General features: G+C 38.5%; 2 protein-coding genes across 2 annotated transcripts; both read right to left on the reverse strand.

Annotated features, from left to right (window-relative positions):
* Nucleotides 1-49,073: 49,073 nt before the first annotated feature.
* Nucleotides 49,074-73,767, reverse strand: wnt10a (wingless-type MMTV integration site family, member 10a). The gene is made up of 4 exons (XM_075480185.1): nt 73,317-73,767; nt 71,446-71,711; nt 66,025-66,398; nt 49,074-51,730 (listed from the first exon to the last, which is right to left on the reverse strand). The coding sequence occupies exons 1-4, from the start codon at nt 73,376-73,378 to the stop codon at nt 51,191-51,193; spliced, it is 1,242 nt and encodes a 413-aa protein (XP_075336300.1). The 5' UTR covers nt 73,379-73,767; the 3' UTR covers nt 49,074-51,190.
* Nucleotides 73,768-89,323: 15,556 nt separating this feature from the next.
* Nucleotides 89,324-121,579, reverse strand: wnt6b (wingless-type MMTV integration site family, member 6b). The gene is made up of 4 exons (XM_075480186.1): nt 120,861-121,579; nt 105,374-105,594; nt 94,162-94,466; nt 89,324-92,980 (listed from the first exon to the last, which is right to left on the reverse strand). The coding sequence occupies exons 1-4, from the start codon at nt 120,938-120,940 to the stop codon at nt 92,519-92,521; spliced, it is 1,068 nt and encodes a 355-aa protein (XP_075336301.1). The 5' UTR covers nt 120,941-121,579; the 3' UTR covers nt 89,324-92,518.
* Nucleotides 121,580-138,020: the final 16,441 nt, after the last annotated feature.

Below are 138,020 nucleotides of genomic sequence, written 5' to 3' on the forward strand. Positions count from 1 at the left end.
TGACCTTTGGGACAAATTTGTTGATGGGCAACTGTCTTATAAGTTTTCCACTCAAAATAGTTTGGAAATGGCCTTACAACCCTCGGCAGACTGATAGGCAGCAGCAGTTGCTTTCTTATGATTAAGTGGTTGATCTCACACACCTAAATGCTCCAGACTATACACACTTGGTGATGATCAGATAATCAAGTACACCGGATTAGCAGCACCTGGCCTCTACTTCTCTTCTTAGGGCTTATGGAAGCAGTAAGGGTGTGCTTGGTTTTTTTATACACTGGTTTTGCATTGTGGCCCAGTTTTTTTGGTTCAGTAAATAATGATACAGTTTAATATATCATGTTTTGTTGCTCATCTAATGTTGCAGTTACCAAACTGAAAGACATTCATTCATTCATTTTGCATACCTGCTTCATCCTGTACAGGGTTGCAGGGGAGCTTTAGTCTGTTACAGGTGGTCGAGGCAACAGGCAGGGTACACATATACAGTACTCACCTTTGCAGTACATTTAGAACCACTAATACCTAACATGCATGTTGTTTGGACTCTGTGATGAAGCCAGTATACCTGGAGAAAACCCATGTAGCCTCAGAGAGAAAATGACACATCTCAGTGCTAAATAAGTGTTGTATTGGAGCAAGAAAGGTCATCAGTGAATGCTGCTGACTTCCCTCACTCTCCCAGGCAATATGACTCTTATATGATTCCTTAAATAAAATAGTCTTTTTTTGTCTTTCCTCAATCTACTACGCATCAACCCTATTTTGTGTGTGTACCTTCATCTCCAGACACACATCCGTTCACTGCTCACACTTTCTGACATTGCTGATCTCTAAAGTCCATTACTGTTTTGATTTTATTCACGTACAATACATTTTTCTTTATTTTACAAAAAACATATTGCCTGACCTTCCTACTCTTCACTTACTATATGGCAGTTTGAGACACCAAACTACTATAGACAACATTTACATGATTAAATTGTTGCTGCAGTTATACAAAAAACCTAAGATGGATACACAAAATACACTGAGGTGAAACCGTTTGCTGTTCCAGATGTTCACTCAGAATATTCATTGCAGGATGAATGGCACATTTGATGTGTAAATCATCCTGACAGAACTTCCCATGCTGCCACAATGATAAAAACAACAGTCTTAATTATTTCTATGCATGAATTTTATTACTATGTTAAAGCTTTCAAAATGTGCCTTCTGTATCTTAAATCTGGTACATCTAATCTGAGAGAACAAACTTCTTATTTTTCAATGTATAAACTTCATGACTTCCCTTACTCTCATGTTCTCCTTTCTGTATACTTTTCCCCAAAAGTAGAGCACCATTCAAAGAAAATAAGATGCTGAGTGCATTTTCTTGGATTAAGAAGGTATTCTTTAAATAGGGCAGTCAGTGTCTCCTCCATGCTGTATGTGGTAAATTTGCCACCTGGTGAAATTTAAATGCAACTACACCAGCTGCAACATATCCATATTCCATTTGGTGTATTCTACCCGAATCTGACCACAACACACCAATTATCTCGACATCTAACAAATTATATATTGTATTTCAGTTTCAGCCTTTTAATAGAAATGGCAACTGATTTATGGCAACTGATAACAAAAATTAAATCATCTATAGTACTGTAAAAAATTGGAATACATTGTTATTTAGTATTTTAAAGCTTCCAGTATAGGTAGATGCCTTTGATTTCAGTTAAAAAAACATCAGATTTGTGAATATAATTTTTCCATTTACCTTTTCCACTTGTCTCCATCCAAGAAGTGTTTGATGAAGCTGAAAAGCTTGAAAAGTAATTGGGTAAGTTTTGAAAGCTTAAATAAAACATTTACAAAAATTACCCCTGACCAAGTGAATAAATGTATGAAGAGTTCTATCTATTCTATCAGTAGTGAGAGCAGAGCTCAGAATTATCCATCACCTCTGTTACAAACACTCATTCAGAACATTTGGGGGAACAAGTGAAAGTTGACCACTGGGGGGCAGTCACATCCATTTGACTGCAAACCACAAGACAAAACCCTGTCTGGGGGTGGAAATACTTGTACAGAAGGGAGGGCTTTGTGGTGATATTTCCTGTCAGCAGGCATCTTTTCCGCCTCATCCGGACATTTAATTAGTTCATGTGAAACAACATATCAGGCTGAATGACAGAGGAAAGGAGGAGTGAGGGGTTCTGAGAGCTCTGACTAATATTTGCTTTAGTGACAGAATTCACCCATCAACTACCAGAGGGTCTGCCAGGGCAGAGAGAGTCAGTGGAGACAGAGGGTGGTAGAGAGCTCTTACAGCATAAAGGGAAATAAGATACTACAACACAGTAATTCAGTATTCATGTTATTCTGTTTACATCCTTCCCCTAAAAAAAGGGTAATCTTATATAGATAGGTCTATTTCTGTCCTTATGACAAGATCTCACAATATGGATGAAATATCACTGATTGGTTTTTGTTCATCATCATCAGACTCAAAATGATATAATTACTGTCCAGCAATAATTACTGCCTAAAGCAATACTCATGATACATTTGATGACACTTCTTATGTAGTTTTAGTTTATCTTTTCTTCCACACATAAGCCCTCAGCATTCCATGAAGGACATTTTTAGACAACAGAAACTTTATCAAAGTTCTAAAAACTACAAGTATATATATCATTTTACGTGTCAGGACCAGCATGTGATTGTACCTCAGAGAACACTATTTGTATGGTCTTTTTTGAGCTCCTATGCAGAAGTAAGTACTTTCTTAGCATAGGGGAGAGAAAAAGAAAATGTAATATAAGTGTGGAGCTGTTAGTTAAATGCATGGAATTAGCACCATCCACTGCCATTCATCATGTGGTTTGTTTCACAGAATAGTCTGGAGAAGTTCTCTGTAGAAACTTTTTGGAACAGGGCAGGCAATTGAAAAAAAAAAAACAAACTGATGGATGATTGGATGAAGCATCGGTCTATCAAAATCACAGGCATATTGCAACTGAGTATGTATCTTCAACATTCAGAAACAATGACAATAACAATGTTGTAACATCCAAAACTTGCCCTCAGATGCCAGTATAGAATATATTATGTCTGAATTTTTGTTCTGTGGCCACAAAGAGATAGCTTTGAGCCTGGCAAGAACATTTTTACAACATTATCCTTAAAGATTTAAACAATGCACATGAATGGATCATCAGTGACATCCAGGGTTTATTTAGCATACATGTGACTTTAGTACTGTCACTTCAGTACTCCTTTCTGTGGTGGGGTTAGTTCCAACATAGAAAAAGCATATAAAGGTATGTGTCCATTGGGGAGATTCCAAGCCTCCATTTCCCTCCATTTTTCCTCAGCGAAACATATTTTGGGAAAACTCAGAGCTGCACATGTGATGAAGAATCTTGCATAATTATCAATGGAAATACAGTTAATTAAAGCAAAAGTAGAGAAGTTTGTTGGACTTAAATTCATGTTCTTCTGACTTTTTTTGATGTATGTTGACTTCTTTTTTTTTTTTAACTCAGATTCGCTGGCCTGAAACTGTCCTAAAAGGCCAAGGGGCTGAGATTTTGGCAGCTTTGTGGTCTTTTCAACATGACATAAAATGAATGTGTATGGCTATACATTTTCCAGGCTGACACTGAGCTTTGTTTTTAAGTCAGTGATCTTACCTCCCACAGCTATAAGGGGAGCCAAAGAGCAAAAACAAATAAAAAATCACTAGTCTTATTTGAAAACTGAATAGATAAATTAAAATATGAATGAAATGAGAAATAATGAATAAAGTATCTTTTCAGTCTGCTCTTCTTGAGCATACAATAAGGAATTCGCGTGTGTGTGTGTGGGTGTGTGTGCTGGGCAGATCAAACGTGAGTAAAAGGGGTCGAGTGTCGTTTCTTATCGAAGTCATGTCTGTCAAAGCAGGTGGGAGGGATTAGCACTGGTGACACGGCAGGTGGAGACGAAATACAATCTAGAGAGAGAAGGGTGAGACAAGTAGGAACATACAAACAAGAGTCAGACATACACACTCATACATTCATACACAGGCAAACAGGTGGGTGACTGTGAATGTTGCAGCCTTGTAAAGGGGCTGCCTTTCCTCCTCTTGTCTACAGCTGCACAGCCACAGAGATGCTGATAATGGTGCACACACCCTGATAATGCACATATTTTCCCATCCATGACAAAGCAGGATTGTTAACACCACTGAATGGGGTGGTTTATATATCACAGAGTCAACCTCTCATTCAGAAATACACAACTAATCTCTGTGACAATGCCTATATCTTGTGTGAGCACTGGCACACCATTCTTCTGTTCAACCATCCTGTTTCTATGTTTGTTTTTCATCATTTATTTGCATGTGCTTTAAATATTCTTTGGAAAAGTTTTGACTTAAAAAAAACATTATACATCTCATAAATTAAACAAAAATGCATAAAATAAAATGTATTCAGAACAGCCTTATGATTGAGACTTTGCTCAGTTTATAGCTCATATCGTGACAAAGGATTATTTAGAGGAAATGCACAAATGTGTTTTTCTTAGCTTTGTCCTGATTTACTGCCAAAATTGTTTTATACAACTGATATTGCATTTGATAAAACAGGAAAGTCAGAGCTTGATGCTCAAACTCAAAATAACTCATTCGGTGAGGAGCTTAGTTTGTGCAAGAACAACTAGTTGCCATTACAACACCCAGGAAGACAAATGACAAACATATGAAAAACACCAGTACAGCTTTCAACAGCATAAAATGAACCATTTGTATTTTGAAATATGCAAATTTGAAATAGAAAACTTGAGAAACATGTTCAAATGTTTCAGGTGTGAAGTTAAAAGGGTGCTCATGCTTTCTGTGTCCACACATTGAAACTGATTGGAATAAATATTAAGGCTGCATGCAGTCTGCTGCAGGTGGTCTTTTTTTGCAATCATTTCTTAAGCTGGATTTTGACCACAGGAACCTTTTCTAGGAACTTGGGTCTTTTCGAGGGCCCTTCCACAACCTCTTCTATTTCCACTGCAGGAATCAGTGGTTAAAGCTGCAGTCTGCAACTCTTTTTCAAGCATAATTCCTGGAACTGTCCGGGGATTCTGAAAGCAGTACATTAAATACCCCAATACAAAAAAAAAATGAGTTCTCTAGGTCCCCTATATGTCCCGCTAGGTCCCTCCAAAGCCAGCAGGTTTGTTTACAAAATTGCAGACCGGACCGGTAAAAGGTAACCAATCAGGTTTACGAGCTGGGCTCTGCTGCCTGTCAATCACCGATTGTGCACGCGCGATACAAGGTAGGCTCGTCCCCACGCTTATTTATCTGGACTATTGAACTTCATTACGGGCTAGTCTACTTACTGTGTCTTCCATGATCGCAAATGACAGGTGAGTTGATGAATGAGTAGTCGTGTACGCGAATCTGGCGTGCACGTAGACGTGCACGAGTTCTCATGTGTTTTGATGGGGCGGGACAGGAAGTTGAATAACTTTTTATTTTTCGGTTAAAAAATAAGCATTTCTTGCATTTCGCTACTACGGAGGTCACCGTTTTCAACTTCAAGCGTTCTGATAGATCATGTAAACTCTTAAAATGCCAAAAATTAGGACTTTACGTATGACAACAACAAATCCTGCAGACTGCAGCTTTAAACAGAGTTTCAGGGAGATATTTTCCCCTCCAAAAACAGTACTGGAATAAAGGTACTACTTTAATATACCTGGAACGTTAAGTAGTTCAGCTTGCAACACTGAATATTTTGCATTGGTCGAGTACTCCGAGCAACTAATTTACACCTGTCCCACTTAAGCACCTCACTTTAATTTGAACAAAAGCTCATAAAATGTGTAAATTTTAAGTTTTACGGTGGGCACAGGTGTTACCGTGTGTAAACATAAAAATATCAAACTCAGCCATTCATGCCAGCTTCAATCAGGAAGAACTAAAGCCCGAAAATGTCAGGCTTGCTCTTCAGTATGTTCCTCTGCTATGGGTGGCCGCAGTGTTTGAATGATTGTCCGCCAATTGGTTACTCTCCATTTGGATCCCCTCCACATGTCAAAGTGTCCTTGTGCATAAGACTAACGCTGATGTGCTCATTTGTGTGCGAGTGTTAATGAGTGGTGTAATGTATGCATCCGTGAATGATAAACACATAAAGCATTTTGTAGAACCCAGCCAAAGTGGAAAAGTCGCTATGCAAAAGCTAACTGCGTGGGCAATGCTCCAAACATAGTCTGAAATGATTCTGCTTTAAAAGGACTGCAAATCATGCTAAGCTCTGAGATGTTTCTTATCAAAATATTGATTAACATTTCATTGCTCAGCATCTCAAAGCATGCAACAGATTATTGATACCAGCTTTGCAGTTGTAACTGAGAAGGCTTACTGTGTTTGACCACTCTGCCAAGGCATATTCAACATGTCAAAGCACCAAAAGAGACACCTGTTACAAAGCAAACCCAACTGCCACTTCCTATTGAATTCTGAGACAAAAGAAAACAAGAGCAAAAGACTTTAAAATGATATCACTTCAATCAAACACGGCCAGGTGACTGAAGTGATACAAAGTCTATGATCTGAATTTTCCTCTCATACAAAACCAGCCAGCAGTTATTTCCTGTGTATCACTGCTATAATTAGAACATGGAACGATAAGCATTCAAATGCTTTGATGTCCTTATCTGAAGCAGCAAAAATGTGGATGGGATATGCACATAGTTAGCCTTGCAGTTGTATTTCTTAATGTATTAACCTTAAGTAAGAACGAAGAAGCAACATACACACACTGAAGCCATGTGGACCTTTTTTCTGTGGCCATCCTAAAGAATTTGCCTTGTGGGTTTTTAAAGTAAGACGCAAATGTAACACACACAAAACAGAGATCCAGTAGAAGGTGAGATTAGGTGAGTGGAACTGAATATATAGTTGGTGAAAAAGAACTAAAATAAAGGAAAAAGTCCTAGACTTAACAACCAAGACAAAAAACCTTATAGCTAATCTATAACTAATGAATGCAAAAAAAGCATTTCGAATGAAAAGACATGATATGAACACTATGAAATATATTCTTTTGAACCCTATGAGAAGATGTCAAAGCCTTTTCACAAAGATGTATAACAGCAGTTATGCTCTATAATTTTTGACAACACGGAATGATATCAAATAATTATAGAATTGATATTTTGGCCAGCCCAAGGAAATCTGTTGTAAAGAGGTTGAAGAAATTTGCATTAAAATTGGTAAATTCAAGTGTTATCTACATTAAAAGTCAGTCCAGTTTCGTGATGATGGATGGTCATAGGAAACAGGAACAGGCCACAGGATTAGTTTATATTTAGGTAATAGCTTCCCTAAAAAAAAAAAAAAAAAAGAGCTGTAGAACTATAAAGAGTATTTTAAAAGAGGGTTGGTGGCCTCCTAAATCATAATCTGGCAATCACAATACTCCTTCCTTTTGCAAAGTTTGAGTGTTGTTTGTGTTTGAATTTTGCCCCAGCCCTTTAAAATCCTGCTCTACCGTTTGGCTTCAGTGATTTTACTGTATCTTAATAAAAAATTGAGAAAGTAAGCTCGCTCAGGCCATCTCCAACACTTAAGTTATTATATGTTATGCCTTTACTTTTTCAAATTTTGGTTATTATACCTTGAAGTAGTTATTTTCCTAAACATTGAACTGTATTATTCTTTTCAAAGAAAGGAAAAAAAAATGTAAATAAACATTTGATTTATTTTTGTGAATGGGCAGGTGGTGTGGTGTGTCACCCTTTTTTTGAGCCTCAGAATAACTTGAATCGGATCTTCCTGCATTAAGTTTTGTCTGGCTTTGCAGGCAACAACCCTCATCTTGTTCTAAGGCCTTGAGTGTAGGTCATCATATTTGATCTATAACATTCATAATCAGCTGCCTATGGCATATTTTTGTGTAACTGCCAAACTACCTTGCTTGGTTTTATTCTTTAGATAAATGTTGGTGAGTGCAGTTTTAAATACTATCTTAAGCCTTTTAATGAAGTTGCTCATGCACCATTTGTTTATCTTGATTGCTCGTTTATCAATATTCCTGTTTTTGATCCTTTGCACTGGAAAAAAAATCTAAATCATCACATCCTCTTAACCATCGTCATACAAAGAATGTTAACATACTGTAGTTCAAGAGTAGCACACACTGTAAAAGCTACAGTGATGTTCCCATGGATACCCACCAGGCTGTGCCCTTGTCTGGCTGCTGCACGGTGCAATATTTTATCACGGTTTGAAGCTGTGTGCTGATGTGCGAGTGTGTGCAATGTATTCATGTGCATTTGTGAATTTTTTGTGTGCTTAAGAAAAAAAAAAACATATACAGAAAGAGATAAAGGTAATCTACAATGCACTTTCATCTCCCAAAGGTTCCCATGTAGATAAAACCACAACAGGCAACAACCACTTCCTCTCACTACTTCACACACCATCAATCCTGGCCTTTGACATACTGTCTCGTCCCACCAACCTTTGTTCTGCTGAAATGAGCCCTTTTTGAATCCTGGTCTTTGTTGGGTCACGTCTAGTCACCTCCCTCTTGTCTAGAAGAGCACTTTAAAGATCCAAAAACATTGTTTGAAAAATTTAGTCAAAGTGACAACAACTGGAAATGTATTAATCCACAGTGATCAAGGCAATTGATCATAAAATCTTATCATCATAAGTCTGTTTCATCCCCACTTAGATACAATGCTACAACTGCATCATAAGTCATGCAGAGCAATGCCATCATCATAATTAAATAATAATCACACAAAGAAATAATTTGGACACAGACACACATCTTGAGTTCAGATCAGACTCCATCCACAATTTCTTTTCATCCATCAGACATCAAATGAGATAAACGTCTTTGCACCCAGGCCCCTATTTCCCTTTGGCCGAGAGACACACTATAGATGTTAAGTTCACACGCAGGTTCAAATTCAATCTGTTTCTCAGTTGGAAAGGAGTTGAGCAATGTTTACACAGTAGGGAGATTCCTGCTCCATAGGAACACAATGTGGAGGTTTTGATGCTCAGTAGGAGCTACTGAAAGAGATCAAGAGGAAGACAAAAAGAAACTTGGACAGAGACATGATTACCCTATTGGAGAAACCTTACATTGCTCCTCTTGGAGGGAATCAAAAAATATGGGCAACAGATGTTTAATGTTTTTGTCTGTGGGCGTCTCATGCCCATATGGCAGAAGGTTGATGATCCAACCTGGTTTCTTGGATTTTGTGAGTAAATTCTACACAAAGTAAAGTAGTCTCTGCAGTATATAACATTAATATTATTATGTGAATAAGTACACAAAAATACTGTGCACAAATCTCCAACTCATTAGCTGCTCCGCTTACATCTTTCAAAATAAAGATAAAAATTCAGTCGAACTGCAACAAACCCCACTTCACAGCAGGCCTAAATGCAAATAGAACCTTTCATTCCCCTTCTACTTGCCTCTGGCTGTTGTATTTTCACTTAGCCAGAGATCAGGGAGAACTCTGCAGTCCTGCGGCTGCTGGCCAGCTGGCTGATACATCCAAGTGGTGGCTATCTAACTTCCCATCCCTCCCACCACCTTCTCTTCTTCCCACTTATTAAGTTTGTTAGATGCCATATTGTATTCCTGCTTGCTCCAAGGTTGCCTTTTGCATGCACAAACTCTGAATTCTATTTTCAGGATAATATTTCTTCGCTCAAACTGTAGGATCAGCCTCTAAAATCATATCCTCTTATCTACTGCTCTTATCCAAATGGTCAACAGCAATCGAGTTTTAGGATGAAAACACATCTTCACTATCAATATAGTGACTTATAAAATGGACTACATATGATTAGGAAATAAACACACTGCTGAATGTATTTGGAAGTATTATGATTGATTTATCTTAATAAACTGGCCGAGAAAAAAGAAGACAGATTTTGCGGCAGATCAGATTTTGATAGAATACCCGGGCACTGATGAGCCGATCTTTCATTCAGCAGCACAATTTAATTAAGTATGCCAAGGTCTATCTTCCCTCACCTTTCCCTCCTCTCAATCTCTTGATTCTCCACAAGATTTGGAAGGTTTTAACCAAACAGAACAAAAACTAGCCAGGAAATAACAGCAGTAGGCAGGGAATTAGATGCCACTCCTATCCCAGGATGCAACAAGTTGTGACCTCCCTTACTTCTAATGGATGTAGTATAGAAGGAACATCTTAGCTGAAAAACTATAGTCACTTTAGTGGTCATCCTTTAGTTGATCAGTGCTGGCACACATCTTATCACAAACAGAGAAAGTGATGATGAACTCTAAAATACTTTGGAATTGAGACAAAAGTTGTCTTTTGACGATCTGTGGCTCCTTAAACTGTTGCTCCAAGCAAAACAAAACCTTCTATCAGAAATACACAGAAATCAAACCCTTAAAAGGCTACTTCTTGAAGTCAATGTATTAAATCATAAAGGGATTTTTAATCATGAGCATCATAAAATTTATACTGAAAGAATGAAAATTTGATGATAAAGAAATAGTGATATTATCACGGTTGAATGTGGTGGAGGGTTGTGGAGAACCAAAATACAGAAAACAGCAGTCAAGAGGCTAATGGATGATTGAAAAAAAGTCTTTATTTAAAAGAAAGCAAAAGCATGGCTGAGCCAGGAAACCATAAACTAAACTTGTAAAACAAAAGACTAAAAAACTGAAAACCAGACGAGCAAAGAGACAGAACTACAGAGAAACTCAATGTTGAAAGTAATGGCAAAGATCTGACTAAGACTGAGATAAACAAAGGAGAAAGTATACTGTGGGGAACAAATGAGTAAGTGATTGCAGCTGTGACTGACTGAAAAATGAACAGGTGAGTGTGTAACTGAGGACCAAACATGGGAACTGAGGTCAACTACTATGACAAGAAAGAATAAACGAAAACCACAAAGTAAAACATAAATACCACAAACTCACACAGATATAAAAAAAATAACCTACAATCCCTGGCAAAAAGTATCGTTCTGTTCTGTGTTGAAATAAGCCAAAAATGGTATGGCACAAAACTATTTTGTTTAATAGATGAACATTCTAACTTTGTGAAATATACCTTGTTGCAAAAAAAAAACATTTTTCATGTTTTTTCCAGATGAAATAGGGCAAATAGATATATGTATATAGTGAAATCACTCAATCGCGAGGAAAGAATTATGGAATTGTGAACCAAAATGAAAAAAAAAAAAGTTAGCACTTCGTTGCCCCCTTCTGTCTTTAATGACAGCTTGAATTCTTTGAGACATGAATTTCCCGAATGACAAACAATATTATTCATCAATAAGATTCCAACTTTCTTTTACAGACTTATAGGGTTTTAATAATTAATCAAGGCACATAAATAGCAAAAGCAATCTATAAAAAGCAAAAACAATATGGACATTATAACAGCAAAAGCTATTGAGAAACAACCAAAGCAACAGCAAAACAGTGAAAAATTAGAGAAATTGTCTGAGAAATAGCAAAAGCAATGTTGAAAATGAAATTTTTTTCCCTTTTTTGTTCAAACACTTTTTCTTAGTTAATTCCTCTTTATATTTCCTTTATTCATTTTCGTATTCTTTCACAGATTGTTTATTTCTTTTGACACTCCCATCATCCCAATACATTACTCTAAAATGAAAGAAGAGAATCACCAAATATGTGGCAACTTTTACAGATTTGCCAACAGTTTTGCCAGCTGTTGAACACCTCGGAGCCGTCGCATAAGCTCCCATCACAAACTTTGCTTTACAAAAACAGCTTTACCTGTAATCTTCAGCTAAACCAAAGGTAAAGGATCCAGTGAATAAAGCTTGTTGAGTAGCCATTACATTTTATTTGTGGACTTTTATGTGACAACTGACCATGTCACATACACTCGTGTACAGTAAAGAGGTAAGTCACTCAGACATTGGTACCGAAAATATATATCCTTAGAGAAATCAAATCATTAACATATATATTGAATTTAATCATCAGGGCAGCAAGGATTTACACCTCACAGTGTAAATGTGGAAATATGCAGTTATAAAAGTACAGTGTCTGAGTAAATTGTCCTAATTTACAACACAACACAGAGGAAATATGTGTACACCTCAGGAGTCCAGTGCTAGTTTGTCACAAAAGTTATTTCGCCATCTGAAAGTCTGATATTTTTCTTGCCTTTCTCAACAACAGATGGCAGCGTTGCATCCCAAATGTGTCTTGCTCCTTGTGCGTTTGAGTCTCCTGCCTGTCTCCCACTCTTCAAGTTGGAACACATGACATCAACCCCTACATTCTCTCATGAGAATTACCAGAGTTTTCACCCAGGGGTAAAAAGTCATCCAAGGAAAACAAACCAAAGCAACCAAAAGGCTCTATTACTGGAATGTGGGTTTGTTACACCCACAGTGGTCTGCCATCTCTTCAACAGGTGCTGAAAATATGTCGAGGACAGTTTTCAGTAGTGTGATTATATTCATAAAGTTTTTAATGTTTATAGAGTTACACATTTTTTTTAAGGTTATCACCACAAATATACGTGTAGTACACATGATAAGAAAAAGTTAGTGTTTATATACTTAAATCTACACAAGAATCTTAGGACTTAAGGCCGCTGTACGAACAGCACCAGCATAACTTTTTGTATTAAAGGCTTTATATATGCAAGACTAAAAAGACAATAAATAGATATATGAACAAATTCCATGCTCTGGCGTAGTAGCATCAAAGTTATCACCATGGGCAGCAACACAGCCTAACATGGACACATCACACGGCTGCTGCTAATGCGGATTTTGTTATTGCAAGAGCACCCAGAGGAGCATTTTAAGCCCCACAGCGGGCCTCTCTCTCTGGGCTGCTATCGTCCCACATCGGCCCTGGTCTCCTTGATGTGGTTTGGGAGGACATGACGGGGCTGCGCGGGACCCAAAGTGATCAGTCGTGCAGTCACATCTGAAACCCATTTCCCCACAATTAAAGAGAGAGAAAAACTATCAGGACCAAACTTTGCCTGTTTCCATGGCATCGAGTCAAACATTTGCGTGCGTGTGTGTGTGAGCTGTACCTCCTTAAAGCCATCACTCCCAGACATGCATACATACACACATTGCTTACCCACCCTAAACAGTGACAGAGCACTTCCAGGGAAGTCAGGGAAGAGGACATATTTCTTCACACACCTGCAACAAAGACAGACTGCCAGTTAAATGGTGCCCTGTTTGAGACTCCTCCCCACTAAATGTGTGTATATGTGTGCATTTATGCTTGTCGAGTTGCTCCGTCTGGATGCTCATCGAACATCAAACACAATAAAGCAGTGAGAGGAATGGAACTGATTGCTATCTCTAAATGTAATCAAACCAATTCAACCTACTAAAATGGGCACGTACTCTCTCGCTGCACTCCCTCCCCCCTCTTTCTCTCTGTCTCACACATACACTCATGCACACACATCCACACACGCTGCCCGAGTCCAAACCCAGAGTAAAGGCCTCACTCTTCCACTCATTCCTTATTGCCTCCTCCTTGGTTCAGATCATTGGTCATGATGTGCTCACCATGTCCTTGGCTTGTGATGTACGGCGCAGGCATCGAATGCTGCTCTTTACTGTGGTATCAGTGGTCGGCCATTTAACAAACATCCTCTGAGAGAACCTGTCAGTGAAGTTCCTATCCAGTCGAGCCAAAAGCTGCTGCTTCCCATGACCCTCAGCTTTCGTGGGTTAGGTTCACCTCCACTGAACCCAAAGAGGACCCTAATGCCCCTTTTCCACCGAACATTTTTGTACCAACACAGCTCTACACGGTCCCACTCTACCCTGGTTGGGAGCTTTTCCACCGCGGGTTGAAGGTGGGACCCGTTACAATTTTGAGCCCCGGCAAGTACCTGCTTCAGAGGTGGGTCTAGTAGGTACTTGTCGGTGCTAAAACGTCACATGATCAGTGCTGTCCACTGATTGGTCAGGTGAAATTACGTCATACACGCAACGAAGCTCGGGGAGCTTTATGTATGAAACACCCGCCATGTATGAAAACACAACTGCGAGAGAACCAGAGAATAAACAGAATTGTGAAGATGGAAGACCAGAGAAAGAAAGCCAACCCATGGACAGTGAGCGAGGTGCAGACCTTTCTGTGTGTGGTGGCTGAGGACCGCGTGCAGAAGGAACTGGACGGAGCGACGTGAAATGAGAAGGTGTTCCAGGATATAACCAAGCTGATGGCTAGCCATGCTATCACCGGAATTCTCAGCAGTGCCGAGACAAGCTGAAGAGCTATTACCGGCAGGTAAAGGACCACAACAGCCGGAGTGGGTCAAACCGAAAGACATGGAAGTGGTTCGACCAAATGGACGGCATTTACGGTCACAGCCCGGCGAACGGCATGGATACGGCGACGTCTTTGTTGGAGGCGATGAAAAATGGTAAGTTGTTCTTATCCCATTGGTGCAACGCATATGTCTTAACAAATGCATGTTTTATATCGTAACAAATACATGTTCAGTCTTTAACTTGTGTAAAAAGTTACACAGACGTCTCATAAGTTGTTCTGAGTGAGCTAGCAAACAACGCTGTTTTGGAAGGCTAGCACAGTGTCTCACCTATGCGGTTAAGTGTATGCGTTTCGTATGTTCACACTTTTTATTTTTTTTCACTCAAGACTCGGTTTGTGCAACCGATGAGTGTTCGGTTGCTGAGGTCAGCGAAGATCCTCCAATCCTGCAGGCTTCAGAACCGACAATGGCATCGCAATCTGCAGCTGAGGCAACAGCTGATCTGCATTCCACCGGCACCAACACTGGCGTCGCCTGTATCTGAGACAACTCCTGCTGTTTACTTTTGTGCTGTCTTTTTTTAATAAAGAGCTTGGTTTAACTAAACAATATGGATTGTCAACTGCATTACACATTACACTCCATCATTGTGTTTACTTTTGACTAACCGCGGCGTGACACTTTGTAGTCACCTGAAACCGACGTCACGTTAGTGGTGAACGGGCCGACTCCGCCCACTTCCAGGCCACAGTTTGGGTGGAAAAGAAAATGTTACTGGTGCCGTGTCGTGTAGTGTAGTGTTGGGCTATATCGAACCGAGTAGAGTAGGGCTAGCTTGGCGGTGGAAAAGGGGCATAAGAGGCAGCAGAACGTTTTTGTTGGATTAATTTGTCTGTTTCGAATGAGGCCTGAGTAGGATAATATCAAATCATGGTAAAGGTTACCTACTAGAGCTCAGTTGCTCTCCATAATTAACATGGGTCACTGTAAGTGTGTGCATGTGGATAAGAAAGATAAAGAGGTCCAAAAGAAGCGGTTGTATGTACTAAGTACTAAGTGTTAAGATCCCTTTAACTACTCAGCATTGAAATATGAATTATGATTGGTAGCAGATGTATTTAGTGGTCAAATAAAAGCTGCCAAAGATAATTTTTTGGTACATTGATCTTGGATTTGATAAATACAGTTGACGGTTTTCATTTTTTTCTCATTACGAAAACATCTGTGAGAACAGTGCATCTGGTCAAATCTCTTGTCAGCACTCTGATCATATCAGAAATAGACATTTATGTTTGTATGTGAAGGTCATGCTCACATCTTGGACAAATTGATGTCTAAGCCAATGACATGTTAGAAAGTTTAGAGGATGGGGAGAAATACACAGAGACGAAGCCAAAGGGACACAAACCAGAGATGGAGAATGAACATGGCATTAAAATCAAATCTCAAGAGACATAGATATGACCAAGAGTAAGGCGAGACAAACAGAGACGGAGCCAGAACACCAGTGTTTGGTTTCTTGCTAAGACCAACATGTGTCAAGTATCCAGGAGTGAATGGTACTTTCAATGGCCCTCTCCGAAAACACCATCACACAGAGAGGTGTTACTTAACCTTTCACCTTTTGTAACTTGGCTACAACCAACTATCATCTCCTATTGTCTTCCTCAGGAGATGGGAGGAGAACATGACATCAGTTTGGAGAAATTCAAATCTCTGAAAACAGGGAATTTAAACTAATTTGCAACAAAAAAAACAAAAAATTACAACAAGACATAAAAGTTTTACCAGATTGTCAGACTGATTTTTCACCAGTGACAGCACAAGAAGTGTCAAACTTTGTTTTAGCAAAATATATTCCACATGCAAAAAAGAAAGAAAAAAAACTACCAGATGTGTGTGTGTGTGTGTGTTTATTTACTTATTTTTCAATTCAAGGTTGATCAGATATAGGTGAATAATTTGCAGAAGGTGTAGACTAGTTTCTTCTTTGGTGCTTTTGCTCTTCTCCTGGTGTTCCACCTTTGGTGTTTTCTTTAACCTCTGAACATGTGGGGCCCAGTTTACAAAGTCATATGAAGCAGATTTACCTGACCATAACAGGGAATGGAGAACTACAGAGGGTGTTAGAGAAGGAACATGACAGAGCAGAGCAATGAAGAAGGGAGAGGACGGGTGAAAGAAAGACAGGGTGAGAGATGATCCTCCGGGGGCAATGGCTCTAGTTACATTCAGCCACTGATGCTGACTGACAGCCATGTCAAAAGCTAAGAAGTCAAATGATGCTAATTCTCAAGTTCATCTTTAGGGCACAACAAACTGAAGCTTGTTATTCGTGGTTTAGGAGGCCCGGAATGTGCTATGCACTTAATCATGGGCACAAACTCACACATCAAGGCACATCAACCTGCAGGCAAAGGAAAAAAACACAGAATGCTTTTAATGCTTCTGATTCTGACAGTGCTTGTAATATACAGTACGCACATTTTTTCATCTTATAATCGCTTTGTATTTAATGAGCTGTAAAACTATCAGGACTACTGGTGATTGGATTAAACAGAATTCTTGTTATGAGATATTCATCAGGAGATTATCTGTGGGATGTACGGTGAAAAAAATTCTGAATTATTATATATAATCATGTGTCCTAATTCTTTTAAACCCGATGTTATCCTTCCCAACTGTCATGGCAGCAATAGCAGACAGTTGAGTTAACACAGGAACCTTTCATTTTTCGAGCTCACCATAATTTCCTTGTTTTCATGGGAACCCAAAGCTCATTTCATCATTAGAAAAGGTTTATATGTTGAGATCTCAAGAAAACAAAAGGCTGATTCCTTGACAAAATTGAAAAATTTATGTCAAGTGACGTCAAAATAAATAATGGGAGGCAACACTGTCTTTGGAAATGGTTATTAGAAGCTCTCTGATGCGGTTTTTTGGTTATTGCAACAGCAATATGTCTCTACCATAGAGCTATACACATAAGGTATTAGGTTATAACATTTGGTGGCAATTAATGTGAGATTTAATTAAGACCTATCTCACTCTTTAAATTACAATGACACTTTTTTCATTGGGATGTGTTTAATGATGTGTTTTATAGCAAATTTTTAAGAATATTTTTTGAATATTTAATATCACATCTGAAAGACAGAAACCTGACAAAATACTGTTTTATATCAAAATATGCTTTATAATGGTTTCATCAACCCTACAAGAAAATGTTCTTTAAAAATGTATATTTATTGTTTATAGATGTCAGATATAAACATATTAATCATTTGTTGATAGATAAAAAAAAGATTAACTAATCTTAAAAGAGATTATAGACATACTAGTCTATAAAATGTTTGTGTCATTTTAGTTAAGCTCAATTTTTGTGGTATCACTTTTAAAAAAATAAAAGAATAAGGTTTTATATAACATATTTTTTATCTATTGTTGCCTTTTTACATATACATTTTATGTAACATTGACCTTTTAAATGTTGAAATACAGTTCAGAGGAAAAGTCCATCAATTCTTTAAATGTTGCATAGAAAAATGGGAAATCAGTGCAGTGATTTATTGAAATATGTGCACACAAAAGTGGAAATATAAAATCTGATTTAAAAACAGTTTGTCAATTTGAAAAAGCTTGAAAAAATATCAATATGCAACATGAAAAAAAAAAAAAAAAAAGGCTTTCAATTTATCTAAAGTTGTCTTGTGCCTTGGCCCTTATTAAAACCCTTGTACAGACAAACAAGAGAACAAAGAGGCTAAATATGCGTGTCTTGACCAAAACCACCATCACAAACCTCGTATTAAACAGAGTAATTGGATTTGAATGACTGAATTTGACTTTCTGGGGTATGAAACATGTGCGCATAAATGCCTATGAAATTGTTTAACCAAATGTTTGAGTGTGACTGCTAATTGAAGTGGTTCTTAACAAATGTTTTTCCTTCAAAGTCTAACATATCAAACTGACTGGCAAACACGCCCAGCAGGACCCAACTTACATTTAAATTAACGCATGAATTGAGGTGTCATTTTTACTACATCATCTTGTCAGGGTGTAGCAGAAAGAACAAGTGCTGGTTTCAGATTAATTAAAATATCTGTGATATCAACAATAAAGTGACTAATTCGTGCTATCAAATAGTGGGCTTTTCATTTATTTTCCCCTTTTCAACTGCTACTTCTTTCCTGTTAAGAGAGAGATATTCCTCTCCACTGTTGCCCAGTCATGCTGAGGTAGCCCCCCCCTTTTTTTTAAAAACTAATCTTCATTGTTGTTTGAAAATTGCTGTTAGGCCAACTCTAAAAATTAAAGGGTGATGTTAATAAGGAAAAAATGGGCTGATAGCTCAGGGAGAACATTATCTAACACCCCAAATTGGTAACTTGATTCCTGACTTGAACTTTTATTGAGTGTGGCAGGAAGACCACAACATTCAGCTTTTTTGTCATGAAGCTATGAAACTTCTCCATTGTGTTTAATAACACTGCACTACATTTCGTCTCTGGTGGAAACTCTGGTGTTAGATCACTTACCTAAAGTCAGTTCTGACATCAACTGCAAAGTGGTTAAATGTACAAACTGGAAATCAGGGCTCAGTTTTTACCTTTGTTGAATCTTTTGAGGGCTCTAGGCCCCAAGTGGGGATCAGTACTTGGACTGAATGGTCCTTGTCTGGGCATGTCCTCGTCTGCTCTAAAAAGTAATGTATCTTCATGACCTGTAGAGGGAGTAGTTCCCTATGCTCTTAAAGTGTCTCCTTTCTCTACCACAGCTGGCTGTTAAACACCTGCTCTCCAGATGTCTTCCAGCACAAGAGGAGAAGTTGAGCTTGACTTTCAAACTCTGTGGTGCTTTCTACCCATCCCCCAACCCTTCCACCACTAATCTAAGAAAGAGTCCCCAGAAATGCAAACTTCTACGTGAACTCTCTTCACCTCTCTGTTGTCACCTTGTGGTTTCTGTTTCTCTCCGTTCTTTTTTTTTCCAGGCTGAGATTAGTCTTTTTTACAACCAAGTGAAGAAACTAAAAGTGAGAGAATGCCTGGATGAGGCACAAAGGACCTTTTGCACCACTTTTTCCCAGGTGTTTTTTTTACCCTCAATACAGCAGCCCCTCAAACCGATAAAGAGATTTGTTTTATTTTAAATCCTGCTTTCTATGCACTTAATCAGAAAAAAGCACTATGAACCATGTGTGTATTTAGTATGTTTTTCTTAAAGAGAGGGTGGGAGCTACCCCCCCGCAGATGCTTTATGAGCCACACAATTGCTTGGTCAGAAACTTATTCGAAACTTGAACAATATTTAAAGTGCCACATATGAGCTTCTGTAAAGCTTGTAAAAGCTAGAAATGCATTTTTGCAGCAATCTGTGAATTGGCTTATGATCCCCAGTTTAGAGTCAAGCCTCGCAACTAACCCCGGTGTTTTTGTAGTAAATCTGCACACATACTGCCTGCCTTTAAATACACACTTACTTATCCAATAACCTTGTGAAATGAAAAAAATGGAGGAATAAAGACAGAATGACACTAAAGAGAAAGACAGGACAGCTCTCTGTTACAGCTTAAGTGGAGAACTCTCCAATAGGAACTGCAAATCCTTTTCAATAAACACATGCTCATGTTGGGCATGATGGGAAAAATGAATGGAAGAGTAACAGAGTATTTCAACAGATGTTGACGCTTTAATGTTTCTCTCTTTTATCATTGGATTTTGTAACATCCTTATTCATATTAAAGTTGAATAATGGGGTGACCAGTTAAGATTTTATTTCTTACTTATTTACACCATGAAATGGCACAAAAATAAAGGGAAGCAGAAATGGCTGAAGAGTAAGGCCAGGTCTTTAATATTTGTCATGAGAGGGAAGCCACAGGGAGGGTGTTTCCCCTTTCAGCTGTGCTGACCACTGCCTGCCTGCCGGGGCCGCCTGTTAGCAACAATGTTTTATCCTGGGAGCCCGAGATCTCTGGAAAAGCTGAACTCCGCTTGCCTGGGCTGGTTCACTTCTGGAAGCAGAACAATCAATTCAGCAGGGGACTGGCTATGACTCTGTGCAGCTGCTCCGAGAGAAAACACCACAAGAACCACTCAAGGAACCGCTCAGGGAACCGCCACAGGACCACGCTGGAGAACCTCGACATGTGTCATAGCCACAATTTACAGAGTTGTGTTGTGAAACAGATATATGATACCATGACACTTAACATAGTTATTTTGGAAAGGATATACAAGTCTTTTTAAACTATACTCAGTTGCAACAATGTGGTGTTTCTCTTGAAAGAGCTCTACTTTCATTCACATGAAGATGCAATCATTTCAGTTATGTTCTTTTTTTTACTTCACTGTTATGAAGACATGGCAGTATGAGGTGCAGAAGCGTAGACATCCAGACATTTTTGGAACTACTCTGTGGAAGTCAGCCACAGTGGCACATGCTATAGATTAGTACAACGTACAGGTAAGCTATAACTAGCTGGGAAACAGGCTAAAAGCAGTGTTATGTGTTACCAATTTATATTATTTACTCAAATATTACTGTACTTCAGTTTTCATTTTCAACGAAAACTACTTCGTATCGATCCAGATACTCTGCTGTGGTCATCAAATTCTGACAAAAGCAACATCATGTAGAATTAGGGAAAATATGTTTCCACTATGTACTGTATGTGGTAAAGTAATTCCTGTAGTCATTCATATAGAACTTTGTGTGTTTGCACATCCCATAACATTTTACAGAATAAGACAACTGAAGTGCAAAACTTGAAAGAAAAAAATAAACAGGTCAACCTAATACTAAAACTTTGCAAAATTCAAAAGTTGTCACTGGTCGAGGCGAGGAAGGAGGACCCAAGTGCAGGCACTGACCAAGAGGCTCAGTGTCTATTTATTTTAAAACAAAGCACGGCAAAGCCAGAAATTCATCAAACTAAAACATGGAAAACCAAAACGCAGAGTAACAAGAACAAATAGACCGACCAGAATATTGACAAGACACTTGGACTAGCTCAAGAGAAGTAACTGTGAGGATCTTGCAAATGCTGTGAACAAACGGGGAGACTAAATACTGTGGGGAGAGTGATTGGTGAGTGAGTGCAGATGAAGATGAGTGAACACAGGTGAAGGGAGTGGAGCTGATGACTGGCAGGAGGGAACTGAGGAAAAAAGTGAGGAAGTGACAGAACTTTACAGACAGAAAACGACCCACAAAAGACAGATCGTGACACTCGGTTGTGGCTTATAATGAAAATACCCATCCTGCCACATTATGCAAAAGCTTTATTTGACTCATATACTTGTTGCCTGAGAAATTCCAACTGAAGAAAAAGTAAAAAAAGCAATTTGAATGAAAAAGATATTAAGGAAGATTTGATCAATTATAAATCACATAAGAAATACAAATCTGACAAATAGGCTGTTTTGCCCCCAAAATCAAGCAATGTAACATAAAAGTGAAATTGACATTATAAAAAAAAAAAAGAAAGACATCAGAAAAATACGAGCACACAAGGAAGGATCCATATGTGTACAGTGGAAGAGAAATTCATTCCTTGTTATGATGGCGGACGTTTGAGGGTTAGCAGGGCAGCTGTTTCTTGTATGTGGAGCAAATATTCCCGGGCCATCATCATGATACACAAACACATAATGATCAGTTTGGCCACGTCAGCCCATTAAAAGTCATACTGTACACACTCACACAGATGCACACACGCACTCAGAAAATTCCCAGACATTCCTAGTGATGGAACCTCATGCCCCCATCGCCATGTGTTTAGGTACAGCAAAGACAACCACATCAGGGTCTCTTGCCCCACCCTGCTCACCCACAGCATCAACACACACACACACTAAAAAGAAAAAAGACAAGCACTTATGCCCACTTGCCTCAGTGAATGTTTTTTTTTTTTTGACGAAATTGTAATACAAATGAATGCAGTGGATGCAACACACACAGTTGCCAAACTGTGTACAAGTACATGTTTTCTTTATATATGCAAATATGCTCACAGACCACATAAACACACACACAACAGATGCATGCTCAACTTGACCACAGACATATGGAACCACGCAGGAATCAAACCAATAACGTATTTTCAGTTAGGAAATTTTGCTGGTTAAATCTGGTTGATATTACTGTGGCTTTGGTTAGTTTAAGAATAATTTGGAAATCTTTAAAAAACACATTGTGGGAAAGTAATTCAGAAAGAATTTGAGCAAGCTTAAATAACATTTTGATACCAATTTCAAATGTTTTTCTCAGGAACTGCTAGTGCTTTTTTCTCTGTAGCTTAAGGTGCTTCAATGTAGTTATATTCTTAGATTTATTGTTTTAGTAATAGAGCTTTCAACTGTGATTTAACTCTTTAACCTGATGCAAATTTGCATCTCTTTCTCTTGTCATCTTTTCTACACAACATTGCTAATTCTAGATTGCATTGGTTATTTTAGTTCAGAGGCACTGTAAGAAATATATCGGTATAAGTGCATCATCAAAACATACAATTAAACGTCTTTAACACTGTATAAACAGTTTAAAAATTTACTGAATGTATTACATCTTGAACCAGCACTTTTTCTTAAAAGGTTATAGATACTAATATCAATGTAATTTTACTATATCATTTCAATATGAATAACTTAGGTATTCAATATCACATTTAGCCTTTGCGGACCTAATAAGAACATAAAACTTAGACCACTTAGATTCCTGAGCCCTGAACTTTTTGTGAAGAGTGATGGTGACCCTGTTTAACCCTGTAGGGGACCTTCAGGGGTCATACCTATTAGAGTGGTTAGACATTCTGTCACTTATTTTTTCTGTCTGTAATTAAAGCAGTAAATGACCCTCTAATGGTGGTCTCTAACATGCAGGTACTGCCTTTGAAAATATACAGATCTTTAATTGACAGGACTCCCTGACATTTTGTCATTATTTATTGTTCCACTTGTGGACACTTTACGTTTATGAATGCAAAGACATGTTTAAGAAAAGCTCTGATTTCAGGTCGTTAAAACATTTTCATAATTTTAGACTGCGTTCTTCAAAAGATGAAACAGCCATATTGTGCCCGCTACAATAAAGTGGGTGAGAAGGTAGAAAGAATGAGCTGAATCATAATTAAACTATATAGTTTATAACATTAAACTATATTGTACAATTAATTGAAACAACCTGCTGATTGGTGATGATACACAATGGCTTGATCATCAGTAATTAAATGGAAAAAAAGGAAATCCTCCTGTCAGTACAGCTAATTTTAGCAGAACAGTAGCATTTTATTTCTGTTCATTTGAGCTTTATCAACAAAGGAGTGATATATGATTACTAAAAAACAATTAGTTTGAAATGTATTATTATTATTATGTATGTGTTCCATATACGTTCCTAAGACATAGATTTTAGGCATCTGTGTCTGTTAGCTGGCAGTCCTCCAGGAACAAAGCCACTCAACACTGATGGTAGCAAAATGTCAGGAAAGTGTGAAGTGAAGTAACTGCTGACTTAATGGAAATATTGACCAAGTTGTCAACGTCTCACCCCACAGTCTGGACTTCTAGTTCGCTCGATAAAACCTTCCCATGATACCATGTGTGCACACAGATTCATACGGCCATGAACACATTTTCATCAGTGTCTCTGTCTTGTATGGTTGCTATGGCTATGACTGGATTTCAACCATAACCAACACTTGTGGACATCCAAGACAAGACAAAAAACATAATGATGACCAGTATATTTAAGAGAGTCTTCTCTGTTCTTCATGTTCAACAAAAATGCATTAACAAGGGGTAAAAGTAGGTACAAGGTAAACTGGCAGTATAACAGCACCAAACATTAATTTTACTTTTATAAATGCACATAAGCATGAGAAAAACAGGAATAAAACTTTCAAAGCTCCAATCTAGACCATGGCGGTATTACACTTATACGCTGTTTGTTAACCTCCACTAAAAAGAGGAAGAAGAAAGAAAACTGAATGCGTGGAAACACCCCTAACTTTCGTTCCACCTTTAATCATGTTTTTTTTTGTAAACTCATGCTTTTATCATCCTTTCAACTTTGTCAGTTCCAACTCTGTGGTTGATGTGCAAGGAAATCACCACTGTTTAACTACCTGTTGGACCGCCTGATTTAGTGATACAGTAACATTGTATTTGGTCAAGAAACACTAAAAAAAACACAGCCTAGGAATTGTGATTATTTCAGTCACAACCTCTGACTCAGTTTATTAAGTCTTTGTGTGCATTTGGGTGAAACAAAGTATAAGTAAACAGATTCTTGTGAGAAAAGACTTTAAAGGGATCCTCCCCTCCATCACGGTCATCTGGATACAATTGTGTCATTACAGCCGACTCCTGTCTGCGAATGAGGGGATGTTGAATACCCCAACGATAAGATTTCAAAATGAAGTTTTTTCTCTCAATCTATTCCCAGCACGACTCCCTCTGTTTTCCCTTTTATCCAATCTCTGGAGCCACACAAGAAGCTTGTGACTGCAGGAAATATGGCTTCTTCCATTGAGGCAGGCGGGATCTCATTTGACCTCTGACCTCACTTTGTGACTGGCTCAAGAATGGTGACTCAACACAGACCCACAGAAACACTTATGGTAACTCAAGGCTCACTTTCCCATAAGATTTTCAAATAAGGGAGACAGTGTGACGGCAATCGTGTATAAATCTTTGAAAGGGTGGATATCACAACAAATCTGTGTGAGGTTTAGTGGGAGTTCTAATGAAAAGTAAAATAATCTGAATTATCTATATATGATCAACAATATGTGAAACTGTATTGTATTAATAAACTATATATATGTATTATACAATCTATATAGATATAGTTATATATATATACTGTATATATGTACAATACTAACCGAATAAGACATGACACTGAAAATGATACAATACTCAGCAAACAGATGAGTTTTTAGGGAATCGGGAACTTTAAGAACACTACCACATGTTTTTGGGGATTAATTGAGACTTTGGGTGGGTGGAACCATCAAAATGTGTGTGTAGGGTGACATATTAGTGGTGTAAATCATTAATCAGACTTTGCTTTAGATTAAAACAAATGCCACTCATATAAATACAGCTTTGATGAAAGTTCAACAAGTAAGATCTCTTTCCTGTCACCTGCCCATATAGCCTGGGGGTCAGCATGACGTCCCACCAGTCTAATTAGCAAACATTTAGTCTTTATTGAAATGCTATAACCAGATTATTCCCTTAAGCAGATGGAGGTGAATACAGTACTTTGATCAAGGTCTGAATACTGCTGTGCATGTGAAATAACCATTTAAAACCTCAAACGCCCAAGTGACGTAAGGTGTAAACACATCTCTGTCATTTAGCCTTGAGAATTTACTGAATACACAAACTGTTGAAAAATGTCTTAAATAATGCACCACTACTGATAATATTCCACCATCACTTGACGGTACCAAAAGAAAGTGAAGAGTTTCATATAAAAGCCAAATAACTAAAAAAATAAAATCCTTTGCTTCTTCCTTCCTCTTCTCAGTGGCTCATGCTGCTACTGATTATGTGTGTGTGTGCTCTTGTTCCATTTTGGGATCAAAGCTTGGTCCTAATGAGACAGAACTTATTTTCTGGGGACCTGGTTAAGGAAAGGGCTACAGTGTAAATGTAGTTTTTGTTAAAACTAATAATGATAAAATGGAAAAGGATAGCTCCTCAAACTTAGAAGAGTCGTGTGTGCGTGTGTGTGTGTGTGTGTGTGTGTGTGTGTGTGTGTGATGAGATGACAAGATGACTGCTTTGATCTCACTGTCACCTCCCATGAACAGATGCAGCTGGCCATGGTGTGTGTGTGTGTGTATGTGTTTGTGTGTGTGTACTGTATGTGCGTACTTCCTGTGAATGTAATGCAGATGCTGCATTTCAATGAAATGTGAATGGAAGTCTTTTTGTTGTGTGACGTACCTCCCGTTAACCAAAAGTTTCAGAGTTTTGCACAAGGACGACTATGTAAAAGATGGATGTGGTGAATGGATCATAGTTAGTTCCCTCATGAAATGATAATGCTAAATTTAGTCCACAAGTCATGGTGATGTCATTTGTGCTGACATTTGCTTCCTCCGGTCAGTGTACTTGTGGTCCTTTCGCTAATAACAGAATAATTATGTGAATATCAAGACTCAAAGTGGGGTATTTAGTTTGATCAGTATGAAGTCAATGGTCTTCAGACCACATTTACATATGTCACTTCAAGTGTCTCACGTTCATGTTAATGATATGTAACTGAATGCACAGTGCCAGTGAAAGGTCTGGATACACCCACCCATAGGTGGGCGTATCTTTGTTTACATTTAATTTTTGCCAGTTTTACCAGGTGACATGCAGATGAGGGCTGGCTGTACTCATTTCAAGATTCTGGTGATAATGAGGCTTGTTGGTGACAGCTAAAAAATCTACAAATGGTCTGCATGTGCGCTCAAGAGGTTTGGCTGAAATCATGGATGTAGTAGCATCATGAGAGAATTTGGCTATATTTACTTCTTTGGACCCCCTGTGCAATCCACTGTAAAAACAAACCTCTATCCAAACCGTACATATGACTTTGTTGTCATGCTTTAGAAATAGACAAAACATTATTCCAGAGGCCACAAGAGATGTCATGGTAGGTAGGGTAATGTTACAGGACATAACAAGAATAAAACTGCATATTTTTATATATTGTGATACAGTATGTGATGAACAAACATGCTAAAAAAACAACAAAAATAAGTTCTAGTTCATCTCTAATACAGTCTACTTTTTCTGATTTACATTTGTGAAGGATTTGAACGTGGCATATGTGTGAGATCAATACATGTGCCATCTAATGCTCATTACAGTGCCATGTTTTGGAACATAGCATAGAACATTTTGAAAGGCTTCAAACTTCCATAATTTTGGTGAGAAATTTTCAAAAACTGACCAAATATCCTTCTTGGGTTGATTTATTTCCATGCTTCTGAAACAGAACTGAGGGAGCTGCCTGAGGCCTCATCTATGAGGCAGGGCAGGGATCACAATAAAGATAAGTTTATAACATACGTTTTTTAATTTCTGATGAAAACATGACATGGATAATAATGCTGCAGTTGTAATATTGTGACTTTCCCTTTAGTCATGATACAGAGCACCAAAGGTCACTGTCAAAGGTGTTTTATTAGTTTTATTCAAGGAATCAACCACAGCTTCAGTCTCCTCTGAGTTACAGCCCACAGTGCAGAGGGGGGAATCATCATAATTATATTCTTTTCATGAATTTAAACCCGAATGTCAACAACTTCACTGACAGATCCAAGCAAACCAAACAAGACAAAACAAGAGAGCTAATGAGTTACTACTTAGCAGCAACAACAAGGTTAATTCTGCATCTTTCTGTCTATTAAAGCATAGTCTAGTTGGGTCTAGTTGCTGCATATACCATGGAGTTTTTACTATTTACTATGGAGAACAGTGCTTTTTTCCCCTTCGTTTGTTACGACAATAATCTGTTTTAATCTAGTGTTGGGGCACCGTATAGTTTAACTGGTTGAGCATCTTATGTACAGAGGTTTCAGTCCCTTGTCCCTGCTGGCCCAAGATTAAGTCCCATTTCAGGCCTCAACGCATAGTTTAAAGCCTGGGAAGGTGCATAACAAAGATTGTTGTAACCATAAACTGATTCACAAGCACATAGTTTTAGGGTTCAAACCTTATCTAAATGTTGCTTTAAGCACAAACAAACTCAATACTAAGACTGTGTGCCTCATTCATTCTATGAAAGTTGCTCCCCAAGGTCCCATGTCAGGGCTTCCAGGCATTCTCCTGCTTAGCTGGTTGAGAAAACTTACATCTCTGCTCAAAGGGCAGCTGACTCCTTTTTGGGCCCTGCAGACATGAACTGGATAAATCAGAACTTTGTAAATTGCAGAGCAGATATTACTCTGCTTTCTTTTTATAGACATAATCATTCCTGGTCCTGTGCAAAGTTTTCCTCATAGCCTCAAACCCGAGAAGCACAAGAGGCAGCTGAGAGAAAGAGAGAGAAATGCATTAGGGCATGGAGTCATTAAAACATATTAAAACATATTAAACATTTCCATAGTTGTTTCAGGTAGTAGCCAGGAAGATAAATGATGAAGGGATCAGAGAAAGAGAGTAAGATGGTCAGAGTAAGTCTTGAGCTAAGCTCTAGAGAAGAAACCACAAAGAAAACCTCTGTGGCCAAAGCATCCATCATCTTAATGTTACTGCGATGGGAAGAGATTGTTGACCTCACTAGCAGATGTGCAGTCTGCAAGCTGGAGATGGGATTGCCCGGGTTGGGCAGAGAAGAGGTAGAAGAGACTGTTGAATCTACACGAATAGTCTCATTCAAGTTCTTGCATATAATTTTGCATGCTTATGACTCTTCTAAGTGAATGGTCTTTTAGATCATATGTGTGGGACCGAAAAGGTTTAAGTTGCTTAACAATGCTAGTGCACTTGGCAAGTCAGAAAAAATGGACAAACAACGATGGAAAACACTGAATTAATGTGGAGAAGAAAAGGGAAAATAATCATTGCAGTAGAATCTGAAACTGGAGTGAATAAAGCAGGATGGTTGGTCTCTGTTCATGGTAAGACTTAAAAATAAAATAACTTCCTTTGCCTACTTTTCGTGATATCGGTCACAACATCTTAGTGTGGCTGGTAAATGATTAAGCAACACTGTCATTTTTCCACTTTGCTTTCCACTCCTTTTGCGTACGTCTTACTTAGGAGTTTCTCAAATGTCGTCCTCTGTCACAGATGTTCCTTCTTTTTGGTTAATTAATTTTTTATTTTTTTCCTAATGAAAACTTTCTCTCACACACTCAACTGTTTGGTCTCACCTCTGAACTGGAAAGTCCCCTGAGTTTAGCAGTAGCACCAAGAGCTGCAGCAGCACCGTTTGGGTCATACTGGTGAGTGGAAGGCACGCCACTGGCAGCTGGCCTACCACATTAGAGAAGTTTGGCGTATGTGTGTGTGTGTGTGTGTGTGTGTATGTGCATGTGTGTGTGTGTTCTTGTGTATGTTTTAGTGCATGTATGTGTGTGTGCAATAATAAGAGCCCTGCTGTTTGTCAACCACAAGGCAGCAGCTGCTCAGGCCTGCAGATTAGAGGCTTGCACTGTACTGGATGCCCTTAGTAAGCGGTTAGAAGGATGGATGAATGGATGGATGGATGGATGGATGGATGGATGGATGGATGGATGGATGGATGGATGGATGGATGGATGGATGGATGGACGGACAGATGGATGAACAGATGGATGGATGGATAGATGGATAGTAGGTGGAGAGTCTGGGAACTTTGACTCTTAGATATAATTGCTTCACCTGTTGAACTCTAGATAAAAAAAAGTTTCTATTTAACCAAGTGAGTACTTTTAACCTTGTATATCTCCAACTATTTGTCTGGTGACATTTTTCAGAGTGAAAAAAATCCTGTTTCTTTGTGAAAAATGTATGTGATGATGTTCATTTTCCACATCAACTATTCTGGATCGAAGTCAAAGGATGACACCATTGGTGAGGCAGTGCCGTCTCGCTGTTACATTGAATAAAACTGGACAATGATGTGAAAATAGTGTGTTTTTGGCTTTCAGGCCGTGTGTTCATAAAACTGTCACGCAAATTTGAAGCAAATGCACATCTGTATAGTTTCCACTATCTGGTTTGTAGTGAATTGATTAGTTGTCAGAAGATAGTGGAATAAGCTACATTATGTATGGCTTTAATAAACAAAAAAGCCAGCATATTGATGAAACAAAAACTATTGTCACAAAAAATTATGAAATCAGGGCATCTGGGTTAGAAGCTAAGCTTAAAGTAAAATCCTCTTTTATTTTGAAGATTTTAAGGACTATCAAATGAAAAAGTATCTGAGGCTGTGGATGAAACTAATATGGCTGAGGATCACATGGAGCAGCCCTGAAATTCCTTCCCTGAGGAGTTTCATTTTCATTCCAACTCTGAGTTGTTTGACCCCAAAATCTCACATAGAACAACCCACAGGTGAAAAATAACTCTAACAACCTACAGGATGGTTGAATGGTTCAACAACAAATGTGACCTTGTCAACTCAAGGTGTAAATGGCCCCACATGAGTTTAATGCTTGGACTTTTATTTTTCAAGCCTTGTGTAATGCACATCAACACACAAAACACACATGAACTTTATAATAAGAAAGACAGAAATGTCAGACCAATTTAACTCTAGAATTTACAATAAAAGTATACCTTTTTAAATCTAAAACTGTTTCTTCATAAGCTGCAAATTATAAGATTTAGGGGACAGCTTAAAGATTGAAAGAAAAGCAAAACAATGTCAACAACACCTTTTGTAAGGATGTATTGTTGAAGAAACAATCTGACATTGATCATTATATTAATGCCTCCCCATCTATTCCTACAATCATTTGCTGGCATTATACAGGAACATCATTTTTACTATTTTATCTGAACATATTAACTGATATTAGGATCCAATAATGGAAAGATGTATTCAGTCTAACCAGAACAATGTGGGGAAATTAAAACTTGGATAATGCAAAGGGGTTGCCTGAGACTGCATGTAGAGATACATCAACTGATGCCTTCAGACTTCCAAAGGTCCAAAGAATAAAATAATCAGAAATGCATTTTCACGAAATGGAAAGTCTAATTGTTTGAAACTAGGATGATAATGTTCCCATGGAAGAAAAATAACCAGGATACACCAAGTACAAACTCTCTATTTAATTTTTAGCGTCTTTCTTAAACTTTAACTTTATTTAAAGAACTTAGAATTGCTGAAATGAAGTTGAATCTTTACCAACATCTAAAATCAAACTTTTATTTATCATCCCTTGCATTGGCTTTGACATGCAGTGAAACTGACTTCAGTTTGGTTGAAACAACACAAGTAATACATTTCCAATTGAGCATGAAACTGGTTTTAGTTGGAATTCCCCTTTTGGCAAGAGCCATCAGTCATGTTCCAGTGAGGCATGCCTCTTCATCCTCTGTTGTGGTTTCTGGAGGTGAGATGAAGGCTATTGCTGTGACACTGGGAGGTAGGTGCACTCTTAAAACGCTCCATCTCTGTGTGTGTGATCTGTGTGATCTCTTTGTTTCCTTTTACTCTGAGCGCATTTCCATGAATGGAAATACATAAACACAAGTGAGTGGATGCAAGTACCTGCAAGTACACAGAGACCTGCAAACATGCACACACTCATGGTGTTTGCTGATCCTTGTAAGAGTATACTCTTAATGTCACAACCTCAATAAAAGCGCAGCCCTCCAGATGTCTGGCGTGTGTTTCATGATCACATAAAATGAATGCTCACTTACTACAAGAAGAATTCTCGGTTACCTCACACACATTGACTCACACGTCATCCAGCCAGAAGGTGTGATCATGTCAGATGGAGAGAGGTGGTGACACACAAGCAGTGGCTGCTTCATACAAAAAGGAATGTAGTTCATAAGACATTTGTTGCAGGTGAGGAGTTGCCTGGCCAAATATTATGTCATGCTCAGGACCTGGTAATTAGAAAGGGGAAGGTTTTGTTCACTCTCCGTAATACTCTATAACACAAAAGAGTGAAATACATTGTCTCAAAGTGACATACAGTATTTCAGTAGGAATCTGTCTCATTTTGTGTGTCAGGAATTCAGTGACATATTTACAGAAAAACTTCACCTTCGATATGGTACCTTGATGGATACTTTATTACTTGAAGCTAAACATGAGTCATATAATTCAAAGATACTTATAGTTTAAAAAAAAAAACGAAATACTTTGTGGTCATAAAAGCTATGTTTGCCTTACTCTTTGATGTTTATAAAACATTGATACAATTTTTCCTGGTCTCAAGGAAAAATTTCAACACTCGTGAAACAAAACAATTGTTCTATTTCACGTTTTATTCGATGTTCTTGCATTTTTCTTGTGCCATCCTACACAACTTTAAAAGCAAAGTCACGGTGAGGTTTTAAACCTGTCTCCAATACCTTTTTAGTGTGTTTTCAAAGGGGTTGGTAAATTACGGAGTCATCCCCCTGTAATCTGGTACATTGCCACAGTCAGCACAGTTACATGCATAGTTGAGTCAAACTACTGTTATAGCTCCGCTGTACTGTGAAGAGTTTCGAACTTTAGTTGATATAAAGAACTTTTTTATGTACTTTTGTGGATTCACTTACATTACAAAAGTTACCCATTAAAGCAGTTAAGTTAGTTATTTTTTTCAGTAAAGGCAAGTTTGTCGGATGATGGATTTTATTCTACTAAAAATGCACAGGAGCGATATTGAGTCATTAATCTAAGTATGTCTGACACCACAATAGTGTGGATTATGTGGAAAAAAGTTGGATACATTTTGCCACGTCATATTCTTCCTCTATGAGAAACTGTCCCACATAGGTATAGCTGAATTCACTACAAAGGAATTGCCTTTAAATTACTTGAAAGGTGATTTTGTCTGAAGATGCTGCGATTATAAAATCAGGATTTTATGAAAGCAGAAATGATTGAAATGAAAGCAAGTTTACTCGTGGTCTTAACGTGCCGATTTCCAATTACAATTTCTAACGCGTTCAGGCAGTTGAGGAAATATACCAAAAATGTGTAAATGAGTGCGGCTTTATTTGGAATTGGGCTGTATCAACGTACACTTTGGCGTTTGATATTTATATAAAAATAATTCTTAAAGGTGTGATTAGAAGCCCAACCACATTATCTGGATGCGTTTCTCTTTTTTTGAGAGGCTTGATTTGGTTGGTTATTTTTCAAAAGTCCGATTTTGGTCAGACTAATGCTTTTTTTTTCTAGTGTTGCGTAAATGTGCTCCATTTTTAGCCATGAAGTTGCCCTGACCTTAAACTAGTTGTTTTTAACAGGGAATTACAAAAAAAAATTAAAATCCAAAGCCAAAAATCTCGTTAGTTGGGATAGTGGTCGACTTAGGCCTTTTCATTTCCCATTCATGTGTGGAGCTTCGCCAACCCTCCCACTTCCTCAAGGTCCAAATGGAGACTTTTTTACCTCTCAAATCTGATGGTCCTTTCGTAAAAAAAAAATCAGCAAACCGCTTCAAAATGTAGTTACAAGTGGAGACTTAAAATGTCTGTTTCTGATATTCCACATTTGAAAGCATTGAAAACAACTATAATTTTTAGATATACATCTTGTTCTCATTTCCATGTGGCAGTTAACTGGTAGTGACATGTCTTTTAACAGGTTTCATAAAACTGACCATTCAGACTAACTTCCTAACTTGCCTCTCCCTCTCTCTCGATGCCCATATTCCATTGAACTGATTGGTAAAAAGTGCCTCTTCTATTCCTGCAGCTAAGCTTCCACCCATATGAAAATAATTATTATTCTATTATTTTCCTTACGTTGAACACCAGGGGTATAGTCAATATATCGTACAGAATTTTGGATTGAACACACACAAGTGCACACATGGAAACAACGTGTCAAAGAATGCACTGGAAAAGCCTAATTTTGGTGATTGTAACAGAACTGGAAAGAAAAAAAAGATGGTGCTCCATTTTCATTCCTCTTGACCATCCCAATTAAAGTGTGGCCTCTTTCACTTGGAGGTCTCTGGTCTCCAATGATACATACTTGGAAAACAGTGTTTATGTGTTCAAACATACACATGCAACCTCACACTCGCGCGCCTGCCTTTAGCAAGGGGCAGGTTTGAACACTGCGGCAGCAGTAACGCCTTGGCACTCCCCTCTGACATGTTCAAATCTGTCCTCATCCCAGATTCTGCACTTAATCTGTACCCGATCACCTCTGTCTATCACATTAAAAGTGGAAGGAGGAGTGGTATAAAAAAGAAATTAAGCACTGTTCTGGGTGCACTGGGTCAATACAGCACTATTAAGTAAAACTGGAAGAACGATGAACAACACCTGTAGGTTAAAGAGTTGAGTGGGGGTGGGATTTGACATGAAATAGGAGCTGTGAGCAACAGTCACACCTGTACAAAACAGAAGGTGAAAGTTTTTGCTTACATACCATACAGTCTTCGCTTTAGTTAAAACACACTGTAGCCTATGTATTGTATTCTGCACGCGTAAAAAGAAAAATAGGGAGACCCTTTGATGGGTTTTCAGAGACAGCAGCTAAATGCTTGAGCATTGAACCGAAAATGATGCCCATGCTTGTTTTGGGAAATTGCAAATTTATTTTTTCATTCATATAATGTTAACAGCATTCTCTTGAGAGATCAATAATGTATCTTTCTGGGTTAATAATTAAGATTTACTGTGCCCTAATTCTGATTCATACTTTTTAATGCCATTGTGCATGTGTGAGCAGAAAACGTAATAGTGCAAGACAATCATACGTCAAAGAAGGCCGGATGATTAAAACTGTCCTCGGTATATCTGCCCACATTGTGTTACAGTCTACAAGCAGCATTGCCCTCTGGGATCAAGGGGGAGAAAAAGGAGGGATGGACAGGAGGGAACAGCAGAAAGAAAAATGTGAAGAATGAAGGGTGAGCTCAACCCAACAGGTCTGTGCAGAGACAACATGCGCAGTGAACTTTAGGGAAGGTAGTAGAAATAGCCTCGGGACATGTCTTTGTCTCTACTTTTGTACAAATAACTTGCTACTGATTAACCATCGTCTAATTATCTCTCACGCCCATTTTTAGACACTGTCTCCACTCAGATTTTAATCATCAAAAGATAAAGGAAATCATCCTAGTAGAACTAAACTAGGACAAATTTAAAATGTCTGTTACTGGAAGAGAATTGTTGAATAGTAAAGGTATTATTTTGCTTCTAAACCATGTCATTACAGTAACTTGCAGACTTTTAACACTGCTGTCTGGTGGCAGCAGCAGCCTCAGCTCTATTTGTGTCGTTCTGAATGTTTTCAGTAACGGTATGGGGAGAAGGTCAGTTTTCCCTTCAAGTCCAGCAAGTGATCGACCAACTGGAAGTGTTATAGAGAATTACACAGCACCATAATGGTGTTGTTCCATTACCATTACCATTACATGGTACAGTACAGTACAGCTCAGTACTTTTTGGTTTCCTTTGCAGGTAACAGATACTGACACTTTATTTGGATGAAAGCACCTGATAAGTCAATCTAATCAGTAAGTTAAGGGAAGTTAAGGGAATACAGTCTACAATGGGAAAATGAAGAATGAAAGAGCTTGCCAAATCGATCAGTTCTGTACCGTCCAATGTTACGAAACCATGAGGAGGTCTGTTTTTGGGTAATGGTTCAGTCCTTTTTTTGATATATCAGATGATTCACATGCATGAGGTTTTTCCTGTTTTACACAAATTAAAATAAATGGTTTGATATTGTTTACTACATGGTTTTTATTTTCAACATGACAAATGACTCACATGTATCTCAATTTGTTCAGTCCATGCAATCCTGATTTTGGAGATTATTGAAACCAGAAATTATGGGTGAGTAAAAAAATTGGATTCGTTCAAGACGTACAAAAAAATGGCAGAGGAGTTGCTATAAGTTACTCAAACTGTAAATATACAAGATGTCATAATTCATGTCTTGAGAAGGAGTAAAACCAAAACACAGGACCAACAGGGAGGAGGTGGGCAGGTGAAGAAACTGAAACTTTATTAAGAAACTACCAAAAGGTGCCGCACAGCCACAGATACAAGGTACCAAAACAAAAACTAACAAGAAACCAAACTCAGGTGAAGACACATGACTGATAAGGATCTGACAACGAACATAGGAATCTGGGAATAACATATACTGAGGGAACTAATGACACATCAACAAGCTGAGATAGTTATCAGCAAACAAAGATCACATGTGACCACCCAGGAGTAAAACTACCTGAAGTGATCAGTTAAGACAAGTGCTGCAGAATACAGCAGGAAGTAAAAGCTGGCTAGAATGCAAAACAAATGTTAACAAGAACTAGAATGGTAGATTTAACAAAGACCTAAGACTAACCCAACTAAAAAAACAACAGAACCAGGGAACCAAATATAGATACAAACACAAAAAAACCATAGACCACAACACAAGCACTATACCTGCCAGTATGCCTGTTTTGGGCCCTTTTTTTAAAGTATTTAAACATAATTTAAAAGTTTGAAAGTTTACACTTAACATGAACCACTTTAAAACTCAGTTAATGGAGATTAAAACTGAGGTCATGTCTATAGTTCACAAATTAAATTTCTGTACTTAGTTCACAGTCACAAAATGAACATTAATTTTTCACTTTTTCTGACATCTTATTTCTCCTCCTTACGTGAAACATAGTGTTTAGGAGTACTTTGAAGTACTACAACATGGACCCAATCGCCATATAAGCAGATGCATGTACATTGCAGCATTTCTCTATTTCATCAACAACCATCAAAGATACTCCAAGTCAAGCTGAAAAGAATAAACACATGTTTATTGCTTAGTTTTCTTTACCTGCTCATTTTCAGACATTGATGAAAATGAATGTTTCAGTCTTGCAATAAACTTCACACTAACTTAAGATAACTCCAGAAGCAACACCAACAAGAAACTAAGCAGACAAATAAGCAGCTGTGTGACAAAATCTGGCATGGGAGAATGACATTAGATAAAATCACTCTTTATGATATTAGGACCCACGTGACAACAGGCGGTGTGCAACACTGCTGTCTGGGCCAAAGCCAAAACAACAGTTCAACTTACATTACAGGTGTTCTCTTCTGACTGCCTGCTGTGGTAAGCCCATCCATCTATCCATTTTCTATACCCACTTAATCGACTTCAGGGTTGCATCCTAATGCAGTTGCATTAGCTCTTTACACAGTATTCATATCTGTGGCTGATACATAAATCATTACAAGGTCTGTGGCTTCTGCCAGAGTGGGTACCCATGCAGGGCCATATTAAGTCAATGTGGTGCCCCTGGGCACTAAACTTCAAGTGCCCCCCCCCACGAAACCACGAAAGGTTGGTATCACGTGCACCGTCCTTTATAAAATCACACATTAAAAAGTCCCATAAAAATATTTTATATTTTGAATACAATGTTGGGATGTCCCGACCCGACCCATAGCAAACAAGCGATTACGCCTTCTTTATAAAGTTAACTAGTCGCAAGTTTGCCGTAAAAAAAAAAAAAAAATGTAGTTGGGTTGTCGAGATCAAAACACTAGCAGCTGTGAATCAAATAAAGTAGGTTTTTTAAACTCTTACACTGAATGTTTGCTGCTTCAATCAAGATGAGTATTGAAAAATCTTTTCCGCGATTGAAAGAGAGACGTGCGTGTTGAGGATGAGGAGCAGCCTGAACCGGAGGTATCAGTCTGAATCAGCTGAACAGTCCGACCAGTGTAATTAGCTATGTTATTAATTTGTTTACAATGAAGATGTGAAAATCTGCAGATAAGCCGCACCTGTGTCACCCACCGTGACACAGGTGTCACACATCCGTATACGTCCCCCATCATTTTCCTTGATGGAGAAATTATCCAGGTTCTTAGCTCCCAATGTGACATATATGTCACATTACAGATCTCTGACAGTGGGGGGTGGTATTCTGGAAAAAAATTCTGAAATGGGTTCTATGTGGTCTATTTAGTCTGTGTTATAACCCCCTTAATTTTCATTTAAGTAGAAATGGGTCTGGGTTCTTATGGGTTAATACAATAAAGTTCTGTGTGACCAATTATTAACGAAGGAATTATTTTGAAGAATTTTTATTTTTTACCCACCACCACCACACATTGCCTTCACATCTGTGAGAAACACTGCACGCACACTTAAAAACTTAATCACAGCCACAATGCGTCGCAACACCTCTCTCCAATACTTCGCCGCATCCTCTTTTTGTTGTCTGAGAACAACATCAACCGTACCCGCATTCCGTGACCTCCTGAGAAGTGCGAGCAGACACTCGCGGTGGCTTGCGCTCTTCTCATGGGCTGTGACTGTGATTTTTTTGTTTTTTTTACCGCGTTTTTTAAAAAACATGATACATTTCACCATAGGTGGACTGGCTCAACTGACAGGTTGAGGGAGGGGGGTTAATGTTCACATTAGGCCACTATTGCTCAGAATTATGATATATCGTTGCTGTTCTTATCACATTAGTTTTAATAATGAATTTTATATGAATATTTATGCCAAGTGTAACCATTTTAAGTGTACAAACATTCATGAAAAAACTATTTTTAAAGTTTGTCGTGTGGTGCCCCCCCACTGGCTGTGAATGGTTGGTGCCCCTGGGCACTGTGCTGCAGGCCCATATAGTTAATCCGGCCTTGTACCCATGGGGTACGTGCATGCACAATTCAGCAGGAAAAGCTCACTGTCAACAAGAACTTGTTCAGTTCAAAGCTCATGTACAGCTCATTTTATCGTGTTCATGTAAAACACTGCTCTCAAAGAGTATGTCAAGATTGTTGTTTTTTTACAGACCTGTTCCTTCTTTGTCTTACATTTATCTTTAATTGCTCTTTTGTTTGATGTTTTTGGTCACCATTTATCCTGATTTCTTTTCCTTCCTCCAATCAGCTTGCTGCCCATCTTATCTATTTCTTGTTTTCACTTATTGATCATCTTCTGAAATTCTTGAACCTCCATTTTTTACTCCATTCCCCATCAGATCCTGTTTTAACACAGTGCCAGCTGTGTTTTTCTCGAACATTTTGAACTTGTGAACATGTCCCTTAATTCTTAAGTATTTTTGAGAGAACTCCCTAATATTTTTCTGCTCTGAATAAAATGTTTCTTTTAAGTTGTGTTCAAGGCCATCTGTGCAGCTGAGAACACTTTTGTTAATGACTACGACTGAAAACAAGGCCATGAGGCAGTTGATAAAGATTTGAACCCTCATTTTGACTCTAATAGCCTAGTCTTAACATTGGTCAAGATGAGAACTATTGACCAGTCTTGCTACTTCAATTCCAATCAAAAGTTATCAAAAGGGCTGTTTTCTAACAGGCTTCACATTTCCTCTAACAAATAAACCTCTTTCATCCAAATCAGACAGGATTTAAGAGTGACAGGTCTGCTGTTTATGGCAGAAGCCCTACAGGCAGCTAGGGGTGCAACACTGTCCTTTGTTCTATCTTATTCGGCCTATAAGCAGCTTTTGACATAGTAAACTATGACATCTACTAAACCATAGCATCACCCTAACTCTGAGATGGTTGTGTCAAGGGGGATTGTTAAAATCCTACCTTACAGGGCGTTCTTTCACAGTGTCATGGGAAGGACAAATGTTTGGACCCAATTACCTCTCGACCTCTGTCATATCCGTTTAATCTTTATAACGTAAAGAAATAACATTGTATCTCACATGGTATGCCAACCAATTTCCAGTACAGTACTGTACAGAAGTACAGACTTCATGTGAAACCCCTACAGATAAACTCTTAATGTCACTTCATTAAAATCTCCACTGTCCACCCATGACTGGCAGTTCAAGTCACTAATGTTTCTCTACAGAGTGAACTTGGTCAAACAGAGCCTGTCCTCCTCAGAAATCTGCCATCCCTGCACACAAGTCAGTCTCAATCCAGATTTTTTTTTGTGTGCTTCCCCTATTAGAGTAGGGATGTCCCTATATTTTGTTGCTAAATTACGGAATGTAATGTAATTTAAAGGTATTCAAATGTCTGTGTTGCTTGAAATCTATATAAATAGTCCCTAAATGTGAAGCACTTTGAATTATTTTGTACATGAAATGTGCTATACAAATACATTTGATTTGATTTGATTTTGATAAATGACTTCACAACATTATTATTTTAAAGGGGTAGTTTTTTTACATTGTTCCATACAACATTGTCTAAATACTAATAGGAGATGTAAACTAATAACATATAAGGTTTTCAAAAATCTACTCTAAATGTTAGGTATTGTCAGTGTCCACTCAAAGGTACACAGTGCAGATAAGAGTAGACCACCAACTCTGCAAAAATTGTGCAACAAATGCCTTTACTGATCCTTTGCATCCATTAAAATGTTTTGATCCACTTAAGGTCCCAAGAGAATACAAAAGGTAATTACAAAGTTAGAAACTGAACCTTACTCACAAAGTCATTTGGCTCACCACTAATTTTCCGATCTGTTTCTTGAACCGTACACACCCTTTGAGGTTTTAAGGCTGGTCTGGTTAAAGACTTGCAGTCTATCATGGGTCAGTAGAGAAAAAAAAGAAGGTAGGAAGTGGAAAGCATATAAATTAGCCCTTTGAACTGTCCAAGATTAAAGGGTACTATTGCTTGTCACTCACCGTGTTATTAATGCTGAAAATGACTAATTATTCTGTCTTAGTTGGACAGTTTGTTTGATGATGCAACTATTTTTACATAGTTGGGGCAGATAACTAATCAATGTAGAACCACAATCAGACTCTAAGGGAGATATTTGAAACTGGGAGAAATACAGAGATAAGAACACCATACTTGATTGATGCAGTCAAATAAGAACATTACTGAAATTTCAGTTCAGAGATGTAACTATCTCAATGGTGATGGATCAGCTAATCAGCAAATTGGAGAGGAGAATTTTTGAAAAGTTTTGTGATTGTATGTCTGCATTTATTGTACTTGCTTACTCGCAAGTACTTAAATTTTTGTTGCTCCTAACAAATTTTTGTTGCTAAAAATATATTTGTCTAATACTGTATAAGAAAATGACCAAATAATGAAATGTGTCTAGTGAAAGGCTTCTTCAGTTCTGCTGCAACAAAGAATGGTCCAGGAGGTCATTCTTGCCCATACCAATAATTATTCCTTCTTGAACTGTATTTTTTGATAGCAAACATGGTTGATTTGAAAGTTTAAAGCAGTGCTATATAGAATTTGTTGAATTTAGAGCGCCCCTACAGGTTTGGAGTGCAACTGCACTGTCCATAAAAGGCTGTACGCAAACTGAGGTAACTGCCTTAAACAAACACTTGCTCACTGACCTTTGTTATTAAACTACTTACATAATTTTACACAAACTTCTCAACATAAATTAATTTATTGTAACGATAGAATTTTAAGAATTAAAACATGAACAAGAAGTTAAGAAAAGGAAGAATGTTAGTTTCATAGTTTCCTAGCTAGAAATGTTAGTGGTATCTCACCCACAGGTTACTGTGTGATCAGAGGCTAAATTTAAGTACAAATAAGATATGCTGTTTGCAGCCTAATGCTGTTCCTAGTGCAATATTTATTCAAAACAACTGGACATTTAAATTTACAAATAAAATGATAATTTTTTTGTAAAGAAAACTCCAGCAAACAGGGCAGAACAAGATTGGAAGCATAGCACTTACATAACGCTTGCTCAGTGTGTAGACTCTGGATGTGTTTTGAAACGGACCAGATGGGCTTATAAAAAAGAAAAAAAATTTAAAATTAGCCAAAACGTTCAAAAGGGGTGGTTGGAATCTCACTCGGGTGCACTCTGAACAAGTTGGCAGTCCATCACAAAGCCAACACAGAGACAAACAACCATGCATGCTCATAATCCCTCCTAGTATTGGTTTTAGATTCATCAATTAACCAAACATGGATGTTTTTCCACTGTCATGGGAAGTGGTCATATTTGGAGAGTCACAGATGCATGGTGAGAACATGCAAACTCCAAATAGAAAGGCCCAAGCATAAATCTGAACTAGGAGCTTTCTTGCTGTGAGGTGACAGTCCTAAGCACGACAAAACCATGCAGCCCATAGCCAGCTCTATCTCAAAATGATAACATTAAGAGGGTTGAAATATGTGTCAATGTCACTTTACTGTTAAATTATTAAAAATCTTTTGACCATTTCTTTTGAAAGTCACTACAAAACATATAGCTACTAAATGAAGTTTTACTGTACGAGTGTGCCCCTTGAAATTAATGGAAGGAATGGTCAGTTCAAAAGGGTTTCCAGCAATGAAAGAGAATGCATGACAGGCGCGGAAAGAATGTAGAGATAAAAGACCAATCAATGGCACATTTTCATTCCATTGTTGCAGTGCAACAATCAAGATATCAGCCATCCTCAGATCTGTTCTTGACTTTAAATGAGACTTGAATTCTTAGGTTAATGGAAGGATTATAAGAAAAGCTGCTATTTAGAGTTGTGATACCGTTCTACAGTGAAGGTAGAAGGTTGATACCGCTTGAATATTTATCCAGTATTGCAGAGTACAAATTTCCATCTACTTCTAGGTGCATCAAGCAAAGTCAAAGGTTCTTCCTGTGGGAAAACCACTAGACCAGAGGAGTTAGCTCTTTTCCACAAATAGTGCTTCTTGTGAGGAAATGGTTGACCCTTGCTGATCAATATTTCAGAAAAATTGCTCCTTGTGTCACTCCCCATCTCCCAAGCTGACATGGACAAGTATGTGGTGTGTGTGTGTGTGTATGTGTGTGAGGCTTGAGTTAAAGTGAATCCGTCAGCAGGCCCATAGCATTTCTCTACATCATCTCGTTCCCTGTCAGGCTTCAAGAAAGAGGAACACAAATCAAGAGTCAGTTTAGGTCGAGTGGAACATGTTGCAAATGGTGTTAAAAGCATGTACTCGCTGGCCTCTGCTTTAAAAAATGAATGAGGAAAAAGCACACTAAAAATGATCCCTGTTTCCTCTTCGATCCTTCCCTAGTGGAAAAGATCATGAATAAGTAACACAGATCAAACTGAAGTGTTAGCGCAGATCAAGTATTTGTAAAGAACCTGAAAGGACTGTATATACAAGAGGGGCCCTATGAGATCATGTGAATGTTCCTCGCGTGTTCTCTCTTCCTGTCATATTGAATTTAAATCACAGTGGATTCCCACAAGGTATAAAAATGATGAATTAGTAATCTTAACACAAGGCCTATCTACCGCCTTGAAAGCACATTTAACAAAGCTGTTTGCAATGTGATATAAATCATGATTTAAAACAAAAAATTGCAAAGAAACAGTAATGAACAGTCTTTAGAACACACTTTAATATTTGAGCAAGTCAGTGAGCTTGCTCAGTAGCAGATAACTGTGAACTGATTTCAACTTAAGAAGTTGGCCTGTTTAAGCAAGTTGGATCTGATCCAGCCTCAATCAGGGCATCTATAACATTTTATGTCTAAAATGACATTCAGGGACCAACTCTCTGTCATTTTATGCAATCAGTACAGAATTTGGAGTGACCTAATTACCAGAAGTAGGCTCTACAATAGAAAAGGCATTAGCTGCTTTGTCACAAATCATCTCATAAGCAAAAATAAGGAAAACACATAAGAAAATTAATGTCATCTTGCAGAAGTCCCCTCTCCTGGTACAGAGAGTCACCATAAAAAGGTCAATGCTATGCATTGGAATTACCTTCTGTCCTCATCCTTATTGCAGCAGAGCCTCCGACGCCTCTGACTGAAGTCACTATTGTTTCAGTATATTGTGTAGAGGGTTTGCAGTGTTGTCCATTATGCTGAATAGATTTTGCAACATTCCTTTTTGCATAACCGCCTCTATGGGGTTCAGAACAGTCCACAGATCCAGCTTTCTTTCTGTTTAATCAGTTTCTTTGAGTGACTTCATAGGGTAATTGGTTTATAATCTCTGTGGAATATTAAGGCAACTGGTCTATAGTCATTGGATACAAAATCTAGAGCATTGTCAAGGGAAGAACCCATTCAGTTTTGATGCTGATTCAGATCACTTGTTTTGAAAGTTTAGAATCAGAGCGTTGCCCTTGGCAGCTTCCTGTCTGTCTTATTCCCTTTTCTGTCAGAGGAGTTTTTTGAGCATGTTGTCAGAACTATTGGCTTTGCTTGAATTGGACTGTATTATTGAAGTGCCTTAAGATGGCATTTGTTGTAATTTGGCGCAATATAGATGAAACTGAATTGAATTGAACTATGGCCAACATTTCATTCATCTCTGTATTCTCTTTCAGTGCTATATTGAGAAACTTTGGTTAATTTGTAAAAATAATGCACCTGTCTTCTCCTTTGGGTAACTCTGCTTGGATTTTCATTTTAGTAACAAGTTAACCTTCTTGTTTAGCTTATATTCTGTCATCCAAACATGCAAACAAGTAATGTATTGCAATATAAATGAACAAATGTTCACAAACACATGCAAAATGCTCAAGGACTTCAGTCTGTCTAACCCTCATTGTTTCTGATAAAATCTCTTGTGTTCATACTTTACCGCACACTGACACTTATCCCATTATGAATGCTGTGGTCTTGTTCGTTGGAGTCTGAATCTGAACAATTTAATCTTAACAATTTTGATTAGTCATTTTGCTTTGACTGTAATCAAGTCATTAAAAGTTCACACGCCAAATAAAAAATAACAATGTCACCTAAGTTAATTATGGTTATTCTTGATTAAAATATTTGTCAGCAGTTTGGTATGCAATAACAGAAACACAACATAAAACTTGTTTGTTTCAACAAGTATTTTTTTCAAACAATATTTTCAACAACAGTTCAGTCTAGTTCTGGTTACAGCTCCACTTCACTATTTCACCGTTCTTGTAGTATACATGCACAGGAGAAAATTTGACTTATTGGCTGAAGTAAGCTATGATGATGTGGACTATGTGAGAAAACGTTCAAGATATGCTGGCATTTCTAACTTTCTCTGTGGCATATCAACTTATATGTAACTATAACTGAATTCAGTGCATAGATGTCTTGAATCTATGTACTTGAATAGTGATTTTGTCAGAGTTGATACACTCCTGCTTTACTGTTTTACAAAAAGATTGAACTTTGGCGCTTGTGCAAAGCGCCTAATCCCATTTGGCTCTAGTAGAGCGTATATAGATGTCTTTAATATGCTATTAATGTTATTAATATGCTGGCAGATTCTTTTTGTCTTTTTTTATGGTGATGGAGAGTGTTTTCTCAAATGGTTTAAGTTGCATAATTTACATCAGCTTTCTATCAAACCATTTTGTGACCCTTCTTCTGCTCCACAGAATGTCATCTAGAAAGAGACAGAAGAACTAAGCTGATCCCTTATAACAACGTTGTATTGGTTTGCAGTGACAAGTGGTCAAAGGGAACAAGTGGTCCTAAATTTTGCCTGAAAAAATTCCCCTCACGGCATTACAGAACCCCTGTTGTCAACAGGGTTTTGGGTTTTCCCTTTAATTTGCCACTCTGTGTTTCACTTCAGATTTTATTTTACAAGTTCATTTTGCCCAGTAAAGACATGTGACACCTGGTGAGGACACACTGTTATTTACATGCGTAGTGATAGTCCATTTTAGCATCCCGGCTCAAAAGTCTGACCTTCTTGTTGAAAGCATCAAAGAATGTTTAACAAGTGATGCAGACATGCTCATTCATGTCACAACATAATAAATCTAACTCACCAGCAAGATGTTGTTTCAGCACAAATCTTCTGTCACTTTGGGACCTGTTCTCTATTAAAATAAAAGCCACTGTTCAAATAAACTCAGTGCACAAGTCCAGGCCTGGTGTTCCCAACATTCACAGGCAAGAACTATTCCCATGAAGATGAATGTTTTTGTCTGATCTAATAATAAACGTTTATATCAAGAGTTGGAATTTGATTAAGTTCTCAAAAGTCACATCCATTTTCTTTGTTTCTTTCAAATCAACACAACAATATTCAATCAGAAAAAGAAGAAATGAGGATTTTTAATTTCTGTCCAGGCCCTCCTGACCTCATAATAAAGAGGATCAGCTGAACTTTCGCTTGGCACCATCTAAAACCTACTGATGGACGAGCCTGGCAGCAATCACAGCAGGTTACTCAGCCTTGGCTTTGGGTCATTGTGAAAACATAATACTAGCGTGCATACACCCACCCTGTCACTTAAATGCATATGCCAGTTAAAAAGAACACACATGACTGCAAAAACAAACACACATTCAATTCACACACACACACTGTCACTGCAAGCACACATCCACACATAAACTATTCATGCACAGAGAGAGGGACATGAAGAGCTTTTTCACTTAGATCAGAGCACTGAAAGATGCACCGTGCATGCTAAAGCCAATGTACAGATGGTGCGCCAGACACCAGCTGTATGTTTGGATAAGAATAGAATTGCATGACTCCGAAATGGCACCTTTTTACTTCACATCTGTTTACTTTGAAAGTGTATCTCTTGCATTCTTGCACATGAGTTGGTGACTTCATCACTACCCTCAGGGCACAGAATAAATAAATGAGTCAGGACACTCCACAGGATTTCTCTCTGCACGCAAGCAGCAACTGGTAAGGGAGGGTCTACACTTGACCACAGACTTGCGGTCTTATCTGGTCCGGGTATATCTTAAGGTTCCTAAGAAAACATTAAGCCTATGTACAGTCAAAAGTAATTACTATAATAACTATAATTACAATAGGCAGGCTAGCAACTCCAAATGTGGTCCCTTTGTGTGGGTTTTTCAGTCACTGCAGAAAAAGGAAATAAAATCTTCTAAACACATTCTTACCTGCAGGTCAGATATTTATTGATTAACTCTTTGCTAATTGTCTAATTCTTTGAAGAAACACTTTTCCCCCTCATGTTATGTCAAACTTAAACCCTATAACCCTGTGTCATAAGGATTGTTTCCTTACCTTTTGTTATGTTTTCATAATAATCATTTGAACATTTAGTGAATACAAAACTGAAAGAAAAAAAAAACAAAAAAAAACTTAAGATTCAAAGACACACAAGATCTTGTTAAGATTATACAACGTAGATATAGGATATATTTTTATTTTCCGCCAGCATCAGAGTGATCCAGCAATAGCTGAACACTCATGGATAACAAACACATACTGGTAATGGATAATTCAACATGCTTTCAACTCTGTAAATTTGCAAGAATGTTAAATTCAAAGTAAAGCAGAAATACGTATGCTTTCTGAGTCACATTACAAGACATTCTTAACCATTCTGCCATGCATGACTTAGTAAAAAGAAGTTTCAAAATCTTGGAAAATGAGCAGTGTGAACTGCTCCGAGACGTTGGGGACGTGTCTGCTCAAGACGCTGATTGGCTGATCTCAGACCAGCTCAAATGAACCACACTATTGAAGATATGCACCTAAATCACTGCTCCATTTACACACACCCCCTCAGTGGTCAAACAATCAACATTGCTGCCACTGCTAATTATGGCACCGGCAACTAAAACAAGTGAATATCATCAAAGTTGAAGGCTGCTGGTCTCAACAGGGATTTTACGACCGACCCAAGAATTTGTTGACCAAGGACATTAACATCTGGCCAGATATCAGGTTTCATGATATTCATATGTACCTAATTTCTTCACGAGGAAAATTCACAAGGCAAAGGCTGAAGGCATTTGAAGGAATGGACGCCTGGCTGTACTTCAAAGCAGGATTAAAGAAAATTAAGTTGACAAAGACCCCAATTGACAATCTAGTTGTACACGGTCAAGTTCGTATTAAATAATTTCATAAAGATTTTATTATAGGATTATAAGTGTCTCAATGTGTTTCATAAATGAATGGTTAAGATACCCATTACTTACTTCAATGTGATGTTGGCATTTGACTTCAATAATAAACTTCATTTGAAGTTCTTTGTGGCAAACTTTAAACATTAAGTCCCTTTCTGCACAAATTTCATTGACAGGATACAACTGTAAATGTTACTCATCAGTTGTCATGACTAGCTCACATCTAATCCTCATCCACAATGGAGACCAAGAAGAGAGTTATTGGAAATAATGAATAACCCATCTAGGTTTGCCAAAATATTTTACAAAATTACTTTTTAATCAGAAATCCAACATATTGATCACAAAGTGTTGCAAATTGACATTTTGAAGTCTGGATTCCAGTTGTCTCTATGAATTGCAACAATCCATTTAACTCTCTTATCAAAAGTAATAAATTAAAAAAAAGAAAAAAACTCTTCTTGCTGAATTTGTTGGCACAGTCAATTGCTCTTTCGACAGTTTTTTTCCCCGACATTTTTCCAACTCTTCAAAAAGTCTACAGTTGTCAAGACGCCTGTCTTTTTTCCACTCATGTTTCAAGCAGATACTGTCTGACACACAGTTTGTTGTTTATTCAGTTATCTAAATTCTTTTTACCTGGACTTGTGTAGGCTACCTGGACAAATGTAGGCTATACAAACTTTAATGGACTGGAATCTGCAACTTAAATATTACTTCACAAGGTAGCTGAATTTTCATGAAATTCTCCATGCTGGCAAATGTCGATCGCCATGGCAACTTGTACCTTACCAGTCAGCATCATCCACTGATAGCTACAGGCAGGTTTTAAGTATGACTAGAATCAACAGTGGAGGGAGGCGATGAGAGTATTTCCTCAGTGAAAGAAGGGTAATGAAGGGTACTTTTTATAACTTCAACTTCAATAAAATTTGTAGATGGTCTGAGCCTCACAAAGAGTATCAGACAAATTTTGGCTCTTCGGAAATTTTCCAAATACATTTAAATCAGCAGAAGTTGCTAAACAGAAGGTGAGGTCACATCTCAACAAAATTTGAATCTATCAAAACCAAACTTAGAACTGGACTGCATTTAAAAGAACACAAAAAAATATGTTCCAGTTGACTAGCAGAATGTTCTGTAATGAGCATTAATGTGTTTTTTTTTTCTAAAAGCTGTTAATAACTTTGTAATAAAGAAATAATTCTGGTATCTGGTCATACAGTGGGAGTTCCCAAGATAGAGACATGTCATGTCAAGAATGGACTCTTGGCTTCGTCAGAGGTCTGCACTTTCTGAGTACATTTCAAGAAGGCACCCCTCATTCCACAAAGTATGTGTAAAAATGGCAAAATTTAAATTTTGTTTTGAGAAGGTTTATTGGTGAATTACCACTGAATTATTGCAAAGGCATGTACATACCTGTACCCACTGCAGTGGAACATGATTGCAGTATTTCATTATCACATTAAAGCCACTGTCGTTAACATGGTCTTTTTTTTATTGTCTTACAAATATTAAGTTATCCACAAAAATAAAATAACTTAGATAATAACCATATTAAAACATAAAAAATACAAACATACATAACATTTAACACATGAAAAAATGCATATTGCTGATATCTTCCCAGAGTTTACCTGGACACAGTTTAGTATGTGCAAACTACTTATCAGAATCAAAATGATCTGTTACACTGAAAACATAATCCCAGATTTCTTTTTTCCTCTGGTTTCAACATGGAAACACATTTGCTTAAAATAAATTACACCATCTGATAAGAAGCTTTACTCATACAAGTTTCTTGAGATCAAATATGATCTTATAAATGTACATAGACAGAAATCCATATCAACATTCTTCTTTATATACTTTGAAGTTGACATCAGAATATCCCTGTAGTACACATCGAAGAAGTGTGAAGAGGGTGAGTGTAAATACACACGCACACACACACACACATATATATATATATATATGTATATATATGTAAAAGAAGAAGCTTACAGTGTTGCACACAGCACATTGCATCACAAAACAGGAAACAGTTTGATTGATGTCTCTTAAGTATGTTTATAGTGTGTGCAACTGGAGCCCGTTCCTGTGCACTCAGCTTCCTGAGGCACTTCAACGCTACTGATGACGGTTGTGCAGCATTACTCATTTTTATTTACAGTGCTGTTCAGATCATGTTGAAGATGAAAAGTGGACATGTGAGATGAGTGTCTACTGTGCACTCTGACCGTCCTCCTACATCAAGTATCACATCACATAAACCACACATGGCACATTTTGTACAACTTAACTCAAGACAATTTATGTGTCATCTTTTATGAGGGGTCTGAAAACATTGGAACGAGCCTGTGTCTCAGTGGTTTTCAGTGATTTTTGAGGAGGATCCACAAAATGAATGCTGTGGTGTATAGAAGTGGTACTTTGACACCGATTTCTGTAAATTATTTTTCACATCCTCTTTTTGAGGACAGGAGATGTCTTCAGTTGTGACGGTGTGAAATGAGGAATCCCAGGGAGAAGCACCAATAATCAGAGCTTCAGATCAGTCTTTTGACCACCTTTAACTTCAACCATTAGGTTGTCACTCCTGTAGTCACTGCACAGAGGCTATAGTTTCAAAGTTCATCCCATTGTTGCAACCTTGCAATTCAAATAGTTCAGTCTGTTCCAAGACTCAATTTCAGACACAGCTCTTTTTTTCCTACCAAAATTGGCAGCTGTATTTTTTAAGGGTTTGTCATGATTCTTGACAGGGTTACACTTTATTACATACAACACACTAACATTGACTGATACATCTAAATGTCAGCTGAAAATGCTGTATTCTATGACAGCTGCTAGTAATAAATATTTTAGATTCATGGTTGCCCTTAAACAAGGTACAAAACTGTAAGTGCTCAAATACTGTATATTGTCTCTTTATGAAGTAGATAAGAAACATAGCAGATGTTGTCTTACAAGGCTGTATCTATGCTGTAATGTAAGATGATATTGGTGGTTGAGATCATTTTAGTGTATGGCATAAGAATAAACCAGTTTATTAAGTGTCATCCAGATCTCACCTGGCTCTAACCAGGAAACTTTTCTTTCAATTTTACTTTCAAGTTCCTCTTTGCTCCGTTGAATTTCATTGGATGGATGTATGTAAGCAGATATACTTAATTTAAAATATTTATCGAAATTATTAATGTTCCATAGTCTGAAGAGAAAAGCAGTGCACATCCCACTTCTCTGAGTTGTGGCAGCTCCATTCTTATCCTGCACTTGCACACTCTTTACCGACATACACATCTATCTATCCACTGGCTCAACTGCATCTTGCTGTCCTTGCCCTTCTTTTCTGCAAAGAAAAACTGCAGTCCACTGCAAAAAAATATTGGGGCATTTATATAACAGTCATTTCCCCTTTTTAAGTTATGGCCTGGACTGAAAAATGTCTTTTTCTTTCTTTTCTTTTATTTAATCTTTAAGTGTGTGTGTTTCTTCATTTACAGACACTGACCCACTCGGTTATCCTGCACTCTTCACAGACCACATAGCAGCACCAGTGAAACTTGCAGTTGCAACGTTCGCTCCGCGTTTGCTGCAGAATGTTGTGCCCCCTCCCGCAGCACAGACTCTCACAATTGTCCATCCCCTGGCTGGTCTTGTTGCAGATCCTGCCCTGCGTGCCTGCCGAGTCTGAGCCCAGGTCCCGCTCGCAAAAATCTGGCGATTTTTCAAAATACACCAGTTCGTTAATGCTGGGACGCCGCCGATGCGTGTGGTGGTGGTGATTGTTGTGGTTGTGCTGATGATGGTGATGGTGGTGGTGGTTGTGGTGGTTGTGATGGTTATGGTGGGAGTGGTCCAGCTGTCCGGTGTTCCGGTTGTGAGCCTTGATAAGTGTGGCGATGTGGAAGCGTTCTTTGAGGATTGAGCCCACCACCCGGAACTCTGGAGTGACCTGCCAGCAGGTCTTCAGCTGGCAGCTCCCAGACGTCCCGTGGCACTTACATTTCCTTCTCATGTGGTCAAGCACCACCTGCAAGACACAGGGACAGAACAGACAGACAAAATAGAGAGTGGGATGGAGGGAAGAAGTAGGCAGAGGTGAGGGGGTGATGGGAGGGAGGAAAGAAAATGAGAAGGATTAATGACTTTCTTGATTACCAGTTGCATTTTAAGTTCAATATGGGTATGTACTGAACAACTTGTACATGGTTTTCAGTGAACTAAATGAAACAAAAAACTGCATAAATATTTGTTCCACATTGAGAAATCCAGGTGGTCTGACTCTGAGTATGTTGTTAAACATGGTGATATCAAATAACACGATAGATGCAGGCATTACCCAAACAGACAGTAATAAGTCATAATTCATCGTCTGGCATCAAGATATGACTCCAAGCATGACCCACATGTAGCAGCACATTAGGCATCAGGGCACTATAGTATTAACATATTTTCTCTCATGGTTTAATGCTGCTAAATTAAACCACATTGCCTATCAACATAAAGCACTTCATTGAATAAGGCTCAGTGTACTTCAAGTCAGTGGGTGAGAACATGACCCGTCACACAATTTTACTCTTTCACAAGGTCTAAAAGAGTGATTTTTGGTGACAAATGTCAGCATCTGCATGTTTTAACACAAAACCTCCCGTTAGAGCATAAGCACTACTGCAGAACCCATCCATCCCTGTCATTGGTGCACTGACATAAACACACAGAGATATAGACAGACTAATCCTATATGGCATGAGCCCTGTCCATCTCAGTAATGGGTTTATGCATTTGTGTATATGTGTGTGCATTTGTGTGTTGGTGTGTGTTTATCCATCAGCACCAGTCCTAAATTCTAAGATCCAATTACCAACAGGAACACCAGGCCACCCAGAGTACTGACAGATGCTACTGCTGCCACCCCTATCAACACACACACATACAGACACACGCACGCTCTCACACACACACACACACACACACACACACACACACACACACACACGGCTGGAACATTAAAGACATTCTAAACATGCGATGAAAATAAAGCTATTTACTATCATGCAAAAAATATGAACCTCCCCCATGTTCTTGTCTACTTTGCACAGAGTTAACCCCTTAAAATTTCAGCAATTTTTGCCTAAAACGCCTAAAAAAAGGCATACCTAAAGTAAATTTAAAGCTGTTCTTGAACCATTTAGAGTAGAGGCATGGACTGACGGAAAGTTTGAAAGTTTGCAGCAGCGAACTATGTGTCTTTACGGATGTAAGACTTGTTGTGTTTAACTGAAGTACATTAACTGGACCCCGGCCAACGAAACAGGACAGTTTTTGATGGAGTTATATCTGTTCTTGGAATACTGTGTCTACAGTTATGATTGTATCCGGAAATTTTGAAATCATTAGAATCTCAAGAACTTTAGCTTTCTAACAGTGTATAACATGCGCAGGTACATAGAAAGGGGGGCTGAGGAAAACCCCAGAATTTAAGCCGGGCGAGACGTAGGAACGTGAAGGGGTTAAACAATTGTTGCAACTTTTTGGGGATAACAATATAAGAACAGAAGCATAGTGACATGTATGTATTATCTGGTAATAGGAAAGGTTAGGATTAGGCACCCACAATGAATGGAAGTCATTGCAATGTCCCAATGAGGATAGCTGTACAAGCTTGTAAGTGTGTGTGTGTGCTTGTAACGACTTGACTATGTCTGCAACTTACAAGTAGTAAGTAGAAGTATTTTTCATGTTTAGAAATTACCAACCCTGTCCTCATTCCTAGGGTGTCAGATACTGCCTTTCTGCCAAAGCCCCAAGCTCTGAGATACACACAAGCTGTCCTCCACAAGCACTTCCTGACTAATGTACAGACACCAACTTCAAACACTGCAAATGCTATTCTGGAGGGTTTACAAATTTGCAAGAGTCAAGTCGAAGTCCTAATAATGTGGCTGGAGGGAAAGGGGGGAAGTCACAGGTATGACAATTTTTTCCATTTCCTTGTTTTTTTTTCATTCACTTTTTAACTTTTGTTTTCACCTGCTGTCCGCTGTTCTGTTTAGTCATCACAACTACTTGTTTAGGTTTAGACTACACAGTGTCTTTGTAAACAAACCGACTTGGTTAGATTTAGGAGCATGATTTAGTTTCTAATACACTACTTCATCCAGTTAATTAAGGCAAGGCAAGGCAAGGCATCTTTATTTATATAGCGCATTTCATACCACAGGCAACTCAATGTGCTTTACATAAAGACAAGGCATTTAAGAGAACAGCATAAACCAGCAATTTAAAGAGAAAAAAATATAGAATAAAAATTAAAAACACAGTTAAAAGCAATCAAAGAAGAGGGGAAAAAGAAAGATATAAACTCAACCATACGCACACCGAAAGAGAAATGTTTTTAACCTGGATTTAAAAGTGCTTACAGTTGTGGCTGATTAAAGAACAAATGCCCAAGTAAAATGCACAGAAAAAAAGAGATGTAAAAAATAGTGTAGTATAGAAAGTGGGAAGAGGTCATGAGTCCTTTAGCCATCCTTCTTTTTAATGCAGTGTACTCATTTAGGGTGGACTGGACCGCACTCATTTCTTTCAACATAATCTTCATTTTCATTTTAACTACACACCTGTAAGGTTTGGTGAAGGTATCAAAAACAATTGCAATGTTGTGTAAGCATTTTCAGGACCACATTTTGCCATGGCTGGTAATACCGTCAAGCATCGTCACAAAATCTATGGAGCTGTGAAAATGCTGAACTACTGTTTTGTGCATATTAACATAGAGTTACAGATAGAAAATTTGAATGATTTTTTTGACAAATTTATACGTTTTTTTGTTAATAAATGGTTATGTCTGGACGAATATTTATCCTCCCAACACTCATCAAACTTGCCAGTAATGTAGAGTATTTGTGAAAATTAAATGTTAAAAAACTAATGTTGAAGCTTAAAACCACTTAGATGGCATACTATAATAATCAAGAAAAAGAATGCAAAATATTTGCATCATTGCATTTTTTTGTTTATAACATGTTTGGGAAACAGAAAGTGACTTGTAAGTGCACATTTTGGATAAACAGAGTTCTACTGTTATCGAGAGTGTTGAAAAGAAAGTTTAAAGGAGCTGTGATCTGTGGCGAGTAGATACTAGAGGCTGTAAGATTTTATAGTAAACAACGCTATAACAGTTCAAACAGCACTTGCACTGCAGTTCAGATTGCAGCTTCTGGTTCAGGTTTTACATAGAGGCAGCAGCAACCCCAAAATCACAAACGTACTGGCCTTAAACACACAGCAGAGTCTGTAATCATGCAACGCTCCAGCCCACTTAAACCTAAAAGACACAAACTGACCTAGGAGTCATAATTGCATCCACATTGCTACTGTTTGATGGAACATTCATAGAAGGATAGGGGTTACTAAGAACTGTACAACAGTAAAAACAGCTACAGAGCTATTTCTTTCTAAAAGATATGCAAAACTTTTCAGCACATTTTGAAAATATTTAGTATTTAGGTTAATTAGAGTATTTTAATTATTTTTTATGAGGCATGACATTTTTTTCTGAGGCAGACACAACATATAGATGACTAGTGGCGTTTGGACTGGTCTTCCAAGCAATTTTCTATGTTTTCTATTTTCTAATTTCTATGTCCTTGACATGATGCACCCTGGAGCAAATACAATTTTCTCCATTTCCAATCACTGGAAAAAGCACAGCTGTAAATGACTACTTCACGCCATAAACCCTAAACTGACTATATTAAATCAGATTAATTAAATTGGATTAATTCAGTCAATTAACATTTAAACAGTCTGAAATATCTTTAAGATTATTTTACTTTGTCCCATTCATGAGTGTGGGAAAGCAACATAAAGTCAAGTTTGGCCAATAAAGTCCAAGACTATAAATCAGTTTACACAACAAGATTGTGTTCATGCACAAACACAAAGAAGCATGAGAAAGCCATTGGTCGGATTTATTATAAAAGTGTGCCAAAGGCTAAACATTTGTAAGAATGAATGAAGTGGCATCTTTGAACAAAATATTGACATCCATTATAATATATTCAATTGGAAACGAAGTTGGGTCAAGATATTACAATGTTAAAATGAAAAAAATTCTCCCCCATAGTAAGGGGAGCGGGACCAGGCTCAGGGAAGGCAGCTGTGTGCCCAGATCATCCATGAACAGGATGCAATAGACCCTTGTTGACTGTCATACATTAGCCACTGCTGGTAGGGAGGATTTTCCAGTTTCTGACTCATTGTTTTTAAAATGACAAAAGATTTTGAGTTGTAAAGCAGTCAGGTGTAGAAACAGAGCTTACCGAGTGCGGGACAGGTCATTTTCTAGTGAAACACATGCCACAACAAAATGAAAATGCTGTATCATATTACTTTGATTTATTCTGTTTGGCATAGCAAGTTAGGTTTAGAACTTCTTATTTCTCCTTCTGACTCAAACAAGTCTAAACTTGATTGGTGAGACCTAAAAAATTTTTCTTCTTTGTTAATTTGCATATAGGTTGCACTTGCTTTAAGATTTCACACCTCTACCAAATTTATCATCAAAGAAAGAACATCTGTTAGTTCCTTTTCAAGTTGGATTTGTTCATGAAACATACCGTTAATGTGCTGCACACCCTGCTCTCTGACTTTGCAAGCTCCTAAAACCTCAACAAAAGAAAATAACTGCAGGTGAAATGTGCTTTATGTGTGTGGGAAACACTCTCTTGGCATGGAGATGAAAGCCAAACAGGTACAGCTCAGACCATGAACAAGTGATCGGAAATAAGGAAGCTGTCTGCTCTTGTTCCATTAGAAGTGGTCTGCCAATAAGACATGTGGTCTGATCCACCTGACAAAGATGATAAAGAGCATCAGTTGAAGACAACATGAGTGGAAATAAAGTCAAGGGCAAAAGTGCATGATAAATGATTTTTCCAGTACTGAAGGAAAGTACTGAGGTCATTCAACTGTCAATTGATCATATTTTGACTAAGATGACAGTGTAATTTTTTTCCTTTATTCCAGCTGTGTATTTCCCAATTAAGAGCATTAGAAAAATTTTCTGAGAGAAAACAGAATCTGTTGTGTCTGTCTGTTTGTCTGCAAACAAATGATACAGTCACTTACTGTGAAAACAGGAAGTTGTAGATCTCGAGAATGAACCCTGATGAGGTGTATAGTAAATTTAGATGTGATGGAAAAAGGGATGACAGGAGGACATGGTCTTTGGGTCATATCTTTGCCGTCCCAACACAGCTTGATGCACAAAGGGTTCTTGTGTGAGGTGTGTGTGTGGGTGTTATCACACATCATTTTCCATATAGATAGTAGATAGTAGATAGTAGAAGTCTTTATTGTCACTATACAAGTACAGTGAGATATCGTTTGGAGCAAGCTAACAGATGTGTGGAGTAGAAAACAGTAGATAAAAGCTGTTAAATAAAGTGAAAAGATTATAAAAATGTACAACAAATATGTAAAACTAACTAATATATAAATCAAATATACAAACATACCGAAATATTTAAAATCACAAGGTGCAAGGTAAAAATATTAGAAGTATAAGTATTACAAAGTGATTAGATCACAGTATGTACCTATAATCACTGACTGCCTCAGCAACGTGATACATGATAAATAAAAGCAGAGCCACAGTTAGAGAAGAGTAAGATACGCTATTTTATGAACCAGAGAAAATGTCTAATTTTAGTCAAAACAAAAATCCATAATGCAAAAAGGGGACCTGTTAAAGGAAGAGAAAAAAGTGTACTGGACATTTACAGTAGAATGTCCAGACTACAGTGTCTTTTACTGTTTATATGAGACTTCAATGCCTCCAGCAGAGTTTTGGATGCTGTAGCATGTCTCTCTGACATTACTACAGGGATCGGTGACTTAACCTCTACTAAACTGAAATCATCTAAATCATGTTCATCTACCTCTCAGTCATTTTGCTTTTCACTTTACAACAGTATTAAACTGGGTCATTTCTCACAGTATGCCACCAACCTCCTTGTACAGGTCACCATTATCTCTCACCTCAACTGCTGCAATGTTTTTTTAAGCAGACTGCTACAGATGGTCCAGAGCAAGGCAATTTGTCTGGTGTTTGATCAGCCAAAAAGGACGTGTTTAGTCATCAAACTCCATCGGCTACCCACTGCTGTCCGAATCAAATTCTAGTCACTAACACTTACCAACAGAGGGATTGCCTGATCTGTACCCAGCTACACTCAGTCACAAAGTCTCGCACTGCATTCCACTCAAAAGTGTTACCTATCACTCAGTACCAGTCCTTCAGTTCAGACTGTCATCTCATATGCAGTTCTATTTTACAATCTATTTCTTATAGCGGAACAAGCTTTTAGATGGTATCTGAGCAGGAATGTCCTAACGCTATGAAGACTCATCTCTTCTTTGAACATCTCCTCTCCTAACATTTGGAAGCCCCTGACATGCCCAACCTACCCTCACTTTACTCTTCTGCACCAGTTCTTCTTGTTCTCTGTAATTTAGATACATTGAAATACATTTAGAACTTAATGAATAGGCCAAGGTTTCATGCTGTACTGAAAGCTGAATACTATGCTTCACCTGTAAGTTGTTTTGGATAAAAGTGTCAGCTAAATGACCTAATGTGATGTGATGCTAAGAAGCGTTTCTTGTGCCACATTGCTGCCCAACACCTTACTGAGCCACTTTCTGTTAGTAATTACTCCTATTTGCTACTCATTTGTGTATAACCGAAAAGCTTTGCAGCGCAAACTAGTTAGAGTAACTATCCCAATGGTCTGGTTATCTGCATTAGACACATCAATTATTAGATATATGAATGGAAGTCTGTTAATATACACTATAGTTTACACTGTACATACACAACTGAGATGTAATTGCTCTGAAGCCAGTTGTGGCTCATAGTTAAGGCAAACATCTGGCACGTTTTATTGGGCTTAGAGAGTAGACAGGGACATCTATAAAACAACCCCAGACAGAGATCAAATACAACATATTGGTGGCAGACAAGTAGTGGAAGCTACATGATACAGGAGACCAGGGAAAAGTAAACCCAGACTACTGTGCAATGCGGAGGGGTAGATGAAATAAACTAAAGATCAGAACCTTACCACAATTTGATTCTGAGAAAAAATTTAAAAAAAAAATTGAATTGCAGGGACATACGACCAAGATCCAAAATCAGAATTGAACTATAAAAGTTGTAGTTATCTCGACATATTTTGTAGCATGCCAGTTAAACAATAGTCAAAAATTACATTGATTTCTTTTTCTTCTTGAACATAGAAAGTTAATGAGGCAGTTCAATTCCTGCATGCACTTGCCTGCTCCAGCTATGTCGTAACACATATTGTGATCCAGGACGCTGTATGCCAAAGGTGTTTTATCACTATATATAAAGATTTGGTTGACTCAGTATCGACTCAGCAGTTACGAAGCGGGTGGTGATGACCAACAGCATTGGGAAAATCCTGTGGCATGATTCACTGCAACAGAAATAACTCATCATGATCAGATGAGAATTTATTTTTGTTTGCTTGTAACTCCTCTTTGAAGAATAAAACATTCTCTTGTGTTCTCACTGTCAAATGTGTCACCTCAGACAGTAAGGATTTCCTGTTTAACAATAAAACATATGCTGCCTGCAACTATACGATATGTTCACTACATGGAAGTACAGAAGTTAAACGATGCCCTTGCTAGTAATAACCATCTAAACTGCACCAGTAAATCTATGCCTTATTCACTGTTTTGTTTGGTGCTTTGAAATTAATCACTGGCCAATCCCTGTGTCATCACCGCTAACCACATTTGGGGAAATCCTAATCTAATGTCTGCGTGTCCCATAGTCGACCCTTCTCGCAGATAAGCAGCCGACTAGTCCATTTGCTGCCTTGAGTTTGTCAGTTCAAAGCAAATCTACTAAAGGGCCTTAAAGCCGAGCAGAAAGCCGAGGCGATATCAAAGCACACAAACAAATCCCACAGCAACACATTAAAACCAGACATCACTTTAAACAAATCAAACGCCTTTCTTCAAAAGAACAGCTAAGCGTACGCAGACAAACACACACGCTAGCACAATGACGTGCAATTACTGCACAAATGCATATACACAGAGTACAGCTTTACTACATAAGAATGTGTGTGTATATGTGTCTATGTGCACGGAATTTACTCATTGTTAATTGCACACAGTGTCTACAGCTCTCATTTGGAGAGGCTAATAAAATGTTATTACCCACATAAGCAGTTCCACCTGTTGAGCTTTTACTATGAAACATTTGCCACTGTTTATACTTGTATATACACATGTCTACTTATGCGTGTGCGTAAGGAAAACAGAGAAGTTAGTAAAGGCTTTAGTTTTTATGTGTGCGTATGCATACATTGGATACATACAGATTGGATCCCGTTCCTCTGTATTGTCAGAAATGCTCCGCACACCTCTGATTAAATTAAATGGCCTTTGAGGAGCAAAGGACTAACCCAGCACAAATGCTTTGTGATCCAACACACTTTGTTTTTTATGTGGGTTCTGAGTCAATGAATTACCATTAATGGCCTCTTAAGAGCAGTTTATCATTGCTAAAGAGTTCAATTAGCCGTAAAAGGATCTGGAAGTAATGCTGGTCTGAGTGGATCTTGAAGGAGAGCTGCTCAAATTCATTCTGAATTATAAATCTTTGAGAGTGCTGGTGGGGCAGTGTTATGATTTGACAAACAGAATGTTAGTTCTTGATTGTTAGATTTTTTCCAGTTTGTCCAAGAACAAGACAAATGTGGTTGAATTTAATCACCAGCTATTTCCTCTGCAAACAGTTTTGCATTACAATACAATTTGTCTTTTTACTCATTCTTTTGATCGAACAAGGTTTATCCTCTACAACGTCTTGTATATTGTTTCATCTTTGTTAACTCATTTTGCAATGTTCCAAGATTTAAAGTCCCTTTTTTTTAACATCCTGTGCCTAAATAGTCCACCAAACATCACATGTATAACATAAATTATGAAAAAGGGGAATTGTTGTTTCATTGTGACTTTAAAAGTCAAATCAGGCCTCTATGGTAGCCTGCCACAATGCTGAACCTGTGCTTCCACTACTAAAGCTCAACCCAAATCAACAAAATACCCAAAACATAAGTACCATTATGAATTTGACTGACAAGTAGTTGGAGTGTCAGGGCAAATATTTCAAACATTTAATTCTGTACTGGTGCTTTTTTCAACCATTGAGTTGACAATTGAGTCAACCATCTTTACATACTTTGTTACTGTATGTAGCCCCTCACAAAGCCATATAATTTGTGGCCATTTCTTTAGTTGATTCTACAAAAAAATGTGAAAGATAACACAGTTTGACTGATATTGAATAGCATTTTTCACCAAGTTAATTTGAGGAAACTTTTTGAGGAAAATGGACGAATGGAGAACAAAAGAAGAAGTGGGTAGCATAAAAAAAACTATCTACAGCAGATGAACAGTTTCTAAAAGTGATGTCCTTAAGAATTTGAAACAAAATCCAGCATGAATCCTCCCCAGACCCCGGACCTCAACATTATTGAAGCAGTGTACCAAAAGGCAGCCAACATCCAAAGAAGAGCTTTGGAATGTTCTACAAGAACCCTGGACAACTATTCCTGAAGACTACTTCAAGAAATTACAAGAAAGCCTGTCTAAAAGGGTTCAGACTGTGTTAAAGAACAAAGGTGCTCAAACCAAATATTGACTTTCAAGTTTGATAAAATTGTACAAACTGTGTTTGCACCTTATATGCTCTATTTCCATTTATCTTTACATGTTTCAATCACTGCACTTATTTCTCATTTTGCCAGACAGTATCCACAAAAATGAGGGGTGGCTTAACTTTTGCACAGTACTTACTGTACATATATAAAAGGAGGGGTGAAATTGGGTAAAATGGACAGCTTCCTTCCAGAAATGCTGCAACCCATCTCGCATTACTCCCCTGAAGTCAGGCCCTGATAGTAAATTGTAATTATCAGAATATGCTTGCCAGTAAGACAGCAGACTTTTGCATAGCCAAGCATTGTCATCACCTGCCTAATGAACAGACAGGATTCAACAGAACCTCAATATGGCTCTCAGCTCTGCAACGTGAACAAAAGGAAACGTGCCAAGCATTTTGAAGTGTGGTCTTTAAACGGTAGATGAGAATACTTAGAGAGGTGAGGTAAAAAATTGTAAGCAAGAGATTTATTACAAGATGACGTTTCATTGTATCAAAAGTGCTCATTATAACTATTGAGCGGTTGTATAAATGTTTACTGGAAATTAATGGCACCACCAGAGGCTGAATTTGCAGGAAAATAATATATAATGGAGTTAATCTATATACAGAATTTATTCTAAACATTTTGAGTATTATAAATTCCTAAGTTTGAAAAAAAATCCATGTATTGAAAAAATGCATGTGTTTTTTTACAGTAATACTTTACCTTTGTCAATATTTCAGATTAGTAATTGTAAACTTGTACTTTACACGTATGGTGTTACTGATGTAGTGACATAATTTGTAGATATATTGTTCGTTCCAAGTCCTGCTGGAGAGAAGTTGGAGGAGGGAGAGCAAAAAAGGGGAAAGAAGGGAGGGAAGGAAGGGCGAATCTCTTTCTACTTTCCGCCCCACTGTTTGAAGTCTAAAATCTTTTGCAGGGTTTTAAACATCTGTTTCCAAACTGCCAGCAGTCACTAATTAGGGCTAAAAACAAGACGGGACGCCGTGAGAACCCTGGGGTGGGCATGAGGCAACATGCACACCCCGCGAAAAAACCACCGCATTCCTCTGCTTAAAGACTACTTCTCTGAAAGGAGTGAGTGGGGCAGGGGAGGGCTGGGGTGGAGGGAGGTGAAGTGGTAGTAGTGGTGGGTTGGTGGGAGGAAAGACAGAGGAGATGGGTAGGCGTTATTTTGAGGCACCACCTGTCAGGGTTTTCTGTTTGATACACGGATCCATGTGTGCACATGTATGTGTGTTCTATGAGGTCTTAATAGGGCTTTATTGGGCCTTTCAGTAACACTTGAAGTCATAAGATGTGGGGTATTTTACTGTAACAGCTCTGCAATGACTCACAAGTTTGTTCTTCATCTCCCCCGCCTTTCTCTGACTGTCATCCCCCCTTCGTCTTTTTGGTCTCTCCCGTCATTCCTTGATTTTGTCCTCAGTTCTTTTCCTCTATACCTTTTTCTGGCAAAAGATTGACTCTGCACATCACACTCTGGGTTTCCATTCACATTTAGAATAAGAAATCATGTGAATAATAAATGGTGAATGGAATTGGTAAAAATGTAAACAACCTCAAGTAATGTTAAAAAAATATAGTTTTTGCCTGTTTAAAAAAAGATGTGATGGGAGATCTCCCTAAATATCTCCCTAAACATAACATACCAGGCATTTCCAGAAATAACTCCATTTTATGGATGTCCAACACGTTATTTATTGTTTATTTTTCATTTAAGAGGTAAGAGCTATAGTTTTTCTGTTAGGACAACAACTTCTTCTATTGAATTGCAATCACTGACAACCCTCTGTAACAAATCTGGAGATCAGGGAATCAGTAGCTGGTGGTATTGCGCTGAAAACTTTTACAATTAAGCCCATTCTCCATTAAATCACATATTAAGACCATTTTGTAAGTTTGACAACATAATAGGGATCCTCCCCTCCAGTCTAGGTTAAAGTTTGGAGATGTTTACAGTTATCAGATCAACAAAATCAGATAAGTCAGTTGAAAAAGACTAGCTTGGAACTCTACCAAGGTCATCAGAGGCCATCAAGATTGAGTCAGAAAGCAATGCTGGAGCTCAGTTTTAGTGATTAATTTAATTGATTATTCTGAGCCAACATGTCCCTTGGTTGATTGGTGCATGTGCTGCTATGGATACAAATATGCGGTCTAGTATACTAACACCCAGAATAGTGTAAAGTATGAGAACCAATAATTAGTCTTTCAATATATCCTTCTGAAAATAACCAAGTTTAAATCAAAATGAAGCTGAGTGGGGCAAGTTTTTAGTTTGTGTTTCTGAGCTATTGTTATGTTTGTCATCATGCTCCTGTAAAATGGCATTATTTAAAGTCAACAGTCAAGATATATACACAATATATATAAAATACAATTTCTCAGAAGCAGAGAGGCCTCAGTGTCTTGTTTAGTTGCATTTTATCTGGATTTGTTGCTGCAAAAAGACAAGCAAAGACAAAGCACAATTATACCTGGAATGTGTTGGCTGTGAGACAATATGTAAGTCATTGTGCTATCTCCAAATATTTAATTACATGGAAGCCTGTGGCATTAAGAGGGATGGATTAAAAACAACATACACGTTAGCATACTGTGACCCTGTTTCAGGACCTTACTCACCACATCTAAACAAAACGAGGAGGTCTCAAAAGAAAAATGATTCTATTTCCTTGGCTCAATAATTCATTATTAGTCATGTCATGTCAGCCCCCACCCGTGTTTACTCCCATGTCCACAGCACTGATTGGAACTTATGTCACCGGCACCGCGTGTATGACTATTTCTACCACTGCAGCTACTACTACAGGGACGCCAGCTGTTGTTGCATTCGGCTGACGAACTTCACATTTGTGTTTTGTCTGCATAATCAAGGAAACCAGAAGTAAACTGATGAAAAGATACAGGCCCAAATTACTCAGGAGGAAACAGGGAACAATGAGCAATTTACGGTTGCTTCTTGTCTCTGTGGCACCACAGTGCTGGATGTTGCCAAGGCTTATCACTGTCATTTACATCTTTCTCTTGCGTTGCCCAAGGCAAAAACCTTCAGAACTGGACATCAAAACAATGTTGGAAAATATATCAAGATGGTTTCTACTGCAACTTTTACATATTGTGCCCAGTTCAAAAATAGCCATTCGGATGTGACAAATGTCATGTAAAAATCAAATCATTACATCAACAATGCACATTGTGCTGTTTTCTGACAATTTTTTGACAATGAGTATCATCATTACTCTGAGCTGCAAGGTAGATGTGCAAAATAGATTACTGTAGGCATCTGTACAATCTTTCAAAACTCAAGAAGGAACAATGAATGTAAATGTTACAAAAGCAACAAATACCAAAAAAAAATCAAAAGTAAAAGAGAGAAAGTGGAACTGTGAAGTTACTGTATGTTTGTGTGTATATTATGTCCTTCCTGTATTACTTCTGGTGTAGTGATGTCATTGTCAGAGTGATTATGCCTACTTTTTTGGAAGAATAGTGCACTGAATTCCTGGTATACGCAGTTATGGTGCTGTGTTGCTGTCACAATTCACTTGTACAATAACCATTATGTCAAGCATAATTGTGGATTAATGTCCAGGATGCTCTCACTGATTTGAATCAATGATGTTAAACTTTGTCTCTTTGTTATGGGCGACCCCATTTTCAAAGATGTTGTTTTGTGCCATCAAATCAAATCTATCAAAAAAAAAATCCTGTTTAAAAGACTTTTAATGCAGAAGTGTAGTTCCTCAAAGTGCCCCTTTCGGTTCCAAAAGTAAATCAGTCCCGTGGAGCTCTACAGTAACTGATTTCACAGCAGAAATAAACATGTTTAGGCCTTTTACATTTTAGTCTAGAGAGCTGTTTCCTCAATTTATAACAACTGCCGCTGTGAGTGACAGGTAGGCCCTGTGGCCAATCGTCAATGGATATGTGTAGTATTCTTGTTTTCTCAAACAGATCCTTTGCATGTCACCTCTGGCTCCTAAAATCCAAGGTAGTGATGACCAAATGTCAAAGTCAAGGCCTCAAAACAGGAGTCCACAAACCAATGGTTTACATCATGGTGGACATACATGCCTCATATACAGTTTCATAAGACAAACACTAGACTTTTAGACCCACCAACAGCCAGATGGGTTTGTTGCATTGCTAACTGAAGACATTGACAAAATCAACATACATTTAAGTGTCTGAAACAGGCTTCTTTAAGTTTGAAAATAAGAAGTTATATGGATACAGTGATCCAAGTGGTTCAAATCAACTGATTTACACATTCATATGTAAAGGCTTTTATAAATTGCAAATTTATCCTGGTGTTTAGTCATAGGTAGGGATCAACATCCAGATGAAAGTAGATTTGCCAAGCCAATACCACTCTGGTAAAGCTACTGCAGCAGCCACAAAATACCTTAAGTAATCCGAAGCACTGTTTTGCTAAAGCTATTAAAAAAAATGTAATATGAGTATGGGCCTGATGTGGTTAAATTGAAGCTGATCTCATTGTGCAGTGTGCTGAACTGAAACAGCGATGCGCAAAAACACTCACCTGCCTTCCAACTCTATTATTATGCAGCCTCATACGAGCATGAATGTCTTTGTAGGTCTCTCGGGCATCCAGAAAATCCCGCGAGAACTTCTCTCCAAATTCCACATCAGGGCTGCATCCGCCCCACTCCCAGGAGTCCTGGGGCCCCGGCAGGTCGGCAGGGAAGTGCTCCATGACACCATGAACCATGCCCTTCCCTCTATGGATGGCCTCTAGCTGCAAGCGGTGCAGTTTGATGCGAAAGGCTTCCTCGTCCCCACGTCGCTTCTCGTCACAGCCACATGCTTTCAGTTTGCCCATGGAGCAGGCATTGGCCACCGCATGCACTACACCTGCTGCAGCGATAGCATATGCAAAGGCACTCTCTCTGAAACCTGTTGGTACAAGAAGAGGGTAGAAACTGTGTGATATAGGCTGATGTCGAAGTAAATGATTATTAGAAGGACCACAGTCAGGAAACAGGATTTTGGAAAGGAATGACAGGAATATGTTTAAAATAAAAATGTGATAACACTGTCTAGTTCAAAACATGTTCTCAGTTAACATAGCTATTGCCAAGGGGTTGTTGGAATGTACACCATACTATCTATAATTTACTGCTAGGTCCAAAATGACATAAGCATCAAATGCAAACTCTGCAAAAGTTCACATTAGGACTATGTAGGATATGGCAATGAGTTCTAAAAGCTATTGTGGAGACATTTCAAGTATACACTGTAAGATGTAGAAATCCAAATAACCTGCAGGCAGAGCATACCCCTCTATATGTCATGAGCCTGTCAGATGACATGAAAACTGAAAACTGCATTTTCTTTAAAAGGATCCATCTTCACAATGCTGTAACAAAGGAGGTAGTTGCACATGTATTTCTTATTGAAATGAATAGCAATTAAACTTGTTTTATTCAAAGTGTTATAACATCAAGATGCACACTTTCTCTCATCTCATCTTAAAACGCCCTGAAAGACAGCCAGTGTCATGCTTGGTGAGTTTGCACTTTATCGCTTTATTGCGTCTTTGCATACTTTATTTCATACAAGATAAACAATATGCAAGACAGTTGCTATAAAACAAGAGGAAACAATAATATCAATATCAATTATTGTTCCAAACAATTACGTATTTCTTCTCTGAAGACCAGCTGAGCATGAACAGACCCCCACCACTCCCATTAGAGGATGCACAGGGGAGTTCCACATTGTGACTAAACAGGGCTGTGTCTCCTTCTGTCTGTCCTACTGGTCAGAAACAAGATATTTAACCCTGCGCCTTACTGCATTCTGTGCAGAGTTGAACTACTGCATGTAAGTGAGGAGCAGTGGTAGTGACATTGTTGAAGATCTAATCTGAGCTAACTCTCTTCGTCATACAAGAATCTTTCATCTTGTCAGCAGCTGTTAGCAGTCTTTGTCACTGACTTTTTTTTCTGGCTTAACGGTAGCTGTAGTTTGATCCCTTCACTATTTTGAACATATCAAACATTGCAATGTACCCTCTAAGCTTAGAGGTAGATTATGCCATACTGCAGCTTTTGCCTTGTAATCACTTCAGTATTGGCTCCAACAGCATACTGCAAGAAGAAGAGTTAAGTAAACAACTGTGTGCATGTTGTGTCTACATGTAATGTGTAACTCATTTAGTATTTTCATCAGAACACATATTTTCCTCCTTGATTGCAAGTCTAACTTGCTTCCAGCACTTGTAATGAGTGCAACTCACGTGTAATGAGTGTACAGAGAGCAGCTCCATAATACTTAAGACTAATGTTATAGTAGACTTCTCTAACACACACAAACAGACACACATGCACAATCATCCTGTCTACATTGATATAGACAAAGAAATCCATGTCCAATTGTGGAATCCATGAATATCGAAAAATGAAGACTGACGGAAACACTTGCACTTGTACCCTCTGTGGTGTTTGTTGTTAGATCTCAGCTTACTGCCTGTGAAGGTGCCCTCAGGTTCTATATAAGCAGCCCCACTATTAGCCACTTACTGGTTTAGAAAACAGTGAGGATTAGAATGGAAACTTGTAAAGAAAACATGAAAAGAAACCAGTCAGGGGTTTATAGCACAGTGCTTGAAGGGGAAATGATTCAGGCTGCTTGTTGGAGTCAAATAAAAAAACTATTAAATGGAGCTGCCCCTTTTTAGAACTGTTTGAGGTTATATCCTTCTTTAAACGTGTTCTTAAAAAAGTAGTGCTGTTTTGTTTTTGTGAGATATGGTGTAATGTTTGACGCAGTTGCTGCCATGCTGACCTTCTTTGCTCAGCATTCTTAATACTGAACACATAAAACGTCAGAGGCAGCCAAATAAGGAATAAATGAGAGATTCACACACTGGGCAAGAGTGAAGTTTTAGCAAATATGCAAACGTTTCAAAGGTTTAGTATTTTCCTCACATTCAAGCCCAGTCTCATGAAAATTTGTGAAATAGTCACAAAAAAAAAACATTTCATCAATTCAAATGGAAAACAACTATGTGTGTTTTGTGAAACCCAGCATGGCTTTTCTGTATTTCTGAGATGGAGGTTTAGGTGCATCTAGCATTTTTGTGTCAGTTGCAAATCGGGCCATCTTTTTTTTCGCAGTTTGAACATCGATTCAAAGACGGAGAAACTTCTAAAGTCTGCAGCCAGTTTGGATTTTTTAAAATTTAGACAGGTTGGCAGTTTTGACAGTAACCCGTTTGAGATTTGTTGGAGATTTGTTTTTATGACAGTGGTGTTACATCACACAGCTGTTGGAGGCAAAAACAATGACAAATTCTCTGGTCTTACTTTGATGTAAAAAAAGAAAAAGGAATTGTAAAATTAAGCACAATTATGAAAGTCATGGCCTGAAGGGGAGACAGCCATGGGTCTTCTATGAGAGTGTAAGATCCGCCCCAAAGCTTATTCCGTATTAATGCAGGCTTTTTCTCCTCATCACAAAAAACTCCCACAAGTCAAAACGTATTAAACTTACTTTCACAGCTCTCTTGTTTGATTTAACTAAACAAAGATGTTCCTTTCTCTGAATACTGGCTTTCCTTTCCTAAAGTTGTATTTACACTAATCTTGGGTCATGTTTTTGTCACAAAACTGTTTAATAAACTTTCTTTTGATCCAGATTTTTTTTTTTTTAGAGAGAGAGGCAGGCACAGAAACTTTTGAGATTTCACTGACTATATATATAATTTGACTCACTAAGTCACAACCTCCCCCCTTCCTCCTCCACCCTACCACCTTGACCTGCACAAGGTGGAAGAGAAGAGATGGCACTTAGGCACATCCTCCTATACAGAAAGCCTGTTTTAGCTCTTTCCCTGCTCTGCTCTGGGCTCTGCGATGCAGGCCCCCGGAAGACTGGGAACAAATCAATCTAACAAATAATTCACCGGCTGTGGCACGCCCGGCTGAACTGATGGCAGAGGAAGTGGCAAAATGAATTAAAGATTCAAAGGAGACTGTCACTTTCTGTTACAGAAACCGACTAAACAGGTTTATGCTTTTGCCGCCGAGAGTTGGGAAAGTGCTGAGAGCAAATTCACAAGTACTTGCTCTGGCAAGGGAAGTAAAAGCATTAGGAGCAGCCCAGCGAAAGAGGAAGAGAGGGAGAATGAAAGAAAGACAGAAAGAGATGGACCAATTTCTGTCTGTCTGTTTCTTGCCTGGGTTCTTCTTTATCCTAGTTTTTCATGCAAGCTGAGCAGGAATGAACAGCCCAGAGAAGTTATGAGAGACCAACAGCAGATAGATCGGCAGCAGAGCCTGAGAAAATCCAAGCTGCATCTGATGCATTAAAATTAGACACAAAAATAAACATTTCATTGAGGAGCATATGATAGTCTACCAATAAACTTTATAGATATGAAAAAAGATCTGCAAGAATGTTTGAACAGGTGAGGCTACAACAACAGTTGTTTTGTGAGAGAGATTTTTTGATATGCACACTTTTAAAAACCATAGATAAACATTCAAAGAAAATAATAGTCTGGCACTCACGAGTCTCGTGCGAGATTGTCAGTTATTTTTCTACAGGCAGTAACGCTGAAAGCCCTTCCCAGTTCCGTCTAATACATGTCTGTAAACATGCCACACTGAAAGCACTGTCCCTCTGCAGTAGCTACATGCAATAATGGCTGCAGCATGTTAACTTGTATCCATTTTTTAGCTTCTGAAGAAAGGATTGTATCAACTTGAAACAGATGAATCATCTGATTTAAAGAGGTTGTTTATATCAGTGGTTTGAAGTTTCTGCACCCGAGGCAAACCAGGGATGCCAGACAACCAGCAACTGACTATACTAATAATGACAAACAGCCTTTAAATGAGTCAGTGAGGGGTGAAGGTGTGCGTGAGCACACTGTAGTGATTTTTTTTCTAAAGTCCCTTTGAGATGATAGAATGTAGTCTTCAACTACAGCAACAAAACCAAACACGGTACAACCACAAGATAAATTATTGCAACAGGATCTGACATATCATTTTTTTTTCTTTTGTTTGTGTTAAATAGAAGAAATAAAAAATCACAAATTTCATTCCACTTTTTGAAAGAGGTCACGGTCTCCACAATTCTCCACAATATTGAAAATATGTGTTTTTCACATTTCTCAAAGTTTGAGGAAGACACTCACTGTTCGTCTTGGCTTTCTGAAAAACTGAAAGTGAACTAACCCTAAGAGTCAAACTACCAGCCACATTGTGCGTTTGTCTATCAAGCCAGGTGCTCGGGCTACAAAGAAATCGATGCCTTTTCCAGTCCATAACCTGGTATGAGAACATTTGCAGGCTTCTCCGCTCCAAAGATCCTCTTTCATCCTTTGTGGCCCACTTGCAAAGCTCCAAGCACAACAAAGCAACCGAGAAAACTGATCTGCATGAGGTTTGGTAATCTGGAGGTGACTAACTGCTTTTGAAGTTATCTTTTCTATTATATATAGACATTGAGAAGCAGCAGTAAGGCGGTTAGAAAAGAAACATCAGGCTGCTGGTGACTAGCAATAACTTGACCATTTGGAGGACGTGCTGTGAGACAGCATTGATAAATTTTTAGGGGAATATGATCTCTCTTTATAGTTGTGTTTGAAGAGTAATATTATATTATCTCTTGTTTAGGACCTTTTGTGTCTCTGTGCCAGCTAATCTCGCTAAGCTTATCCTTTCAAGGTGCTTCATTGAAGTGTGTTTGAGGAGAAAACCACACTCTGAAAACCAAATTTCAGCCTTGTGACCTGTGATGAGATTTCAACTTTGAAGCCCAGATCAACTTCCTCTTTATGTAGGCTTTCAAATCGGATGCATATGATAAAGGTTCTATAATAAGTATTTTGCAACTTTCCCCAAACTCTGCCATTTTTTTATGTGGAAAAATGCAAAATGCCAGCAAGACAGGAAGAGACGGAACCTCAGACAGTGACTGTAAAACTAACCTCTTTTAAACACTATGCTGTCGTATGGTATTTTGTTTCTAGTCTCCAGGCTAGAGCAGTTCCAACGATGCCCTCTGAACTGGTACTGGCACTCATGGATGGCAATCTGGATTCCCTGGATTGCTGAAGCCGTCACGTCTGGATTACGCATGCACACCTCCAGCTGGCGCCTTGTCAGGCCCGGTAGTGTCAGACACACTGTGTTGGCATTCAGGATCGGTTCGATGTTGGGGAGCTTCAGGCCCAAGATTTCATTGGAGTCCACCCTGCATGGAGCACACAGGTCAGGTTATTGGCAGGACGAATGCACAACTCAAACCTTCTGTTTCTGTTCTGCTCACATTTGTTAGGCTCTAAAGTCTAGTTAGGACGAGTAGGGTGTCTACTAATGCTTCTCGGGTGTGACCCCGATGTTCAGTTCCCACACTAACTAGAAGATGCCCCAAGCTGATGGTTGATTCCTTTAAAACCTAAAAAAATACACTTATACTGCAGGTTAAAGCTTGTAAAAACTTCTCCAGATGCAGGCAGTTTGAGGGGGAAGAATGCTCTCAAATCTGCAAGTATGCTTTTGTTTTTCAGATTCATTCTGTTTTTAATACTACCAAGTTGTTACCAAATGATAAAAAAAAAAAAAAAAAAAGAAACTAAAGTTAACTTTGATATGTGAAGGCACAGTAGCTTAATGTAATAATGAATAAAAAAAAAGCTATAGGGTCATATTAGTTATATTAGGTTTCTAAAACATGCATGTGTTATTTCAGGCCTTATTTTAGCCTCCTGTCCATCAGTTTTTCGGCACGATCCTCATAAATAACCAAATATAATTCACGCGGAGAAGAAAAAGCTGAACACCTGCCTCCCAAACTCACCAGAGGAACACATTTTCTTATTAGCTAGGATATAAGGTGTGTCTCTGCACTCCACTCTGTAATGTCTCTGTTGCAAATCAATCATGCGAACAACAGTAATTCAGCTGACAGCGGTCTCTGAGCTCTTTCCTACTACACAGAGGAACAGAAACAGTAACAAGGAAAACACAGGCTACGCTGATGATGGCTCGGGAGTTGAAAAGTGCTTTGGTTCACTTTTCATTGTCATTACGCGTAAAACACAGGTTGTTTGAGTAAAACACGAAGTCCTGTAGTAAAAGCAGTCGAGAGCACGAGTAGTTCGGGGAAGACACATAAACCGGATCCGCACACTAATGCACGAGCACTCTTTGACATGCACACACAAATACCCAGGTGTGAGGAAGAGTGTAAAATTACTGCAGCGCACGCGCCGCTTTGCACAGTTTCTACAACACGTGTAACTCCTGCAAGTCTTAGAAAAAGAAAAAAAAAAAAAAACTTAAATCATTCCTGAACTACCTTGTGCTCCCTAGAGCAACCAGTAGCTTTGGGTTTACTTTAAAATCAATAACTACAACTTGCCATGACATGTTGTTCATGTGCATGGTAGTGCGGTACTTTGAAGATGGCTTTGAACAGTGTGCACCTGAAATTCCAGTGACAGTTGCTACCTGTTGTGTTTCCTGCTCTGAGAGTAGAACAACTGCTTTTGCAGAGGGTGATTCTTTTATAATGACAGTGTACATGGGAAGCAAATAATTTGTTACAGATAGCTATAAAATCACTTTAAAAAGTTGACAAAAGTGTCATACTGTATTTATTTTTTGTTATGCTTTGTTTAATATCATCTTTAAGCTTCAAATAGTGCGGGTTATTCAACATTTACTAAGGTCTACATTAATGAAGGTTGGCTTTTGTGTTGGTAAAGCTGATAATCATTTATTTACCATGTCTTATTGATAACTGATTTCCTTGTGCAATTTAGGTCATTTTATGTAATGACTTAATTAAACTCACCTTTTATCCAGGAGGCAGATAATCACCAAAACGCATGTCAATCTAAAAACTGAGTGCTCCATTTTTGTGCCTCGTTTCAAAAAGTTGTGAAAAAATGTAGAGGAGTTTAATTCAGTCTAATTCCAATATTCCGCCTCTGTGTTTAGGCATGAAAAACAGAAGTGGTAAGGTCCTGCTAAAAGTTAGCGCTGGACTTGACAGCTCCTACAACCCTGAGTCCAGATGTGCCAGCCAGCGGCGAGATACTCATTCAAAAAAAAGAAAGAAAAAGAAAGTTTCTTCAACCTCCCAACTTACAGACTGACAGAAGTTGCTACGAGTTTGACAAAAAAAAGTTGACGTTTTCCTTCTCAAATACATCCGCACTCATGCCGGTATCTCCGCCTCCGAGGCTTCTGCATTCATAAAACATCTGAGAGAGACGACAGAACTTATAGGCGCTCTAAATGAAGTCTGCTTGACTAGTGATGTTTCGGTGCGCACCGATAGTCCTCTAAACTACTGCTCTTAGTGCTTCGCCAGCCCACTTTTTTTGCGTCACTCGGGGAGTAGGAGAGCGCCGAGGGAGGTCAAGTGCCTCGTTAAAGCAGGATAGAGATCCTTCAAGATAAGGACACCAGAAACACTTAGCCTGCGCCCTGTGTGAAGCGGACCAGTTATATCCACCGGAGGAGCGATGCTGAGGGTGGTGATGAAGAGAAAAACTGGTGCAAAAACCAAAACTTTATCCAGTGCTTGGTTTCAGGAATTGAACTGATTACCATGCAGATGAATTTACAAAAAAAAAAAAAAAAAAATAGAAAGAAAGAAAGAAAAGAAGTTGAGGATTATAATGATATTGTAATTTGTTACAGAAACTCAAATTCATTGATGCCATGGTAATGAAAGGCCACTAGATTAGCTCTGATGTTTTATTTATTTGACAGTTTAGACCATAATATTCAACAACTTTGTTTATGTGAAGCTGCGAACATTCACAGGATTTCTGTCTTGACACAATGATGCAACAAAAGGCAAATCATGTTTACTCCCTGTTTTAATGTCTAGCACCGCAAGGCTTTTCCCCGCCTCTAGTATCCACTGACTTTGTGCCTTTAAGTTAATGTTGAATTGTGTAAGAATATGTATAGATGGGATTGCTGTTGTTGTTTTATTTTGTTGTTCTTTTTGATAGTCGTTAATTATTAAAATTCTTAGATAAATCTTAGATACTTAACTCACTTTCATCAAAGTAGCATACATATATTCTTGTGTTTTATTGTTATACTTGAATAAATATAATGGACACTGACAGACAAAGTCGCAGCGCAAATCATTATTTTCCCCCTTGGCTTGCCACTGTTGCTGGCCTCCTGCACCAGGATTGTCTAACGTTAGTCATTAACAGAGGAACCTGTTTTGAGTGGAATACAGGAAAATGTTCAGTTTTAGAGTCTCCAAATGGGATATTATGATTTGTAGATGCATATTTCTGTAATTATATGTGCTATTGTCTCTTCCACCCCTAAGTGCACTACCCACATTGAAAATTAGCAAATTATGCATTCAGGGGTAATCAGTTGTCATTAGGAAAGTGTTTAATCAGCTTCCAGTCCCAAATCAAATGATCAACCATTGCCAACCAGTGATGAAGCTGATCGTTTGATTTGGGACTGGAAGCCGATTAAATACTTTCCTAATGTGCTTTTTTGAGTGTGGCAAGAGATCAGTTGTCTATGCCAATAGAACATATTCTCACCCCGACACATGACATTTGGTAAGGAATTATTAGAGTTACATTTTAATTCAGTGGAAACCCATAAAGCTTGTTTTACAACATTAAGATTAATAATGTCCAACATAATCTTGAGAGATAAGGAATTTTAATGATAGTTAACACCCTCTCAAAATGTTATAGAACATTTAAGCTGGTGCACCTCTCCCTTCTACAACAAACCTCATCATTTTCTTGGTTACCACAGTGACAGAAACCTACCCAGCTCAATTAATTCTCCTTTCCAATTGCAAGAGCTCCAGCCTGATGTGTGTTTACTATTTAATTGCAGCTGCACCAAACTCAAAGGAGACTTGATTTTGAACCAAATCCGAGGCAATCCCGCAAAAAGCTTAAAAAAGAAACATGAATCAGACACATTTCCATCAACTTGTTTTTGACTGGGTACCATGACTTGTGGTCATAGCTTGAGACTGTAGTTCAGTACAAGAAGTAGTTGCCTTGACCGGAAATATGAGCTCTCACCTCAAAAACAAACTAAGTGACAACATCTAAAGTCGAATCCCACTAGAGGAAAGTCCAAAGGGAATTTCTTTAATCTCTGGGAATATCTGGGAATTTATATCTAGGAAAGTTACATGAGTTTAATTGTTTGTTAGCTCAGATCAGAAACAGTTGCCTCTTTTTAATCTTTGTTAAGTCAGATGCAATTCAGAAAGTTGTTTATCCTCCCCCTACAGCGCATCCAGCCTTCTTCAAAAAAAGCATTGAAGACTTCAAACAAATGCATGTTTTTGCTTTAGTGGGAGTTTCTTCAGTTTTTACTGTTTCTATTTAACTTTTTTATCCATGTCATCTGAATGCAAATAAAAAATGGCAATGGAAGCCCATCTATAGCAACAAAAACACTGCCTACTATGAGCAAAAGTTCAATGATGGCTAACACAAACTTCCCTTTAAGGAACCAGAGCGTAATTTCATTGATCCATGTTGCCTGGTAACCCCCATTAACCCCAGGTGAGAGCATTTTTTTTGCCAACCATATCCCATGATTTTGTGTCTTCTTTTTTTAAAAAATGCTTGAATTCTGTAAATGCAAGAACCCTTGTATTCTGTTAGTAGAGTCAAATATGAAGAAAGCAGGAGTTGTTAAAATTGGTGGTTCCCATTGCTGTCTAACTTTGTCTGTGTGTCACAGTCTTTAATCTCTCTATTTAAAAGACTATAAAGTATAACAAAAAGCTCCCTTGTTGATGAAGTCCACATGATATCACTCATCTCAGTGCTTTATGAGTAGCTTCGAATAAAGATTCAGAAACCACAAATAAAAAGGCTTTCCCCCATCAGCGCAGGGAAGCAAGCATTCTGCCAGCATGGAGTCACCAGAGTGGTAAAACATAACACGGATTTAGCATTCAGACGTAATTAAGTTGCCATACACAAATTTAGAAGATCAGGGAAACAATACCACATCAAATTTTCTCCCAGAGAGATTTATCACTGCACCCTGACCTGGGAAATTTGGCTGGGATGGCAAATTTGTGCTTAATTATTTCAAGATGTGAGAGGAGCTGCATTGCATGTAGACTTGGTGGTTTTGTGTCTTCGACTTCAGTTCTAAAGCAGGATGTGCTGTATGCTATCATCTGAATCTCTCTGTCACACATAATGACTGATAATAACATTACCGTATGAATCACAGGTCTTTGTAAACATGACTGACATATTGAACCAGTCTCTTTACTTGGATAATCAAAAACAAATGCAGAGACAACATCTGTTATAAGACAGAATGATTTCTTTTAGTATTGTAAAGTACTGGAAAGGTTTCAGGGAAACAGGGGCTTTGTCTGTACTGTAAAACAGGCTGGAACATATGGTAAGTTGTTGTTACAAAAAAATAAAAAATTAATACATAAATTATTTTAAAAAGTTTTGATAAAAAGAAAAATATGTCCCACCGGTAAGTCAAATGTTCACTTTAGTCACAATTAAGAGGAAAAAAAAGAGTCCAAATTAGCTTTACGAGTGGAAAGATATGGAGTCATGAGTCAAAATTCTGATATAGAGAGTTACATTTAGGCTTAAAGCAACACTAGAGAAGTTTAGGAACCTTTAAACTATGTACTACAGGCTCGGTTTGAAGTACATTAACTTTTGTTTTGTACGTTCCCACGTCTGAAACTGCCCTTGAGCATCTCAGGGCTGAGATACAGCATTTCACAACTTTGGTTTTCCAGCCCCGCACCACCATTTTGCTTTTCAGTTTCTTCACATTCTTGTCAGCTTTTAATGGCTCTTTATGGTCTCCTCAACATGACAAAGAAATCATGTGTATGCCTGTACATTTGCAGGGCTCAGACGGAGAGTTATCTGTGACAGTGGTGTAGCATACTATAACTGCAGGGGGAGCCAAATAGCAAAAAGTGTGCTAAAATCTGTATTCCTTGAAATGGATTTTCATCTTGCGTATACCTTCCAGTAGGCGGCGGTCTGAGCACTCTCTGTTTGGAGGAGCATGGGAGAATTCTCATGGGGGAGCCAAGCTAACAGCTACTGAGAGCAATGACAAAAGAAAAGCCAGTTCTCACCATCTAAGACAAGTCAGACCTAAAAGATTTCATAGCAGTTCAGTGAATGCTACGTTACTGTCCATCATATCGTTGTTTACCTTCTCAACTGAACAACGTACGTGTTTCTCCGTATCACTGCATTGAGACAAAAATCTGATCAGATAGTTACTTAAAATTGATCGTTACTAACATTAATTTGTCTACTATTAAGTGTTTTATTTTTTTAAGGAACGTTGAGAAAATATTTTTTAGAATTAACCACTGATAATTACAAAACATGATCACTTTTATACCCTTTTTCTAAATTAAATGACATGTATGACACAATGAGAGAGAGATTTTGCGCACAAAGTCACTCAAATGCAAAAACATAACTCTGACACTCCCCACATCTGGACCAGAACCCATGTAGAGAACTTGGGTCTGCTGTATAACTCTATTCTGGACCTCTTTGAGAGTTTTTTTCTTCTTCTTCTATCTTGCTGTCTCTGCTTCTCCCTTTAACACACACAGTGTCCCATTCTTCAGCAGAGAGCATGTTTCTGTTCAGTAACATTCATTAAAAATTATGTGGGAAACATTCTATTCTAGTCTATTCTCAGTTTAGTCTGACTCTTGTATCCAGAGACATAAACTTTATTTTTGTGAAATACTTGTTCCAGCTTCGTTTCTCATTTTCCGGTTTTGTCGCTGAGGATCTTTTTGCTTTAACATTACTTTCCTGTGAAAACATTTATTATTTTTATCTTGCTCTGCTCACTCTCTCTCTCTCTCTGCTACATGAAATATGAAACTGACGAACACTTAATTCAGTAATAAACCAAAACACAAAGTTTTCCCAATAGCGCCTGTATTTTTGTAAGGTTGCAGTGTCTGGTTCGATGGAATCCTTATTGTCCTGCAGGGAGAGACACGACTGAGCTAAGTTTTCACAGTCTGGTGGAGAGTGCCATGTAAACATATTAGGTCATACAGTATTCAGGAATATATAGTTTATGGTCTCATGGCATCAGCTTGTTAAATTTTAGTGTGGTAGAATTATGAAACAGCAGTTATACACAACTACAGTTGAAGAAATTGAGATGCGTAACTTTTAACCTTTAAGTTTCTTCAGTTTGTGTTCTTGATGACTCCAGTCTAAAAATTTTAGATTTGTTTTGCTAAAATTCAAACACAGTCAAGTGTCAAGCTAAAATGTCCTGTGGCCAGGGCTTATTTTGTTACCCTCTTGGTTTTGGCCTTATTTGGGCTGATCCGGTACCTCTTGTATAGAAAAAAAATATTAATATTAAAAAAAAGTTTCAAAAATGTATAAAATAAAACAATAATATTCCGAACAAATCCCATGAATTTAATGTTGTTTATTAAGATAAAACTACGTCTTTTGAAAGACTCGGAGATCTGTTCTTGATGCACTGAAAACTAGTGGTCATCAAAGCCCGCTTCGCAGACAAAAACTTTTGAAATTTGCGGCATCTGGGGAGCAAGCAGCAGAGAGGAACAAAGATTTACCTTTTCAATGCAAACATGTCAAAAAGACAGTTGAATTTACTCTCTTTTTTTAGAAAAGAAGGAAGAGTTGCATGACGCTTCGAAACGAGTCAGAAAAGCCTCAACAAGCGGTGACAAGGGCAGTTGCAGCGGTCATGCTGACGAGGCTAGCCAACTTCACCGACAGCTAACCAAGCCAGGGCAACATTTATACCATGGATATTATTTGAAATTAAGGCTTGTAAGTCCCACAGCATTGTCAGTGGGCATTTGTATGTTGTTTTCAGCACCGTTTTGGAGGACCTGTGCCTGTCTCGTCATCCCTGCACTGTTAAATGTACTTTGGGTTCCGGCACCTTGTGATTTACAAATCAAGCACTGCCTGTGGTCTCTGGTTGAACAAGGTGTTAAACAAATAAATAGAGCATTTCAGGAGGAAGATCTTCAGAGACAGCCATGAATGGATAGGGGTGTTGTTTCTGTATCTTGGCAACAACTTAGCTGATGATCACACATACCGTGTCCACAGGTAAAAGCAATTGAATTCTCTCTATAGACAACATGGACAAGGACTCATAGCCAACGGTTCAACAACTGGGGTGTAGAAACAATTTGTACCCCAGTTATAAAAATATAGAATTTTACACAAATTTAACCTCAATTATGAAAAAAATGGTGATTCATTACAAAAATGTAAATAAAAACAGAATGCAAAGATCTGCAAATCACATGAACAAATGGCCTGAGCCTATTCTGGCTGCTATTGTGCGAGAGATGGGATACATCCGGGACAAGTCGCCAGTCCATCACAGGGCCTCTCTATATATTGTGGAGCAATTTCAGAATAGCGTTCCTCAACATGAAATTGTAAATACTTAATTAGACTTAATATTCTGAGAATCTGGAGATATCTCCATGTGCAAGGGGGAAAAAAAGTTTTGGATGCTGATGATCTTCAGGCCATCAGGCAGCAGTGGGTCAGAAAGAGAGGAACACTTCTGGAAATCATTGTCTGTGAACACAGTTCACTGCACCATGTGCAGGTTAGAGTTCTGTTGTGAAAAGAAGAAGCCTTTATCAGTGCTCACTTAAAAAAAACCTGCATCTCTGATGGCATGGGCGATCGGCAGTGCCTCTGAAACTGGTAACTTGCACATGTGGAAACCACACCAATAATGCTGAAAGGTATAGCCTATACATGTTTTAGAGCAACATATGCCTCCATCCAGGCAACCAAACCAGGGAAGGCCTTGCATGTTTCAGCAAAACAATGTTAAACCACATACTGTATCTATTACAGCAGCAGTGGTTGTAGTAGAAGAGTCAGGGTCCCTGCCTGCAGTACCGACCTTTTATTAACTGAAAACATTTAGCATAATAACGCAAAATACAACACAGCTGTTGAGCAGCCGGAATTATATATCAGAGAAAAGTGGAGCAACATTTCTTTCCCAAAAGTAAATTCTTCTTCTCAGTTCCCACATGATTGATGATGCTACATGGTGGTAAACATGCCCCTGTCTCAACTTTTGTTGCTGTCTCACTTTCAACATTTGATACGTTTGCGTTGTTCTGAATAAGATATTGGTTGAAAAGATTTGGTAATAATTGCATTTTTTTTTTATTTGCAATTCACACAGAATCCCAACTTTTTTTGGAATTACAATTGTATTATATGAACTTTATGTCCATATTTTATGCTCATTTAACAAACTGATTCTAACAAGTTGATTTGTGAACTTTTGAGGTGTTGCTGTACAGGTTTTGTTTATATGGAACTGAGCCAGGTTAGCTTTGCCACTGCTTTCAGACTCTATGCTTTGCAGGTCGTGTACTGTAGCTTCAAAGTTAGCGTAAAAACATTGCCATCAGCTTGCAGTCATCTCATATGTTGTAAAATCCTGCACAAAAGCGTGTATGTGGTAGAGCTTTAATGCTTGACTCAAAACCATGGCAACTTTGGTTTAATTATAGCCTTCACACTGGTAAAGTTCCAGGTGGAATTTTAATAGAGATTCAGTATTATACTTTCTTTTTTAATTTAGAAAGATCCCACTGTGTCCTGACATTCTTTTGGTGTGTTCTATTGGTACAGTTGTGGGCTTCCATAACTTTTGAGTTTTTGAGTTCATTGTTGAAGAAATTGCAGAGTTGGTTTCCTAGTTACTGTCACCACTTTATGTATTCACAAGGATCATCCTGAACCCAAACTGTCATACATACCACAAATTAAGTAGAAGGTAGTTTACTGTAATAGGATTTATGATAAGGTCAAGTATAATTACAGCGTACATGCATTTAAAGATAGCTTGCGGCTATTTTCGCAAAAATCCCTCATCTTGTCTCTCTGCGTCCTGGCCTCTGGTTTCCTCAGCACATGGACCAGTAACATCGCACAGTGTAAATCATGTTTGTCACACCCTTACTCTCGGCATCTTTCTGAAAGGGGGGGTTCAAGCAAAGGTCAAGTTTCTTGGAGAGTTTTGGACTGGGCTGATGAAAACGAGCAAAGCATAGGAGCGCGGCAGAGCAGAGGTTTGTCAATTACAAGCCTCAACTCTGGTAACAACCGTCTAACAAATAAATTCTTGGTACTGTGCGTGTGTGTTTCTGAGAAACAGAGAGAGAAAAAGGAAAAACAGTATGGGTGCCTGAGACTGTCAATATCGAAGTTTTTTTTTGACACATGATTTGTGAGTGAATTTGCGTTAAATGTGGAGATTAGAGCAAATAGCTGTGCAATAACATCATGCCAAGGCAGATAATTTGGCTCCTTGTAAGACGATTGCAAGATCAACACTATATGACTTAAGTGTCATATAGGAAGGAGAAGGAGATCAAAACAAAAAGTTCGCATATGCAAGATGTATACCTTTACTCACAAATTTCACCTAATTTTTCTGTCTACCTCTGAGTCAGTTTTTCCTCCTTCAGTGTTTTCCCTGGACACTTCCAATGAAGCAACACCATAACACTGTATGGCTTTACCTTACACCAGTAGAAGGATAGGATTTTTAAATCAGCAGGTAAATCGGTAGGGATGTGAATTTCTTCACTATTACTGACATTTAATACTATCATATGCATTTTGTCTTTGACTTTAAGCCAGTTTGTTTTAATAATCTACAAAGTACACTTACCCATGCTATGCTGTAAATGTAACACATGGTGTACCTACTCAGTGCCAGTAACACATGTGTGTTATTAGAAAAGAAACAAAGTTGTTTCTCACTGTTTTGTATTGTATCTGTGTTGCAATCCTATGCCGGGGCCACAGTGTGGTTCCAATCAATTAACCAGTCTTTGCAGGGAATGAAAATATCCTCGGGTAGTGAGAACTGGCTTTATTTTGGATGATTCTAATGGCTCACACAATGTACAGAGAACAGAGGCCCGAGGGGAGATAAAACTTCACCGAGGATCTTTTAACAAAACAGGCACCAAAGCGGGATGAACTTCCATGATTTTTTTCCCCTGTTGAAAGGAAAAGAAAACATTTTTGGGTTCTTTGGAAAAGAAGTAAAGTAAACTTATATTTTAGCAGGAAAGTAAAGTTATATTTTAGGCCAAAGGGGATGCAGTGGATGTTTCATTTAACCCCATACACTTTAGTTGAGCCTTTCTTCAAAAAGCTTTGAGGTTGTTGAAATCATCTTATTCATTACCGTCTGCCAGCATCAGATCATTCCAGTTCTTCAAATCATTTGCATTCAAGCAAGTGTTGTTTATTTGTTTATTGTTTATTCATTACAAAAGACAGCATCTGTGTACACTGTGCCTTCAAATGGAAATATGTTGCATGCATTCACTTTACATTCTATGCACAACAGTCCACACTGTTCTCATTTGTGGTTCCATAATTGTGAAACGAGCTACCAAGTGCTATCAGAGCGGGGGTATCCCTCTCTAGCTTCAAGAATCTCTCAAGAAGGTTTTCAAGAAGATTGAAAACCTCCTCTCCTAACACTTTACCTTACTGCTCTTGTTCTACTTATACTCTGCTATTTAGATGACTTGGCACTCCAATTATAGAACCAGATTTCTTACTGCACTGAAGCTTAAATGTTCTTTTCTTATTCGTAAGTCGATTTGGATAAAATTGTCAACTAAATGAATAAATGTAAATGACTGAAATATATGGTTTATTTGGTCAATGGACTGTATTTCTAAAACTTTTGTGCATCTGTTTACTTTCTTTGGGCAGGGTTTTGGGTTTAGAGCAAAAGCTTGCTTTGACCAGCTCACACTGGATTTAATTTCATTCCTCATAAAGGACCTTTTTTCTGTAATTGTATTAGTTTTGTGTAAGGGGTAACGAATGTAAGGAAAACCAGCCACTAAGTTATCCTCATTCTCCAGTGTTATATACTTTGGTCCTAAAAGAAAAAGAGTCAAGTGTCCTTTTCAGTCCTTTAATGAAACCCTCTAAGTTGCTCAGTGTATGACTATGATGTCCTGGGTTTGAGCGCAGTACTCTACTTCTGCGGGACCTCACTCCTCTTTAACTTTCCTTTTCTTCACAACCATCTAACCTAATCCTGATTGAAAAGGAGACTTTCATAGAGCTTTAAACAAAATTCCTTGTGCTGAAAACGTTATCAATAGGGAATTTTGACACTCTTGAAGTGCACCTGGCCTAAAAAGAATATAGCACATCAAAACAGAACTATGAAATCTGCATTGATCTATTTAGAAAAAAAAAACATTTCTTAATCTAAAAATCTTATCATGCCACTAAAAGTATTCGGTGCAAAAGCTATTTGCATGGATACACACACACAGTCTTCTCACTTAGAGAAGTCAGATGTGCTTGTTTTTCGTGCCGCCTCACTTCCCTCAGGGCATCCCTAATTGGGTATGATTACAACATGTTTGTGTGCTATTGTTATCTCAAAATGTCCGTGTCTAAGAGTGTGTGTGTATGTGTGTGCACGCTCAAAATGTGCATTTGTGTGTGTTCATTTCAACTCAAGAGGTCAAGAGGTATGCAAGGTGGCAGTCACAACAGATCCAAGAATTTGTTTAAAAGCTTTGTGATAATTACAGTTGAAAAAGATGTTTACACGGGTTTCTAAGATGAGAATGCCAACTCACTTTTCTATTTAATTTCCAGCAGACGCAACGGTTGCAACATTTTGACATTTACACGCAAACATCCACACATGACTTCAAGTGAAAGTTGTGTGTTTGTTTCATGATTTCTTGTTATCTCTGATTTATCTGTCTTATGATCTCTGTTTTGTTTAAGTCACTTTAGATAATGCTATATATATTATGTATATTTTTTGAGCCATTATTGTAAAGATCATTACTGATCAGCCCTATCAGTGAAGACTGTTAAGTGAGATAAGGTGAAATTACTTTCTGCTCCAAGGACGCCATCTTGTGCTTAAACACCAAAATGGCCATTAAATGTCTATTCACCATGAACACAAGACATAACTGTTTGCGCTTTATAAACACTGTTTAAACCTGTATACTGCACTGTGGATATACTGGGTTTAAATGGACCAGCACATACAGTATTTTACAGTAATGGGGGCCTTTACTGCTTCCTTTAGTAAGACTGAGCATTTTCTTGAACTGAAATGGAAAAAGATGCTGTGTATACTCATCAAGATTTGCTCATGCACATGTGCGAGCACTTTAGTAACCTGGTTGTTTGCTTCTGATCAAGGCGTTCCAAGTCTGTTGTTGCACAAACAGCCATGTTTATTATCTGTTCTAAAGTGAAAGAGGCCTGCCCTGTCTTCACACAGGAACAGACCCTGAGCCAAAGAAGCCACAACAGACACCAGGCGCCCTCGGTCTCCCACCAACTCCTGGCAGCCATGTTTTCACAGTCCAAGATAACAGAGGAGAAGGAGAAAACGTGGGGCAGAGAGACTGAGTTTGATAAATGACACAATCACAGGCAAGAATGTGCGTGTGACAAAGAGGGGGGGGAAGGAACGAAACAGAAAAGCAGGATGCGTGTAGGGAGATTTAGGAGAGCCAGGGCGATGGAGAAAGATGAGTTAAAGATGAACGGCGAGGTCATCTCAGTGTTTATCCACCCAAGACAAAGATGTGGGTCAATGGGTCTTTCTCAAGGCAGCAAGTGTTGTTTCAGGATGTTGCAATGATGACAGGTTCCTTGAGAAAAGCACTTATATTTTCTCACAAAGTATAGTTCTCAAGGAGTGCAGTTACATTGCCAAAGTACATTTTAACCTGACACTACTCTAGCTGGGTTTTATCTGTAAAGCAATTTATCTGGCTTAACGCGCCACTCACTTCATGTTCAGGAACAACCCTTTGCAAGATAAGTCGTGTCAAAGGCCCCAGAGGTGTTTTGTTGTACAGTAAATGTCATTTAATGCTCCTGAGGCAAGCTTTGCTTGAACAGGGAAAATGTTTTGTTGTGCACAAAATGGACAATTAAATCTCTTTGCATTTGCAGGCTAGCTGGGTGGGCTGTGGAAGTTCGGCAGCAGCTGAGCCATCACCTCCAGGCCCTGCATTTACTCATAAAGATAACTGTCTCCTCCAAACACACCAAGCTCCACCAACGTAGAGGTCATGAGTGCGCTTTTTGAGAATAAGTGCAATTTTGAGATTGTGTATTTTGAGCGCATAATTAATTCTACTTTAAGTGCAGATTTCATGGGAAAAAGAAGGGAGATGGCTTCATTTCACAAACACGAGTTAAACTTGTTTTGCTCCATGTGTTTATCTCTCCCACTCCTATTATTACACTCATCGGTATCAGATGAAGCCCCACACGGAGCTGATCTTTAGATGTGCCCTTTGTGTAAGCAACATCTATCTCACTGCTAGATTGATAGGGTATTGGGGATTGGAGGAGAGCTCACACAAATGGAGGAGCAATATAGTGTCACGTTATCTCAAAGTTCTCTGTCCATGTCTCTTTCTTACTTTCACTATCTTGCTCTCGGTCTTTCCGTGCTTTTTTTTCATCTGTTCATTAATTTTCCCTCCCTTGTCGCTCATTTCCCCATAGAGGCCTATTCATTTGTCATTTTCATAAAATGGAATCCCTTCTGTCGACACTGTATCCCTATCTCTGTTTTACAGCAAGTAAATGTATGTTTTTTAGGATAAATGCATTAAAGTATGAGACCACCAAGACTCCACCATAGCTGATAAGCAATGACAGGATGCCATTTGTCTGACTGATCAACTGTCTGCAGCGTAACACTCTATATCCTTTTACAGTGGCAACCTCTCATTAATGCTTTGTGCAGGCCTGTATTTTGAAGTACATAAGCACTCAAGAGTCAACATAGGTGGAGCCAAAAACTCATCTCTATTAGAGATGATATTGCATTCCTCAGGCACTATTTCTCTCTCAAAGGGACCCATGGAAAAACTACGCCCATTATAGCCTGGCCACACACTCCAACGGACACAAACTTACACACACTGAAAAAGACAGCCACATGCAGACACATGCACACAGATGTCGACAGGCAACTATATTTATACCAACGCTCCAATAAATCTATCTGCTCTCTTGTCTATTTTCTCTGGCTTTGCCCATGCAACACTGAGTGCCTGCACAGGTTAAAGTCAGGAGGAGAGGAGAGGTTCAGGAGACAGGAGGAGTCGAGTGCCTTATGGCATTTTGGCCAACCTCTCCATGCCGTAAACACAACCTCTGGCCCAAGTGCTGCACACCACTGTGTAACAAATTCCTGGAAAATATGAACTTGTGTTAACTTGTACCTCTTAGACTGATACAGCCCCCTGCCCTACTTGTTTTTACATTTCAGCGGCATAAATATCTCAAAACAATATCTTTACTTGCTGAGTCGAACAAAGGTTTGAATCGAAAAAAAATGCACAGATAGGTTCTGGTTGGGTCAAAATAATCAAGAAAAAAAAACATAAATAGGGTAAGAAGTACTTAACGGAAATGTTCTATAGAAATTAGACTGATTTTTCTGTTGCAACTCCAACTTGCCGAATATGACATTTTAAAACGAGGCTTCAGTGTTTGGTTTAAAGTCACAATTACAAATGTACACTTCAAAGTAAAATTTAATTCATCCAAATATCTGTAACATGAAACACAAGTAAATTTTTGTCTGTTTCTCATATGTAATACACAATGGGGACCCTTAAGCCTTAGGAGTCTGAAATATAAATGTCCGAGAAGGCAGTGCATGTTGCCTTTGTGGATCAATAATAAGCTTGGTAAACTTCAAAACTGACCACATACACAACAGACGTCTTTAACACAAAAAAAAAAACATTTAACCTGACGTAAAAACAAATTCTGTGTCTGATTCAATTGCTGAAAAATCAATAAAACGTGCAACGTGCTTGTTGGCAGTCTCCTCTGGGTTCATTTCTTATATCTGAAGAAATAAATTGTGAAACCTCACAGAATTTTTTGTCCTAAAAGTACAAGATAAAAATAAGGTAACCCAAATAAACTAAAAATAATCCAATACTGCATCCCTCTGTGGATCTGCTTTGGCAGTTTTTTGCAGCAATAGTGACAACTTAACATTTTTGTGTCAATGAGTCCTCAACGTCACCTTGGAGGACCCATCACTCTATACAGAACAGCTTCACGTGTAGGCTGTTGGTGGGTTTTCCTACATGAACATCTCACTTCAATTCCTTCCACAACTTGGACTTAAGTCAGGACTTCAAATTTGGCCATTTGAAAAAAATTGTTTAACATCCTGTTAGGTTTCACTGCATATATAGATGTCTTCACATTTACACTTGCTTTGAATAAGATTTCATTATTCTATCAATGATGGACCGCAAGCCGCACAGCAGGCTTGAACCCTGACCCTACCCTGTACCATGTTTCACAGTTTGAATGCAATTGAATGCTTAATGCTGGAATGCAGTATTTTGATTTCTCCAAACATTTTTTTAATTTCCCCTAGTTGTACACAGCCTATCTGGCAGTAGATTAATGCAGTCTGTAACCTTTTCCAGCATGAAAAATCGCCATTGTTTTTTTTTAACTGTTTTGTCCCTTTTTGGTCATCCAGTCCCAGTGGCCTAATGGATAAGGCACTGGCCTCCTAAGCCAGGGATTGTGGGTTTGAGGCCCATCTGGGGTGGAATTGGTTTTCCCCAGGGTCTGTGAATGGCTGCCCACCGCTCCAGTGTGTGGCATTTGTCTCTGAGTGTGTGACCCCGTGCAAGTGCATGTGTTGCCAACCTGGATGGGTAAAAGCAGAGGACAAGTTTTGTTTGTATGCATGACAATAAATGTGATCTTAATCTATTTGTTGTGATGCTCAGACTTATTGAATCCCTGTTCTTTTAATAAAACAAGCTGCCCACTCGCACATACTTGTCATAAAATTGTTTGAAAACATATGTTTATCTCATATATTGTGTCTTTGTATTTTTCCGTGAAAACAGTGAAACATTTTTCTATAATAGTTTGGATATTGTGCTGCTGGAATCATTTTTCCCAGATAATTTTGGCACTTTTTTAACACCTGTTATGATGTGTAACCACACCAACAGGAAATATATTTACCATGTGGGAGCAGCTGACTGAGCTTTCTAAAGCCCAAAAATGCATGGAGTAAGACCCCGAATCCTGACGAGTTGAAGAGGTGACATCACAGATGTAGGGCAAGAGCAAAATGGAGAGCAATGAAGAAGATGTTTTAACTACTTCCCCTAATGATCATTGGGAATGTGAAACCACTGGCAGGTAAAATGGACCAGCCTGACAATTTAACAATAATATAGCAGTAATATTGGAAAAATAAAAGCAAAATACTGGCAGTGTTATATGTTTCAGTGAGACATGGGTGCAGGGGCATATTCCCTCCCAATGTCTGCCTACCTGGCTCTTAGACTATAAAAGCAGACAGATACTGCAGAAAGGGTGGTAATAGTAAAGGAGGAGGGACTGGTGCTCCTTAACAACGGATGGTCTAATTCTGGACATACTACTGTGTAGAAGCAAATCTGCACCCCAGATGGGAAACTGCTGGCTGTGAGTTTTTGTCCATTGTGTCTACAGAGAGAGTTTACCTCAGTGACCTACTGATGCAGCATATGACATCATCAGCTCAACTGCTGCCAAGCTAGACACAACATGCCAAAGCATTTATGATGATCTGTGGAGATTTTAACCCCACCCTTTTCACTACTACATTTAAACTTTACATACATTTTCATTTAGTTATTTTTGCTAACTAATTTATACTGAAATAGTGTAATATCCTTTTGGTGATTTAATAAAGTATAATTCCATTCAATTCTTGCTACACTTACATGTAATATTTGATAGAGTTCCTACATACAGTTCATACAACAAAGGACCACGTATGAATAAAGTTTTTTTTTTATTTGGGTCCCTCCATTTTATTTTCAGGATTCTTTGAAGATACAGTGATATTCGTTTTTCTGCAGCAATGTAGGAAACTCAAGGAACACTGCTCTCTAATGTGCTGTTATTTGGGGATGTTATTTTTAGTGTGAGTCATTATTCATCATATTCTGTTTTCACAGTTTTAGTCTAATGAAATTACAAAGTAACATCAGAAGGAAATCAAAGTATCTGCAGAGGGAAATGAAAAGCAACATGGGAAAAACTGCCTTTAAAAAATGACAAATGGATGAAACTGTTTGGTATTTGCTATTTGATTGCTAAGCTTTGATTGAATTAAGTAGTTAGCGTTTCATTTTTTGAACCTGTCATCACTGCCACATTTATATCTGGGAAGATTTTTTTTAATTAGGTTTTTAGTGCCATGCTCAGGTTTTGATTGCAAATGAGAGAAAATCCAGGTCAGTGGTGTTAAGATTACTTATTTTCTGGTAAAATGTAGTCCTTTAAAGGCAATGAGGATTTCAGTAATTTGTTCATACTTTTAAATATGAGCCATAATGCTGTCCTGTAAAATAACACTCCTATAAGCAGAAGGACGTAAGTTTAAAGTGATACTCCGGAGTAGATTCACCCTAGGGTCATTTGAACCGTGATATCCAGCCAAGTAGCCCACCCGCAGTTTTTTCGATATTGGCTTAACATCAGCTGAGTTACAGAGTTATCCCGAATAGCTTCGTACAAGGGTTAATGGATCCTGGTCCGTATCTCCAAAATTACCACACTAAAATCACATGCCATGACACCAAACTTCTACAGTAGTACAAATATGGTCTGTACTCACAAAGCGATGCATTTGGAAGTTTGAAAATAGTCCAGGAGTTTATTATTATCAACACAAGCCTGATAGCTTCTCTGCAGCTAAAGCTGCGTCGACATCACTTCTGGGAGCTGGGAGCTTCAAAGTAAGATGAGGGTTGATCTACTACTGTAGACAACAAAGTATATGCTATATTCTACATGTTTTTTTTACGAATTTTTATGTTGTAGAGTTGTGAAATTATTTTATCAATGGAGAAATTGAGCAGCCTTGCTTTGTTGTCTACAGTAGTACTTGGCTGGATATCACGGTTCAAATGACCCCAGGTTGAATCTACTCCGGAGTATCACTTTAAGTTGCATATTCTTTAAACGTAGATATTTCAGGGGCATGTTTAGGGGAGGTGCACAGTCTCAATTAAACACCTATCTACTTTATACAAAAAGCTGTGGGCTTCTATGATAAAATTTTGATGAAGAATTTCAAAGATGTTGATCATCAATAACTTTCATAACAAAATAATCAAGACATTTACAAAGCTGTTCATTTGCGTTTGGCTCTGAAAAATGCTGTCATGGAGCAGATTCTAAAAGATAAGGTTACTTTGGGAACATCATCCGGTCATGAGTAATGATACACCACCAGCTACAAGATCAGACAGAGCAGACATGGAATTATTAATGGCAAGATAAGATACCAACTAAACCGTTGCTTGAACACTAAAAACCATCAACAGAGATGAAGCATTGCAGTGTTATAGTTCGGTATGCTCCCTGTACGTTGTCGTATAAGAAAACTTAAGTATAAATGAGATGACATGGTAGCTTTATGGGAACAAGCTTCCTCGTGGAAATGAACAACAATGAAAAGATCTTGTTCGTCTCATTCAGAGACAGAGAGTCACAGAGAGGTGTGCTTTTAATAACCAGCATAGACGCCAGACAGGAACTTATAGATACCAACGTAAGTACTGTCGAGTGAAGGATATGGTGATAACTGGCTAACCTGCACATATACACAATCTCGCAAACCTTCTCTAACACACACACACACACACACATATACTCAAATATGCACTTACAGTAACAAATCAAAACTAACATCCAAAGTGCATTATTATATTAGCCCTGTATATCTTAATAGTTTAACAAAAAACATCACGTACATTTTCTTGATATCAAACAATGCAAGGGGAACACAAGGTTCTCTTTTGGTTTAGAAGAAACAGCTAACACCAGAAGGTTTGATTGCCACGCTGTTGAGGAAGTCCACGGTAGCTACTGTATCCAAAGTGCTTCTGAGAGGGATGGAGGTGAGTAGTCTTGTCATCATATCTTTATATAAATAAGAGTCATTCCTGGCAGGCCAAGTCTACACCTGTAAAGAACAGTGTTGACAGCATTCTTCTAACTTGTAATGTGACACAGCTTCCCTTTTTTTGCACAATATCGACACAGTAGCAGAAAACATTTGTCAAGACCAGAATTTGTTTTGTACCAGGTGTCCATGTTTTATGAAATGGTTAGGATGCAGTAACTATGAGAGAGAGAGACACAGATTATATGAACATTTTAAAAGATTTGGATAAAATGTGGTGTGGGTAGTATGGTGTAAACATTCACAAATTGCTGGTGATGTTTGATTAAACATAGGACTATACTGTCAGATAACAGTAACTGGATGAACACACATGTTAAAGTAAAATGGAAATATTGGAATTTGGACCATATCATCCTAACAATGGACTCATCGAAGGATTTTAAATAACAGATAGTACAAGAGTCACTACAGGCCATACTCAGTGTGGTACTAGTAAATTTGTTGCCAGTTCATGAAATAAGGTTAATCAGGCTTATGATGAATGCAACTCTTTAGTTTATAGCTACACAAAGCACTGTTGTTGAAGTAGGAGTGGAAGGAGGAGACTCAAACTGTGCCATTTAGTCAAGACTAGATCCTCCATGCACAGGTCCTTTTATTTAATGAAGATGAATATTCTTTGGTCCTTTGTCATATACAAGAAACAGGAAATATGTAGTTCAGAGAGGGAACGTCTTTGGCGATCCATGTAAAGCTCATAGGAATCGAACAATGTGGTTTAATATTTCAAATGAAAGTTCCTGGGGTTATGGTCTGACTGTAAAAAACTAAAACAAAAAAGATCACCATGAAGATCCAAATCCTTTCCTTCTTTCACACCAGCGAAACTAAAGCAAGAACCTAAAAAGTAACAGAAGTAGTTATAATCAACAAAGTAATTTGACTACTAGCCAACTCAGTTCATCAGTGACACAGACTAAGCTCTTTTCGTACCAGGCATTTCTTGCACTGGACAACACAACACCAATGGAAACGACACAAACAGTTCTCCTCAAACACCACCGTTTCCTCCCGGTAGCCTCGCTCACAGCACAACAAATCACAGCCGCTGATGTCCATGGCTGTGCTGTTGCACATCCGCCCCCGTGTTCCCAGTGAACCCGTTTTCCGGTTTGCCAGGCAAAAATCTGGAGACTCATCCGAGTAGATCAGGTCCTGCTTATCTGGCGGCTTGATATTCTGGCCAACGGGGATCAAGGTTTTCCCGTCGTTGCCACCCATCACCTTGGAGGCGCCATTGAAACGCTCCAGCAGGCGGTCGCCCACTTCACGGAAATGAGGCATCTTTTTCCAGCACGTGCGCAAGGTGCACGAGCCCGAGAGTCCGTGGCACTTGCATTCAGTCCTCATGTAGAGCTTCACTGCCTAGCAGGGGAGAGTGTGGGTGGAGGAGAGGGGAACAAAGAGGTGAGGGAGTATAAGCATGTGAAAAAAAGGAAAGAAAGAAGGTTGATCAAACAGAAAAAAGAGACAAAGAACTTTTAACTTGTACCCCGAAGTGAGGCTTTTGACAAATGACAAGTTCACTAAAGAAAAATGTATTATTGTGTTCTCCATACATCCCAGACAAAGCCACCAGAGCAGGCACATACACACACACAGATACACGGGCACACACACACACACACACACACACACTCATTGATAGATAGGTAAGATAAAAGCAGACGCTGATCTGAAGGAATTTTTCCCCAACCCCCCTTTTACCTCAATGTTGCCTCTGGCCTTCCTACATCTAACAAGCCTTGACAACAGATCATTCACTTATACTGCACATAATTAACCCATCACACACACACACACGCAAACACACCTGTCCGCTTAGACACACATACACCAACAAAGTGTGTGTACAAGAACACATGCATGCATGCACACAAACAGAAATGTGAACCCATCACAGCATGTTTATTTCTCAACCTCTCGGAATATGTGTGCCATTTTTTTACGATGTTCAAATGGTTTGTCGCTAATGCTACAATTGGACTACATGCCAAAAAACCTCCCCTATGTTCCTCTCTACCTTAGTTTGACCCAAGCAAAAACAACTCTAGTAACTGTGAGGGGTTCTTGTGCAACATCTATATAAGTGGACAGTAACACACTGAGACTAAAGAAGCAGTAGATAGGGACAACAAGTAAATGTGTCACAAAGGGGTTCGTTTTTAATCTTATCACCGCTTTTCTGATTCCATGTTTCTTACAACCATTCACTCAGTATTAATTCAGGCAACAAAGAAGAATGTTAAAATTTCTACAAGGCCCGTGGAAATGTTAGAAGTTACTTGCCTCGGAGGCTTAAAGACAAAATATGTGGCACGTTCTTGTTTTTTTGTTACAGAAACATGATTCTTGTTAGAATATCAGTTTACGGCACTGCACAAATATGGCCAGAGGTGATGTCTTCCTCTTTTGCATGATGTGGTATGAAGGAAGATTCCAAAGAGCAAGCAACACCGTTGCCTCTTTTTATTTTTTCTATGAATGCTACTGATGTTGTGGTGACTTCTACTGCTTGAAAATGTAAAAAGAAACTTGTTTCTCACCAGTCTGCCAGCTTCATTGTTGTGGAGGTCAATGAGCGTCCTGATATCGCTTTTGCCCCTTCTCCTCCTGGCATCCATAAACTGTTTTGACTTTTCATAACCAAACTCCACATCATCTCCGCACCCCCCCCACTCCCACTTAACCCCATCCCCAGATGAGGAGGATGAAGGTGGCCTTGGAGGCGCTCTGTTCCTGGTCGCTTCACAGCCACATTGCAGGAGGTCTCCCATGCTGCAGGCCTGGGTCACAGCGTGAGTTACGCCAGCTGCTGTGATGGCATAGACGAAAGCTGTTTCCCGGATATCTGCAGGAAAAGAGACATGCACAATGTCACCAAAATTCAGGAGCAGAGTAATTTCAGTTATGTTGAAATATCTGATCTCATCAAAAGTAATCTACAGTCTATATTGCAAAAATATTGGAACATTGTGTATAATGTAAATAAAAACACAATACAGGGATTTGCAAATCTCATAAGCTAATATCATAGAATAAAACATAGAAAACATATCAAACTCTGAAAGTGAGATATTTTACTATTTCATGAAAAATATCAGCTTATCTTGAAATAGATGGCAGCAACATGAAATTCAATCTCAAAAAAGTTGCGAACAGGGCCAAGTTTACCCCTCTTTTTGCTTTACACTCATGGGTCTTCTCTGTCCTATTTCACATTTTATGATGTGTCAATTGTTTTCATTTGGTAAAGGGTCTGGCCTGCAGACCACTCGAGCACCTGGACTCTGCTACAAGAAAGTCATGCCGTTGTAATAGATGTAGTATGTGGTTTAGCATTGTTTTGGTGGAATATGCAAGGTCTTCTCTGGAAAAGTTGTTGTTTCGATGGGAGCATATGTATATGGGAGCACCTTTGAGCATTAATGATGCCTTTCCAGACATGGAAGTTGCCAGTTCCATGAGCACTACTGCACCCCCGTACCATCAGAGATGAGGGCTTTTTAACTGAATGCTGATAACAAATTGGATGGTCCCTCTTCTCTGTAGTGTCCATGATTTCCAGAAAGAAACAGTTCTCCACTTTGCCTCAGTCCATTTTAAACAAGCTTTGGTCCAGAGAAGACAATAGCATTTCTCATAGACACAATTTATAGAAATGTTCCTGGGCTCATGTAATGATTTCCATCATAGAATTATGGAACAGAACAGATAGAATAGAATCCATTTAATATTGATTCTTGGCTGTGTTCCTTTGCACATGAATATCTCCCTGATGTTAATCATAGGAGATGCTTTTCTCTGCTGACTAACGTACACTTCATAGAAGCCATGGAAGAGGGTACAGTCTACCAACTTTTATTCTGTCCATTTTTATGGATTGTGTGAATGGAGGACTACTGCAGAAGAACAAGACCAATGATGCATGCCACAAAGTAGGCTAAGTGAGAAGGTTCCAAGATGTGTAGACACTTAAATAAATGTTCTTTTTGTATGAACTTCCATACATGTTTTCTGCATGTTAGCCAGCAACTCAACAATTTAATATCATTGGTAACTATCTATGCTTTTCAACTTTTGACTTGGAAATGAGTAAATTTGGTATTTAATGGTTTGAAAAGTTTGATAACTTCTTGCATAATTGGTTTTTCCAACTAGCTAGCAGACAGCAAATTGCACACATAATGGAGACCATAAAAATTCTATATGTAAGGACTACGTGTGGATGTGTATGTGAAACAAGTCGTAATGCCAGGACTGAGCAAGCATAGCTGTTTCTGGTTAACAAGCTAACATTTTGCTTGACAAGCACAGCAAAGTTAATATAAGGCCAACCTGACATGTCAAAAAGTATGCTACATTATATTATAGCTTGCAAGCAAAATGTAAGTAGAAAGTAAATGTTAAGTAAACATTATTTAATTCTCTTTATAAGCATTTGATAATCTCTGGTGTTTTACGATAAATTGGAGGACAACAAAATAAAACAACTATATCAACAAGTGAAAGAAGGTCATTTCCATCCATCAAATCATGCAGACATGTCTTTTAATCCGTTCAGGCAACATATCAGCTTCATGGAACAGGATAAAAGCACTGTCCTCTCAGTCCTATTACATAACTACAACATCTAGCATCTTTGGATTTATGCTGCTGAGTGGTGCTGTTTCTCTTAAATGCATACACATTCAAACACTTGCATACACAACACAGCTGCTGGTTTATTTTGGGTGCAGAGCTTAGCACTCCTGGCTGAAGGAATGTCCAACCACAACTACAAATTGATCGTGTGTCCTCCCCGGTGGCTTCAGCATCAATTTCAACCTCAACTCAACATGTCATATCCTCAGTCATTGTAGCTATTGTAATTCATTCTAAAATAAAAATAGCAGCCATGGCAGTTACACCCAGGACTGAAATAAGAGAATTTGTAAATGTTCATTCATTCTTTTTTTTTTTGTTTTGTTGGGTTTTTAATCTATTGTGTGCTCCTGTCCAAGCTACATCTTAAAATCAGTCTACTTTGTGTTAAAACACTTACTGGGAAAATCAGAATGTCAGGGCAAATCTAAAACCTTTCACAGATGAAAAATATTTTTAAAAACCTGAGTTCAGTTGGTCTGACTCATTAAAACTTAGCTGAGGAAAAAGTTAACGATGGAAAAAAAAAAGGCTTTCATTGTTTCATATTTTTTCTTGTAGAGAAATGACTGAAAGAGACCAAAACCTACAACTGTCTAACTGTGCTGGCAAAGTATGTAACAATTTACTGCTCTGTGACAAAAACATCCATTATATTCTCAAGTTGTTTACACGTGACAACACTGAAACCTTATACTCCTTCAACTAAACAACCATGGGAATTTCCTTTTATTTTGTGTAAATTTTACATTGTCACCATTGCTGTGATAGATAAACCCACAGTAGCACCAAATATCCATGTATATCCAAAGCTACAACAAATGCCCGTTAAAATGTTTATTAACATTTCAATCGACTTTGATACGCACTTTTCGTAATCTTCAGTAGGAAAGAACTACTCATTTTTACTTACTAAATACTGGTCTTTTCCTGGGATTTGTTTTTAGAAACCCTATTGTTCGTATACAGACTCAGCAAGCTAACTTTTAGCACCAACTACAGTATATCTCTGATACGGATGGGAATATAATTCTTCTGTGTATTTTATCATATGAAAATTCAATCAAAGCCAAAAAATTCTTTGGGTTAGCAAAGTCTAACAGTTGTTGAGATTTAGTCTGGATAAAAATAGTGATCAGCTGGCATTACAATCCAGTTTGAATAGGGTGACGTTTTGTGTTGCCAAATAGAATTGTGGGTCCGTTGTTTTGTTTTGCTCGAGTAGCTTGCGGTTGGAAGTTGAAAATAGTTATCAAAATAATCATCAAACTTTTTTTACATACATTGTATAAAAAAATACAAACATTACATTGTATCTGTGCAAATGCAGCTTCATTTGTATATGTGTATGCTTTTTTTTCTATTTTCATGGGGCATGGGAGCACTCTATACTTGCGAGGGTCAGACCAAGATACTGGAGTTTAGAGATGTGTTTTGAGAAGACCTTTAACTTAGGATTTTGATATGTGTTAGGGTCTTACCAATGATGATTAGGGCTTGAATACGGGCAAATAGGATTTTTTTCAGTGGTGGCATGTGTGTGTAAAATTACTGGCATAATGGAGATAAAAATGGCGCCATACATCGCTTTGTGAAAAGCAAGTGCCCTTAAATAAAGCTGTTACATTTTTGTAAGAATACTTTATGCAAGGTTGTGGTTAGGCAAGAAGTATTTCTAGGTAAGCATTCGTTACCTAGAAATGGATATACTGTAAATCAATGTAATGTCATCTTTCCTCGTTACAGAATGCATCACAGCATGTGATAAGCTAAAAAAAAATATCCCATCCATTGTCTGGAGTAAGTGAATGACTTATTTCTAAGAGTTGGAAGGCAGTGAGTGTGCAGTCACCACCATCAACACTGCCAACTCCATATCGCAAGATTCGGTGAATGGGATTCATTAAGAATGAGAACACACACGCACAAATAGACACACACAAAGAATGGGTGGCGTGTGACGAAACCTGCACACTCCGGCATGCCTTGATATCAATACCAGCTGTACACCCTGACCCCATAAGATGTTTCCAGTGTGGGTAGATTTGTAAGTGTGCACGTGTGTCATTGGGTAAATAAGTGAAAAGTATTGTTCAAAGTAAGATATTTGACATTTTTCTCAACTTTTCAGCTCATCTTATGTTTATGTGAAGTTTTCATCTGATGTTTTATATTTTTGGGGGATTGGATGTGAAAAATGCCAGATTCAGTAAATCACAGTAAATCATGTATCTGTATATATAACATTGCACATTTATGGTGGTACATACACTGTCTACATAAGAGTGTGAGTGTGTGCTACATGCTCTTGTTACAGCTCAAGTAAACCACACCTTACTCTTCCTGCTTCTCAGCAACACAGGGCTGAGATTTTCAAGCCACAATAAACTCAAATCAAGATGTCTTACCTCCGTCTATGTAGCGGCATGTGTGTGAAACATCAGCACACAACTCATTTTAGTACAATATGTTAAAAGTTACCCAAGCCGTGTTCAAAAAAGCAAAGAAGCTGTACAGATGTCTGCAAATGTACTGAACTTTATATAGGCAATCTGCAAGTGGATGTATGTTTTTTATTTTAATATTATTTCTAAAGTATTATTTAACCTATTTTCATTGACATTTGTTCAGTTTTCATTAGCTTTGTTTTCATGCTGTAAAGAAGGTATTTTTAACCCCAGAGCAAACTATCCATCTGAAACTTGGCAAAAAAAAGAGAAAGGCAAAGGACACACTGTGAGTGGAAATGAAAACAAGCAAGGAGTTGCAGAAGTGAGAGGATAGAGAGGGAAGTGTTAAAGAAGGTATCAAAAATCTGATGATTTGAGGCACCCTGTTCCACATTTTCCTTGCAGACATGAATTCCAAACAAATTCTCTGCCATGGTGGGTGTCTGGGCCTGCCTGTGTCTGCTCCTAATTCCTTCTGCAGCATTTAGCGCATATTCATTTAATGACTTTTCAATCTTTGGGCAACAACACAGGGGTGATCAAGTGCATTATATCTCAGACAATGACCTTACTGTTAAGTAAAGATTTAAAAACATCAACAAACAATAGTCTCTCACAGAAAGAAGTACATGAAATGTTTTGTTGGATTTGATGACTCAAAATATGTGTCTGCAGTGTTAACCTTTGAGAACTGCAACAGAAAGCTATAAAGTCAAGTAAAGTCAAGACACACAAACAGACCAAGTAAAGAAGAAAACACCTTCACTTAACTCGCCAATAAGTTCATTATTATTTCAAACCTCTGAACAAGGAAATCTCCTATTGGATAAATGTAGGACATGGTTAAACGACACAATTGCATTGATCAAAAACTCAAGTATCTTTACTATGCTATCTGTATGGAGTTGAATTATGGGTTTAAATAGCCCGCTTACTGTCATACTCATAGTCTCAGAGGTGAAGTACACTAGAGAAGTACAGACACTGTGCCATTCTATGAGAGAGCTGAAACATACAACATTTTCAGTGACAGTCACAGAGAACATAGAAATAAAATAAGAAAAATCCAAGGCAGAGAAAGAACATGAGAAGTTAACACGTGGTCCACTTAGATTCCTTTCAGACAGTCAACACAAATAGTATTTGTGTGCGTGTGGTATTGTAAATGCTCCAAATACATGTCTAGAAAGCTGGCTGGAAAATTGCCACAAGAAGTCACACACAACACCTCTCTCAGCTGCAAACCCTTTGGAACATCTCTGGGAATTTTTAAGGTTGCTCGTGTGAAAACAGCTCCACTAAATACTGTCTTCTCTGTGTTAATTCTTAGCTCACGTGCTGTTATTGCCATAGTAGAGTCGTATTGAGTTGTGCAAATTCCAGATCTACTCTTAACTATTCTCAGATATGTTTTTACCTATGGGAAAATTGTGAAATCTTGACATGACTCTGTGTGTGCAATCACGAGACAGCCCCTAGCAAGGTTTTGTATATTCTACAGCACCGATTTACAAACACAGACAATCTATTGTGACTCTAAAAGAAGAACCGCAACAGCCCCTGTGTGATTACCAGAATCCCTGTTCACTTGCGGGCTCACACTGCGTGTCAAGACTGCTCTAGGGTCTGCATGTTATTTAAACACAGCCAAGATCAAGGAAAGAAGGATAATAACTGCCGATTAATGACAAGAAAGCAGAAATTTGACCTGGATTTGGAGCTGAGTGTGTGAAATGTTCGTGTCCAGAGGAAAGAATTTTTTGGTTCAGACACAAAATAAGATCTTGTGTCAACATGTTCATTCATTCATTTGCACCTCTTGCAATAAAGCTGTGAAATGGCAGTGTTTCAGTAATGTTGTGAAATCAACTAAAACCCCTATTACACCCACACATACACACAAACACACACACACGCATAAAATTCGACACCTCGCACATTTCCACACTTTGCACCTTTAGTCTCTCTCTGCCTGTGTGACGCAAGTCAAAAAGAAAACATTTGCACATTAGTGTGTGTGCTCTTATTTAAGTCTAGTACAAGTGGAAATGTGATGCGTCCATTATCACGTTGATCATCTAAAACACTATGAAGCGTGAAATACACACAGATGTGCAGGCAACAAGAAGTTTACTTTCAATCCCCTTATTATGCCGGTAAACTGAAGTTGTTTCTGTCTCAGAAATATGTTGACATATAGCTGCCACAACACTTTTTAACATGGAGCAAAGCGTGGAACACAATGACAAACCTGTTCTACAGAACGTTATCTAACAAACACACCACATGATGGAAGTAGTGCACGGTTTACAGTGGAATAGAGAGTGAAGATTGCTTAAGTACGTTTTTTTGCAGAAATGTGAGGGTTTAGTCAAGTTGGTTGTTCTCCAGAAAGCCCTACAGGTGCAACGGTGTTTTCAGGGAATAGTTTGTCTTGTATCACCCTATCACAATCACACAATGACATGTTGTTTTCCAGAAATGCATTACAAAATACTTAAAAAACAAAACGGGTAATATACACAAAGCACTGGTATTGTTAGGATCTATATAATTTTTTTACTTTGGTTTAGATTTTCAGGTTTTGTTTTTTTCTGTGTTTTGCCTCCATCTCGTTTTCTTGTCTGTTATTTAGTCATTTGAGCTTTTTAGGATTTGTTTCAGGTTCTGATTTCATCTTCTCAACCACAGTTTCCTCAGTCCTCTCCTGCTCTGGTCATTAGCTCCACAGTATTTAAGCTCTCTGGGTTCTCATCGTCATTGTCAGATCCTCGCCGTTACAACTCCATAGTTTGTGTCTGTTGCTTTGTATGTTGAAATTTACAAAGTTGTTTACTTTCTCACTGATTTCTCAATCGAGGAACATCTGTGCTGCTCCCCGTCACTTCATACAAACACGATTTTTTGAAACTTTGCAACAGTAAAGCCCATCTGTAAGCTGTCCAAGTAGTATGACAAAATTACTTATGGACTCAGCTGATCAGTGGCAAGATTCTTTAATTGAGAAGATAATGACAAAGCATAAAACTGTGATGCAAATATAACACTGGGTGAAAATACTTTGTATAGTTCTTGCTAAAACCACAATGAAAATTGTGAGGTTCTTTTAAATGATAAATATCCACTTTTCTATAACCACCCACTGGGTAGTATTAGACTTGTTTGGCTATCAGAATTCATCCCTATTTTTCCAAACTGACAGCACTCTGACGATTGTATTTTGCAGCTAAGCAATCGACGACACATAAGTACTCCACGTAAGTACTCCATATAAACCCACTTAACAAGAAAAAGGAATGAAATATCATTTTACCCTTATATTTGAGCCACCACTCCAGCCAAATGGTTAGATAACTTGTTTTGGTTGCAAACATTTGATCAAAACCAAAAGAAAAAACGTAGAAGAAAACCTGGGAATTCAGTAAATTATGCATAATGAAGTTAACTCCATTATTTGGTGTTTAATAGCATCTGAGTCTCCTAACTAGCGAAGGGAACGTTTAGCAGCTGCAATCACAAATGAAAGACAACTAGCCAAAATGATAAATACAAAAACAAGAATTGCGATATGTACGGCTGTTTCGAAAACAACCACACTTTCACTTTTATTCTTTATGATTCCATATTTTTTTTGTCCAGTTTCAAATGGAACCCTCTACAATACAATGACCAATTAAGAGTGAAGTCAAACACGATAGGCATTTGTTCTGAAGCAAGACAAAACTGCATGCTGCTCATAGCCTGCAACACACTTTAAATTTTGCAAAACATGAGTCATCAGAAGATTTCATAACAGTATGAAATGACAAAAACTTTAAACACATGTCAATGAGGTTAAGTAAACCACTTAGAGAGGGTAAATACAGAGGCATTTTTATTTGGACATTTACTGGTATTAGAGTATGATAAACAGCCATTAAGAGCAGATCCAGGTAATTGAGGACAAAAGCTTCAAAACAGAAGAGCACTTTGGCCTCCCTCGTAGACAGGCAGGAATTTATGATTAATTGTCTTCAACTGGTAGATTCTTGCCCCCTTTTTTCCATTCTTTCTCTTGCTCACTCTCCATCTATGCCTTTCTATTTTTTTTCTTCTGTCAGAGATTCTGACAACAGTCATGTTGTTATAATTCAGTTGAGATAAGAGACGGAACATTATTTCTAACCATCAAGATTTAGCAACATGAAATATTTGATGATTTAACTTTTTTTTTATGTCCTTACATGATCAAACTGTATGGTTAAGGAGACTGAGAGGAAGCACTTACAATATTTTTTTGCATTAAAACGACAAACTGGCTTAATATAAGAATGATTTAAAATTGTTTCAAAATGTTGCTATTCGATACAGATTTTACTGTAAATGCATCCTCACTTCTTTCTGAAAATGTCCACACCATGGCTGTAGAAGTTCGAAGTTCTGTTAGAAGCTAGAGGAACTGGTAAAATTTGGCACAACTGTCAAAGAGCATTTCAAGTCATTCCGTTCCTCAAGTGAAATTCTTTGTTTACTGTTCTGTCAAGAAATAATCACAAGTTTATAAGAATTATAAAGCACTGGTTGAGAAACCGCCAATTATACTGTAATACCACAGAGTGGTGTAATACAGCATGTGAAATTGAAAAAGAATAAAAAGTAAATGACAGCTGAGAACAAAAGGAATCTAATAACATGCTTGGTTGCGTGAATCAATATCAAATGTTCCTTGTTTGTTGACTAAACACACAGAGTAGAAGGTCTCCTGTAATGCCAGGCAAAGAGGAGACAAGTAGCTCCTTAAGAATCTAATCACACAAGAGAAAAACCAACACAGTAATTGCAGAAGACCCAGCTGTGACCCGATGTCAGTTATATTAGAGACTTCAAAGAGTTTTAGTAAGATGTTAGGAGATCTTAAGGGAGATGCTAAGAGAAAATGCAATCTTAGCTAATCATTTCAAGCATGCCCAATCTGATGAAGAGGAGAGTCAGTCAAGTGTGAGTATGTCTAGTCTGAAATACAACAGCCACCCTTGTCTGTTAGAATGCTGTCAGACAGGGATCTGACCTCAAGTTGACGTAAGAGGACCGGCTGCAATCCCAAGGTACTGATTGCTGAAAAATTGGACATGACACTTTTGTAATGAGCTTGAAAAGAATTTAAATCTCATGAAAAGATTTTGTAAGGACTGATGACAAATATATAGAGCCATAAAGTGTTTGTTTTCTTTTATTTAGCTGTTGCCTGACCAAATCCAAACAACACAGATGATCTGTTTAATGAAATGTATTTGTGTCAAATATACAACTTTTAAATTGCTGTTGCAAGGAATGGGTCACTTTCTGTTTACCTGGCAGGCTACAAACAACACACAAGACCAAACAATCAAGGTAGAGGGGTATAATCTACAGGCCTTCAAGGCGATTTTCTGCAAGTTTTCGCATCTGCTTGTCTGCTGTGTGACACTTCTCCTCACCTGGCCGCTCCTGAGTCAGCATGCTTAATGCCTGATTCCATTTCCATCCAGATCAACAAAATATCAAAACAAAGAAGACATGGTGCAAAGGAACAACATGGGCATTTTTTGTGGGCAAGACATTTCAGCAGAAACGCCATTTACCACACCCTTTAAAAATGTGCAGTAGGTGCATTTCATGCCCATGCACGAAGGAGCTCTGGCACAGCTGACCCAAAAGGTAGCATGTGTGGGATCCTGTGAGCGTCTGCAAAGTTGCAATAAGTTTGGACATGCAAACACAAATGAAACCATGTACCCAGCCTTAGTCAAAAGCAAAGAAACATCGATGACAATATAAATGTTGAGTTCAACTTTATGAACAACAAGATGTTTCAGCATAGAGTAAATGCACTAATTTTTACTTCATCTCCTATCAGTCTACATTTTCATAATTTTGTCTACTTTGCAAACAAAGCTGTTTTTCACGAGAAAAAAAAACCCAAAGCACTGTCTCCTTTCTTTCATCCATCAATTTAGAATTCATTTGACTGTGAGATTTTTTACTTGGAGGCACAAAGTATTGAACTGTTAAAGCTCATCAAGCCAACTGTCATTTTTCAAATCCTGGCATTCAGTAACTTATACTACTGTGCAGAAATGATAGATTATGTCGCTAAACAATATTTTGAAAAGCACACTCGAGACTGTTAGCAGCATATGAAACTGCAGCCGGGGAATGGTAACCTTGGTTCGACATATAGACTGTAAACAAGGGGAAACAGTGAGCCTAACTCCACCCAAAATATCCCTATAAGCACCTGTAAGTCATCCCAAAGCTGTTTGTCAGAGAAAACATCTTGCATGTTATGCAGTGATTCTGCACAAATTGCAAATAATCTGTCTTACACATGACCACTAAGTGTTTCATTTACATTTTGGTAACAGATGTCCTTTTTTTAATTTACATTTGGTCAGCTACTCTCATGGGACTGCTAATTGTAGCTTACATTTGACAGATAGTGTAGACTATAGACTAAGAGTTGGGTCCATCATCTCATCTAACCCACAGAAAGAATCAAATGAGCATAGTTCCTAAAACGTTCAATGATTTCTTTAGAAGGCCAACTTCATATTATACAATACAAGTAAAAGACATGAGAAAAGTAACACACAAAGATTGTCATTACATGAGCAAAAGTGGACACATCAATTCCTTGCTCACTCACCTTGCTGTAGTATTTTGCCAAAGTATCTGTTGTGGCTGGTGCAGTTCCAGCGGCGATACCTGAACTGGTACTGGCACTCCCTGACACCCAGCCTAGCTCCTTTGGCCACCTCGTTGACAATCTCTGGCTGAGTCTGGCAAAGTTCAGCCTGCTTCCCCGCTAGACGTTTTGCTTTCCTACAAATGCTGTTGGGGTCCATGACCAGAGGACTGCCCACTGCCCTGCAAAAGTTTAAACCATGTTAGGAAACACAACAATCTGTAGCAACATGTCAGGAAAGTTCACATTGTAATCACTGGCTGCTAAAAATCAATGCAAGCTAAGTTTTCTTCTTTGGCCCCCAAGCCTGCCAGCTCTGCCCACCACATCTCAGCTGTGGCGACAATGTGCTTTTTGAATAGGCACGTGGGAGACAACAGAGCACAGTTTCCCGGAGGCATCTTAGCTCTGACGTCACATTAACAAGTCTTTATTTTACTGTTGGACTGCACTTGGAAGAACTGTGTGCTCCTCACAATGTTAGAAGTCACATATTTGGATGAGTCTCAAGAGAAAGGCAATTTACAGTTGTATCTTAATCTCGTTGAAGCGGATTTTGGGAAACCAGAAAGCAGACTTTCTAGATTTCCACGATGATGCAGCTTTTCTGTAAATGTTATACCAGTTAGGAACCTCACAGCTAAAACCACACATACCCTTCAAATCAGTTCTCCTTTAAACTTCCCAGATTAAATCCTTTCACAATGAAAAGTACGTACAACCCCAATTCTAAAAAAGTGTCCCACACTGTGTAAAATGAAAATCAAAACTGAATTAAATGATTTGAAAACCTCATAAATGAATGGTTAGAATATATAGAACAAATCAAATGATGAGACAATTTACTATTTCATGAAACATATTGGCTAATATTGAGTTTGATGGCAGCAACGCATATCAAAAACGCTGGGAAACTTTCCGGAAAAAGAAACAGCTGGGGGAACGTGTTGCAACTAGTTATGATGATTAGCAACAGGTTAGTAACATGAATGGGTATAAAAACAGCACCTCAGAAAGGTGAGTCTCTAAGAAGTAAAGAGGGGCAGAAGTTCAGCAATCTGCATGAAGAGCATCTACATATTGTGGAACAATATCAGAACTACTATTGTTTCTCAACTTAAAACGGCAAAGACTTTAAAAATTCCATCATCTACAATACATAAGAAGTACCATCGAAGGATTAGGAGTCTGAGGACATTTCTGTAAGCATGGGACATTGCCTAAAATCTGTATTGGATGTCCGTGATCTTTGGGCCATCAGGAGGCACTGCATTAAAAATAGACATGATTCTGTCATGGAAACTACAGCATGGGCTCCGGAGCACTTCCAGAAATCATTGTCTGGGAACACAGTTCACTGTGCCATCCACAGATGTAGGTTATATACATTTATTTGACAAATGCAGCTTTGGACCTCCTAAGCAGCTTTGATAGATGAGTGTATATAATACAGATAAATAGTTGATTCTAACTCTTAATGGCAAAAAGAGGCTTGGCTTTACTATTTAAAACCACTGCCAGCATCTGTGGCCACTTCAGTGGCATAACAGGAAAGTGGCTTTACAAGATTACTTTATTTCCACTCTTCTGTATGTGTAAGACACATTTTCTAACAGTCTCCTGTCATTTTCTTCATGTCACACTCTTATAATCCTTGCATGTAAACAAACCTGATCCACTACTTTTAAGTTTTAGCGTGAAACAGCGAGGGAGGGAGAAAGTGAGGGTGACCAAAGGGCTACCTCACAGTTTTTCATTCAGCCTTGTCCCTGTTAATCACACCTCCTGATATCATTCATCTGCCTGGAGAGTTTGTTTTAAGAAGCAGAGCAAACACTCTCCCCAGTCCTCTCCCCTGGCGGTCTGATTCTCAGCAAGACATGTGTGTCTGTCAGTGTGTGCACACACAGAGACCGTATGGATGTACACACAGCTGCACAATTCCAGTGTAATAGAAAAGTTATATCTTTTTTCATATAAATAAAACCATTAATTTGACAAGCTAACATGTCAGTAGATGATAGAATGAAAACACCTTGTGCCAACTGCTTTACCAATCATGGAAAAAAAGCAGGTCTGCAGGCCAACGATCAAATACACACCAGCATGCAAAATACAAAGGGAATAATGTAGACCGCTCAGATTATTATAAATTCATCTCGTATTAGGATTAAACATAGTTCAATTCCACATAATGTTAAAGAGTTTCAGTCTGGATTCAGAGCACAAGTGAAAGTTATCAATGACCTTATCTTATGTCTGTGCTTGTTCTGTTGGATCTCTGTGCTGTATTTGATATGATCAATCACAGCATTCTGTTGCAGAGGCTTGAATATGTTACCGGGATTAAAATAACTGCATTAGACTGGTGTAGGTCATATTCATCAGATATATTCCAGTTTGTTCTTTTAAATCTTCCTCACACGAGTGAGTCATGGAGTTCCACAGAGTTCTGTTCTTTTCACCTAATGCATTCTTCCATTAGGTAATATTATTAGACAGCATGGTATAAATTTCCATTGCCATGCTGATGATACTCAGCTATACTTCTCTATGAAACCAGATGTAACCAATCATGTAGTTGGACAACAAGCATTTCTTAAAGACATAAAGACCTGGATGAGTCAGAATTTTCTGCTTCTAAATTCAGATAAAACTGAAGTTGTTGCTAAGTGCTGTCTAAGTGCTTCAGGAAGACACTGCCTGGCTCTATAGTTACTCTAGTTAGCACAATCATGGCTTCCAATACAAAATGAGGAACCATTGATTTATTTTTTACCAGGATCTGTCCTTTTACTTACATATGAAACAGGTTTCTAGGACTGCCTTCTTTTATCTTCATATTGTTGCTAAATTTAGGAACATCCTGTCTCAGTGATACAGGAAAAACTGGTCCATACATTTGTTACTTCAAGATTGGACTAATTCTTTATTATTGGGCTGTCCCAAAAATTATCTTAAAGTCTTGATCCAAAATGCTGCAGCCAGAGTTCTGATGAGAACTAACAGGAGAGATCATATTTCTCCAGTTTTAGCTTAGCTTCATTGGCTGAATGATAAATCCAGAATATAATTTAAAGTTCTTCTCCTTGCTTATAAAGCTCTCAATGAACAAGCTCCATTGTATGTTAAAGATCTCATAGTTCAATATTTCCCTAACAGAGAACTTTGCTGTCAGACTACAGGTTTTGTTGTGGTTCCTAGAGTTTCTAAAAGTAGAATGAGAGGCAGAACCTTCAGTTATCAGGCCCCTCTCTTTTGGGACCAGCTGCCAGTTTGGGTACAGGAGGCAGACACCCTCTCAACTTTTAAGATTAGGCTGAAAACTTTCTTTTAAAAAAGTTTAAAGTTAGGAACGGCTCAGGTGACCCTGAAACATCCATTATTTATGATTCTATAGGCCGAGACTGCTGTGGGACTCTACCATAATGCACCTTTCTTTACTCTGCTGTTTTTACTCTCAATGCACAGGTGAAATTATTGTTGTCATCAACTTGTGGTTCTTTTGCTCAGCAGGTATCCCTGGCCAGGTGTTGTGGTGCTTATTAACCTCTCTTTCTTCTCTTCACAACCCCCAGCCGGTAGAGGCAGATGGCTCTCTATTCTGAGCCTGGACCTGCTGGATGTTTCATCCTGTTAAAAGGGAGTTTTTTCTCTCCACCTTGGCCTTATGCATACTCAAGACGTGAAATTAATCAAAGAGAAAAGTTCAAAATCAAAGAAAAGTTTCAATGCAATCTATTGCTTTTCTTAACCCCATTTGGGGCATAGGCCTCCAATCAGCTCTCTCCATGCATCTCGACCCTGGGCCAGTCTTTCCAGCTGTCCCCATGTCTTGCCCATCCTTACTGAGTCTGCCTCCAGGTCACAGTGCCATGTATTTCTAATTTGCTTGAATTGGAGTATATCTTTGAAGTGCCATGAGATGACACTTGTTGTGATTTGGCGCAATTCAAAAACTTAATTTAATTAAATGAATCAGATACACAGCATGTAGACCCTGCCTCTCGCCCAATGACGGCTGGGACAGGCTCCAGCCCCCCCGCGACCCGACAGTTGGATTAAGCGGGTATAGAAACTGGATGGATGGATGGCAGGTGGAGTGAAAACCTGGATATTAAAGTAAAAAATGTGAATCAATACAACTGGAAAAACATACAAGTGCCTGGATCTAAGCTTGAATGCCAAGCCTATGCAGACACAGATCTGCTGTTGAGTGTATTGACAACATCACTATGGAAACAATGCAGTGCTTCCAATACAGGTGTCTGTTTTGATAAAGTGTGAGTAAGTGTACAACATGTCAAACAGATAATTAAGTCATACAGACAGTCTGTAGGTGTTAATTAGCAGGTGGAGGTACTTCACTTAGGAACACACACTCCCTCTTAGAAACCGCTTATTGCTCAACCGCTGCCATCAGGCAATGTGTGTGTCAGAAACAGCAAGAGGCTAACACAGACAGAGATTAAAACAAATATCTGTGTGTTTACAGTGCAGTGTGATTGGATTTTTATGGATGCAAGGAAGAGAACTGGCTTGTTCCTTTTGTATGAGTGTGTGTGTGTGTGTGTGTGTGTGTGTGTGTGTGTGTGTGTGTGCCAGGGGCAGAGCACTGTCAGCAGATTACAAAAGCCAGTCTGGATTTTATAATGGGAGGTGTAGAGTTGTAAAAGTTGTGAATGCACTGGATAGAGTTCCGTGTCACTGTCGGAGAAAAGAAGCCTGGAAGCGAGAAAGACTGAGACAGAGGGCATTGACAAAGTGAGAAAACATTCCTTATGATCTTTTTTAGAAGAAAGGAAAACACTGCAAAGTGGACTGATGAAAGAGATGAAGAAACAATGTATCAGACAGAGGAATTTAGCATTAAGCATTGTAGTAGCCGTGTATACTACTCACGAGTCATTTGTGCTTTGGCTTGCAACACTTTATTTTACACTACACAAAAACTTTTAATCATTATTTTCTATATTGTTTCCTGTTCTATTAATATCTATTCCAATTCTACCAAAACAGCTTCACTCCAAAATGGGAACAGCATGTGATTTTTCACTTAATTTCACTTTGCACTCTGCCTCACATCAAAAACCTTTTCTAATGTAATGATCATAACACACCATGTGACAGGTTTCGGGCAGGATTTTCCAATCTTCACATTATCCATGATCAGTCCAACAACCACCAGTATATTTGAGGCGTGTGTGTAAAATGTGGTGGAATTTGGGTAGTCCCTACTCCCCACATGCCATTTTACATGTAACATGGAAGGGGGGAAATAATACAAAATGATCTATTTGGGATTCTTAAACTTTGAAACAAGCAAGCCAAAGGACTGTTGAGCATTCATAAATATGGCCCCTCACAGCATGCTATGCTGTCACTTAAGAGATACAGCCCCTTCAACTACCACAGTTAAAGCCCAACTTCACAAACCTAAAATCTGCAGCTAATATCCATGATGACAGTGTGAGATGGGAGTGTGGCTGTGGGTAGAAATCTAGCAAAGAATACAAAGCCTTTTCACATGTCTTTTCAGTCTTTAAGTCCGGTAATAGTCTCCAACCAGGCATACATGTGATCACCGCTGATAAGGAATTCCTACTTTATGAATGTCTCTTGTTCTTTGTTTGGGTGGTTTTCAAAACTGACACATCAAAGTTTTGAGAAAACATTCAATGTGATCTTTGTATGCAGTATAGGCAGTTTTATTTTTATGTGTGGGCAGCATCTCTTTTTCTTCTCTTACTGTAACAACCATTAACAGACCACAACCCCTATAAACACAACACATTCCCACATGGTATCTTCTTCAGCCTGGGCAGTTACATAAGAAGTGTAGTGTACAACTGAAGACGATTCAGGATTATACATTTTTCTTGTCTAATTACACAACTGTTCTTTGTTGAACTCAAGCAAGAAGGTCAAGACTTTAACAATTAAGACATATGTTACAAAGTAACTTATGTTCAAAGCAAGAGAGTACATCAACACAATACTTTTTGACATGGTGGGATAAAATCATCCCTGAGTTTCTTCTGGAGTCTAGATAATGTGCATTGAACTGCCTTAGAAGTTTAGAAACGGGGCGTGATGAGGGAAGTGGGATTGCTGGAAATGGGGTGAACTCAGGTGGAAAAGTACATTGCTGAAGATATAACCAAAAATGGGGTGCATTAATTGGATGATGGGATAAATGTACTGTAAGTGCCAAGCATTCTTGTCCTTGTTTGGAGAGGAAAACATCCAAGTGTTCAGTGTTCGAGGTACAGTATTATGGGAATACTTTACTGTAGGATCCAAGAAGTGCATATTCCAGGTATGAAAAGCAGTGTTTGTTTAAAAACAAAACAAAATGTACAGACTAATACAGATGAAATCCGCTTTGTTTTTTCTTAATTTGCTGTGGTCTGAATATTTTGGCCAGAGTTTGTATAGACACCAGAGTATTATAGCATGCAGGTGTGAAGACTGATAAACAGCACTCAGTTCGACTATAAAGCAGCTTCCCATAAATTTGTGTGGACTAGAGGTGTGGAAATTTCTCAAATTTTTGTTCATTATGATGTGGTCAAGTTCATTTCTGTAAAATGAGTTTTTAATTGAGTTTGCAGCCTCCAGAAAATAAGGATACATATACACCAAAAAAATATTTTCTAAATAACAAAGGTCAGCAAGAAGTTGACAAATTGCAGTAAATGTTTTTAAAGCGGACATCTGGGCAGATGTTGGATTTTATTAACTTACTAAAATGCATCAAATGTGTAATAATGAAACCCAAACATGTAATACTTTGAAAATACATTGAATATAAGTTGTCAGGTAAGAGTTTTCACCCTTACCTGACATCTGCAACATCAATTAATGCAGCCACCCTGACTTATAAGACAAGAATTAAAGAGGTTCTACGAACCTTACCCTCTAACTCTAAGAGAGGGAACGAAATCAACTCATACATGGCAGCTGCCACAGCTAAAGATCAACTAACTTTTACGTGTGGAGAACCTCAGGTTAGCAAGATGCTGAAGACCTTAGAGCTACCGTATAAGCACTCATCAAAACCTTTACAAAAATGGTTATACCTGCTACGACTGAATTAAAGCCCAGGTAAAGAGCTGTGACGTAGTGGGTAGGCATTACACATGATTTGTGGACCTCTGTGGTGACTGCATGGAAGGCAACATGAACAGTATGTCCAGTACTGATGTAGGTCACTAAGACAATGGTACCAAAACAAACAAAATAAGCAGCTTTTTATGTTGAAAATAAAACTTATATCAAAGCACTAAATGATGAAGGAGCTCATAGTCATGATTTGAATGCCTATATTAATGACAATGTTGCTACACATGGTTACAAAGTCATTTGAGGATGCTGAACATTGCATCTTTAGACGCATTAAATCATTAACTGGTGAACCGTGATCTAATCGAATTGTAAGACCAGCAAAGACTGACACTACGAGATTAAATGTTGGGGGTCATTTATTTGTGCTTTAATACATAACCATCGGATTCAATCGGTAAATTAAAATTTATTTCTCCAATCTACTGCTTTGAGCTGTGACAGACATGAGTTTTTAATTCCTCGTATTACTCAAAACTCTGATTTTCCGATTCTTGACAAGAAAAAAAATCAGAAAGAAAAAGTTACAAGAGGTTGTAGCTCAGGTATCTCAGCCACTCAGGTGAGGTAGGCAGCGTTACACATTAAACATGAAGGCATTTCCCTTGCAGCATTACTCTGCAGTGAAGGGGGTTTACAAACACAAATCACAGATATTCTGCATTTTATTCCTTTAAGGAAGCTTACATGTCTGATCCTTCAGTAAAGACAAACATATTCATGGGTCAAGCACACAATATTTTGTGTCACAACAACCATTTCAACATTAAAATAATCCCACTGGAAAGTTTACACCGTGTATATGCATAAGAAATATTCACAAAGATGCAAATACCGCACGTACATGTCCATAGTTACCCACACAGGTGCATTTAATACAGTGCAGACATGTACATAGATAACAGGTTATATACACCTGCCAGTAGAAACTTCAAAGTCAGGCAGTAATCAGAAACTCTCATGCAAAGTGCCACTCCTCTTCAGTCTGTCATTTGTGATACAGCTCCTGAACAGATAACACATGCAGGATGTTCATCCGTCGATGCTATCAGAGGCTTTGAGGAAACACTGTCTCACATGATGAGTTCTTCATGATAAAGACACAAACAGAGGGAGAATACCCTAACAGTCAGAGATATAATAAAATGAAGAATCAAAAGAAATCATAGATTCATCATCAAGACCTAAACCCATCTACAATAGTCTGCTGTAACTGTATAGGGTTATAGTTATTCTAATGTTTTGTGCTGCTTAAAAAACATCTTAAATCAATCATATTTTCAGATTTGATGGATGGATGGATGGATGGATATATATTAACTTTATGACAAAGTTTAAAGGCTTGGGTTTTTCATTATATAAATGAAATTAGAGAGAAAACTAAGGTTACAAATACATATGGACTATTAGAAATAGATACCTATTTATTTTAAGGGCCCAGAAGAGCATCAGAAAGTGATTAAACTATGGTGCTCTGAGATATCTTAGTTTCATTAAAGATCTCACTGCACCATAGATATAGAGCTGTAGCGTACAGGGCCCTTCTGTTTTTTCTATTTTCACAAATGAATTAGTGAATTTCATCTCTTCTTAATCCCTCAAGTATGCTGGAGATGAGGATAGTCATGACAAGCTCTAGTCTTAGACGTCTGTGCGAAAAAGGAAAAGGGTCAAAGGACAACAGAGAAAGAGTCTAAAAATGGAAAAAAATGTGTTGGGGGGGCGCTTAGGGTGAGATGAGGAAGACACAAGACGACATGCAAAGATATTAGCAAGGTTGTTATGAAATGATGTAATAAGACGAAAATGAAAACACACACACACACAAACGCACACACACGCACACACACACACACACACACACACACACACACACACACACACACACACACACAAAAAATAATTTGCAATGCAACCATCAACAATAACAATTCAGTGTGACCAAAGGGAGAGCAGCAAGGGAAAGCAATTTCACATGAGAAAAACATTTGTTCTGTTTTAACAACAGTGGCACACCCAGCAGCAGCGGCAGCCAAAAGATACACATCAGGCTCAGACCATGGTTATATTCAGACAAACACGAGAGGTTAAAAAGGTGCCTGGATGAGCTCAATGCTCCCTATGGATTGCAGAAAACAGAGTTGGTAAATTGATATGTAAGCTGATGCTTTATGTAACTCAACCAAGTGTGACTGAGATGAGTGGCCTTTGTCATGCATAAAACCAAGTCAGCTACACCAAACTAAATGTATAGCAACAGGATAGGGGCCATTACACATTCATTTACCTTTTAACAAGCGCACATCACATTAGCAAGTGCCTCTGGCAAGCTGTGGTATGTTTTCAGCTGAAAAAGAGATGCCACATGTTGATTCCATTGTCAGACAGCGATTAAAAGAAACAAAAATGTTTTCCATGGTGATAGAATATTTTTTTCAACACAATAGAGAGATTTAGTGTTAATGGCTTTGAAAACACAATGGTGATACTGTTTTGTGAAAAATCTAATTTCTCCTACACTGCCAATACAACCACTGCTTTTTACAACAAACCCACTAATCATAGACTCTGGGTAACTATTCTGTGTGGCCGGTATCATCCGAAAAGAAACAAAAAGTTTAGAGAACCTCCCATCATTATCAACTAGGACCTATTGTATATTATGACAGACCCACAAATTTCACAAAGTTCAGTTGAGGTAGTAAAACACTTTCACAGTCCAAATCTAGAAGTACAAAAGCTTGTTAGCAAGATAATGGTGGCACAGTTTGAGCCCATAACTTTAGCACAGGACTTTCACACAGGAGACTGGGCTTCATCGGAGACAATTATTTGTAGACATATTTAAGATTAATCTGGCCAGCCACTGAGGTATTTGTCAGCCTATCTGAAACAACTTCAGCTCACAGACAGACATTGTACTGATATTTCATAGTAAAATTTTAAATACATTTTTAACACCATCAGTTCAAAAGTACCAGAGCATAGAACTCCTATTGGAAATAATCTTTGGGTCATCAAATGCAACAACGATGTAAGTTAAGGTTAAGATTACATTAATTTACAAGCTTACATTTTAATAGATATACAACTATTGAACAGCTGGTGACAGGAATTTAAATAATTTTTTAAAGGTCCCAGGGCATGCTTTTCTGTGTTTTCTGTCTTATCTGCAGTTTTAAAATGATATATTATCACCTTAAATGTTACCCAAAGCCAAAAAGAAAATCTGCGTTATTCAGTAGTCTCAAACTGTCACTCACAAAACTTTTTTTCAGCAACTTTTCACTCACACGTCACAGTAAGCGAAAGGCAGGATTTCCTTATATGGTCAAATTCTCTTAGCAGTGTACAAAGATTATATTTTTGGTTTTGAGGGCAAGTTGAGTCTTTTCAGCTTCCCAATGACCCAGTAATCTGGGATTAGTGTATGCGGTTTGTTTTTCTTGTCCAGCAGCACAGTCAAGAAAAGGTTTGGATGTATTTGTTCATAGACAACATTTTTATAAACAAGAACCAGTACGGCGCTGGCTTTGCAGGGAGACTGACGCTACAAGTCGAGACTTCTCCATCACTCAAACGAAAGCAGTAAGTGAAATTGTCTGTCTTTGCTATTGGACGTATGAATGGATTTTTGCACAAACATCATGGTTAAACAACAAAAAAGTAGCTAAGTGGGCTAATGACACTATGGGTTAATACATTTATACACAAGACATCTGAACGTATCCACTTGTTGCTTCTACGACTGCTCAAAAACACTGAGTTACTCACACAACCAAATACACAATAGCAGGCACTGAGCATGTTTCCCAAACAGAGACACCCAGCTGTAAACTGTGACAGTTCCATTGTGCTATTCACTTCTGATAGTTGGGATCCAATTCCAGGTCTGAATGTCACACGTTGTCATGCTTGAAAACGTGGTGCGTTTCTCTTTGTTTCTTTTTTCATAACTTCTTAGCCAGCAACTGGAGTAGTGTGCATTCACACGTCATCGTCATCCCCTTTCCTGAATCCCCGACAAACGTCAGATTATTTGACCAATGAGAAAACACTTTAGTTAGATGCTCTCGTTCTCAAGAGGAGGCTGCCCCCAAGAGAAAGTTTACTTTCGTTTTGAACTAATGATGAACTATTTGGAGTTATGAAGTATGCAAAGCTAATCTAAAGGTACCCAAGGTTAAGAATTAAATGATCGTGCCATGTCAACTTTAACCCACTTGTCCAACTGGTGCACTACAGCTGCTTAACAGATTTAATTTACATTTGCCATTTGTGTAACTCACATACAGTATGTAATGTCAAAGCAGAAAGAAGCTCACAACCACTGTAAAATAGGCAATCTACTTTTCATCAAAAAGAGCCATCCTCCAGAGTGGGGAAATAATACTGATTTCTGTGCATCCGACTGTGAGATGAGAGGACGGTAGCTCTGGTAACTCTCCTGTTACGTGTGAGATATAAGAAGTTTATTCTCCGTTGGACTTTTTTTGTGCAAAAAAAAAAATTATGACAAATCTGACTTCAAACACGTCAGAAGTTAAAACATTTTTTGTGTATGCTGTGTCTTTGTGTATCTGTGCATCTTTTAATCCCTGGATATTTTTGACGCTAGTATACACTGTAAGCATCCATGTCTATAAAAAAGCTTCCAGGCACACTTCAAAGTGCAGACAGGCAATCCGATTCACACACACATAAACAATTTAATGTCGGTTCTGTACTATACATCTTGCCAAACCCACATTGTCATTTATCTCTACCCATCTCCCTGGTCCTGATTAGACATTTAGCTTTTCAGAGTGGGCCTGGAGTGGATGAGATTAGATCTGTTACAGTGGAGCTCTCTTCCAGTGATGATGGAGGTTCTGACTGTACACTCTGCGCTCGTGTGTTAATATGCGTGCATACAGTACATAACCACGGCATATGACTGAATGAGGGCTTTTGTGCATCTTTGAGTGCATGTTAGATGAATTAACTGGGATCTACTGTTTGGACATGTATTTGGACTGACACATACATGAACTCACAAAGAAGGATACTTAAACACACAGACATACACCAATTCAGTGTGTACGTGCACCTGTGGCACTGTGGCATGTTCTGTGCAGGCTGACCGCCAAACCAGGGCTGTGACACACGCACACAAATAACAAAGTTGGCCCTGCAAAGCGCTGCAGTCAAAACTAGTACAAGAGAGCAAAGACATTCCTCACTCCTCTGAGCTGAGCTCTCTGCTCTCAGGCCAAATGATTAGAGTGCTTTAATCAGTAGAGGCTCTGAAAGGACGGCTATCTCCCAGCATTTCATATCTCTCACTCTGCGTCTCTCATTGCAGCTCTCTCTTTTCCTTCAGCGACAACCTGTCCAGATGATAGTCATTTTCCTTCAAAAGACATACGGAGATAGAGACATTCAAAAGGAATGAGCATGAGACAAAAAAAGAGCGATGTAGGATGGTATGTCCAGCATCTTTCAACAGAGGGAATCAATGTCCTGGCAGTCTTGAGAGCAAGCCACAGGTGTGGCTTCACCCCGGCTGCATCACAGTCAGTCACTGTGTGTGTGAGTGTGTAAGTGAGCCAGCGAACAAGTGAGTGAGTGAAAGAAGATGACAATTTATGTCAGTGGGGATGAAAAAGAAGTAGCTTATTCCTCTGTGTTGATTCCCTTAATCCATCTTAGCTTTAAAATACAGTAAATGCCCCAAGTCCTGCATAATGTGAGGCCAATTGAACACTGAACTCAGCAGAAATGAAACGGACTTTGACACACGATTCTTTCTGGTTTGGATCTAGTCTTTTACATGGCAGGAATCGGCCAGATGTAGCAAGAATTTTAGTTTAAAGACTTTAGTTTAGTTTGAAGGCTTTGAAATCTGTTACTGCAGCCGAATAACTCATAGTAACTTAGCCGACTGAAAAATAATTCAAATTTTGGCCTTACACTAACACTGATGTCTCTGAAAGTTGAATAACCATGGCTATGGAAACTGTTGCTTTGTTATTAACCTACTATTGATGTTTATCTGGTTGAGTAACTCGTAAAAAAAAAAGAAAAGAAAATTGTTTTCAACCAGCTGAGACACAGTCTGTCCACCTTGCATTATGTAACTTGCTCTTCTGGCAAAATGTTAAATACTAACTCATCTGTCATCCAGCACAATTTAAGTGTAATTTATCTATGTGGAAAATGTCCCCTGAACATTCTCTTGGGACTCATCAGTTAGTGAGCTATAAAAAATATTTTCCCTACTTTAAACAAGTGATTCATTAATGCCTTACTCTAACCAGTAACATTTTAAAATCTAAATCTAGGAACATAATTGTTTATGTGGAAACCTAATCAATTACCTTCTCTCTAGCTTTCCTGCTTGACAGTCATGTGTAACTCCACAACCAAATGTGAACTTTTACCACCCATTAAATCTGATAATTGCCCCTTTTGTGACAGTTTAATGAAATGCCCAGAGACTGTCTTCCTTTATGTAGTTATTTTCCAGACCAGTCTTTCCCAAAGACATGTAATAAATATGTTTGTTTTCATCTTATAAACACAGGAGTGTAAAACACCATGGTAGGAAATCGCATGATAGCAGCGTTGAAAACATTGTGTGGGATAGGTCTAACAACTGTTTTCTCTCTCCTGCCTCCTTAAAAAGTTTTTTGACAAATCAGCAGAGTTGAAAATCAACATTATCAAGTAGCACACTGTGTAGAATCTTGACATTGTGACAGTTGTAACGAGATATTGAAGGTTCCCGCCATGATGGAGCGAGACATCAAACATGGACACTGTCACATATTGAGTCGTAAGCTCAATCTCCATATTTAAAAAAAGATTTAGGTAAAAAATTCAATTTTTGAGCCTTTCCTGTAAAAACTGTTGCAGGTTCTCCTTTGTGACTCCAGGTTGCATTTCTATAACCACATGCACAAAATGAAAAAAATGTGTGTTCCAGAATACGATCAAATAGATTAAGGTTTGGAACAGCTTCACAACATTTCTCAGACTGTGTTGTAGTATGATGCTGCACTCTTTTGGAGAGTGGTCTCACATTGTCAAACATGTGAACTACTTTTTGTGGATTAATCGTAGTATGGAAACAAACTATACTACTTGCTCAGAGACAGATTGAATCCCTGCTGCTCCATCCTTGTTTTCCTACTCTGTGGCCCAAGCATACACACAACTGATGGAGTCAGTTTCAGTAACTTATCTCCAAAAATTACTTACTTTTACCTCACTTTTGAAGTAAGTGACAGAGAAATGGCAAAGATGAGGAGAGCTATCTGCCAGTCAAACAGCACATAGCCTTGCAGAGCCGCCCTGACACTACATCCCACATTGACCTTGACTGCGCTGAGAATGAACAGTGGGAGGATTCAATAGAACAAAACCACAAAGCTTCACTTTCAAATGCTGCAGAAGTGTGTGCGTATGTGTGAGAGGACAGAAACATTTGATGTTGTCTAATGAAACGCTGCAAACGAGACAAACGAAAGCACTGAACAGACAGAAAGAAACCCAAGAGAGCAGAAAACATGTTATCAGCTCATCTGCTGGGCCTGTCTGTCTGTTCGACTGTCACACACCTTGCGGAGCTGAGCCCATATGGATTGTTTTATGATGACATATCCACTGCGCCTAGAGGGCCACCTGACATTCCTCACCCTGAACTTTCTGCACACACACACCATCAACACCACCTCTACCAATCTCTCTGTCCTCTTACTTACTGCAGGCAATGTAGAGTGCACACACTTCTCACCTCACTGTTTCAGTGTCTTTCCTCTATCTTTCTCCTCTCTCTGTAATTCTTTGAACTCCAAAGATGCAGCTTAGTTCACAGCTTTGTATTTCCATTTTTGTTTCTTGAGTGCAGCAACTATTTCTAACTCGGTAAGAGATACTATGTCACTGTAGCAAAGAATGGCAAAAACATATATAGAAAAAAAAAGAAAATACATATACCATATAAACAGATATACTCCGTTACGAGGAATATAAAATAATAAATCATCAAAACTGTGCCTTGCCCTTTTTTTAATCTTGCTTAGCACATTAGCTCAAGATGATCATATAGCCTAACTCATGGGATCAGACTGTTGCCGCAGCCCAACTGGGAATTCACCATTGTGAATATTTGAGTTAAAGGCCGATGAGATAATGCTGAGTGATGGTGCTGTAGATAGATGTAAGACGCGGTTACGCACCATTGTGCACACAAATTAAGTTTTTTTTTTTCAATTTATACCAACCAAATCTTTTTTTTTTGACAAAAAAAGTGTGTCACATAAAACACGTGGTAACTTACCACCAGAGTCCGATGATATTGACCGGACAGAGCAAGATAAAGAACAGGGCCAGTTGGATCCGTGAAAGACGAACCGTCATGTTGAACGCTGCAGATCCTCAATGAGATTTCCCAGCAAAGTTTAATGTGACTAGTTCAGCCAATACCGAGTGTGGTTATTACTTAAATACATAGGAGGTCCTTGTTCCTGACGGCACGAATCAGTAAAAGCTCACCGCAAAGTGGCTGTCAACGTGAGCGCAAAAGTCCAACTGGTCTTCTGTCGGGCGCATCTTAATGCGCAACAAAGTTGGTCAAGTGGCTACTGAGGAGATGTCCGCTTTCAAAGGTGTGGTTAACCTCTTCATTGTCGTTCTACTCTGTGTGTCGCAGCGTGTAACATGCTTTCAAGGAGGAGAGAGAATACCCAAGAGAGCAGCGAAGTCTTATCTGCCTGCGCACGAAACGGCTCCGGCTGAGTCCTGGAGTTTCGCCACTCGGAGAAGTGTACACGTAATTAAATTACAATAAAGACGGAGAGGACGAAAAACGCTGCTGCCCTCATTGATAGATTTTTTTTGTTGTTATCACTTTTTAAGTTTTTCTTTAACGCGGCGAGGTGTTGGTCGCTCTCTGTGCGCTCTAAACTGACTCACTGATGAAGTGGCTGAAATAATTTACGGTGCCCACCGGCTGCAGGTAGAGGCGTCTCTGCTGCACAGTCTGTCAGTGTGTTTTCTTTGGATGATAAAAGCAGGAAAATGAGCTCGTCTTCTTCCACCTTAGTGTGACGTCGCTCCGGGCGAGGCAAAATCCTCGCTGTCATTCAGGGAGGGGGAGAAAAAGAGACTACAATTAGTTTTGGGTGGACCTAAGAGAGCAGACACGGGGTAAACACACAGACTAGCAGACATACACATGGATCTGATACACAGTCAGTATACGGTCTCCCGAAATGGGTTTACGAAATGAGGCTGTGTCAGTACAGGTGTGATGGAAATTCTCCTCTATTTGTGCCAACAGACTGACACGTTGTCATTTCTATTTATGGATTAACTTTCACCTCAGTGTGCACTTCCCAGTACCATTAACAAGAATTGTTTCAAACAACTTTTGTGCACAAAAGAAGTCAAAATTGACTAATTACTGTATTTAGCAGGCTCTTAGTGCATTGCTAACTCTGTGTCTGACGTAGGCTATGTGTACGGTGGTGGCGGGGGGGGGGGGGGGGGGGGGGGGTATATTATCACCTATCTGGCCAAGGACATATCCACTGAAATTTAATACGACTGTACTGTGGTTGCCAATAAAAGACCTGTCACCCGACTTCATTCCACAGCAGTGATACAATTAATCACAAGCACAAACACAGGCATGCTCACCCAGACTTGTACCACTGCCTTTCATTAAGGGGCTCCTCACCAATGCACAAATCCATAACTGGGGATTTTACGAGCTGTTATGCATATTTACAAGTTCACAACATTATTTTTGGGGATCTGCAACAAAAGGCTTAAATGCTTTAGTGTTCAAAAGCAATCTTATCTCACTCATGTCATGCATTTCTGGAGCCCCTTGTCACCCGTCTGTTAGAAAAAGGTTGGTTTTAACTCCTGACTTTTGGGGGCACAAGTTCTAAAAGATCCAGCCTGCTCAGATTAGACAGATAATTGGTCAAAGTTGGTGGATGGCTAGCAGCTGCTCATTCTTCATCCAGAGGTGTCCAAACAAACCACCAGGTAGATATTGTGCAAATGTGGATTAATTTCAATGGAGAATAAGAAGACGAAAAAGCAAGAATAACAGTTGTTTTTTAGGAGAGACTTTTGCATTAGAATCAATAATGGAACAATGGTGGGACCCTTCACGATGGCAATGTAGGGAAATGTTTTTTTGCCATAAAATTTATTATGTGTTTTATGCCCAACCATGATGTTTTCCTAAACTTAACCAAGTGCTTTTGATTTGTAAAAAGTAGTATAATAGTAGAGCAAAGGGAAGCAAACTGATGACAAAAAAAGGATGTGAATGCTACTTATGCAAAAGGAAAACTTGCAGCTGTTCACAGTACATTGGAAAGTGTTGTTAAAAGGATAGTCTGTGCGTTTAAAACTGAAGTGAGGGGCTCTTGACTGAAACCAATTATGTTATGAGCTGAAAATAAGAATGTGTGAGTTTAAACATGATATTAACATTATATTAATTTTGAGTCATCCAAGTACAAGTGGACAGATGTAAGTGCATCGGTTTATGCCTGGTATTGTATTGCATCTCCACATGCGTTCAGATGTTGTTTTTCCCATATTTTGGTAAAACTTTTAATAAACTTTGTTATGTAATAAACGTTAGATGCATGTAGGAGTAAATGTAGCATTTGCAATGTTGCAGAGCTCAGTGTCAGCACACTTCTGGACCTTAAGCTTTGGCATTGGGCTCACAGTTGTTTTAAGCAATGAATCATTTTGGCAAAAATTGTTTGGACTGTGCTTTACACATTTCTTTTCTCCAGAACAATTGAAGAGAAAGAAAAAAATTGAGAATAATAGTTTGCCGTTGACATAGGCCTAAACTGATTATGCATTTACACCATTATTAGGATAAGGCCACAAACCTACAAAATACACAAAGGGAAAGAAAAAACCCAAAAGGCAAATATTGTGTTTAATATTTATTATTGCCTTTGCTTTTACAAATTCCAATTGCCAAAGGCTGACTGATACATTTTGATCTAAACTATTTAAGTTTTACATAGAACAGAAAGTTATATTTCACTTTCAAAGGAACATTCATGTTTCAATCAATTCCTGAAAAATTACGGAATGATGGGAGTGCAAAATGAATAAATCTGTATAAGAATATGGAAAATGAATGAAAAATATATAAAATAATAAATCAGCTAATCAAAGATGTGGAACTGTAAACTGTAAAATGAGACATGAGCATTTTGATATGTTTTCACTTTTACTCGTCTATTTCTGCAACAGATTATTTTATGTGTTGTTTATTTATTCATATATTTATCTTATACTCATATTCTTATATTTTCCTTCTTCTTTTACCAATTAGTTTAGCTTTTCCCATTTTCAATTGCGTTTGCTTCTTCTTAATTGCCTGTGCTATTTATTAAAAAAGCATTGAAGAAGAGCAGATATCACCTGGAGCTACTTGCATAATTGGTACAACACTGGTATTTACAAAGGAAGAATGAGTGGTGAGAATGTACACACTTCATCCATACTTCAGACCCTATGTGCACAGGAATTTGGTGCAATTGAAGCCTTGGATTATTAGGTAGAAACAGAAAATAAAGGTGACAGAATATCACCTAAAACAAAAACACAAAAATTTAATTGTGGGTGCTATGAGTAACTACAGCCATATGTCGTGGTGGTGCATTATGGCTGTGAAAGATCTTACAAATTAAACTTTTAAAAAGAGAAATATTTAGAAATTGTTCTGGTTTTCTGGCGTGGCTCATAATAAGGTATAGGCCTTTAAAGGCTATTTCTTATATAATGTAATTAATTTGAACTGTCATACACTGTAACAAATGTCACAATATAAGCAATGTAAGCCTGACATACTGTAAATCTAAAAATGCTTCACTGACCCACTTATAAAAGGTCACGACCCTTTACCAATGTTTGACGCAGGCTCATTTCTCTTTAATACATGGCATAACCCATTTATTGACCAGTTAACTCATTATATACACAACAACTTTGCCATACTCAGATGAGTAATTTTGTATATTTTACTACTTACATTAGCCGGCCTGTGCTCTTTGTACTTAGAATTAGATTCATCAACCTCCAACTTGCCCAGTAAATGCAGTTACAACTGGCCCATATTTGGGACATTTATGAGTGTTGCAATTTAATCATATAATGCTATGCAGTACTAATAAACAAAACAAAACAAAACAAAAAAGGATGGGATGGGATATATGGACTGATGGTATGGGATCCTTTTATAAGACTGAGATTTGTGAGACTCCAGACTGGATCATTTAGAATTTCCTTCTGGCTTTCTTTAGTCTTGCAGTTTTAGTAATTTTGGCTGTCGTATTTTTCTTTTCACAGGAATTGTGCCCAAAACTCGTGCACAGGGCTCGGTCAAGTGAAGATAACAAATTATGCACATGATCAACACAGTCTGGCTTGAGTGATAGAATTACGTGAGACTGTTTTTCAGACCCTTTTGTTTTATTGGCTCAAGTCAGATGTGTAATAGAGCGGAAAAATATGGTAGCATGCTGGACATAGCTAGCATAGAGGGAGATCAGTTGTAACCCTTAACAGATGCTAATGATCAACAATACTTCTCAGATTGCCTGTTTTATTTAATTGATGAGTATTAAGTCGACAAAAATGTGCCAGTGAAACGTTCGTCACACCAATACCCTGAGCTGTGTACACAAAGTTTGATCTGTATCTGCTGTATAAGCCAAACCTTAGCACTGGTATGCCCTAGCAAAATTCATGATTAATCAGTCCAGGCTGTTTTACCACACTTTAGCGGTCGAGTTTTAGAGACCATGTGCCCACTACTCACCATTATAAGGGTTTTTCTGAGTATAACTGATGGATAATCTCACAAATAAACAGATCTACTGGCATTCCAAAGAAAGGTTCTTGAAAAGTGTAGAGTCAACACTGGATTTATGCTTGTTGGCAGAAATTTTGACTCTGTGTCTTCTAAATATGTACATGGCTGAAGTTTGTACTACAATCACCTGCTGTGATAGTTTATTGAAGGGTTTTGAACCCTGAGGGAAGAAAACACTTGTCAATATTTCTTTGAAGGGTAGGGCAGGATGACAGTTTATAAAATAACTTCACAGGCATTTCTTACCAGTACAGTCTATACGAGTAGACTGGTGAGTAGAATGCCTAATATTTCATTTGCATGAATTAATTAATGTTCCAAAGGCATGTCTTTAAATATGTGCTTCATCAGTCCTGAGTTTTTTCTATTTAATTAATTATTTTTGGGTTGTCTGTGCAGTTTTTGGTCTCACATTTATTTTGTTTAATATGTGGTCGCCTTTTTGAAAATAAGAGTGATTGTCTTGATATAGTAACAATGATAATAATAATAAAAAAAGGCCCTTACCAGGTCTTAAAATGAGATAAATGCAATCTTATATGAACTACAACTCTTGACGTACTACATCATTTGATTATTTAAAAATGCAGCCAAAATGCTGAAGCAGTGTCTGAAAAACTAAGAATACGCTTACTGCTTCCATAGGAATTAAGAGGTTAAAGAGCAGCCAGGTGCTGCTAGTTAAATACACTTGATTAATTGATCATCAGCAAGTGTGAGCACCTATATGGAAGGAGAGACTCTGCCAGTTTGTTGGTGTGGAGTATTCAGGTGTGTGCTAATAATAGGCAAAGGAAGGTACTCATCAGCAATGATCTTCGAGAATAAACTGTTGCTGCCCATCAATCTGGGAGGGGTTATAAGGCCATTTTTTAACTATTTGGAGTCCAATACTCTAAAGTGAAAAAATGATTCACAAGTGAAAATCATTCAAAACAGCTGCCACTCTTCTCAGAAGTGCATATCCCAAGCAAGTTCATCCCAGCGTCAGATTGTGTAATGCTGAGAGAAACTGCAAAAAACCCAAGTGCTTCATCACAGACTCCACAGGCCTCAGTTAGCATGGTAAAAATGTTCATAATAGTGGAAGTGCAAGAAGATAGAAAATACTTTTTCAAATAAACCACATTTTTTCTCTCTATAAGACCATGGCACCACAGCTTAGGTTTGCAAAGCTGCATCTGAACCTACTAAAAGACTTCTGAAACAATGTAATTTGGACAGACGGGACTGAAGTGGAGATATTTGGTCATGATGAGACAGGAGACCAATGAGACATACAGAAATAAATAAAATAATTCAAATTATTCCTCCTAGAAATGGTTTGCATTGAATACACCCAGTTTTTCATATACTGCCTCTCTTAGTTTCTATTAAATAAATAAAGACATATTGTATTATGTGATGGGTTGTTGCATGTTGCAGGCATTTACCTAGTTTTAAGACCTAGTAAGAACCATATACTTTTAAAACATATTCTGATATGTAAATCCTTAAAACGGATAAGAGGTTGTACTTTAACTTGAGCTTATGCTGGTATTATCTGGCCATTCACTTATGTCTTTACATAGAGATACAGGAGATTATTTTCAAGTTTTCGGTTTTCAATGAAGTAACAATACCCTTAAAGCACATCCTTGACCCATATATTCAGCAGATAAAATTTTCTTCAAACCTCATCATGGTGAGTTGTTCTCATTCCCTCTTTACTCTCTCATATGTCAAAATAAAGTCACAATAGAATAAACTGGGATGTTTCAGTCGACAAAAGTTTATCTCCATGGAGAGCGCTGTATTGATATGTGACCTGGGACCAACCACAACAAAATTAGAAAGTTATGAAAATTGAGTAATCTCTCAGTGAGCCATAAATAACTGCAGCATAGTTGTGAACATAAGCTTGACAGTTGTACCATACTTTACTGGGTGTTCTCTCTCAACCACCTTGCCCTCTCTTCTCCTCCGTCCTTTCTCTCTCATCTTGTCCCCCTCTCTGCTGGGTAAGTGTGTTTTGTTAGGGAGGGCTGATTCTTCATACTTGGCTGAGGCTTTATGGACAATAAAGATCTGATTTCAAAGTCCGGCAGGGTGTTGGGCCTGGGGTCTTGGCTCAGCTTTAGTTGCCTGCTGGGAGGAGACACTGAACAGCCCCTAACCAGATGGCCATCAGCCCACATACAGTAGATTCATATTGTGCATGGTGTATTGGTAGAATTCTTGTCCGTAAGCAGCTCCATTCTTCACCACTATGGACACTGAGCTGCACTGATCTCCAGAAAATGACTCAGCATCAGTGTTTTCAACACTTTGCCTTTGTATCTTGAATACATTGCACGAAGTGAAAAAATCTCATCTCCAATTTTACAAATAAAATGTGCGAATAAGTTCAGAGCTCAGGGTGAACTGCTGATATTATGCAGGGTGGCTGAAGCTGTCTGGGTGTCTGCTCAGTTCTACATTGTCCTGGCATCATATACTAACTTTGGCAAAGAGGTGGAGGCATTTGTGGTTAATGGGCCATCAGTGTTTCCTCAAGCCCTTTTCTGCCTGTTAGTTTTTCTGCAGCAAGAGCTATGTTGTCCTCCTCAGGACTGAGTCTGAGCCAAGGCTTCTCACGCTGAAGTCAGTGTATTCTCTCAGCCTTTCCTATTTCCCTTTACTTGTTTACTCCTCCACTGTTACATCTTAATCACATACTCCTTGCTCAGAGTAGAGATATGTGACATGTCCCTCCAGCATGTATAATACATCTGTGGAGACTTAGGTCAGTGCTGCAAAGGAGAACGCCCTGATAGATATGGGAACTTCACTTAGAGCTGCCAACAATGCATTTTTTAGTCATTACATTAAACTTATAACATGGGCTTTGTTCTGGAAGATCTTTTGTTGTTGTGGAGGAAATGAATGGCAGAGATTTGCCAGTGTCACCATGAAAGCAAGACCTCAGCACAGCCCATGTTACATTGTCAAGCATTGTTGGAGGTATTATGGGAAGAAAACTTACTTCTTGAATTTAAATACCCCTTCCAGTAGTTAAAGATCTTCTAAAAACTCATGTTTTCCTCAAATTTGTGAATTTTTAAGTTTTTGCAATGAAAGAAAAAACTCTCGTCTACTTACAATGGTTCGGCTATGAATCTACACCATTTTTTTTCTCATTCAGCCAATGTTGATTTATGAATACAGAAGTCTGGCCCTGCCCTGCCCACATGCCCATCAGCAGCTCAAACTGCCACTACCACTCTACCACTTTATGACTATCAACAATATTGCGAATGCACTGCTCCTCGTCCTACATCTTAGCTCTACGGCTTATGCCTGGCTCAACTTGGAGACATGGTATCTCCCTGTTTGGCCAGCCATTAGCACACTGCTGTTAGCTAACCTGTAGCTATATATACCCGATATACAGAGAGACTCACTGTTTAGGTGCAGCAATTGCAAACAAGAGCAGGATACTGAGAACACACATAAAACAATTTTCAAAAATACAAAAACTGAAAAAAACTTGACTGACATGCCTGTGTTGCCCAGATTAACAGTTAGAATGTCATAAGACTTCGTAATTGGTTTCATGTCCAAAACCCACAACGTGTTTTAAAATCTTGGGATAAGACATTAAGGCTTAATGAATCTGCTATTGTGACATCATTGCCATAACCAGAGCATGACAGGTCTATCATCTTCACAACAAAAGCAAAACCCACCAAATAACCTCTCCTGACTATGACTGTTTTCTCTATCTAGCTTCGGCTAGCTTCTTTTTTTATATGAATCACCATTTGAAATTCTGCTTGGAAATCATGGACACCTTGTTGTCCAGACTACAGACGAAAGGGACCATCTGGCTTGTTATCAATGTTCAGTTTAAAAGTCTGTATCTCTGATGGCATGTGGGTGTATGTAAAGGTTTTAGAGTAACAAATGCTCCCATCCAGATAACATGTTTTTTTTACCGGAAAGGCCTTGCATATTTCAGCAAGACATTGCTAAACCGCATTCTGCACATTTCACAACTGTATGACTTTGTTGTAGAAGAGTCCAGGTGCTAAACTGGCCTGCCTGCAGTCCAGACCTTTTTCCAACTGAAAACATTTATCACATCATGTAACAAAATACATCAAAGAGGACTGACTGTTGAGCTGCAAGAATCAGGACATTCCAGCAGCTGGTCTCCTCAGTTCCCAGATGTTTACAGACAGTTTTTAAAACGATGCTACACAGTGGTCAACATGTCCCTTCTGGACCTTTTTGAGATCAGTTTCAAGATGAGCTAATGTTTTCCATGAAATAATAAAACTTTCAACATTTTATGTTTTCTGTGTTATATTGTATCATTATATTCAGTTTTTATTGACATTTAATACAACGTCCCAGCTTTTTTGGAATATAGGTTGTACATATAAACATACGAGCTGTTTGACCTTGAATTTCAGAGACTCTTGATGATTTTCTGAAGATTCTAAACATAAACCCCCAGCTATTGTATTGATGGTGGATCTTTTATAACCTGTCTTGTATGACATATCTGCCCTTATGGGCATGTTAAGAGGTTAAACAACTTGCACTGCATAAGTAGGGATCACAACAATAACAAACCTAACCGCTTGGGCGAAAACTCAGCTGCCCGGGTTCTAACTCATACCAAGCCCTGGCAGCACATCACCCCCATCCTAAAGCAACTTCACTGGCTCCCAGTCAAAGCATGCATTACCTATAAAACCCTTCTCCTGACCTACAAATATCTCCACTCACTTGCACCTAAGTACATCTCTGATCTCCTCCACCCCTACTCCCAGTCGCGGCTTCTGCGCTCCTCAGACAAGGACCTACTTTCCGTTCCTCGTACCAGACTTAAAACATATGGAGATAGGGCCTTCTGTTCAACTGCCCCTACCCTATGGAACAATCTGCCACTTCACATCCGTTCTGCGCCCTCTCTACTACAATTCAAAAATAATCAAAAAACACATCTCTTCTCCATGTCCTACTCTTCTTAAACCCACCACTCCGGCCCTACCCTTCCCCCCTTCTTTTCTTTTGTTAAGCGACCTTGGGTACCTTGAAAGGCGCTATATAAGTCCAAGTTATTATTATTATTATTATTATTGAAAATAAGTAAAACATTTTCAAGTTTTGAGTATTTCAGGTGTGGATGGTGTCTCTGCCTTCACAGACCCAAATGCATTAGGAGTCAAAGCGGTCTCCTTTCACCTGCAAGGTAAGAGTCATTAAAATGAAGCTTTGTAAAGTTACTTACTGTAGGTTAGCTATTTTTACGTTTTCAGAGAGACGTTTATACCAAGTGGGGGCTCAGAACTATATGCAAGATCATAGACTGTTGGCTATTTGCCATATATCGGCCATGCATGTCTGTTTTGTTTTTTTTTAATAGTGCATCTTTTACTATTCTGACTGGAAAATGTTTTGAAATTTATTGGATGAATCTTAAAAACCTAGATTTTTTTCCCATGCACGATCAAGAATTCAGAATTTGAATTTTCCCAACCCCTTGATTAGTTACAGATTGTTCACAAAACCATTGACATTCAAACTCAGATAAACCATGTTAGCATTGTCTTTGTGAGCACGCTGCCACAACACAAAGCACCACTGTGCCTGATTACCTCACAGGGTCACTATTATGCTTTCTGAAAATCAAAGTACATATTGGACTCAGTCCACTTTCACATCTCAACAGTTACTCTGTCACTGTATCACTTCATAAAAGATAATGTTATCCTGCACGTTTAGACTGTCTTATATTGTACTTTGTATCAGAGTCTACCAGAAAAATCTTATGTGCAGAAAAACAAAACAATCACTTGCAAGAACTTGTGTTTTCCCCCTTGGTCTCTCATTAATTGAGTTTAACAGCATTGGTCTGGATTATGAAGTGTTCCCTCTCACCCTCCTCCACCTAGGAAAAGCTAACAGGCCTAACCTCTGTCCTGCCACACCTATCATACTCACGCTACACACACATTCCCCCTCTGACACTGGTTTCATCTGGGCGTGAAACAGATTCCTACGGCCTGCCAGAATGCACCACATATCTCTGGATGTGATTCTCTTTCACCCCCTTTTTCCTCCTATTATTTTGTCTTTCTCTGTGCCACACATGTGCCCTTTTGTTTCCACAGAAATATGCCTTGCCCTAGCTGCAAGTCCACAAAACACATTCCCGAGCGATTATGATCAAAAATGATTAGAAATCCCATTGGGGCTAATATTTTATTTGACAGCTTGAATTAGATCTAAATCAGAAACACATGATGGCCCTAACCTTTTTAAAATAAACCACAGTCATCTCTAGAATCCCCAGGAGAAAGGCATGTTCATGAAATTCCTTCATAACTGGCAAACACACACACACACACACACATACTGAGAGTGTGAGAGAGAGGTTGTAGTATAAAATATTAATACCATCCGCTGCCACATGATTTTACATGTCCAGAAGCAGAAAGTCTGTTTTCAGAGAGGAAGGAACTGAAGCTATGCAAAATGACGGTCTTGTTACAGCAAGTAACGAAAGTAAACCCTGCCTGCTATCTGTCAGCAAAAGCTCCCTCATTTAGTGTCATTCAGAAAGTGTTCTGCTATGTCTCTCTTGTAATTTCTCCCATATTTCTCTCAGTGTCAGCCCTGTGACTCGATCATAGTTGGGCTCATGTTGGATCATACAAATTTGCAGACAGAATTGACCAGCAATCCTCTTATCTTGAAGAATAATCTACAACTTTGCAGAGTTGATCAAACACTTGAGTTCTCTGATTTCTTGTTGCTGCAGCTTGAGGCCCATCACATCCACACCTACTAGAAGACGGCTGCATAGAGAAATAGCCCTAGGTCTAAGCAATTTAGCATAAGAATTATTCAGGTTTACGTCTCTCTCTTTCTGGGTCATTTGTTCTATTTGAGACAGTTGAAGGTCTGTCACACATATCATATCCCTGAACTACCTTTTTCAGGGGCAGTGAGTGCATTTCTGTCATAATTAATCATAAGAAATGCACTCTTAAGGAAATATGTCACTTGAATAGTCTAAAGATTTTGAACAGTTGAAGTTATCTCAGAAAGTTGAACTGAACTGCTTAGGTTTCCTCTCAAATTTAGTGTGTCTGTGACTGATTTTGGAGATTATTCTTTTGGCCTCGTTAGATGCTTTTGAATTGCTTAAGACAATCGCTGAGTGTCACAGTAGAGCAGACAAAATCTCAAGCATTGTCCACAAAAAGACTGATATTTACACAAACATAGCACTTCCTCTGCTTTTCTCATTCACATTAAAAAACAGTATTGTCCTCTCAAATGCATTGAAATGATAGGCAAATAGGTGCCATTCGAACCATGTGTATGTACACCATTACCTGTCAATGTGGAACTAATGTTGTTGTTGATTTGTTTTGCAGTTTGATCAACAGATTGTTTTTCAAACATTGCTGTATAGATGGTATATTTTTTTTAGAATGGAGGGGAAACAAAACTAAATTAAAAGTGAAAACAAATTTGAAGGCCTTTAAGCAGCTCACAGATCTTTGTGTCCGAGGAAGCAAAGCAAGGTTAACTGTGGTTTTATTGAGCTGACGAAAATCTGGCAGGGACTCACATGCACAAACAGGCATGAGGACCTGGACCAGCTGCCACAGCAGAGTTTAGAGGAGCTGGGATTGCAACACATAATGGCGGAGTGGAGTTTTTTCTCTGACAAAACTTGCAATCAATTAAACATTCTTAATTTGTATCTCTTAAGATTCATTTTTACTGCAACTGTTCACACTTGACAGCGTTTAATCACTTTTAGAAAGTTTGAATTTTCCACACTAGTTGGAAAAAGGTTATTTATTCCCTTAATTAGAGGACAACACTGACAAATTTAGATCAGCTAATCGTTTCATATAGATGTACATTCTTACTCAACAACATTTAAAAGGATACCTTTTACCCAGTTACTTATCTAGTGTGGCTGTGTTTGCCAGACCTTACCTGAAAAAGACTTTGTCTGGATGGGAGAATATGTTGCTCTAAAAAATGTATATGCCTTTTAGCTATGATTGTGCCTTTCCAGATGTGCATGATGCCAGCTTTATTGCACATTATGTACTGTAGATTATGGAATATTACATTTTACATACAGGAAAAAATACAGGAACAATTTTTGATGCAGTTTTTTTGCAGATTACTCAACCTTTGTCCAGCTTTACTTCTGAGAGACTCTGCCTTTCGAAGGTTCTCTTTTTATACCAATTCATGTTGCTGACCTCTTGCCACTTAACCTCATTAGTAGCAACATGTTCCTCTGGCTGTTTCTTTTCAGGACCACTTAGTTTTTCAGCTTTTCGTTGGCCCTGTTCCAACTTTTTTTGAGACATGTGGCTGCTATTGAATAGAAAAATGACATTTTATTTACTGTCCCAGCTTTTTTGGAATTGGAATTGTAACATGATATACAATGAAGCAGTTAAAGAGCCACATCTTTCCCTCAGGTGTCAAAATCAAAGATACGGTAGGGTGAAATTTTGTAATCAACCAAACTGTCAACTTCAACAGTTACTGTGTGACAATGTTTCATCATCAAGTGTGGATATGCACATTCCAACTCCTTTCTTCATCTTTGACTTATTGATGTACAGTGTATGATTATATGTCTGTGCTACAGTCATACAGTAAATCATTTAAGCTGCTTCGACTGGCAAAAAACGATTGCTGTATTTTTAAAAGGATTTTTGTTAGTTTTACCCATCTTGTCCAAAGTCTGAATTCATACTGCTTCTTTCACTTCTTCCACAAAAGACACCCCCTATAGACACACACACACACACACACACACACACACACACACACACACACACACACACACACAGCCAGAGTGACTGTTCAGAGTGATTCATCAGCATTACTGGCAGAGCGGTAACCTTATTATAACTGATCTTATCTAGTTTGCCCAGCTCCCCATTTGAAAGCTGCGAGTCTCTTTGCTCTTTCTTCTTTGTCCAACTCGTGTCCAGAGGGCTTGTGGTGTTGCTGCTTGTTCGCAAAGAGATAGAGCGGACCAGCCAGATGGGTAACACATACACACACTTGCTCAGATTGTCTTGGAGATAGTGGGTGCAGATGACTTTTGAACCAGGCTTTAAACATTGCCAGCCATACCAAAGCACACACAGTAACATTTAACAGACTTACAGATTTTTATATATATATAAGAAGCTCATAACTTGAATATTAGAGCCTGAGCTGTTCACACAACTTTGTGACAAAAGTACAACCCCAGAAATGAACAAAATCTGCATTAGGGTGGATGTAACGCACACAGAAATATGCAAAATCGTAGTTAGAGCTATTATACAGTCAGTGACATTACGATTCATATTACGTTGCCTGTTTTAGATGCGGTTGAAATAAACTCACCTCAGATTTGGCAACATGAACTGCAGGGAGATCAGTTTCTATGACTCTAGCACCATCTTGTGGAGATTGATTGAACTGCACCATTCACACGAGGAGGTGGAAGATAAGGTCAAAATGGCTGTTGTTATGGAATAACTTTTACGAGGAGTTGGTTCTATTCTAGTGAAGACCTCAACACCTCAGAAACAAAAGTTAGTTACTTGTGCACAAGAATTACAATTGTAGGCGACCAATGACTAAGATACTATACATGTAGTAGATGACAGACATAACACAATAGTGTTTAACTGGAAAATATGTGGAATATTAACACCACTTCAATCCAAATTGAAATGTAAGAGACTATGATCCTCCCCTTTGCTTCAGATTAATAGATTGGAGGACTATGCAAATCTCTGTTCCTCTTATCAAGCTTTCATATGTTCATAATGAATATCAGCCTCAAGCACCTCATTGACCTGTGTGATTTTTTTTTTTTTTTTTTTTTGGCCAGTAGATGTTGTTGCTGATGCTAGATTATTGATATACTGTATCATACCATTCTACTTTTTCTCTTCTATAAACCCTCAGAGATTATTAAAGTATCTGAATCTGGACCTATTAGAAGAAAACCTGAAGAGACTCATTTAGATAGTAAGATATTTAGAGAGTAAATGTCAGCCATGATCTCACCTGGTCTGCCCACACGGACAAGGTGGTCAAAGCTGCCCGGAAACGCCTCTTCTTCATGAGAAGATTCAAGAAGTTTGGCATGAACCCAGTCATCCTTACCAACTTTTATAGGTGCACTATAGAAAGCATCCTGACTGGTAGCATCTCAGTGTGGTTCGGGAGCTGCACAGCCATGGACCGTAAGGCCCTACGCAGTGTGGTCCGATCTGCTGAGTGCATCATCGGTAGGAAACTCCCAACCCTTCAGGACATCTACCACACAAGATGTCTTCGTAGAGCTGGCAGGAGCCTAAAAGACTGTCATCACCCATCCTTCAGACTGTTTACCATGCTGCCTTCTGGCAGGCGGTACAGAAGCATCCGGTCTTGCACCTGCAGAATGGAGAACAATTTCTATCCTAATGCTGCGTGTACACCAAGAGCGACCTACGCTACCTGAGCGCCGGAAATCATTATTTCTCTATGGAGGGTGAGCTACCTGCGCTACCAAAGCGGATTCTCCAGTGGCGAAGCTTCCTGAGCGACCAGAGCGGATTCGAGCGATTAAACTCCAGCTAACTTTATGGTAATGAGCTATGACGCGTTTCGGCGAAAACCAATGACAATCCACAGATTGTAGTGGTCCGACAATCCGCGGGGTTCGCGGAAACAGATGTGTAAACTTTAGTTCCTATCCAAACAATAGTCGTTTAATCCTGAGACTGTTGCAATTGCCGTGTCGAGTGCTTCAATACAATAGTGTAGTAACCCCACGTATACCTTTCTCACTGCAATTAAGTTTTATTTCGGATTTATTGCGGATTTTATTTCGAATTTAGTTTCTTTTTCACAGCTGCCTCTGCTATTCCTGCTCTTCTCAGGTGTACCTAATGTAGTTTTACATCATTTGTAATGTGATGTATATTTTGTATAACAAATTGTAAATTACAACACGTTTCTTTGTGTCCCTGGCCTCACTTTCCTCTTTTTTTTTTTCCGCGGGGGTGCTGCACAGCCGCGGGGCCTCTCAGAATTGAACATTCTAAATGTGACGTCACGAGCTACCAAAGCTACCAAAGCAAATTCACAAGCGAAGCTTCTCCAGCGACCTCCGCTACCAGGTAGCAGAGGTCGCTCTTGGTGTACACGCAGCATAAGGCCATCAGGCTTCTAAATGGACTATAATGCACTCTCATCACTTTCACACTCGACACTTTAAACATGCCTACCTCCACTGCTGTTTGCACTACAAAATGCAATATTGCACAATATTGTATTTTTATTTTATCTTATGTTTCTAGGTTAGTATAGGTCTTAGATTAGCATAGGCTATTATGTGTATTATATGTTCAGTATAGCTCTAGTAATTAGCGTAAAATTTATATTTTGTAGTATCCATATTGCCTATTTATTGTTATTGTTAGAGTAGTATGTCATGTCACGGCATATTATGTCTTGTTATGGTAGCTGCTGTACGGTGTCCTGTCCTAAGAATTTCAGTGCCCAGTCCGACTCTGTTGTTCTGTGCATCTGACAATAAACAGGGGTGCAAACAGAGGTATGGTCAAAAAGGAGTGAGATTATCGAAGCCCACGCCCCCGCAGGAATTATCATATAATTACATTTTGCCACCACCTCTGCCATCCAGGGCTCACCCTATTCACACAAAAATGTTCTTTATATGAAAATACACTGTCCCAGTTCCTTGGAAATTCTTAAAAGTAAAGAATACTGAGACAACGCTGGAAACATTTGGCATGTCCCCTTTTTTTCAATTTTTTTGAAAAAGTCTGACATTTTGAATATGACTCAATACACACAAGTTCCACAATATCACACCATTAACAACCTCAGTTCACTCTCATAGACTTTTATATCACCACAACTTTCTTTAGCACACCGAGAAACAACAGAAAAATAGCCTCAGAGCAGCTAAAAAGACAAGTTTCTCACCGTTGCTCTCTGTATTTCAAATTACGCCGATATCGGAGCTTGCAGCGGCTCTACAGGTGACAGGTGAGTGTTAAGCTGGGCATACACTGTGCGATTTTTTCAATCGCGGTATTCAGCTGCTGCTCATACTGTACGAGTGAATCGCAAGGGATAAAACGTCACAGCTCACGATTCCTGTTCTCACAGGACTATCTCCAAAATAGTCGCACGAGTGAAAATCTTGTCGACATCGGGCCAAAAATCGCAGTGTATGCCCAGCTTTAGCCTGTTAGACACAGAGCTAGCATTAGCATGGACGACGGTAAGCGTTAACAAGCCTTTATTTTGATAACTGACTCGTCTTACCGACGTACTTGTCTCCGGACTTCCAATCGGTATGTGCTCTGACTTTCTCGGGATTTTTCTCCTTTTTCTGTCATTTTCACAAGTAGCTGCGCTTTACTTCTCTGGTTAAGGTCAGAAAATAACGTAAAAATCGTGCGCCTGCAGTTCACCTGGCTGTTGAGGCACTCCCCACGTGGGGTCATACGAACTGTGCGGTGCATTCAAATGCAA

This window comes from Odontesthes bonariensis, chromosome 12 (assembly GCF_027942865.1).
Source record: "Odontesthes bonariensis isolate fOdoBon6 chromosome 12, fOdoBon6.hap1, whole genome shotgun sequence".
Lineage (NCBI taxonomy): Eukaryota > Metazoa > Chordata > Actinopteri > Atheriniformes > Atherinopsidae > Odontesthes > Odontesthes bonariensis.

Excerpts from the sequence above, each read along its gene's own strand:
- wnt10a (XM_075480185.1), bottom strand. The coding sequence starts at position 73,378 with ATGGAGCACTCAGTTTTTAGATTGACATGCGTTTTGGTGATTATCTGC. Across the intron at positions 66,399-71,445 it reads CAGCATAGTGTTTAAAAGAG|GTTTCAGAGAGAGTGCCTTT; the intron begins GTTAGTTTTACA and ends TTGTACCAACAG. Across the intron at positions 51,731-66,024 it reads ATAATAGAGTTGGAAGGCAG|GTGGTGCTTGACCACATGAG; the intron begins GTGAGTGTTTTT and ends TGTGTCTTGCAG.
- wnt6b (XM_075480186.1), bottom strand. The coding sequence starts at position 120,940 with ATGACGGTTCGTCTTTCACGGATCCAACTGGCCCTGTTCTTTATCTTG. Across the intron at positions 94,467-105,373 it reads TGGCAAAATACTACAGCAAG|ATATCCGGGAAACAGCTTTC; the intron begins GTGAGTGAGCAA and ends CTTTTCCTGCAG. Across the intron at positions 92,981-94,161 it reads ACAATGAAGCTGGCAGACTG|GCAGTGAAGCTCTACATGAG; the intron begins GTGAGAAACAAG and ends CTCCCCTGCTAG.